This window comes from Colias philodice, chromosome 1 (genome assembly GCF_061535455.1).
Source record: "Colias philodice isolate Cphi_HAF_F1 chromosome 1, ilColPhil1 Martin Lab GWU primary, whole genome shotgun sequence".
Taxonomy (NCBI): Eukaryota; Metazoa; Arthropoda; class Insecta; order Lepidoptera; family Pieridae; genus Colias; species Colias philodice.
The window spans coordinates 2,620,727-2,739,955 of record NC_143086.1 but is presented as its reverse complement, the minus strand read 5'-3'; the positions used below and the strand labels follow the sequence as shown (position 1 = coordinate 2,739,955).

Below are 119,229 nucleotides of genomic sequence, written 5' to 3'. Positions count from 1 at the left end.
TAGATAATAAATACATTTGTGTGTGAGTGAATTTTTTTACACATTTACTTTAAATGTGTAACTATGTGAAAATTAAACGGTTGATTAAATGACAGTTCTCATAGATAGACTACTATTGAAATACATACTTAATATACATGCGTTTTCAAAGAAAAACCCGCATAGTTCCCATTCCTGTGGGATTTACGGGATCAAAAGTAATTTTTCCAAATTTCATTGTAATCGGTTTAGTAGTTTTCGCGTGAAAGAGTAACAAACATCCATCCTCACAAACTTTCGCTTTATTAGTAGGATGTAAGGAAAATGTTTTCTTTAAGACTGTCCTTTTATGAACTTGTTAAAATTCATGCTGACTGTGCCTTTCTCCTCACTCCTTTAACTTTATTGATCTTTATTTTAAATTAGTTACATTTCAAGTTTTAAAATTTATTTTAAAATATACTAGCTTTCCGTCCGCGTTTTTAAAGAAAATCTCGCACAGTTCCCGTTCACGTGGGATTTCCGGTATAAAACCTATCCTATGTGTGTATGTACAAAATTTCATTGTAATCGGTTCAGCAGTGAAAGAGAAAGTTATCCATTCTCGCATAATTTCGCATTTATTATATTCGTAGGATTAAACAAATAATGTATTCAACTGAAATTTATGATTAATTTTGTTTTTTTTTATTATTTATTATTTCACGAAACCGTAAATGCAAAATGCATTCACGATTTTATCGATTGAAGCACATCCCATCACTATCACCTTCTATCTTTCTAAATACGTACCTATAGTAAAAATGGTGCCATGACTATGTTGAAACGTAGCTTGTAGTCTATAGCTATCTCATTCTTTCATACGACGTTTTCTTTAGATAGAGAGAAACAAATATATGTAAATTGTATACGCTCGATACAAGTACTCTATAGGTTTATTGCTCTGAGCATACAACGAACATTACGTGATTTATTCATTAGCTTAACATCCGAGAATATAATGAGGGTAAATTTTTCCCAATACACGTGGAAAACGAGCGTCAAAATATGGCAACTCTTAGATCAATAAATTACAATAATTTCGCGTAACTTACGGGCTACGGCCTATATTACAATACTTGCTCTGTGCTTACGGCAGTTTTGTGCGGACCGGCTTCCGGGGATGCACGAAACGTCTTGCTAAGGGTTTAATAATAACATCGGGTTTTTCAAGCAGTTAAAAGCAAGTATCCTAGGAAATAACTAAATGAAAAGTTGATAATCATTAGATATTCTAACTTTTTTTTTGTTTCAGTGGAGAGCTTTGATCCAGCACCAATGGAAGGAGAGTTGCTGCTGCAGGAGAGATATGGAACCAGGCAGAGGTTCTACGTTCAGCCACCAGGTTTGTTCAATTATTTGTTTAAGTACTTTACAGATTTTTAAATTTTAAAAGCGCTACATTCAAAGTCCATTTAAGTTTCTTTTTTAATGATTGATTGGAGTAGATTTATTAAAATTTATATTATTTTAGGGCAAAATATAATTATTGTCTGTGAAAAGCAGAAAGCGAATAGGATAGTAGCTTGGCTGAAGGAAATATTCTTGCCGCAAGGGTTCCCAAACAGCATCAGCAAGGACTACCTTGAATACCAGTTTTTCGACACAGCTCAAGCGTTTTGCAGCACCATCATAGGTAATTGAATTAAATAATCATACTTTTTAAAACAAGGTCCAGAAAGTTGGAGCGAGGAGTTGGAACAAAATCAATATAGGAAAAATGAGTCCAGACACAACAATGAAGAAAAGAATTTAATTAAAGAAAATAAAGCTATTATTTCTTATACAGGTATATTGGCGACAAAGGAAGTAATGACAGGGGTGGGGGTGGGGGACATAGCGGCCACCCCTTTAGCCGCTACCGTTACATGGGTATTGAAGGATGGCTGCGGACACTTGGGTAGAATCCTCTTCGCTTACACACATGGGTAAGTCACTTTGTGTTGTACAGGTTCTGCGGCTTTATAAAGCGCGACATGCAATAGTAATTTGGTCTTTAAATGTCGTATGGAAATTATTAAAAAACTTTTTTTTTATATGAACAGCTGTAGCAAAATTTTAAAATTTTTTACTTGTGTTTTTGTAGTTACCTCAGTTTATTTTGTAACTTTAATATCAGTTTTATTGTTGATTTTGATTTTTATTTAAAAAAGTATTCCAATGAACAAACTACAACTACTTACTAATTTTATACAAAACAAAACAGCCCCCCTAGTCAAGTGGCTTTCTGTTAGCGTAGCGTAGCGTATCTACAGCTTACGTCAATCTCATACATTCGTAGTCTATTCTATTGAACGCTACGCTAACAGAAAGCCACTTGACTAGGGGGGTAGATATTTATTCCTTGTAATTCAAATAAAATATTAAAACATTCATAAAAAAAACCCTTTACTTCAATCTTTTCTTACATAAAACTGTACATGCAAAGAAAATTTTAATTTCCAAATCCTAGCAAACTATTAAAAAGTATGAAATCGTCATGTACTTATAAATACAATAATGCTTACGATACCGTCAAAACATCATTATAATTCGAAATCAAAGCTTACATTTTCAAAGCAAAACTATGAATACCTAGCTTATAGCTATGTAATAATGTTGTGGGGATTATCCGAGCCCGGAGGCTGTTAATTAGTTGCATTTGCGAACCCTATGTATTGATTTCATAACATTTGCTATGCGAATAACATGTTTGTAAGCCCAGACATCTCTCAGGCTCATAGATAGCATTTCAATTGCGTATATATGTGTTTAATAAAATTCTCGTGTCGCGATGTTTGAAGTTAAATTCCTTCATAATGACTTGACCGATTCTCTTTAAATTTTATGTTCATATCGGGTAGGTCTAAGAATCGAACATCTATTTTTCATACTAGTGATATCATTAAGGAGAACATTTGCGGGTACAGCTGGGTATATGTGTTATAAATATGAAAATATTATTAGTTGAGTAGAACGTGTTTAGGGACGTTTATAAAAACATATTGATTCTGGATTGCTTTTACAAAGAAAGGCTATATATAAACGACCAATAGGAGCAGATCATTAGCAATACATTTTGAGAATTACGCGAGAAATAACGCCTTACACAAACGTGTAGGAGGGTAGTCATAATATTCTGATAACGATTTTATTATTCCATTCTACTCTCACCGCGTATGTTTTTAACGATCACTTAAAAAAGGATGAAACGTAAACCGAGAATAATGATGTTGTAGGATTGCTAAGCATCAAACGAATATTTAAGAGATAAAGAATCTTTGTGGAAAGCAATACGTTACAAATATGGAACATCTATCGATTTCCCTTTATCATTTATACAATGAAACGTTATTAATATACATTTATTTTCGTAACATTTACTTGTCTTGTAGGTAGGTAATTGGTGTAAAAACCGTTTTTATAAAATAAGAGCTTACGTGCTGTACTTAAGGGGCTGACAAGTCACAAGACCCAATTTAACAGTGATTGCGCTATCGTTTACTCCCATACAATTGGACAGTGTGCGCAAACGAGAGCGCAATATCACTATTACTGGGCGGGGCCAGGTCGTAGAAGAAAATAATAAGAAAATATGTGATTTAAGGAAAAGTGTGGGTGATAAGCGAAATATGACTCGTTAGAGGTTCAGGTATGAATATGTTGACTTCGTGTTTTAAATTACAGACCCGTACGTCAAAAAAATAAACACATAGAATCGTTTAATGATGATTTTAAGACCAATCTTTGCAATTATTTTCTATCGAGCCGATTTCGTCCAATTATGTATTGAGTCCGTCCACGGTCTTCGAAATATGATGAATATTAACATAGGTATATTTTTTTTTGATGGGCTAGAATAAATATCTTTTCTTAAAAAAACTGCTCAAATAACTTCAATTTGGTCTTGTCAGCCCCTTAATAGGTTGTCAAACGTCGGCTACACTACATAAATATTAAATGCATCGATTGCCTCGTTACACGATCGCTTTGTAGCTTTTTTAATTAAAAGAAAATGTTTCATGGAAGTTTTTATTTCGAAATACTTTAAAAAGGAACAGACATCAAGTAAAAGTGAAAAGTTCAATGTTGTTTAGTATGTATTTTACAATGATATTGTGAATTTGGTAGTGCGTTTACAGAAGTAGGTATATGAAAGGTTTATAGCTTGTATGAATTTTAAAGACTATGTACTTACATATTGTGAGGTACTACAAATTGGCGAAAATATATTGTAACTATGTAGAATTATTATTTGCCAGATACTAGATAGTACAGTTAATTGAGCTGGCGATTTAAACACGTCCTTACTTTTTAAGTTCTAAAGCAATTAAAATATCTTTTTTTACATTCATGAAAAATTTAAAGGCTTCCTAAAATAATCAAAAGAGATATAGGTATTATTCATCAAGTCAGACGTATTTATGTTTATAATGAATACCTAGTAGATATTAGTGTGAGATTAGCTTTCGAGTACATACCTATTATGTTTTACGTGGTTTTTTTACCTTAAAATCGGTTATTAAATTCAAAATTTAAAAGAGGTACACGATCGTCTCGCCAATCATCTGTCTACTTACAGCGTTGCCTAGCAACGCCGCGCCGGCATCTTTCTTTAATATTATCATTCAATAAGAAAATTTTCCGGACTAAATCTATATTAGTTCTCTTATCTTTTTCAAATGCTTTATTCGTGACTTTTAGACTCGTGCGTTTATTAAAGATCTCGTTTCATCCAATCTTTCTAATATAAAATTAAAGAAATGTAAATAGGTACCTACCTACCCACGCACGACTTCATTCGTCGCGACCACAGACATAGATAGACTACGCAAGTACCGCGATCTGTATGAAAACCAAGCGTGTCATATTTTTTGTACTGACCTTGACGCGTTATGACGTCACGAGCGCTTTTTAGTGATGGTAATTTCATTTTACGCTAAATCGATTAGGACGCCACTCGCGCGGCGATTCTAGTATCGTCCTATCCCATCGAAGTAAATCGAAAGAAATCAGATCAAACTAGATCTATGTCTAAGAGGTAGTTAAATAAATGAATCGTAATCGATTACTAAATCGATTCAAGACAGAAAAATGATAATTACCATACACAGAGGAATGATAAAATAAAGTTATAAACCTTTTAATATTCTAATAAGTAAACTAATGTGTTTTAGCTTTTTCTTACATATGCCCATTGAGTTACCGTGTACTACGTACTAGAGAGGCCATCGAAAGAAAGTAATGAAACTGTCAATCAATCAATCTTTATGTCCCGTTGCATCAATCCATTTTTCTTTTATGTTCGGGTTACTTGGAAAACTGAAAAAACAAACATAGTCTAAGCAATAAGGAGTTTTCGTAAAAAACTCCCAAGATGACACTTTAACTAATGGCGTCCATGTCATAATATTTATTTTTAGTACCTTTGTATTAAAATACTTAAAAGTTCTAGGTCAAGTCGTATTAAATGACAAAAAAAATCTATGCCTTTTTTTCTGAAAAATTGCTCCTTCAAATTATCATTTTTCTGTTCGATTATAAAATCGATTAGAATCGAGAACTGTTACATCAAATGAACATCACTAACCACAAAATTGGACAGAAAAATGAGAACAGAAAAATGAGAAGACGCTATTCATTGCTTGTTATCATACGACTCGATCTTTACCGTGCCAAGTAAAAGCCGCAATGTATTCCGAATCATTTCGTATGATTTGGTATCCGTGTTTGTCACGATCGTTTTACACAGATATTCTTTATTTGATTTTAAAATAAATAGTGCATATTCTGATTAGAAAATTACTTACCGGGTGGAAGGAAACATCTCTGCTAACTCGGCCACTCACAGCTGTGGAGTTTCTAAAGTTTATAACGGCGCAATTCGGCATTTTACTTTATTCAGCTTCACGTCTTTCCTTGGCGAACTGCAAGCGCGGACTGAGTGTAGGCCAGCGTCAAGTAAGTTTCATAAACTTAGTTTGGACACGGGAAGTACATACACTCGCTTAGTCTATCTTGATACATGTCTGTGGTCGCGACGTTCAAACACGAATAATATTCTATTATAGAAGACCAATATGGGCTTCCTTGCGTATAATATTTCAATGCATTGCCGCTAACAATTATAGTCCGGGATACATCGCCCATTTTTGCAAGTGATTACTATCAAGCTAATTTTTCGTGAGTAGTTTTATTTTGATGAGATGCCCAATAATTTCACGTACAAAACTCTCGATTGTGGTAGCTACCAGAGGAAACAAGGATAAAATATTTTGATTTGATGTTTCTCAAATATTAATTACTAACTGAATGTTTTTTTTTGTTCAATCTCAAGATAATTATCTAAATTATTCGAAAAAATATTTGTCCTACAAAATCTATGGTTTGATCAAAGAGTCCCCCTTTTCAATGTGTATCGATAACGAAGTCATCATAAATGATTACTAACCAGCTGATTTTTTTATTTTCACTTATTTAATACTTATATAATTCAACAGACATATTGTCCTACAAATTGCGTAATAAATATTTGAGAACCTTCAAATCAAAAATTTTTATCCTTGTTACCTCTGTAAGCTACCACAATCGAGAGTTTCGTAAGTACATGAAATTATTGGGCATCTCATCAAAATAAAGCTACTCACGAAAAATTAGCTTGATAGTAATCACTTGCAAAAATGGGCGATGTATCCCGGACTATTATGTTATTACCTACATTACATTCGAAACTCAAAAGCATTCGCAGACGCGTCTCGCCAATCATATAGTACGTAGGTAGAGCGTTGCCTAGCGACGCCGGAAGCTAGGCTTTAACATCATATAGATATGCCTAGGACACCCAGGGCTCTATTGATTTTAAATAACGAGATTGCGCAGGTTCGGATGCAGGGTGCAGAGCTTGCATTATTGATTTATGAGCCCGGATTCCATCCGGGTGTTATAACAAAGTTGCGCTCGACTTTGTTATAACACCTGTAGGTACATAGCTCGCTTTGACTAGCGGTGCTTTACGACTGGCTGTTAATTAGCGATGGAACTACGATTTTAACAAGCTTTCATTTCGAGGAATTATTTATCATTCTAGAATCGAACTTTTTGCTTTCGTTAGCGATCCTTGAATGTCAAAGGCTAGCTTTGAATTCTATTCGTTATTTCTAACGCGTAAATAACGTCTTGCAATTTGAGATCGTTGTGGTCAATCTTACATCCTATACGAGGTGTGCTTTTTGATTTCAAGAAACTTAATACAGCCTTTCCTTTAGCATAATATAATGCTATTGTCTTAAGACCTTTTCACTTGACAAAACAAATACACAAGTAACAAGTTAATTTTTTCTTTGCGATCGACGTTTTAGATCTTGGTAGTTAGGTTTATTTGCGATTGATATTTTATTTATTGTATTAATTGAATTATTTAATCCAGACTACCGTAGAACTTACTTAGACTTTAGAATGCAGCGTTTAGGGAATGAATAATAGAATAGTCTACTCGAAGCATGACTTCTAGTTTCTAGAGGATAGCTGCCTGGCTAAAGTCAATCGGGAGTTTCAAACTTTAAGAACTTTTCGTAGATTGTAGGAGACATTGTTTATCGATTATCTGCTTTTCGTCTGGCTGTCACAACTTAGTTTCTGATTGGGATTGGTAAACTAAATATATAATTATAATGCATTATTCCAAATCGTGCTTCTGTCGTTTAATCGTCTTGCGTATTAAAAAAAATTAAAGGAATAAAATAACTTTTGGATGATATGTTACAATATACATATTATAATTATTCCGTTTATTCTAAATTAAGACACAACAATGAACATTAATTTAGATACAAACTTGACTAGATAGAATAGACAGATAAGTAAGAGTAAAGGTTATGTTGCGCGTGCACCGCCATGCCACTGCACTGGTTTTAAGAATATTCAAAACATTTTAACATTATTTTTTACACTAAGACCTATATTCTTATTTCGACGAACATTTATATGAAAATTATAATATTTCATTTCGTATAAGTTATACTTTATACCGGATTGTTAAAGTCAAGAGTGAAGTCTTTAGAAATAAGCATAAAGCAGTGTAGGCGTATAATTAGTATTCGTGTTGAAAAAGTATTCAAAGTTGTAAGGTCAAGAATCCGAATAAAGTTAATCAGAAAAAGTTTTTATGTCGAGAATTCGTTATTGTTTTCTGAGAAAGTTGGGATTTTCAATGTGACTTGAAACCTTTAAGAGTCCATTGTTGATTATTTAATTGATAATTTAAATTAATGTTGTAGAGAAATTAAAACATTTTCTTAGTTCCGTACCTACTGCGAATACTAAAAATCGGGCAATAATGTAATCGGCAACGATTATATGTTCAAAACTATAGAGCCTAATAATTAGTACCTACGAATGTAAACATAAACCGCTTCAGATAGTAGTAGCACGTAGTTGGTTTGGTAAAGTGATAGCTATCATTAAGAGCGGTATTTTTGTAAAAAGCTTTTAAAGCGTCGGACCAGATATACCTATATCGAGATCCGACCCAGCCTTTTAAATATTTCATCTTGCCAATATTCATTTTCCTATATAATTTTACAACTATAACAAAATAAGTAGCAGTGACAGTTCCTGTGGAGTGATTCAAGGTTCAATGAATAAATGACCCTAACATTAAGAGGATTGTATCAACACCAATCGGAATGATTCTTGTATTATTTTGTTACATATGCATAAATAAACGCACATTGCATAAATATAATAATATGTTTCTTGTACTCAAATCTCAATGGAAAGAATAACAATATTCAAGTCAAGATAGGTAATATGGTTATTTCAAAACTAGCTGCGCTCCGCGGTTTCACCTGCGTGGCTCCGTTTTTGTTGGTCTTATCGTGATGATATAATATAGCCTATAGCCTTCCTCGATAAATGGGCTATCCAACAACGAAAGAATATTAGTGCGTTCGTAGAGATTAGTGCGTTCAAACAAACAAACTCTTCAGCTTTATAATATTAGTATAGATGTGTAGACGTCTGACGGAAACTTGGTCTTTACCTGTTGCATCTTCACCTACATCACCTTCATATCCTCCCAAGATAATCTCCTGCGAGTATACTTGTACGAACTACGCTGTACATTTAGTTGTATTTTACAAGTTACGCTTTGCGGTTAGTCTTAGTCTGCATTTTATATAAATTCTAAGTTTAGTACCAATAAATATCTTGATGCGTACAGTTGGGCTTTTTGTGGTCATACAATAGTTACTAAGACATATAGATACATATAATATACTAGCTGCTCCGCGCGGTTTCACCCCCGTGGCTCCACTCCTGTTGGTCGTAGCGTGATGATATATAGCCTATAGCCTTCCTCGATAAATGGGCTATCTAACACCGAAAGAATTTTTCAAATCGGACCAGTAGTTCCCGAGATTAGCGCGTTCAAACAAACAAACAAACAAACTCTTCAGCTTTATAATATTAGTATAGATATTGCTTATACTTTAAAGTAAAGACTAAATTAATTATCGTTTAACTCTGAGCGAAGTATGGTATAATTCGTTTTAAAACTTAATAAGCTTAACTCTAAGGCTTAAATCGATTAAGGAGTTACCAATAATTATATGAGGATAATATCTACCAGACTAATATCTACCGCGTTTAGGGGTAAACAACTTATCGGGTTAGAGAAAATTCATTTTTTAAACTCAACTAGTTGTGCCTTAGGCTTAATCGTTCCCGTTAATACAAGGTTCATCCTATCAATTAATTAATAGGCTTATATAATTCCAAGTTATATTAAATTCGAAACTGTTATCTGAAACAAACAAATCAGAACAAAAGAAAGACAAGACGGATATTTTATTCAATAATTCTACTTGTTTTTTCTTCTAACTAGCTATCCGCCCGTGGCTTCGCCCTCTTTGTCTAAAACCTAATAAATAATATTATACTAAAACCCTTGAATTCTCTTTTAAATCAAAATCCGTAGCGTAGTTTTAAAGATTTTAAGCATACAATAGGGACAGAAAAAGCGACTTTGTTTTATACTACGTAGTGATGTAACAATTACTTTTACATTCGATATTATCATCATCAACCCATTTTGTTCTGATTCTTCACTTCACCGCTGGCATCTCTTGGAAGTCTATAACAAATACTTCATACGTTATGATTGTTTATTAAAAAGTTCTTAATATGTAACCGGCCGGCCACACACTTTACTACTTACGTAATATTTCTTTTTACTACATTAATATAATTAGCTATACTAAAAATGCATAGCGCGCACGCTGCCACCGTTTCAACGTCCATTTCGTGAGATAAGGCAAATGACAAGTGAGGAGCGACGCGATTTATCGCGCGAGTAGAGCAGTGTGTGGCCAGTGTGGGCAATGTCACGGCGAATAACGGCAGCACGATGAGCAGCGTGAGGAGCATAGTGTGGCCGCGGCATAATATTGATACTAACCCACTGTTTTCAGAAGCCAGCTAGACGCCTATTGCAAGACGTGGCGTTTGTATGCGGACATAATGAATGACGTTGCGATGGTCATTGAGCTGACCCTGCCGTTCTATTTCGAGTATACTACCGCTGCATTGTGCTGCAGTACCACCCTAAAGGCGATCGTGGGTGTAGCAGGTATGTGTGTAGCTTGGTTTCAGCCCGTGAAGTCACTCGCGTGGGACCCGGATGGATAATAAGGTCGCCGCAAACGGGCCACCGACCACAGTATATTTTGTACAGACGCACCGCACACGTGTAGCCCGTGGCAAGTCGCTACAGAAGTGTCCGCGATGAAATATTCGGAAAATGAGTTTCAGAACACGTGATTTGACAACTTTAGCAAACTCGTTGGCGATTTCAAAATCTTCAACAATTGTCTTTTGTTTCACAGAATCTTTGTACTTTAACTTTGTATTATTATGGACTTCCTTTATTCATACTGTATTTGTATAGCTTCCCGCTACATTTTTTTAAATTTTTAGGTATGTTTGTAACACTTTAAAATAGAAAGATTCGGATTGACCGAAAAGTAAACAAAGAAGAATCACAGGAGACTTCATGACAGTTATGTAGGACATACACAACGATAATATTTTAATAAATTTATTTAAAAATCACAACTTATAATAAAATGGGAGTTATTAAATCGATTGTCTTACTACGGTAACTACGGCTACGCCTGACTTGACTTGGGATGTAAAAAGGAACAAAAGAATATTTTTTTCTTTCATCGTTACAAACAAATCTTTATCTTATCTTAAACTAGCAGCTCGCCATATAAAACTACTTACATTATAGTACAAGTATGAAAATAAAATTGGGAATTGGGCCTATCTTTTTCAGGAATAATGTAGCTTTCTGCTGGCGAAATAATTTTTCAATCGGGTAGTGTGAGAACCTATTCTCACACTGCCACAAGTCTTTCCCCTTTATAATTGAAGGGTAGACTATAAGTATATAACAATTGTTGTGTTAAGGCGGCGCCACACGCACGGCGCTGACGCAGCACCACGCGAAGCGAAGCAACCTCGCTGACGTCACGGCCAAAGACGCGGCCCAAGAAACGGCTGTCAATCTATTCGCGTCTGTCATCGCTATACTAATACTTACTTATTGCGGGTGAGAAAGTACCTTTTGACACATTTTTTTTTTATTTTGATAAAATATTTTTAAAAACAAAAAATACAAAAAAGTTTTTTTTTTAATATTGTTGGATAATTTGATTTTGATGAAATTGCTTTAACAGATTACATTAGACAGACTATTCAAATGAAATTGCGTTTCACATAATATGTACATGTATATTTCATTATTCATACATTCAACACGTAAGTCTGTCGTTATTTGTCCAAATACTTTACCGTATTGATTTCATAAGAATTTTAATACATTTCATTTTAATATTCTCTTTTGTAATGTACTTATTATTATTATTTATAAACAAATGACGATAGACTTGGACCTACAGGACCATACTTAAGACTATTTTTATAGAATAGTGAGTAGCTAAAGATTTTAGTCGTTAGGCACACCTTATGTGTTTCCTACAGTATTTTCTATAAATATTCTTATACAAATGCAAATGTTTATAAAGAAGCCATGTTCAAAATAAATAAAATAATATAACAGATAAGTCTCTGTCTGTAAACAAATTTTATTTTTTTTTAATACTGATCCACAGGTAGAAAAAAAATCTAAAATGTTCTATAATATATGTAGTTTGTTCAAGGCTATAAGTCACATATTAAGATAAAACACAAAATATTATAATACTAAGCATATTATTAAACTGTTATTGTAACGATTTAAATCTTTAGATACAGCTATAATAATCATAAGTAGATGTTCTAATACTAAACGCTCTGGCGTTTATCGCAAGCGCTTTTATAATAGCGTTCTAGCTTAAATAGCTTTATGAGATTTGACACTTAAAATTTTAGATAATTACTATAGCTCATACTCATTCACTTTCTCGTTCTTTCTCCATTGAAAAGAACGAGACAAAAATAGTCATAAGAACAGCGACACTAGAAAGCAACAAACATTTAAACAGAATTAACTACAAAAATTCCGCACTCACACACAACCCACCAAATCACGAAGCTTTTTCACATTTATAATAACTTTATTGAAAATTATGTTATTGTCATAAGATCAATACAATAATTGCATTTTTGTTTCAGGACCAGTTTCGGTCTATATCTCTTTTTGATTATGACGCACTTGGCTTGTAATTATTGCGCTGTGAAAGCAATATGCTTAGATACATTTAATCCGCCTCGATTCATGCTTTCTTTAGACCCTGTACTTAATCTTGAAAAGTTCGCAGCAGTGCAATGTGTCAATTATGCTGAGCCGTTATTCCCCTTTTTTAAACCTAGGATGGGTAAGAGAGCTTATTTTGCTGACGCTACTTCACTGTATACTGTGCCGTTAATTGATTTGCTCAAAAATGTAATCCATCATTTAATGGCACAGCCAGTACATTAGATTTTAATAGTAGTATAATTTACAATCATGATATTTAAAATTGAATTCAATGACATGCACACAAATACCATAATCGCTTGATAGCACATGGCTTTGAAGTAACTTTAGATTGTTTTCATGAATTTTTATATCGAAAATAATTTATAATAAGGCAAATCATACATTTTTATTGATGGAAAATATAAAAAATCAATGATAGATAATTCTATCTCTTATTAATCCGGCATATAACATATTTTGTGCATGTCTTACTTATACTCTCTGACTTTTTGAAAAATTTAATGTTATTCAGCTTGAATTATCGAGTGCAAAGACAATTTTCAGAATTTCAATAAAACATTCAATTTGGCTGTTAAGCATTAGTTTACTAATCTTCTAAATCTTTCTAAACTGCGAATGCATAAAAAAACTACGAACTCGATCCAAACATTAAAGTACACTCTAATTTTTAGGCGAAGTGTACTGTGGCTTCAAAATAAAGCTCGGATCGTCCGCTCAGGGGTCAGTGTTGAACACTACACCAGTGCCATATTTCAAGAAGCTTCTAGAAGCTTATAAGACGAAGCCGTTCGTTCCTTTCTTGAATCTGCCGGACCGTGTCATGAATGTATTGCTAAAGGACAACGCTAGGCCTGTGGATGTGTTGGAGGGCTATTACCATGGCATTATGTTCATTTTGGCTACGCTTGCTATTAACGATATTAGCATCGTGAGTATTTTCTCTTCATTTGTAATATTTAAGGATTCTGAGTTTGGTTTGCTTAATAAAAAAATATCTTGAAATTTCCAAAACTGTTATCTTTTTTCTTCAACCCTTTTTCCCAATAATATTTAATCTATTATCCTAATTTAATTCGATGAATAATCAAAATATCTGTAACACCTTAATATACCAAAACCCAGCCGTTCGTGGAGTTCGCGGCGGTGTTCAACGAGAGCGAATGGGCGTCAGTACGTACGCGTCACGGCGGTTCTTTCGAGCGCGAGTTGTCGGTCCAAGCGATTGATTTCCTGCAGCAATTGCTTAGCTTGGAGTGGGTGCGGGTGCAAGATGGCCTGGAGGTTATGGGTAAGGCGTTTTCTGCTTCTAAACTTTCCTGTTCTGCTTCTAAACTTTCCTGATTCGCCTGTCCCATAACACTAGCTGTTCTTGCAATTCGGTGTTCAGCAAGAGCTACTGGGTATTACTTGGGTGGTACGCGCGTTCTTTTTACGGTCCCTAGAGTATTTTAAATGTGCAAATTGTTTGGTAATAAAAGTAACAACCAACGCATTCACAATAATACCTTGTTGTTATTATATTTCATGTTCATTTGATACGAAGAAAATTTTAATTTATAATTATATTCATGATGATAATTTTGTATTCCAGGATGGAACGTACACCGCCACCAGATGCTAGTAGAGGAATGGCGTCACCACGCCGAGGAGCTATTTGAGGATTTCGCCCAAGAGGTGGTCGAACTTGAACCCCCACTAACCCCCCCACCATCTCTAACCCTGGACAACCCCATAGCCGCTAGAGCCCTTGTCAATGGTCGCTGGAATACGGCCAGGGCTCCCAACCGTAATAGCGATTACATCAGGGACTGGGTCAAAGAAGATAATATGAATGATAAGTGCCGAGTGGTTACCGACGATGAATATGAAGCTGGGCCCTCTGGATTACACCACTACGTTTACACCCCGCCATCTGATGATGATGACAGCTATTCCGATTAAACATTACGCTGAATGGAAATATTTTGAAGTGAAAACTTCTTTAGCGACGTTGGGTATAAAATCTTAAACTCGCGTCAGGACACGTGACCTGATCGAAAAAGCGTAAGACGGATGGATATCAAACATGCTCAACGTTAATAATCAAGTTTTCACTTCTGCCGGCACTCCCGGAGTGCAACCCGTCTTTTTTTTTTATTGTGGTCGTTTTAGTTGTTAGTTGCGTTTTGGGAATTGCTCATTTGGTTCGTTTGAATTTGCTTTTTGTTCTACCTTCGGGTGGAACCAAAAGATAGAACAGAAAGCATCTAAGTGTCTGGGTACGGTCGTATTTAAGATTTTTTTTTTTTTTGCTAACTTAAATATTGATGTTTTTGATGCTTTTATTTGTCGATCTAAACGTTTATTAATATTGATTTGAATTGTTTTGCCGACCGTACCAAAAGTTCGCCGAGCGCAGGATCTTTACAGTTCGGTATTTTTATGTATAATTAAATTTTGTTTCAACGATCTCAGTTACCATTAATAGCATTCCGTCTCGCATGATAATCTTATGAGTACAGTTATGAAAATAATTTGAATGTTAAAAGAAATTTCAGAGTTGAATTCGTTATATTTGCGTTTACTATTTATTCTGTTAGTTCGTACTTCTACGGGGTTTTTTGTTAATTCAAAAAAAAATTACCCGTTATACCTACATAAAATTATTTCTTATTTATACGTTATACATAAAATTATTTCTAAAGTATTTACGTTAAGTTTTTAATATTATTTTAATTAATCCTTGTTCTTATAACATGATTTATTTTTAATATATTTATTATCTGTATATTAGGGGGTGAGGTAAGGCGCAATAGCGCGGTAAAATGAAATAGTCTGGTTTGAATCGAAGTGTGAAACGCTACTTTCAACTTGTATTATTTGATATATTTTTTAGAACAGGTGCATTTATTATTGTATATTATTATCAGAAATATAATAACAATTTTATTTATATCGTTTAAACTCCTACGCATAGTCCTTCAAAATGAATTCCATTTTGTCGTCTATTTTTCTATTTTTATAACCCTAAAATTTATATTTTACGAGGGAAATGGAATCTTCAAAAACGAATTATGAGGCGGACTCAAGAATATGGACTTTTTACTGTTAGGTTTAGAATTTAAGCTCTCTCCCCCTGGTTTTGGTTGGAATGTAAACTTGCTGATAGTTTTTTTTAATATAATTTAATTTCGATTACATTAAATACTCCTCCACATTGTCTTACTGACTACTGACTAGTACTTTTCTCATAATTTTCCTTTACTATCACCAGTATTTTGCTCATAGTTCGATGTTTCGAATTTGTACATCACGCCCACTGAAAAATGTCGCCTGCTTCGTCATTGTGATTAAAATGTCACTAACACCTTCCAAAGCACATTATTATATTTGTTCTCGTTGCGTTTACTCACTACTGGTTACTTATCTTTCATATATTATGTAGTTACCAGCCGGTCTTTCACTTTGTTTTTCGTTAAAAAATAAAACATCAATTATTTATTTTCTCCAATCTTCCTTCTAACTATGTGTTAAGTAATCTAAAACAACTTATAAATATTTATTTTTCATCAGCTTTCCGCCCGCGGCGTTGGCCGCGGGCTTTCTATATTTTAACAAGTTATACACCCAAAAACCTTCGTCGCTGTCCATTTGAGAAAATGTAATGAAAAACGGTGGACTTGTTTTTGGTTTTATTGCGAACAGACAGACAGACTTGGCGAAGGACTTAGTTATAATGTGTAGTGTTTTATAATCTTGATGTGAATTAAATGTTGTAGATTTAGAAATGATTGCTCAAATCCAGTCTGTTTACATTCTAAACACATTCCACGGGCTTTAGAATAAAGTCATTTCTATGTTTGAAAATCCCCACGAACGTACTTCACAGGAACGTCGTATAATATTTAACGGACGGCGGTTGGTGATCACCTAACATCGAGGGCCTTGAGACAAATTGCATGGACGATAGTTCGCTTAAAATTCGCCAATTGTAGAGCTTTCAATGACCGGATGGTTGGATGACCAATCAAAATTAAGCGAAACCATCGTTCGTGCCATCTGACTGAATGACATTCTTAACCTGCTGCACCAACAAAATCCTTAAATATCTTGCAAGTTTTCTATTACGATACCATTTGGTCACTTAAAAATTATATGACGTTTCTGAGAAGATCTTAAATGTGGAAACCTTAGGTGGAAACCTTGCTATTACCATATACTATATTGACGTCGATAAAATGCCTATATGCACTGACAGTTTCAATGCCAAAATTCTGCCAAAGAGAACGCATCAGGTTTCTGAAACGTTCGTCTTAAGTTTTAAACAACTAGTAAACTAATCTCCTTTTAACGGAAAGCTATGTAAAAGGCACCCTCATTTTAAATAAAATTGGTAATACTAGACCTTGCATCAGTGGTTTTATATCGATGTCCTTGGATGTTAGGGTAAGCTCAATGTTAGATGTTGTAGGCTTCAGCGCAAAGCGCAATGTGCGAGCTTAATGGAAAAAAAATCGATGTATTTCTCGGGGTGCGGACATATTGTGAGCGTTACTAGCGCTAGTTAAATAAGCGAGCAGTGTTCATACTGTTCTATAACTTTTGATGTATGAATTAAGGACAACTGTCCAACAACGATTTTTCTAATACCCAATGTGATTCTATAACAACTTTGAACAACTGATCAGTTTCCAAAATCTGATGGCTGCTAGTTGATAGCTTGCAATGGACCGCGCCCTTAACTATATAGTATTAAGTGTTCTTTTTATCTGTCAAAACGTCCGGAAATTAGCTTACTATTTACGTTGCTAATAGCAATCACATCACTACATCGTCAATGTTTTTCAAGTTAGAAGGGTACCCTATTTGCACAAGGAGGGGTTTGTTCGGTGATAAATCCTTTAAAACGGTGTATTCTAGACGTCATTTTTGATGGAAGAATATTCACTACTATGATTGAGGATGTCAGTCTGCTTTGTTGTCACCAGATGGCGAATGGTTATGACGTTGGATGTATTACGTTGAAGCCTCTAGAAATTAGGAAAGGAAAATTTCCTCCCTTACTTCTATAAAAGGAACAACTCCCAACAGTCATTGCGCCATTAACGCTGTCTGCGTTGTACTTTGCGTGAATCCTCTCTCCTTCAGAACATCTGTGCGGAAAACGGTCCTAATAGACCTTCTGCCACGAGCCGTATTTGAATGTTTGTCACTTAACCTCTCGTTTATTGCCAGGTGGAAGTTCCATGTATCTTAGTTAAGTTTTTGACCCTTCTACTACTTTGAGAACATTGGCTGACGATTCTCGTAGTATCCAAATATTCAGAAAGATTGATGTGATTCAACGTTGAATTTTCGAGCCCCAATTCGAGCCACGCATGTGATACCAAGCTTTTGTGAGCAAACGTTCGCAAACTCGTGAAGTTTTAATACCACTTTTATTTTAACTGTGATATTTTTCCAAAGATAAAAACGTTGTGCAATAGTGATTTAAACACTAATCGTTTATGGTACATTATTTCTCATATTTTATATAGAATCATTGAAAATACTTTTTTATCATAAACATACTAACTACCTTCTCCTCCCTTTTTTATTTATTTTCATAAATCTTGAATATTTTAATAACTCTCTGGTGTTAGAACTTCACTGACGCTAGTCACGTCCATATAGTGACAATTATATTTAATCATCTGTATTTGTAAGTGTTTAGTGTAAGCCTAATTATGCGGTCTGAGAGGTGGATGAAATCATAATCACCGTTAATATCAAAATGTTTGTCAAAAAATCATGAAAACAAGTCTGTTTAAAACGTCAAAATTTCCTAAACTTTGAAAAGATTGAATTAAGCAGCATTTTGAAGGAGTTTGCTGAATTAAGTCACATGTTTGCAATGATAAAAATCACCATAAAAATTAATTATAATAATAAAACCAGAATTTCAAGTAATGTATACGATAACCCCTTTCAGGCTTTGATATTTTCTATATTGTGTAATCATTCATGTACCGTTCTACAGGTAACATTGATGTATTAAAATATATTATGTATGTAACAATGGCGTTTTATTTAATCCCAATTTCCCAACCTATTAGGTACATATTATAAACTTAATTACGGGAACGATTTTTTGAGATGTTATTATGATCAGTTAAAAAACATATTGAGCAGTCATTTATTTAATGGCGGTTGATTAATTATTGCGACAATAGAACATGAACAGTACATAACTAATAAAATAATAAATGTAGGTAGTTAGTTTTATTATTAAGTTAAAATTAATAAAAAATCAATTAGTCGGTTATTTTACCATACAATGTCAGTTCTTGAAATAATTCAGCAGTCCAATAACAAATGAGCTGTAAAAGTGATGGAATGAGCGGTTCGATAAACAGTTCGGCAGATCATAGCGAGCGGTGACTCAAGGAACATGTACGTGCATATACTTTCCCAAACTTTTATAAAATGTATAGGTATGTATAAACATGTAATTGGTCTATCCTTACGCTTGAAGTACGCCGTACCTCCAGCTGAAGCTAAAAACATTCCACTCGGACAAGTGTGCGTTACCCAGGCAAAATGTTTTGCTTTAGAGAGATGAGACTTAAACAAATAATTAGTGTATCATGAGGAGCAATTTGTTTACTAATAGCAAAATTTGTTTGAATTGTAGTTTTTAAGTTATTTAAGAAAAACAAATTTTGCTGGAGTAACGTTTGAAACGTTACCCAGGCAAAATCGTCTTTCAAAAATTAGTTTCAGCACGGAACCAAATACATGAATAGATAGCTTTTGTTGAGTAGTAAATGTTTATAAATAGCAAAATTTGTGTGTGGTATAGTTCTTTAGTTATTTAAGATTTTGCTGCGGTAACGTTTTGGGATTTCCCAGATCTCGAAAACGGCTCAACGCAGAAGTTTGAAAAAAATACCAATAAAAGACCTTAATTTGTTTAAATTTGTTTAATCATTAGTTTTTGATTTGGTTGACGTAAACCAATGTAATTAAATGGTTTCAAAAATCAGAAGAAGCGGGTTTACATGTAAACCAATACACTTATAACCAAATAAACAGCTGTAAAAAATACCCGTGGTTCGACGCTTGTTTACAGCAGACATTTTAGATTTCATACTTTACACGTTAAGAAGATAAAAACAAATTTGATTTATTTTAGACTGGTCGTACTTTAGCGATCGAATACGCAGTTCCCATAACATTAAGAAACATGGCATACTTTAAACAAATTAAAATGATTCATGAAAATTCTTTCCTGTTAATTTCAGCCTTGAATTACGGCTCTAATGAAAGTTATCTCAAAAACAAGAATATGTCAGCAATTCTCTAATAAGCCGACCAAATTGAAAAGGTCACGTAAAAGCGACTGCACCGTACGTACGGGTAATCTTCGCAAATTAGCAGCTTGGTAACCGATGTTTACGTTATTCGTGAAGCCGATTTTTTAATATTTTTTAAGTGCAGTACCATATTACACAATTTTTACTAGTTAATAAAAGTGTAATATCATAGTGTATAATTTATAGTGTGATTTAAAACAATACAAACATATATACATGTAGCTATATTTTTAGTACTTAATTTGTTGTTTCTGTTAAACCAAATGTTTTATTTTGATACCACAACGCAAAGCCACGCTAAAAACGTTTTAACGTTCTTGATGCTAGTCAGAGCAGCCGATAATACATATTTTGTAAAAAAAAACATTAAATGTGCTTTGCACATTACACACACAACGCCGACTCAATTCCAACTCAAGTCACACTGTGGTATTGAAATATGAGCTTTATGTCGTGTTACTTAGAGTGGATATTTCAACATTAAGTTAAAAGAAGGTTACGACGCTTTGACAATGATTGGTTCACGGGTTATCCACCTGTGGCAGTCACATGTAATGTTAAAATATTCACTCTAAGTAACACGTAACAAAACTCAAAAATGTTGATGCTAAGGCAAAGCAATACTTATAATTTGTATGAGACTGATTTTTTAAATAAAAATAATGAATCTTAACCATTTTATTATTTTAACTAACCTGACCAGAAAACTTTTGTATTCAACTGTACTAACAAAACATCTATATTATCCTGTTCATTTCAGATGGTTGCGCTTATGTATGGTGCGGTCGCTTTTATGTGACCTTTTCAATTTGGTCGGCTCATTAGAGAATTGCTGACATAATCTTGTTTTTGAGATAACTTTCATTAGAGCCGTAATTCAAAGCTGCAATTAACAGGAAGGAATTTTCAGGAATCATTTTAATTTGTTTAAAGTATGCCATGTTTCTTAATGTTATGGGAACTGCGTATTTGATCGCTAAAGTACGACCAGTCTAAAATAAATCAAATTTGTTTTTATCTTCTTAATGTGTAAAGTATGAAATCTAATATTTCTGATGTAAACAAGCGTCGAACCACGGGTATTTTTTACAGCTGTTTATTTGGTTATAAGTGTATTGGTTTACTTGCAAACCCGTTTCTTCTGATTTTTGAAACCATTTAATTACATTGGTTTACGTCAACCAAATCAAAAACTAATGATTAAACAAATTTAAACAAATTGAGGTCTTTTATTGGTATTTTTTTCAAACTTCTGCGTTGAGCCGTTTTCGAGATCTGGGAAATCCCAAAACGTTACCGCAGCAAAATCTTAAATAACTAAAGAACTATACCACACACAAATTTTGCTATTTATAAACATTTACTACGCAACAAAAGCTATCTATTCATGTATTTGGTTCCGTGCTGAAACTAATTTTTGAAAGACGATTTTGCCTGGGTAACGTTTCAAACGTTACTCCAGCAAAATTTGTTTTTCTTAAATAACTTAAAAACTACAATTCAAACAAATTTTGCTATTAGTAAACAAATTGCTCCTCATGATACACTAATTATTTGTTTAAGTCTCATCTCTCTAAAGCAAAACATTTTGCCTGGGTAACGCACACCTCGGACAAAAAAGGAAGAGAGGTAGACGTATATAACCTATATTCAATGTAGGTACTCTGTGGAGGCAGACCATCTAACGCCAAACCTGCTCTTATACAATAAGTTTACTTTACCTGCTACTAAGTTCACGTTATTTTAATTACTTAAGTATGTTTCAAATCTATATATATACTAGCGGTCCGCCCCGGCTTCGCCCGTGGTACATAATATTTACGTTTTCTCTACATAAGAACCATCCTCGTACTTCAAGGAATATAATAAAAAAAGAATTATCGAAATCGGTTCAGCCGTTCTCGAGTTATGCGCTTACCAACACATTTTGCGATTCATTTTTATATATAAAGATATATATACATATATATATTTATATATATATATATATATATATATATATAAATGAAACCCGTTTTCCTTGGTCACGGCATCACGCGTGAACGGGTAGACCGATTTCGATTCAATTCGATTCGATTTTCGAAGTACAAAGATGGTTCTTATGAAAACGTTAATATGTCCAGCAGCGGCCAGCCCCGGCTTCGCCCGTTGTACACATATCCGCCCGTCGTTCATAAATCATATATCATATTTGATAAAAATGTGCTAAGATTTGAAATTTACGTTTCTTATTATTCTTTATAATCAACTAAAACATAATATTTAATAAAACTTCAGGTTTAACTCTCAGTACAAAGGTCTTTATTTCAATAACTATTTCAATCTTGTGCTCATAGACTTTCAACTTCTACTGCAATATCTTTCGCTCGTTGAATCTTATATTTTCTTGACGATTCCCAACAATTCTTCCTTCAAATCTGTTAAGACATAGACTTGTGAGAATATAAAAATGAAAACAATATTTTAATGTCTTGTGTTTTGGGATGACTACCGTAAAAGAGCCGCCTCCTTGTAACAGTGGTTGACTCGTGAGCGTAGCACCGAGTTGTCCTGGGTTCGATTCCCGGTGGAGACGAAGAAAAAAATGTCTCAGTCTAGTAGGACACACAAGGCTGATCACCTAACTTGTCCCTAAAGAAAATCGATCAGTGAAACAGATGTATAATGCATCTGGCCCTAACCCCACTAGGGGACATGGGACTTCACTATATTGATAAATCCCTAATTGGGATAAGAAATTAATTCCTATTTGTGCTTATGGGCTGAAATAAGGAACCATAGATGCTTATCTTGTTTGTTTGTTGTTGAAGTCTCATGAGCGTATTAATAAAAAAAAATACTAAACATAAAGAAATTCAGGGACCATAGAAAAAAACACAAATGTCTAATGTACTATATTTAATTTATTGTATTGTCTGTTAGAATCGCCGCTCGGCGTCCACATTTACGCAACACCACTGCTACAGTGGACTACACTAGTGAAATCACCTTACATTGACGAAATAATACAGCTGTTTAATTTAAATGATACCCTCACAAAATGATACAATAAATAGTCAATACTTTGGTAACTTGGTAATAAATTAGACTACAAGCGTTGCGAAATAAATAACATGAAATGATGCATACATATGTGGATACGTATATAGCATTTCATTTGGCTGAAACTAAGTACGATGGACATTATAAATACTGAGTAAGCGACGTTCTCGAGTCCGCGTGTATATTTGTAAACAAATGAGAGAAAAGAATAATATAATGAATAAATCGCGTTTAAAAGTCTTTAATTTCTAAATGAGAGAAAAGTATTACGTATTGAACTACTAAGTGACGCAGACTCTGACCGATATGCACAGCACTCGGCTTTGCCTGAATAGGATCACACTACACCATATCAATTTTGGTTTAACCACATACATCTAAAACGCTTTCCCATAATCACAGACGTAAGTACAATAAATCGAAAAGTAATAATCCGTACTCTTAATGCTAACAAAATAAATATTGATATTGTAGTGTGATGCGGTGAAGCGCTATACTACTCATTTTACCCTAAAACAAAAATACCTTCGAAATGAAAAACGAATTAATTTTTGCTTACACCCGACGATTCGTTTAACTAAATGACGATTTAGCACGCAAGCGCTAAAATGTCATTGCACATCAGAACATTTTGAATTATTGAAAAAATTACTATATCAAAAGTTGAATAAAATTGTATTTCATATTCGTATTAAAATTATTACGATATGCATTCACATACCGAGACAAATTGATTGATAAAACATGATTTATTAAATGATTTCAATAAAATTTTACCGCATTACATGTAAATCCAAAACCCAACATTTGTTCGTCTGTCAGTGGCTATATGAGGTTATGCTCTATGATGAATACCCAAACTCACTAAGACAATAATTACTTGGTACATTGCTGGTGACCTACTCATTGTATGAACAAATAATCAATTATTAGACCTTTCAACAGTAGTGGATGTATTGGTAATTTCAGTGTGAACGATCAATTGTCACTAATTCGATTGGATCAGAAGTTGCAAAAAATGAAATTATCAGTTTAATCAATGGGTTCTCTATCCATTGATCAATCAAGTAATCACTGACAATTATATCACCCATTAATTAGTTGATAATTTCATCACCAACTTAACTTATTCGGCAACAATTACATCACCAATCATATAACTGACAATGAAACTGAGAATTACACTGTCAATTAACCCAGAACGATGTAACTCCTGACAATTATCAATTGGTAACAATTACATCACCAATCATACAACTGACAATTAACCGAGAAAACTCATCGCCGATCACTAAGCGCGTCACACATGGTGAAGATACTATAATATTTTATCAAATATTACAGTATCATAAGGTATCATCATTATCATATATCAGCGTTCTGACCATCATTTTTCTTTTTGTCATTGCGTACTAACCCCTGTAGAACCGCCATCTTGTTACAAATGACCCGAAATTTTGTGGGTGGTAAAAATGATGGTCAGAACGCTGATACCGGATTCTTTAAGACACTGTAATATAAAATATTACAGTATCTTAATATAAAATATTATAGTATCTTCACCGTGTGTGCACTTTAATCGTCAACAATGACATCACCAACATCCACCACTCCTCCACTACACTCCCACTACACAACACAACACTTATTTGCCCAATTGCTTGATGAGTGCGTCCGTGCTGAAGGACTTGGGCCGCTCGATGGGGAAGCCGAGCGCGCGGGACCACACGAGCTGAGCAAGCACGCCGAGCGCACGGGACACGCCGAACATCACCGTGTAGTAGTTCATCTCTTTGAGCCCGTAGTACTGGAAAAGGGTTATTATTTATTTATTTATTTATTTATTTACACATACAACTAACTATCATTACAGGTTAACCTAATTCGACAGAGTTCTTTTATAAATTAAGAGAAACAAACATATCTCAAAAAAATTTAAAAATAAACACGTTGTAACACTATAATAGCCTATTAGGCCTCAATAATGAATAAACTTAACATTTTTGCTGATAGCATAATATATGTAGTAGTTAGTACCTTTGAAAATTCGCTCAAACTACAAGAAAACACATCTATTATATTGTGCAATGCGTTAATTATATATAAAAACTAGCTTCTCTCACACTTATTTATATGTACCTACTGAAAATGTGTAAACTTATTTATGTAACTGATGTGAGAAAAAAAAAAAGAAGAAAAGCTTTCCGCCCGCAGCTTCGCCCGCTTTGTATAAAACATAATCCATACTAATATTATAAATGCGAAAGTAACTCTGTCTGTCTGTTACTCAATCACGCCTAAACTACTGAACCAATTTGCATGAAATTTGGTATGAAGATATTTTGATACCCGAGAATGGACATATGCTACCTTTTATTGCGAAATATGTACCACGGGCGCAGCCGGGGCGGACGACTAGTAAATTATATACATACTAAAACGTAAAACCTTAAATCACTCTATCTATTAAAAAAAACCGCATCAAAATCCGCTGCGTAGTTTTAAAGATTTAAGGATACATAGGGACATAGGGACAGAGAAAGCGACTTCGTTTTATACTATGTAGTGATGACCGGGTTCAGTGGCGTGTCATGACTGAGGCCTATGTCCAGCAGTGGACAAGTGTAGGCTGACAATGATGACGATAAATTCATAGTATAAATCTGTATTTAAAGTCAGACTACATAATAGTCCAATAGTCACTTGGGGTCACTGAAAATCAGTGGTGGTAAGGTATTAATCACCTTGCCATCATATACTGAGTTGGCTCCATTTGTCAGGTCACTCACTGCCACATTACAGTTCTTAGGAATAAGATTCTTTTTATTTCTTTTTGTTGTAAATGTATCTCTTGACAATAAATGTGTTTTATTTATTTATTTATATAATTACCTGCAGCAGCACACCCGAGTGGGAGTCCACATTGGGCCACGGGTTCTTCACTTTGCCGAGCTCAGTGAGGATGGGCGGCACCACCTTGTACACCGCCGCCACCAGCTTGAACATCGGGTCGTTGGGGAGGTGCTTCAGCGCGAACTCGCGTTGACAGGTGTACCTGTATAGGTATTTATATAATAAAACACATATTTATATTAATTTATTTATATAGTATGAATATAACCTATACCTGTTGTATAGGTATTTATATATATATAGGTTAGTATGAATTTAATATGAACGGTGGTGGATATATGTAAAAAGATTATAGTGAGGTAACAGTGATAATATGTTTTTATTTTTTATTATACACTAGCTTTCCGCCCGCGTTTTCAAAGAAAAACCCGTTCCCGTGGGATTTCCGGGATAAAACCTATCCTATGTGTTAATCCAAGTTACCCTCTATATGTGTGCTTAATTTCATTGTAATCGGTTCAGTATTATTTGCGTGAAAGAGTAACAAACATCCATACATACAAACTTTCGCCTTTATAATAGTATATAAGGAAGGATTAGGATTTTTATGTGTAACTAGCTGTGCTCCGCGGTTTCACCCGCATTGCTCGGCTCCTCTTGGTGTTAGCGTGATGATATATAGCCTATAGCCTTCCTCGATAAGTGGGTTATCTAACACCGAAAGAATTTTTCAAATCGGACCAGTAGTGCTTTCAAACAAACAAACTCTTCAGCTTTATAATATTAGTATAGATAACAGAAACTTATTTTAATATGAAGACAGTATTTTATTTAACAGAATTTTATTAAAAGTGACGTTATAAAAGAGAGATTTACTATAATACAGCTGAATGTTTTAGATTAGAGTTTAAAGAGATTCTCACAGACTATCAGAATCCTGGCATCAATTTCAATAAACATTCCTCATAATTTAGTCTACATTCTTTATTTCAGGCCCGTATTTTTTCTACTTTTTTTCACTGTTAAGTATAAAGCATTTATACATACATATATCTATTTAAAAACGACCATCTTCACTTATGAATCCTGCCATCCTGTAAGAACACCACTACTTCCACACTACTTACCTAGGATCAGTCTTCCTGAGCACAGCATGTCCATATCCTGGCACCACTTGGCCAGACTTGAGTGTCTTCCAGATGAACTCCTTGAGACCTTCCTCCGTGAAGTTGTCACCTACTTGCTTTCGGAGCTTCTCCAGCCAGATCAACACCTGTTACCAAGGAATTGATTATACATTATTAAGGCCGAAATCTATATATGTATATAAAACTCAAAGGTGACTGATATAGTGATCTATCAACGCACAGCCCAAACTACTGGACGTATCGGGCTGAAATTTGGCATGCAGGTAGATGTTAGGACGTAGGCATCCGCTAAGAAAGGATTTCCCGAAATTCTTGTGGGAACGGGGAAAAACGGGGATGCACGTACAAAGTCGTGGGCGAAAGCTAGTCTATATATATAAAAGAAAGTCGTGTTAGTTACTCCACTTATAACTCAAGAACGGCTGAACCGATTTAGCTGAAAATTGGCAGGGAGGTAGTTTAGAGCCAGGAGAAGGACATAGGATACTAAATATGTACCACGAGCGAAGCCGAGGCGGACCGCTAGTATATTATAAATAGTGATAGAAGACAAGGACACATCCGTAAAAATTAACAAATATAATGTTATAGTGGAACAAAACTGTTAAAAATGATATAAAATATTATTTGGAACAAGAAACTAAACAACTCAAGGAAACAATCCTATAATATAATATTATGCATTTTGAAAATATTTTCATGCTGCATTAAACTAAATCAACTAAATCACTTCGATAGTTTGATAGGAAAATGATAACACCCCGGTATCTTAAAATTGTAGGCAATTTAAACGTGGCAGGATAGATAAAAATAAATGTCTACCAATTATTGCTCGTAGTGTCTATCACCTCCAGCTTATTTGACACTTAACTATAGACCTCCAGTATTTCTATTTCCTATTTTATTATTTTGGATTGGGGTTCAGGCCCTCTTACTAGGTATAAATATTAAGGGGACCTGTTCCCTTCCCTAGTAGTATATTTAATATCAAACTACTGACCTCTTGGTTAGCCAATCCGTGCAGAGGTCCAGCAAGACCGTTGAGGCCAGCTGCGAAGGACAGGTAGGGGTCGCTCAACGCTGAACCCACCAAGTGAGTGGTGTGAGCAGACACATTGCCTCCCTCGTGGTCACTGTTGACAAATAAAGAAGATATTAGATGGGAAAAACCAAAAAATTGGTTGTCTGTAAAGTCGGTTTACTGACGATAGTTGAACGTGACAACGGCCTATTGTGCTTCTTTGTCGCTCGTTCCGCGCTCTCGCTTGCACTTCAAGCCTACATGGAACGCCTCAGAGCGAGGTAACGCCGCATGAGTCATGTTTTTTCGTGCGTGCAGCCGGCTATCGAATTATAAGACGTTGTCACGTCAAAAAATTTGCTAAGAAAAGAATAACAAAAATACTGTCAGGAAAAACAAGTAAGTAATTATAGTTTTGGTTTGAGTAGTTCGGAGGGCCATTTTGATTGAGGTAATCAAACTTTGGTCTTAATCTTAAAATATTTAACTATTTGGTTGGTTAATTATTGTAATTGACTATGTATATGCTTATTTGAATTATATCCACTCGTCTATGAGATTAAATTCTAAATAGGTATAATTCAAATTGACATTTGTATATTTTATTCCTAACGAGAAATAATAAGGAGACAATCACAGAATTTAACGGTCAGTGATAAAAATGAATTCAAGCTTATCACATTGTTATGCTATACTTAGCAGAAATAGTTATCTAAACAAAATTAATTTCTTTGCACTGACTTGTTCTAAGAACTTATATTTGTATACAGGGTGTCCCACTAATGGTATACTAAGCGCGAAGGGATTTGTAGTTTTGCATACACTGATCACGTAAAAAATACTTAAACAACAAAATTACGCCAAAAATTTTTTGCTTAATTTTTCCTTAATATCCATGTTTTCGTCTTTAGCTTCGCGCAGCCGGCATATACCGCTTCGCTAATGTGAGCATTTTGTCTATGAAAACATAATCTTAAACGATAGCTCACGTGTGGGTGGAAAAGTTGAGCAGGTTGCTTGTTAGGGGTATACACATAGAGTTTTGAGAATTCGTCTATTTGTCAAAAAAATTCGTCTGGAATTTTATAAGTATTTTTTACGTACTCAGCGTATGCAAAACTATAACCTCCTTGGGGCTTAGTATACCGTTGCTGGGACACCCTGTATAATTCTGTCTTGAATGTCACGACATTATATTATGTAATTTAGCTGACTGCAACATAGTAATGACTGTAGCTTAGTGACGTGGTTCAATACATTTTAATATAATTCAAATAGATACAGAATAATCTGTTTTTGTTAGTGTCAAGAGGTATAGTTATTGAAAAATTTGATAAATAAATTATTTAATTCATAAATGTGCAATAATTTGTAAAATGATTGGAAATAAAGTGCTAAGTCTATTTCTAATATGATTGAAAACTTGTATGTTGTACGTACATATTTCTTGTTTTAGTAGATAAATAACGACTTTAATAAAATATGAAATTATTTTATTTTCATTCAAATAAAGGCCATACGTCAACATTTATATTAATACACTAGCTTTTCGCCCGCGTTTTCAAAGAAAACCCGCATAGTTCCCGTTCCCGTGGTATTTCCGGGATAAAACCTATCCTATGTGTTAATCCAAGTTACCCTCTATATGTGTTATTTCATTTTTTTCATTTCATTATAATCGGTTCAGTAGTTTATGCGTGAAAACCATACATACATACAAACCTTTCCTCTTTATAATAATATCAGTATAGATATAGGTAGACAAATGGTAAATTATCTTTGTCGTCGATTTGTACTCTTCACATTATTATGATTACGTTGAAGATACCTACCAATTAATTCAATTTTCTTTTTTTAAAGAAAAATAAAAACCGTAGATACTCTCAAGAATTACGTAATTACTAATTACCATAATTATTTTGATATAATTAAATGGACATAAATCGATCTCAAATAGGACAAAACCTAAACGATGTGCACAATAGCAAATATAATATAAATATATCTTGGCGTAACACCTTACATAACCTCAATGCGTGAGGCATCATATGACTAACGCCCACTTATTACAGTAGCAAGATATAGTATGTATTATCTTTTTATAGTTTTAAATAGCCAAATTATATATTACAGACACATTCTTATAGCAAAGATATTACTTATTTAGTTAACTTCATTAATTATGTAATAAATTGATGTCTTTATTTTGTCTTTAATGTAGAAACTTTTTGTCAAATAAAACCTATTTCATTTGCATTTTAAAAGCATAAAACACATAATACGAGTATACAAAAACATATATTCATAGCCTCAATACAAATACTACTCGTACTCAATAAAGTTGAGAAAAACATACACCAATTACTACATCATGTTATCAATTTTCAAGGTAATAGATAACGATAAGATGTGAAACACTGACACGTCAATGTGATACTAGCTGATAAGTATGCAGACAATTTATCAAATACATGGCAATTTTACTGTAAATGTTCGATATCGCATGTTTAGCAAACTTCGCTTAGTTCACTACTCACTAGTCCATTACAAGTTGTTAGTTATACACTCATGTGGTTACACAGTACCTACACCTTTATAATTCAAGGGTGGATCGATTTTTATGACATTTGCTTTTGAGCCTTTGAACTGGAATTAAATTATGTATGTTTTTTAAATCTTAATATATATAAATCTCGTGTCACAATGTTTGTCCTCAATGGACTCCTAAACCACTTAACCGATTATAATAAAATTCGCACACCATGTGCAGTTCGATCCAACTTGAGAGATAGTATAGTTTAAACATGTACGGACTGCTAGTATATTATATACACAATTACTATTATTTTATAATAGTGTACTTGAATCACTTTTAAATGGTGGTTCGAGGTCGCGTAAGATAAGCATAGTATGGCGATTAACGAGACATTTGATACTTGGAAAAATCCAAAAGCAAACACTGTTAGTATTTGTTACACAAACGAAAAAGCAACTATTTATCTCAACTTATATTACAAAGAGGGAACATTTCTTTTTTACATGTATGATTGTAATGATTTACATAAAAAATAATGGACCAATTTCAAAAATTATTTCACCACTAGAAAGCTACATCTTTACCCAGTAACACAGGCTATTTTATATCAAAAGAAAATCAGATAAATTCTGGGGAAGCGGCTAGTTTAAAACACTATTTAAGTGTAAAATCTTACACGTGGTTTAGTGTCCAGCGACGCGTTTAGAGGAAACACCGTTATTGGTTACAAGGCCAGTAAAATTATGTACGATCGCGGTGCAGAAATTAGCAAGGCACGACATTATATAAACTTATCAGTTACAGGTAAGCCTATATGCGGGTAATTACACGTGAAAAAGCGAATAAAGAGTTATAATAAGACCGGTTACACGGACTTTTGGTATGTTAAATTTGTTTTTACTTGGATGAGGAGAAATGTTAAATTTCGAAGTTGTAAAATGTTAAATTACAAAACACCTAGCAAGGAGAAGACGAGGCAAGCAGTTTGTATGGATAGTGGGTTGAACATTTTGCTACATAAATTGTTTCAATGTATTGCACATTTTGAGGAAAATTAAGGTATTTTCTAAATCATGCAATTAACTAGAATATTACATAATATAAAAATTGAAATATTATAATATTTTGTTGAAAACACGAATGCAAAAAAATACGTATTTATAAATTACTAGCTTTCCGCCCGCGGCTTCGCCCGCGTTTTCAAAGAAAAACCCGCATAGTTCCCGTTCCCGTGGGATTTCCGGGATAAAACCTATCCTATGTGTTAATCCAAGTTACCCTCTATATGTGTGCTAAATTTCATTGTAATCGGTTCAGTAGTATTTGCGTGAAAGAGTAACAAACATCCATACATCCATACTTGCAAACTTTCGCCTTTATAATAGTAGTAGGATATACATTGCAAAATATAATTTACAGATGCAATCATAAGAATAGCTCACGGATACAGACAGGAGGAAATACGATGACTAATGGCACACTCTTCCTCATCCCTTCCCATCCAAGATTGATCCCAACGTACTAGTTACGAATGACGCATCGCTTTTGCTATCGTAATTATTTCTGCTATATATTCCTTCTATTATTTTGCTTTTGATATGCTATAAATATCCAAATTGTATTTAAATTGATAACTATATAATATTTGCCTTAAGTTTATTGTTAATTTTCTAGTGCATTGTACAATTAAGTGTATTTATGTATAAATATAGGTACTACTAATATTATAAACGCGAAAGTTTGTGAGGAGGTATGTTTGATACTTTTTCACCAATAATCTACTGGACGGATTTGGATGTAACTTTACAGTAATATAGGTACCATTAGAAAAACACATGAGAATTAAAAATACTTGATTTTGAACCGCGCCGCGCAGCTAGTATCCTTATAAATTATATCGTTTTAGTAAGTTACATAATTTATGAATCAAGAAAGACTGGTAAGATATCTTCAATTAAAATTACTTACTATAATTGGTTGCTTTTGTGTACCCTAATTGCAGCATTATAAATCTTGAACATGCATGCAAAATAAAATAAATTGCAATAATACTACAGGTAAATGATAACATGATATTAATAATTAACGTTCATGAATTAATCCAGCACAATCGAAGAATCCGAGTTATAAGGGAAATCACTACATAGTATAAAACAAAGTCGCTTTCTCTGTCCCTATGTCCCTTTGTATGCTTAAATCTTTAAAACTACGCAACGGATTCTGATGCGGTTTTTTTAATAGATAGAGTGATTCAAGAGGAAGGTTTTAGTATATAATTTATTAGGTTTTAGACATAGCGGGCGAAGCCGCGGGCGGTGAGCTAGTAGCATATATTCCAGATGAGACAACCCAAGAAAAAAGTATAAATATATTCAAAAGTATAACTCAGACACGGAACCAATTACATTTATACCGTTATCAATAAAATTCATTCATTGTCATATCAATATCGTTATACCTCGTGTATACATTTTACTATAAGATTTTATTGAAGCAAATCGCTAACAACATTGAGTCGTACCTTGATCAAGTGGCAAATTAGAATTTATTGGCACGATATAAAAATTTAGTTAGCCGTTGCTGTGCCGGCCTATTTTAGTTCGACTATTTTTAAACACATGTATCGATGTTGTGTTGCATACATCACTAGACAGTCTTGCAGTGGGCCAAATGCACGATTATTATATTATCGTCGTATAATTTTCTATTAGGTTGGTTTTGTTTAAAATTTATTAGTCTTACTTTTTATTGTATGCTGTTTTTTTTTTATTAAGAACAAAAAAAAGTTGTTCAACGTGAAAAATGTTGATTAAACTTGTTGTAAAGTTTAACAATTTAATGGACTATCATTGAAATCAATTATTTAATGTAAATTAGTTATTTTTTTATATTTTTGAATTACCGTCTAACTAACCGCCGAAATCCCAAAAAGTTATTCGTGTTTTTAAAAATTGTTTTTTTTTTACTTAACAGGAAAATGTTCGTAAACACTGAATTAATTGCTTAGCTGCGGAAAACTACTGATTGGCCTTGACGATTGAATCCCTAAATTACTTTCCCGAGTCTTGAGAAAATGCATGATATGAGATCTACTTATCTCGTAATTTCTAAACTAATTAAATTAAATAATATGTTGTTACCCATTTAATAAAAACAAGTAGTCTCAATAATCATCTATTTTCATCAGGCCAAAAGGATAAATATTTCTTGTCTAAAATAACAATATATTTGATGTCTTTTTGATGTATTAACGTTGGTGTGATAATAGACGTTCTTGCGAGATCGTTTATTTTTTATACGAAGTCGTGGGACTAGAATAATCTTACTAATATGTTAAGTTAGGTCCGATAAGTTTTTTACTCAGTCACACAAAAAATCACTACATAGTATAAAACAAAGTCACTTTCTCTGTCCCTAGGTCCCTTTGTATGCTTAAATCTTTCAAACTACGCAACGGATTTTGATGCGGTTTTTTTAATAGACAGAGTGATTCAAGAGGAAGGTTTTAGTATATAATTTATTAGGTTTAAGTCAAAGCGGGCGAAGCCGCGGACGGTAAGCTAGTAATGAATAAATTGTAATAATTATAAACACTACAGTGAATATAACATTAACAAAAGTAGTTATAATACTTAAAAAAATGTTATCGTTCTAATACAAATTACCATCAATATCAAGACTAACGAGGAATAAATTGACAATGCGCGCTTAATATGGAATTTTATCACCTATTACGTAAGAACATCATCATTTGAACGTTCAAGTCGTTGATGACGTCATCGCGCCAACCGCGAAACGAGCAAAGAAATATATATCTTTGTTTATTTGATTTCATGGTGAATTTAACTTTCATTGCTTCCTTTACAATTATTCGAATTTAAAATTCAATTTAAAGTTAAGTAACTAATTGCTACAGTGAGAATTTTATAAACGATATTTGGCTTATCTGTCAAAATGACATTTCACGCATATAGCCCGCCATTTTTCATTTATTAAATCGGTTTAATAAAAATTGCAATACATATAATGTTAAATATAAAGTTCACTATTTCCAACGCAATAATTCTTTAAAATAAATAATTAATTACAAAATATTAGTTACAATCAACAAAACAGGATCTGTAGAACCCCTTTTCACATTTTATGTAGAAATTATCATTAAAGCACACTTGAATATTACACTTGAATACACACATGAATGGCAATCGCATTAACAGACATACACACAAACAAGAAATTCGCATCAGCTAAGCATGCATGGTTATCAAGCAATACATTCGCAATGCTAGAAACTAAAAAGCAGTTTTTGGGAAGAACTCAATGTTGTAAGTCTCGTTTTTAAGCATGTTATTTGATAAGGGAATGTATGATAAACAGATTAAATGAAAGTCTGCATACTTATCACTATAGATATTATCAACTTAACGCAGTGTCTGAAATTTTTAATAATTGATTTTTTTTTTTATATATAAAATTCAGTGTCACATATCAAGTTTCACCTAGTAAATTCACTACTTACCGTACTTTTATGTAAGCATCTCTTTTTTAATATTTTTAGGCTACCTCAACCAAAATGTCCTTGAACTTCTATTTTAATGTATACATGGTAAGTTACAGTCACATATTAAACTTTAACTGAGTCATTTTTTTTTCATTTTGTTTTCCTTTCCCCACTCTCCTATGATTACTACAGCAAGGTACAGCTCAGTGAGCTGCGCAACACTCCATTTAACAAAAATATAGAATTTCCAGAGTCCACCCATTTTCCCCAAGTTTTAATATCACCTGTGATATCCCTTTCTCACTCACCTATGAATAGTGAGGTACAATCTCATCACAATATTTCCCCCTTTTTTAAATATTTTGTTTCTTTATTTTCTGTTCCCTTTTCGCCTTGAATAGTGAAGTATAATCTCATCACTGTATCCCAAAATTTTCCCGAATGTTATATGTCAATTTCCCTATCCTTGGTACAGTAGTTAACGCGTGAGCGTAGCACCGAGGGGTCCTGGGTTCGATTCCCGGTGGAGACGAAGAAAAAAAATGTCTCGGTCTGGCAGGACACAGAAGGATGATCACCTACTTGTCCCTAAAGAAAATCGATCAGTGAAACAGATGTATAATGCATCTGCCCCTTACCCCACTAGGGGACATGGGACTTCACTTTTTTTCCCCTATCCCCCATTTATTCCCTCACTCACCTATGAATAGTGAGGTACAGCCTCATGAGCTCAGTGAACTGCGGGTCCTCAAAGCCGAGCATGGTGCAATAGTTAGCGGACCAGTCCTTCGCCTCATCGATGGCTCCAATACCCTTGCCGTCGCGGTACACGTTGCGGTAGATTGTCGCCGCGATCACGGGCAACTTGGCGATGAGGTTCATCGCGTCTTCGTATACGTACTGGAAGTGGTGGGAATTATTTTTTTTTGTAGGGAAAAAAGGTTATTACGTATTGTAAATGGGGGTAAAATTATAATTTTTTAAGTGAAAACTTCTTTAGCGGCGTTGAGCACTTTTTCTGTAATGGGTATAAAATCTTAAACTCGCGTCAGGACACGTGACCTGATCGAAAAAGCGTAAGACGGATACCATTCCAAAATATCAAACATGCTCAACGTTAATAATCAAGTTTTCACTTCTGCCGGCACTCCCGGAGTGCAACCCGTCTTTTTTTTCTGTAGGAGCGCGTCTTTGTGAAGTTATAATGGTCAAATAAGAGAAATGATTTTTTTTTATAATTGACAGCATCCCTTCCTCCCAGTACTTCTAAGTACTTGAGATTTACTTAAGACGTCCTGGAAAATGGCGGTAACATTATTTTTTAGTTCTCTGTGAGCCCCTTCTTTGTGAAGTTGCTATGACGAAATATTGCAATGATTTTAATTTTTTTTTCTAAAACTCGAGTGTCACCCACCTCCCAGTACTTAGACTTGTGCACGCCCTCCGCGTACGCCTGCGCGAACTTGGACTCGCTGTTGAGCGCGGTCACGGCGGCCGAGAACTGCGACATCGGGTGCAGCTTGCTCGGCATGTTGTTCAGCATCGTCACCACGTGCGCGGGCAGCTCGGCTCTGCACACCAACACGAATTATAAATAAAAAAAAGACGTGTGGCACTCGGGGACTGCCGCGGTAAAGCTATTGCATGCTAATTGCTATGCCTTCAAGCCACACCTCCGCGCCTGTCGGAGTGGGGAGCGTAAGGTTTTTCGTTACGAAATTTCTGGATTCGGTCCCCGCACTCAAGGCCCGCGATAGAAGCTATGCATTAGCTTAAAAAAATATCTAATGTGAGTTGAACTCACGACACTGAGGGTACAGTATGGTATATGCGAAAGAGCAACTCCGGTACAAACATTATAAATAACTAATAAGTGAACAAAATCTATCTAATCTAATGTGAGTCGGACTAGAAGGATTCCGTACAAGAGCAACTGTAAAAAGTTGGTCACGCATCCAATTGATGGCCGTGGTAACCGTAGCTTAACCAAGTCTCATTTCTTCTGTCCTTAAAAAATCTGCTTCGAACCCTTACATGTTTCTAGATGGCTAGATGACTTCCAAATATGCATTACACTAAAAGAATTTCACATTGTCGTCATTACTTACCTCTGAGCCCATTCCTTAGAAATGGCCTGCACTTGAGCGTCGGTGGGCACTTCGCCAGTCATCAGCAGCCAGAAAAGCCCCTCAGGCAGCGGCTCCTCCCCGCCCTTAGCCTTGGGCAGCGCCTTCTGGCACTCCGGGATCGAGAGCCCGCGGAAACGGATACCCTCGTCCGCGTCCAGCACGGAGGTCTCACAGATCAGACCTTTGATACCGCGCATGCCACCGTACATCTGGGAACGAATTCTCATGGCATTGCACGTAATAGGAGGAAAATAATGATAATTGAAAATGGACTTTATGATATCCTTTGTAATACTCCTCTATAGCGGTGAGACCGAAAGAACTCGAAACATAATCTTTATCTGTACCATATAATGAACCCTCTAAGTTACTTGTTGTTGTAATTGTACGAATACACTCTACGACAGGTTATTGGCGGTTCAACAACCTCCAAATAATATCAATTTTCTTCATATTTGCCTTTCAATTTACAACTTAATATTAATATACCTACCTACATTTAAATGTAAAAAGTATAACCTTCCATGGATGTTAATTCAATTGACAATATTACAGCTCAAAATGCGACACCTCGGAGTTTAGTAAATATTTTTTCATGATCAACTTCAAAGAACTGAATCGTTGGCTTTGTTTATAAATATTTCATTTTTGCCTACTAGAATTATCATATGCAAAGGTAGTATTTATAAACTTTGTTAAGTGACAACATAATACATTCAACCCACGCAAATCCATACAGTTAATATTATAAATGCGAAAGTAACTCTGTCTGTCTGTCTGTTACTCAATCACGCCTAAACTACTGAACCAATTTTCATGAAATTTGGTATGGAGATATTTTGATACCCGAGAAAGGACATAGGCTACTTTTTATCCCGGGAAAATGATGTAATCCCGGAAATCCCACGGGAACGGGAACTATGCGGGTTTTTCTTTGACTACGCGGGCGAAGCCGCGGGCGGAAACCTAGTGTTAAATAAATAAACACTACACTAGGGCTGAATTGACTATATGTATAAAAGGAAATGTATCCGTGGGAGATAAATGAAAACAAAACCTAAGAACTTTCAGAACTGGACGATGCTATAGTTACCTTCATAGCAATTTTTTGTAACATGTATTTTTAAAAGAAACTACAGAATTAAGGACTGATCACTCACCATGTCAACGGTGACCTCTCCAACTTTGGTGGCGCCATGTTTCTTGCGGAATTCGCGGATCTTCTCTTGTTCCTTGGGAATCTTATCTTGAAGAACGCTCTTCAGGTTCGTGTTCTCCGCACTCAAGTTGCGGAGCAGAATCGTTGCCGTTGGGCATATTTTCTATAAGACAAAAGAAAACATATTATGTGTTAGCATGTTCCAAACTGACACCATGGACAATGGACATGGACTAGTACAGTTTAAGTTTATTCTATATTGTAATCCTAATAAAATCTTAAGTTGTACCTCGTGGTCACTACCTAGTATAAATAACTACATACTATTATAATTTACACGTTTCTCGGTCACTATCTATGTAGGGTAGAATAACATACACAATGAGTCCTTATAATTGTACATACACAATGTTTATACTTCCTCTAATTACGGATTATTTCTATATGTGAATACCAATTTACTTAGCCAATAACCATATGTTATCACAACTGAATCCAAAAACAGGTAAATTGTGTTTCAAGTTCAAAGCAATGACATGGATGTTACAACTAACATACATACGATTATAGCTGTGCCCCGTGGATTTACCCGGATTGCTCCGTTACTACCGGTCTTAACGTGACGACGCGTCGTCCTACAGCTGGACTATCTAACAGTGAAATGATTTTTCTAATCACACCCATGATTCCTGAAATTAGCGCGATCAAGCAAACAAACTCTCCACCTATATAATATTATACAGATAGTTTCATATGATCAATGAGGACCGGGTAATGACACATCATAGTAACAAAGGCACTGGCCTTAGAGGAACACCGGTTTGTTCAAGGCGGTCAACTTAGATAATACCGGATGAAAAATACAACATACAACTTATTAGGTTATGAGGCCAAAGTACATTCAAAGGAAATTTTTATTTGGATAATCCAACGTTTAGGTTTCAACCTTTGCTTGTTTCCTTGAAATCAATTTTGTATTGAGGAAAAATACTTCACTGCACGAGTACAAGGGCATAATGTTCGTAAATTGTTAAGTAGAGGATACACTTTAGCTAAAACTTAACTCACTTAAGTTGCATTTTTAACCTTTATTTCACAGGAAAAATTTAAACAAAAAAACTGATTAAAATGAAACATGGACGGCATCAAAAGCACTACCTTCTTCACTATGCATTAAGTACTAGGTATTATTTAAAAACAGGTCGAGGTTTTAACATAGCGTGCAGTAACGGTATTGTTTATAATTTAACTGCATTTTATCCGTGTCGCTTCTACTAAGCGGTAAAACGCAGATGTATATCCAAGCCAAAATTATAACATAACTATTAACTACACTTCCAGAGAAGAGTGAACAGGTACCTAAAGATTCACGCTCTATCTAAGACCTCATCTGAGCTAACAAAACAAGATCTCGGCTAAGCGTTTCCTATAGTGCGAAAAAATGAGCGCGTGTGCCGAGCACACGTGTCAAAAGTGAGACTTCTTTGGCAAATTATTAACAGATACCAAAATCGTCGCCTACGATGACGTGACGGTATCGCCATGACGCGACCTCGAAATTTTACTTTCAATGCGCCTATAGAAGATTCAATTAAAAAATCCACATAACAACAAACATCTACCTGAAGCAATGAAACAAAACACGGCCACAATCTCGTATAACCTATTACCGAAGGCGATAAACGATCAGCAGCCGGGTCAAAGGAGCAGAGTTTAAACAATTGACATTGTTGGAACACAATGACTTACTCGACGCGCTGCTGTAATTGATTAGCTGTGTCCGCATCCGTCCGCAACTATTGCTGACAGATTCCTCAAATTGCACGCCAGTTATTGTATGATACTTGCGTTGTAAGAAAGGTGTCTAGACTTTTCATTTAGACGGTTAGTGTGAATGGATGTCGTGAAGAAGCTGTGTTGTAACTTGTGTTTAAAGAGTATTTTCAACAAGGCTACTTATACAGATTACTGAATAATTATGAGACAATTTTCTGATAAAATGAACAGGTACTTTGCGACGTCGCGTCCGTTTATTAGATCGATATTTACGGCTATGTAAAATGTGTCAAAACTCACAATCATGAAAAGACATTGAAACATTTATTCGTTGTAAATATTATAAAGTCACACATAAAGTAGGTAATTAGTCATTATCTGCAAATAATTAAGAACACGTACCTGCTCTAGTTAGCTCGTATGTTAAACAAATGAATCCATTTAAAATTGATTACAAATACAATTTTAATTGGCTAAATGGAGGATTGATAGACCTATTAATTAAATATGCATTAAGTTGATAATTGCAGTTTAAAGTACAAATGATTAAGAAAACTAATTGAATCATTTTATTGCCTTCAGATTATTTTTATTTTCTTTTGTAACATTTTCAAATTGATAGGTAGTTAGGTACTTTTAAAACGATGGAATGAAAATATGTACATCAAAACAGAACATTGAATTTGAATCAGATCTACAGTTTATAATATATTATTATTTATTATCTATTATCTGAATAGTTATAATAAAGAAAATAACATACATCCAAATTATTATAGTTTTCTGTAAGAAAATTAATACTTCTCACGTTCCTCATTTGTAGGTCAATCCGGGCCCCGGGGAAACCTAGGCCTACTGCCATCTACCTGCTATTAGGAGAGATGCCTAATGCTTATGGCGCATGCCCGCTGAGATAATATTATATTATTATATACCTAATAGAGTCTCGCTTCTTCGTGTTATTTAACAACTTATCCGATTATTCGAGAGATATTTGATAAGTTGAATATAAAAACATTACAAAAAATGTAGAGAAATAGTAAAATCATTTGTATACAAAACGCTATCTTAAGAAAACATTTCCATAAATATTTTATTAAGTTTTTTCGATTAACTATTATACAAATGAAGTCTTCTAAAGAATAAAATTTTAATTGACCCAAAACATACACAAAATACGACAATACAAATGACGAGGAGTAAAAGTATGTATTAAGTTAATTTTAAACTGTATAAATAATTTCTATTCAGCGACATTTAGAATCATGTACCGTAAAAACCTTATCACCTGCATATACAATGTGACGAAGTTGAATAAACCCGATTAGCATACGTTTACACTTTACAGTCAATAAGGGACACGAACACATTATAAGGAGTATTATTTATATCCGAATCTGGTATTATTCGGGAAAAAATTAAATAATTGAATTAAATTATATGTTGTTCTGCAAATTCTGATCTAGAATATTCTAGAAGAAAGATCACCAAATAGTAGCGTTTTCTTCTTGAATATGAGTTTTTACTTTTATCTGTACTATTAACTATTCTGTGCTTTTACGTAACAAAGGTAGGTAGCTCTTTAATATACCAATTTTATTTTTCATTTATTTAAACTATACCTAGGTAAGGAGAGAACTTAACATTAAAATTTAAAAAAACATAGAAAATATTTTTATTCATACTACAGATTTTTTTCAGATCACGATCTCAACTCTCAAGTCAGGTAATATTTCATCTAGAATTTCAAGCGGATTTCTGTAAATAGGTCAATCTTAAGTGCCAATTATTTATAAGTAGGTGAAATGATACAGCCTATAGAAACGGGGAAAAGTAAAACAGGCCATAGCGCAAGCGCAATGTACATCGAAAATGGGTCTGTGAAAAATGAAATGAATTCTTTCAACCTTTCATATCTTTTGCTTTATCTGAGAGTAATATATTTCTAAATAGAACAGCTTTTATATATCGACTACAGATTGTTAAGCATGCCTGCAATACTGAGAGATTGCAAAGTTTCTTAATTGTTTTCTACTATCAAATCATTTTCCATTAATTATTATGAATTGCAAACCCCAAAAAATTATTCCAATTTTATTTTGCTTTACCGTATTTTACTTATATCTTTATCATTCTTTTTAATTTGCTAAAATCTAGAGCAGAAGAAGCCACTTCAAAATCTAATTTGTAAACGGTTTGTTGGCTTCATTTGTTTTGCAGATTTTCGCTTTTGTTCCGACACTGGCAAATGTCTCGGGCATTATTAAATATACAAATATTCCAGTATATTCTAGAACGATTATCCAAGAAAAAAACGAATTAAATTACAGTAAAGAAGTTACTTAAACGATTGGTAATATTAAGCATAACCAAAACAAAAACCAATACCTTTAAGAATTGGCTTCTTCCTGGTAACATTATTTCAACTAAACGCTAGAAAGAATGGATCTCACAAACACGAATGAATATCGACGTCAGCACGACAAAATCAGGCGCCAAAATATTGGTAGCATTGAAGCGAGAATAACCTTGGTCGGGGCACGTAGTTACGCAATACTGTGTAATACAGCGAACACTATCCAGTGTTCTACAGACAACACACGCACGTCTGCAATTATATAAAAAAACTAGCTGTGCTGTCGCGGTTTTATCCGCACTGCTCCACGATAATTATTGGTCTTAGGGTGATGATATATAGCATATAGCCTTTCTGGATAAATGGGCTATCAAACATTGAAAGAATATTTCAAATCGGACGCCTAGTTCCTGAGATTAGCGCGTTCAACCAAAATCTTCAGCTTTATGATGGTAATATGGATGGATATTAAGTCTGCTACCTGATAATAAATATGTTTTACTTTTACAAGAATCAAGTGATACGTTGGCTACATTATCAGGACATTACATTAGAAATAATATAGTATACTTCATAAAACATGACGTGTTGTATTTAAAGTGTCCTATTAAAAAGTTGTTCCAATTTAAAGCTTTGAATGTTTTTAAACTTTCGTCATTATAAAAGAAGTTCTCTTAACGAAGATTCTAGTTAATTATAATAGTTATCTATTCCTAGATATTATTCAGAATAATATGTCCCTAGGGACAAATATTGCATACTTGATTTCATATACATATTCAAGGAGTTACAATAAGTAAACATTAAATGTGTAGTTGCCAAATGTACCTGTATCATTGTTATATCAATCGATCAACAAAAATCCCTGATTTTGACATAGATATTATTAGATTCGCCGAAGCGAAGATAGCGATGTTCTAGAATGATCCACACAATCATAGAATGAGATATAGATTTATTTAATTCAAAATAACTGTTAATGAAATAATTTCGCTCCATTTACATAATGGGCTATTGTTCTTTACATAAAATGTACACAATTGCGCGTAATACGTAACTCTTATCCTGTCTGGCTGGTCATGACCATGTAAAAACTCTATCACGGAAAATGATAATTGTAACCTTAGCTTGTAACACATAATCCGAAATTGATATAAACGCATTGTTGTATTATATTTTACTAGGAGATTGATTGGTATATTTAAACACAAAATGTTGAAGAATATTTAAACTTTAAAGTAAATTTTCATTCCATTCGTTATGGATAATTAATTAGTGCCTAAAATTTATATTTTTATTTAAGAAAATATTCAATCTGCCGGTTGAGATAGTCACAGAATCGCAATGAAACAACTTTATATGATTTAAATTCAAATTAAATTCTTCAAAATAATTTGACGACTAAAAGCTATAACAAAAAAGTTTCATCAAAATCTGTCCATTTGTTTTTGTGTGCAATACGGGCAGACAGTAATTTCAATCTACAGTTTTATTCATGTGTAGATTAAATACGCTGAATACCTTTTAAATACGCTGAACTCAGAGTTTGATAAAAAATTAATCTAGTAGGTACAGATGTAGGTACATAACTATACACGTATACATGTACCTATGTATAAAATGTGTGGTAACAATGTTATAAATGTGGCGTAAATGTTTTATCGCGTAAATTAAATAATATATGTCTTTGGTTTATCGCAATGCGGTGAGCATTCATGTTGATACAAATGCTTATATAGATACTGATACAGAAAAACCTACCGCTGAGCACTACAGTCTGAAAAGCACATGTCAATGAAAAAAAGGAAAAGTTGAATAATTATAGCGTAGTAAGTTCTTTTCATCGACTTTTTTAGTATCGTATTGTTTTTTATTGAGAAACATATTTTCGCGAGAAAAAAACATATTTTAGGGTTTCTTGATGCCTCCTTGGAATCTATTGATAACCTATACAATTATACATGCCCTATACTAATCCATGCTTGAAATAACCCTTTCATTTTCACTCCACTACCTATCTTATAAAAGGTTTTAAAGCCACTTTTATCGTAACGATATCAAACATATTCCCACCTATTCAGAAATATTCTTGATCCAAATATATTTATAGAAGTCCGTGGTATCACACACAAACGTTGTTTATTTTGTTTCAAGATCAATGCTTGGGACTGTATCATAATGTTTTTATACGATCTACGAGCTTAAATTTTTAACCGACGTTCCCAAAACAAATATTCACAATTCAAGTATTTTTTTGAATTTGTTACCTATATTGTTGTTTGTTGTTATTACCAATTGACGTGATTATTTTTGTGTCGGATACAAGATAGAGACATGGTTTCATTTCTAGATCTTGAGTGGAACTTGTCTCCTAGGGACAACTTTCCTTGTCCAAAAGCTTTATAAATGTTGATTCATAAAATAAAAGTTTCATTATATATTTTTTTTATATGAACTTCGTAGATAACGATGCCTGTGCGTACATAATAATCTAGAATATCTTGAATACTTTATCTCAAAAGGGACACAGAGGACGTGAATGTCGTGAACTTTGACGGGCTTTAGATAAATTCATGCGCTTATTCGATAAGGACTGTGATATTATATCGATACTCGTTTGATAGAGATAATGCTCGGATGCAACAGCACAGAAACAATAAAGCAATTCAATTATGAATTCAATTTCATGGTGATATTATGCTATCGGCGTAGATTTGGTAGAACGTAACTTTTATTTAATGAAAGACATCATATTTAATGGAATATAAATGAATACACTAATAAACAGGAGCAGAAAACAACTCATTCTACACTTTCAATAAAGGATTCCACAAACCACAAGAACCTTAAGGCCTTTTAAAAAGTAACGGCATAAGACATGCTATGTACGGTTGTACCGTTAAGGCCCGAATTTTGTTGCAAGTTACATAAGTGTACAAAAGCATTTCACGTGATTATTCAGAAGATTATCACGCATACGGCCTTATCATGTCGCCTGATTGCTTGACACGCTTTGATTTTAAGGTGAATTTTTATGAATTACGATAACTTTGGAATTTGCTATTTTTACCCGTCAATCATAATATTCACAACAATTCAACTAGGCTACCTATCAATTTACTCTTCGTCCAACCAAAGCTGCATTGGTTGCAGTTGAAAATCCCACATGTTGTAATTTTAAAGTGAAACTTTTATTACATCGTCTCAAACTTTTTGGTCTGTGTAGCGCATGTCGCGTGTATCGCGGCTGCCGAGTAGGTATACCTACTCGGCAGCCGACCGACACGCGACATGCGCTACACAAAGCAGTGTTCGGAACCGTTCGAACAGTTTCACTTTTACCGTGGTTTCATAAAACCACACAACATTTTTTTTTACTAGGTAGGTACCTACGATGTTAAATACGGAGGTTTCTGTTCAACCTCACCGGGAAGTACGTATTCACTACATAGGTACGTTTTTACGTCAAGGTTACGTAAATGTAAGTACATACCTACAATCCACAATGACGATAATGACGTTTAATTTCAATAATATTCACAGTATTCTATAATCACGGTACGTTTAAGTTGATTATGGTCAACTGTATGCATTCTGCATTTGTGATTTTACATAAGCTAGATAAATATAATAAGATAGATAGTAGATACCTACATCTACAGTCTACATTCTACAAGCATAGACTATGACGATGTTCTATGATTTAAAAAGAAACAGCTGACATGGCTAATTACTGTGGAATTCTTGGTGGAATTCTATAGTAGTGGTAACGTACCTAGTAGGTACTGTCTTTATAAATAATTAAAATACATACCTACCTACCTACTATATTTAATAATAAAACGAAGAGTAGGTATTAAAGATTTGATATGGAATAGGTACTTGTTACGTACCTCCTATTTACCAGAAATCATATAGTTAGTTAGGCGAAGTCGAAAATATTTATGTTTGGCGTGGAAAATTAAAGGTTATGCGAACTGCGAAGTTCTCGTATTATTTTCTTGCCACTCTGCAGGCGTAGGTACCTACCTACTTTAGTTTTTTACATAGGTGAACCTACGACTAATCACTTTAAAAAAACATCATTTGTGTATTATATAATGCCAAATTTCTTTGAGGATACTAAAAAAGATGCTTTCTTATGAAATAATGACACTCAAAAATTTAAAATTTCAATTCTTATTGATTTCCTTCTCCTCCGATTCCAAAAGCATTTGATAAGCGTCACTTTGACTATGAAATAAATGGAATTGGTTTACCTATCCTACCAAAGAAAAAAACGTAACAAACTTTTATGTAATCATATCTATATAGGTACTTAATACCTACCTATATTATTTTGTGAAAATAAAGTCAGTTTTATTGATAATATTTAGTACAATAAGGTTAACCAATGCACATGCGTTAACGAATCCTGATTTTATTCATCATTACTAAGACAGTTGAAAAATTTTTTAGGTTATAATATAATGCCCACAAAAATACTCAGTATAACTTACCTAACCATTAAATAATTACTACATATTAGTCTGAAATATATCAAAACAATTGGAATGATTTTCTGAATTCAAGAAATAATTCACAGTCATGCCCAGTTAAGGCGGTTTTTTTCCCTCCAGCGACTGAGCATAAAGTACTTAAAATCATTGTTCAAATAATATACCAATATTCCCGTTCTATTTTTAGTACACGAGATCTTCTGAAAAATGCACAGTTAGTGCACTTTAATCTTAAAATAGTTTTATTCTTATTACATAACTTCAAATTCGAAAATGTGACTGAAAGGTTATGTACTAGTTACAAAGTATTGAAAATATTTTTAGCAAAGAATTACACTAATATTAAAGTTTTTAATTACCTGTATTTCTACTAATTTTGAAGTGGTAATCTTGAACAGAGCCATATTTGAACCCACCGAACGCTAACCAGCACGCACAATCTAAGTACTCGTACACCTCGCTATCGATCACATTCGCGAGTAAAGGTTGGCTGGCACGCCGCTTGGTTGATGGCCTGCCCGGCCCGCCGATCGCCGCCGGCCGCGCCGACCAGCATTCACCTCGGAACATTGATATCTCAGTGTGTAAACAGAGGGCGCTAAAATAAATTGTTTAAGATTGAGAAGAGTACGCGCCACGAAAGGAGTCCCGTAAATCGCCAGTGTGGACTGCTAAGGATGTTTATTTTTATTCTATGCAAAAGTGTCAAAGAGATATTATTACTCTCAAGAAGCTTATATCCTCGCTTATATTTAATACACTGGAGATTGCACTATGACCATTAATTTTTTTATTAATTAATTAATCCCTTTCACACCAACTTGCCAAGTTAGGTGTGAAAGGGATAAAAAAACATACAGGCGTCATTCAACGTCATATTTTCTTGTTACAAGTTAATGGTCATAGTGCAATCTCCAGTGGATTAGATATAAGCTTCTTGATTACTCTATTATCCAAGAAGCTTATATCTACACACTGGAGATATCGTCTAGGATTGACGACTGACGAGAAGTTCATTGACCCTAACTTATGTTTTTTATCCCTTTGACACTTAACCCTTATTAAAACGTTGGGAGCTATACTTCCCACGTCTCAGATTGAAGTAAATCGTGTTTTATTTTTATATGCTTAAACCTAATGCAGTGTAATATTTATCTAAGCAATCTTAACATTTTAGAGAACTTTTTTTCATGGAAACACTTTTCAGAGAATTATTACATGTCATGGTAAACACACGTTAAAGTCAGGTGACGTGATTTTGCAGCCGAAAACGACCGTTATTTTTTAGTTTTTGGTGTAGTGCTCAAAAAAAAATTAGATAAGTAGATTTGAGTTCCAGCTATGTAAACTAGACTATATTACGGTTGCGTGAAACGTAAAAATATGCCCAGAATCTTTCGTTTATACCTTGGTAGAGTCGATTGAAATTAAGTCTTTAAGTGGGAAGATATCATCCCAGTGTTCGTCACTGCACACGACATTCGGAAATTCTATATATAAAATCTGTGTGTCTAAAAATCTTTTTTAGTTGGTATAAGCAACTTATTTATTGTTATTCGTTATTTCCTGATCAGATAATTAGAAATCTTAACTCAATACATTAGTATTTACCTATTGTTTTTATTTTGTTTTAGAAAAATGCCATTTTTATGTTGAAGTCATTTATTTTTCAATTCCCGAATTCTTCCCTCAGTAAAAGAAACTTGCATTGATGAGTACTTTCACCTCCTTTATTAAAAAACTTGAACTTTATAATTTTTTACGATAACATTAAATTCACAAGTGGAGTAAGGGCAACTAACTAGTGTTTTAAAATATTGATGTCTGGAGTGGACACTGGGAGCTATAGTTCCCACCTTTCCAAACTTTTTACAAGAGAGAACAGATGACGGGATATATACTTCCCACCGAAAAAAGGGTACTTCCCCCCCCACTAACCCCTTTTTTGTGTGTATTTTTGAAATCTACGACCCAAAATTACCCAGGAACGGATCTTACTTTTTTGTTAGCTCCTCCACAGGCTCGCGTTTGAATAAGGGTTAACTTGGTATTGCCACTATTAAATACGAATTTTCCCAAGGCTACTATGTATTCTGATTTCTGTAATATTCTGTGCAAGAGGTTAGATTTTGTTAAGGCTCCGAATAAACCTATATTATATTATTTTTTTCTTTATGTGTGCTATAAGACATTACTTTTTACCAAATTTCAAGACTGTATCAACGGGAAGTACAATGCAGGTTTTGATTCCCATGCGAATGGCGAAAATTTGCGATAATTTACAGCATAAACGGCTGTATCTTTTGATTGCGTTGGCTTATAAGTTTTTATTTTTTCACAGCTTGAAGAGACCGTAGATTTAAGTATTCGATATAAATTTCAGCGCGATAATTGACATTGATAATCCACGCGTTCCTGAGAAAGGGTTTTGACCTGTGGTTTTGACCTATGTTTTGACAGACAACAGTTTAAAATTGTTGAATTTGATAGTTTTGGTTTAATGGCATTCAAATGCTTTATAAATATAAATTTATGAAGAATAGAAAAAATATTTATAAAACATTTGAATAAAAAAGGTCGTGTTCCATCGCGTCGTTACAATATTGTATTCTAAGATTGTATTCACTGAAAAGTGTTTCCTTAGAGTGTTTCATAATTCATATTGGTTGAGATGGTTGTTAATCATCTCAATAGATGGCGCGCGGTATGTCCCTTAGACATTCGGCATAGACAAATAAAAACTGAAAGAATAGAATAAATTCGTAAGTAAAAAGGAAAAATTGCTAAAACATGTATTTTAGATTTTAGAGATACAACATAATAAGAAGTAGGTTTTTGTAAAATATAATAAATATATAAAATATTGAATTAAATAAAATAATAAAATGCATAGAAATTTTCTCAAAATTTTGCTTATAACTTTCATTGAATATGATTTTTGACGAGTACGATAGGGGGGGAGGGGGGTCGCATACCTTTCCAACCGCGTGACCCTCCCCAAAATGTCAGGCTGGGACCGCGCCTGTATTTAAGATTATTATAATATGTAGATTATTGAGTAATTACTTATTATTGATATTTTTATAGTACCTTTAATTAATATTCGGTCACCAAAATGTTTCCTAGTACCTAGAAAGCGTTCTAATCTATCTCATAATAAACTACATATGTACATGCATACACCGTGTTGTGCTGTGTGCAGTTAGATTGTAAATTCGTAGTTCGGATATAGTAGGTAATTTATTGTTTAGGAACATTACACATTGTAAATAGACATTGTGTTATAAGTGATTTGTTTTGGTGTGTAGGTGATAAGTCATAATATTTTATATCCCAAAGCACATAATATATAATAGTACTACTATTATAAATAGTACTACCCTAAAGGTTTATTTTACCGCCCCTGTTGATAATAACGAGCAAATAAACACTTCGTTATTTTGGCCTATCTCTATATTATAAAAAAACCGGCCAAGTGCGAGTCGGACTCGCGCACGAAGAGTTTCGTACCATGGGTTAATATATACATATATATATATTTATGTGTATTTGTTATTATAGTGGCAACGGAAATACACCATTTGTGAAAATTTCAGCTTTCTAGCTATCACGGTTTATAAGAAACAGCCTAGAGACAAACAAAACAGTATTTTTTAATAATTATAAAAGTATTCTTCACAAGATACCCGAAACAATTTTAATGAAGAGTTTAGCGCAAGTTTATTTAGGTACGTGATTGATTTGAAGTTTATAGGTCCAAGACTAGAAACTATACTACGGCGGGCTACAGACTAACTCGTTACAGCGGGCTACAGACTAACAAAAATAATGTTGTATGAATACTCTTACCTATTTAAAAAAAATTCGCCCCCATTTTGCATGTATTTGTACGTGTCGTGGCCACGAGGGGTAATGTTTATTATTTAAATTGAGATTTGATATCTATATCCAAAGTATCCTTAAACCAAGATACATGCAAAACGGTTCACAAACGTAGAAGATATTGTGCTGTGACAGACTGGGACAGACGGATGGACGGACGGACTGAACGATCTTATATTATATAAGCCATAAGGGTTCCTTGTCGGACTACGGAACCCTAAATATGAATTGCAAAATGTGTTGTTAAGCGCATAACTCAAGAAAGGCTGAACCGATTTGGTTATTTTTTTTATAATATTCCTTGAAGTATGAGGATGGTTCTTATGGAGAGTAAACGTAAGCATGTACCACGGGCGAAGCCGGGGGGAATGTTATTTTCATAATAAAAAGTGCTGCATTGGAGTCAAAGTATTGTTTCATTCAAGTTCAAGTCAGGGGCGTAGCTACCGCCGTATCTGCCGTATCAATTATACGGGGCCCCCGCGCCAACGTGCGTAAGCAAAAATTATTAAAAACTTCCCATTTTTTTTTCAGAAATGACAAAAGTAAAAAAAGCAATTTTCTGGCCTCCTGTGTGTATATTTAATTTGAATTGTTTGAAAAAGTTTTGAATAAGTGACAGATAGATAATTAAGTATGATGAATAAATATTTCTTTTAATTTTATGCAAACATTTTTTTTTTCTTTTGTGAAAATCTTTTTTTATACGGGGCCCCGCCAAGGTACGCTACGCTTCTGGTTCAAATATTGTTATTTTCGAAATAACAATATAAAGTAGGTATCAATCAATGTCTTAAGTTTAGCACATAAACATTGATTTGAAATGCAATATAAAATAAATGGTTTGCCTTTTGTTATGCATGAAAATTTAAAAATAGAACTAATGTGACTTTTAAATGTAGCTAAGATCAGGATTCAAAACAAAAAAATATATATTTAATCAGTCGTATCTTTATTATTAACGATAAAAGTTGAAGGAACAATGTCCAACATAGCTTAAGGTTTAAATAATTTAACTTATAATACTTATTCTCTAGATATTAAAATTAAATAGAAATGCACATTGTACATATTTACAACTAGATTTAATTTAACAAACGTTAATTTCATGCGTGATACAAAAGCGATATAAGAAGAAGTTTTCTAAATATACATTTATAAAGAATAGAAAAAATTCGATCACGAGGCGGGACTCGAACCCCCATCCTTTCTCGCCAAATCGGGGCGGATGCCTAACCAACTCAGCCACTCGTGACTCGGGTTCGAGTTCCACCTTGTGATCGAATTTTTTCTATTTTTTATAAATTTATATTTATAAAGCATTTGAATGCCGTAAAACCTAAAATAACAAATTCAAGAAGTTTTCTACTTTTGAAAACCACTATCATTTTGTGGTGTATACAGTTGACATTTTGACTAGGCCGTTTTTCGCTTTAAGGGGACTAGTAGAGCTAAAAGCTATTTTACTCTATAGTAAAAAATCACGAAGGTACCTCTAAAAAATTAATTAAAAACATTAAGTATGGAAATATTTTTCCAAACAAAATCCGTCAAGAGGACTAAAATCTGGCGCGAGTTACTCATGTTTAGCTCTTGTAGTCTCTGATGGTACTTTTGAATATATCCTTTAAAACCTTGGAAAGTTAAAGTATGTGTATATTGGTTGATTTACCATTTGATAATGTAATTTTCCACGATTCGCTTGAACCCAAGCCCTGATCTGTTTAATAAACGGTTGTACCGAATAGAAATACTTATAGCAGAATCCCATTTTTACTTTCTCCTTCATGTCATCTCTGTCTATTGGAAAATAATCTATTGGGAACCATTCAATGGCTTTTATTTCGTGTCGAGTTTGTGGTACAAACTGTGTGTTACGAGGTATATTTGCTACTACATATAGACGAACGCGGTGGGTCTGAATAGTTGCTTCGATGTAGTCTGCCTTATTGATAAGTGTGCTTATGTCCAGACCTGTTTCTTCAAATACCTGAAAAATTGTTACAAGTTAATTAGAACACACTATACTTTTGTACAATATAATATATTGTTGGTAACATAGACATTAATTAAGGGGATAATATTATTTGATCCTCTAAAAACAATCTATTTATACATAAGATCTATTAAGAATAATTGATGTATTTTTTTTACATTTAATCTACGGGTAGATTATCATCAATACACAGAATAAAATTGTAGAAAAGTGATGTCTGTAATTGTACAGACGGAAAATATGTAAAAAAATAACAGGTTTTATTATTAAATCGTTCCCGAACCCAAAACTTTAGTAAAAAAAAAATTGTCTGTTTGTCTGTATGTTTGTGCAAGCTAATCTCGCTATGTTTGTCTATGTGTGTGTGTGTCTGTCTATGACACCATAGATCGCTAAACGGGTAAGCCGAATCAGATGCGGTTTTTTTGTTAGGCAGCATTTTTCCGACGCTGGTTTTTAGATATTGTGTATCAAAATCGGTTCATCTATTTATTTATTATTACATATATACTAGCTGTGCCGCGCGGTTTCACCCGCGTGGCTCCGCTCCTGTTGATCTTAGCGTGATGATATATATAGCCTATAGCCTTCTTCGATAAATGGGCTATCTATCACCGAAAGAATTTTTCCTGAGATTAGCGCGTTCAAACAAACAAACTCTTCAGCTTTATATTATAATAAAGTAAAGTATAGATTGGCGGAACACAGTAAATAGTTTAAACTCAAACTCAAACTCAAACATTTATTTATTCAATTAGACTTCTTCCAGAAGCACTTTTGAATCGTTCTTTAAATTTACCACCGATTCGGAAAGCAGTATCTATGGAGAAGAACCGGCAAGAAACTCCATAGTTGCTCTTTTAAAGTCATGTCCATATACAATATAATTTTACATTACATATTACTTACATCTAACTACATAATATTATATATTATCATAATATGCCAAAGAACTGTCCTGTTATTCTTACGCGACAACCCTCCATGGATTTTCATCTTCCATATATTCCTTAATGCTGTAGTAGGCTCTCTGAACTAATACATTTTTTAAATAAGTTTTAAATTTAACACTACTAAACTCTTTAATACTATGAGGAATTCTATTGTAAAAACGTATACCTTGGCCCATAAATGAATTTTTAACTTTAGCTAACCTATAAAATGGCATTTCAATTTTATTTCTATTCCTTGTGCCTTTACGTGTAACAAGCGCCTTAGTGAACAAACCTTTTTGTGCAGCATTTTGCTGAGGCTGTATCCGTTTGCTAATCTTAAGACAAATTTTGTAATGTTATTGGCTGTGTTTTTTGCAATAAATTTATTATTTCTTTCTTTCTTTTCTTTCTTCCAAACGTGCAGAAGTTTGCATGAAGTTAATGTTCATATTACAAGATCGCTACGTGTGCAAGCATTGCGACGTGGCAACGCGGTCGGCGGCTTTATGAGCACGACTTTAGACTTTAGCGAATTTAGCATGGAGTAGTGCAGTTGATATCTATGCCGCTGTTTACTAATGATACCAGTTGAATTTTCATCCAGATTCAGAATATGAGTTTGGAAAAATCCAGGGATAGTTAGTCGTCTACACTCTACAGCGTCCTAATATCAACGCGGGTTAATGATAAAAAAACAACACCAAAATACGTTGCGTAGTTTTAAATATGGACGGACATATAGCAACAGTGACTTTTTGTTTTGTTTTATGTAGTGATTGTGAATTTCTAATAAGAAAATGAACTTACTTCTCGACTTGCACATGTCCAAGGCATTTCACCTTCATAAATTTTCCCCTTAGGGAAGCTCCAAGTTGTTCTGGAAAAAAATGATTGCACCAGCGCTATATGTGTGAGATCTGAATCCAACAATATAGCCCCAAACCGCGGTATTATCTTCTTAAAATTTCGCCAGTTATCTATAACTTCATGTACTCGGTTCAGGTTTTTACGGAGGTATGGCACATACTGAAAATGGAAATAAATATAATATTAAAAAATATCATTAAAAAATCTTAATTTCTATGAAGCAACCAAGGCATACATTGTGTTATTAAACATAGCTAAATTATCTGAAATTATCCTTTATAAGCGAAAGGATAATATATACAAACATTTTATATAGGTAATATATGTATCATCATCAGCCCATATATTATGTATGTTCCCACTGCTGGGACACGGTGGCCAAGTGCGGGTAGACTGATGTTACATGTCGGCGATATATCATGATAATAAGATAAACTCAAGAAATTACGGGTCAATATACCATTTATAACTCTTTTATTAAATCCCACTTAGATTATCTTGTACCTATATGAGGGAACACTCACTAAAACAAACATCAACAAAGTACACATATAGACCAAAATAAATAGCTAAAATACTAATCTAATTTACTTCTACAATACTACAATATGATACGAAAAATGCTAAATAAGAAAATTCGTACAGACTTCACTTTCGCTTTCTAGAACATGTAAGACTTAAACTAAAAGGAAGCAAAATTCTGATCTTTAAGTACTAACTAACGACAAAATATATGTTCTGAAGCCTGAAGCGTCAATATTCATCGAGCCCGTACTACTTATTAAGAAATAAATTAAAAAATATTATTACTTCCGAAAAAATGATGCCTTAAAAAGAACTATAATATATAAATAACTGTTATTTCCCTAGGTATATACAGTATTATTATTGTGTATACAACTTTAAAGATAAAATATATAAAAATCTCGCATAGTTTAAAACATTATATTAAAAACTAACTTTCCTCCCGCAGCTTCGTTCGCATTGTCTTATTGTTAACAAATTATATAACCTTCCTCAATAACTACTCTATAAATATAAAAAACCATTGCATAGTTTAAAAGATTTGAGCATGCATAGGAGTAGACAGACGGCCGAGATTTTGTTTTATCAAAAAAACAAACAAACTCAAACATTTATTTATTGAATTAGACTTCTTCTAGAAGCACTTTTGAATCGTCAATCGTCATTACATTGCTCTTTTAAAATATCCAAGTTTCATCACCGGCCGCGAAATGTCATCACGACGCGACGCCACTAGCCCATACAACGAAAAACCCCTTTAGAACTACTTAACTTATAATATTATGAGGAATTCTGTTGTAAAAGCGTATACCTTGACCCATAAGTGAATTTTTAACTTTAGCTAGCCGGAAAAACGGCATTTCAATTTTATTTCTGTTCCTTGTGTCATAACAGTGTCTATCTCCTACTCTTGTGTGTAAGTAAGCGTTATTGTGTAAATGTCGTGGCCATATCTTAGATTTGCTCATTTCATGAAAAAACCGCGTGTTTAGTTGCCCATTTCGAGAAACGATATCTTATCATTGATCTGCTCAAATCACGTCACGATGTGGCCAATAGACATTCCACCATTTCATGAAATGCGACCATTTCATGAAATGAGCAAATCTACGATATGGCTACGACATATACATAAAATGTCTAAATATATACTGCGACGGTACAGCAAGGATACCAGTGATAGTGAGTCTCGAGCACGCAAATTATAGTATGTAATATGTATAGAGCGTATGGCTCTTTTCTGTAATATAAATATAGTTTCTATATCTGCAGCCCTGCCCTGTATCGTCACATCATAGCATAAGGTAGTGATAATTTAAAGTAAAATAACTACTACAAAAAATAAATTAATAATATTCATTATAAAACTATATAAATAATTAAATAGTTAATATACTATTTTAAAATAATTATTTTTCAACAAAAACTAAAAGCATCAAATTGTCACAACTAAATCAAATTTAAATCAGACCGAAGGGAAGCACCGGCTTTCAAATAAAAAAAAATATCAAAATCGGTTCACCTAGTTGAAAAATTCCAAGGCAACAAACCAAAAAATTAGTTGAAAATATAATTGAATTGAGAATCTCCTCGTTTTTAAAGTCAGATGAAAATATCGTAATATAATTTAAAAAAGAGTTAACGAACTACTTTAACCAGCGGCGGCCTTACCCATTGCGAGGCTCCGGGCGGCAGACCCTTTGCGAGGCCCTTTGCTCTTCGTGAAATGTATGTGATGCGAAAGTAGGTCTGGTTATTTGGTTTAGGTATTTGTCATATTTGAGGAGAAATGATAAAGTTATACAAATTAATAAAATTTGAGTTTTAAAATAGATATTTATATATTTATACATAGAAAGATTTACCAAATTAACAAATACAGAGATGATAAATTTTAAAATTGATGTTTGCGGCTTTTCCTAAGGCTAAAATCTTTAATTAAAGCACTATAATCCAACGAATGAGCTACGTCATTTTCGATTAAAAGTATAGCAAGGGCTGAAAGCCGATCTTGTCTCATCGAATTCCTCAAGTATGTTTTAATAATTTTAAGCCTCGAAAAACTCCCTTCAGCAGACGCAACTGTCACAGGTGTGGTGGCAATAATTCTCAGGACTATTTCGATATTGGGGTAAACTTCAGTTAATTTGTTTTCTATTATGTATTTCAGCACCGAGATAATATCGTCGTTTCTTTCATACACACGCATGAACATACTCAGTTCTTCGTACAATTCATGTCCATCAATATCACATGATTCTCCTAACTGTCATAGATATTTGCAAGTCGCTGCATTGCTTCAAAAGTTCACTATCACTAATTTCCTTTAATCTTTTTATATTATACATGAAACCAAATATGCTCTCATGATGTTTAAGTGCCTTAAACCTAGGGTGGCAGCTTGCGCGCACATTGTCGACAATGACATAAAAATAGTTTATTTTGAAAATCTTTTCCGCATTCAATTCATGACCTTCATCTTCTCCTTCATAATCAAAATGCCTTTTTTTACGTCGTCTTCTGACTTCTTTGAACTGCCTGTTCATGTCATTTTCCTCGGCTATTTCTCTCGCTGTTATAAGGGATGCCTGAAACCATTTTCTCGATAATTATCGAGCCAATTTGTGAATGCGTCTAGGTGCTGTATAGCCACATCTAAGTGCATGTTTTCACCTTGCCACATATTGCTTATAACATTTATCTTTGTAAGAATGTCATATCATATGACAAGTGAAACTACAAATTCGTAGGTAGTTATTTACTTTTCTATGGAATGGCATTCACTGACCAATTGACAATCTGTTGTATTTTCTGCTAAATCCTTTAAAGCATCATATATATCGCTTAGTTGGTATTTAACGGCCTTCACCGATGCTACCCTGCACTCCCATCTAGTTTCAGAAAGTGGTTTCAGCGATAACGATTTGACATGAGCATTTAAAATAGCCCACCTCTGACTTGAGCCGGCAAACAGATTGTACAACCTTTGTAGCAAACCAAAAAAAGATTTTGCTTGGACACAAGACGATGCTGCATCTCCTAGGATGAGATTCCAGCTATGACTCCCACATGGTAAAAAATAAGCAAGTGGATTAATTTCAAGAATACGTTTTTGAACACCACTTTTTTCACCACGCATATTCGCACCATTATCATATCCTTGGCCTCTGCAGTTTTGCAATGATATACATACCTAACTGTTCTAATTCTGTGATTATATAATTAGTCAAACTCTCAGCTGTGGTTTTTTCAGCGGCTAAGAAACCAATAAAATGTTCTTCAATTTCAGCTGTATTTATATTAAAAAATCTTATAATAATTGAAAGTTGCTCAACACGAGAAACGTCGCGAGTACAATCAAGAATAATCGAGTAATATTTATTTTTTATTATTTTTTCAACAATTTGAGTCTTTACGTGACTATTGCCATTAATTGTATGAGCTCATTTTGAATATTTTTTCCGATGTAGTGGTCATTAATCGTCTTATCCTTAGTTAGACTAACATATTTCTGTAATATTGTATATAGTAAATTATTTTTTGAAAAATAAGGTCATAAAGAAGTTTCACTTCTTACGTGTGTACTCTAGTACACGCACATTTTCATTTTTTTAAATTTGCTTGGGTGGGTTGTTGCGCGAGGCCCCTGCAAGAGCGAGGCCCCGGACGATTGCCCTGTTCGCCACCCCCTAAGGCCGCCGCTGACTTTAACTATTGAATAGTTAGCTAATAAACTAAGTAAACATTTCCAATCATAAATTATACTAAATTTAAAAAACTGACTATGAATATTTGTATTAGTTCATATAATCCATGTCATATTTAAATTCAAACTCAAACATTCATTTAACTAGGCTTCCTATATAAGCATTTTTAAATTGTGAAATAAATAATATAGTGTAAGAAATAACACGCGAGGCCGGGTTAAATATTAGTTTGGATGTAATAAGAATGTACTGCAATTCTACCATACTCACGTATACTTACATATTCTACCTAATTGATGCAGGTAGTTGATAACAAATCGCAGCGAGTTAACGACTATTAGTAAAGTGAGGGTAGTTGGGTCAAACGTCGTATAAACAACGTCCGAGCCCCTAGACACGATTCGTACGAATGCGCCACGAGACAAAGGAAACAGCTAAGCATGTTCAGACATGAAATAAATATTAAATCAAAAGTTACGTCTAACAACAGTATTTACCACCGGTTGAGAAAGCAGTTCCTACAGAGAAGAAAGATTAGAATAAGTGCATTGTAAATTCTTTGGTATAACTTACTCTAAACCTAAATTAGTGTATTTGTACCCAATCCTTGATTAGTGTACATTGAAAAGCGCTTTATTTATCCAGTCAACAGTCCATACAAACATGCAAACAGACACATACAATCATACAGGTAAAGCAAATAAAAGTGTGTTAAAATAATGATCCCAAATTGTTCCAAAAAAAAAAAAGATTGCAGACTATAACTACACATTATTTGATTATTTGCCTTTAAGTTACTCTTGACATCAAGTTACATTAACCAAAACTGCCTTAGAAAAGAGATTTACCTGAAAAACGTGTGCAGCAAATATCCTGATGCCACACGGACGCAGAGGAGTATTTTCCATGGCGCAGTAATAATCTAAATAGAACCAGTGAGCCAATTCCACTTGGGAGCATATCCTCATCATATTGTTCTTATACAGTTGTGGCAAGTCGATTATGAAACGACTGAAACATAAACAATTCAAAAATGTTATCTAAATAATAACTACTAAAACATCAATATTTTTCTATAAATGGAACTAAAATGTTAAGTTTTGATTTCTAGTTTTGCGGGTTGCTCGATTGATTGCTTGTTCTATTCAAATTTCTATGTAACAGTATTGAAGATGCACTCTGAGAGTAAACAAACAGGCTCTCTTAATTTATTACAAGAGTACATATAACATACAATGTTAACAATTGGAATCCATATCCTCAAATTTCCAATCTGGCTATTCTCCGGTTATTGTCAATATTGATTTTTGATGTTAAAATAAAAGTTCAAAGTACACAATAAGTCTGAAATCAGAATCAAGCTTATCCCCAGTAAACAGTGGAAAAGAACTATGACTTTACTTCAAATGTGGCCTATTTCATGTCATTAAGCGCAAGGTCCATTTGATCGATATCAATGTATCTGCAAACAATTATTTTCAGTGTTTCACACTATAACATGTTATTTAAGTCAATACCATTGCTTTTATATGTAATAAACGTTAAATAAGATGCAGCTGCAATGTAAAATCAAATTCAGTATTTCTACCGAGACATAATTATCATAGGTGGCCAAAACCTTAATACACAAATCAGACAGGGCCATATCCAAATATTTCTTTCATTATTCAACTAGTTTATAACTGTCCACATAAATATATTATTAATTTACAATATTGTATGGCAAAGCAAAACACACATTGTATAATTACCTATAGATCTTTGTTTAATACAATTAATCTTACTCTACACTATTGAAATTTAGCAACCCATAAAAACACTGTCTAGGTATTCAAGTTTCAAATTCAAGAATCGTCTATTGTACACCCCAGAAACAAGTACAAATATAAACAAGCAATCTGTCAACAAAAGAGCACAACAGGTGGTCTATATTGATTCATACTTATTTAACAAATGTTTCAATGTCCTTATGTTTGTGAGTTTTATAATATGACACAGGCCACTGATGGTATTCTTAAATATTTATTGGGTGATAATTGCAAATTAAAGCCAAAATATGGTTTACCTGCATACATCATGCAGAAGTATCATGGGCATGTAATGCTCATGCTGGTTCATTGCTACCACTGAAACCATTGCTAGAATTGTAATTTTAACTCTGCTGTTCTGAAAATGTAACAGATTTTACTATCAAGGTAAATTTAAAAAAAATACAAGTGATGATGTGGTTATTGTGAATTTCTTCAGAATAGTTTGCCAACGTACTTAATTGAAGCATAGATATAAAGACTACCCTCATTTTTTGGATTCTTAGGAGCAAGTTTATTATAAAAATATACCTATAATAATTAAAAATTGGGACTCTTTTAACGAGCTCTGGTAAAATACATAGGAAATAAGATAGGATGCACACATTTGTACATTCCATGCACATTTAATGTGTTACTTTAGTAATTTGTAGCCAAATAAATTTATTTCACTTCATTTTATTATCACTCATGAAATATGTATTCATATGTCGGTATTTTACTTAAATGCTGCGTCATTGAGTTAATATGTAAATATAAATATTTATATGTAATAATTAGGTATTATACATATTATGTACTTACCAGAAACTTAGAAAAATCTCGCACGCACAAGTTACCGCTAGTTAGCTTATACCTTAGATTACAAAATAAAAGACAGATGGAGCGTTGCCGAACTAAACCGAATTATTTATCGTCATTTCCATAAAGCTATGTGTGCTGTCATTTCGCCGTTGCACTGTACGAACACGGTGCTTCTGTGTGCGTGTTATGTTACCAGATATTGAAAAATTTCCCAAATTTTTGCCCGACTACGGAAGAAAGAGGGTTATGTTTTTCGAATGTATGTATGTATAATATTTCTTTGACACGCCCTGCAGTATAAACTGTTGGATCGATTTTGAGTTGTGAGGTGTCATTGCAATCATCTGAATTATGAAGGTAGTGGTGGTAGTGACGTCGTAGGCTACATAAATTAGCAGTCATGTTTTAATTTTTATTTTAATATAAATTCGGGTTTATGATATTATTTTATAATATTGTAAAAATTATTTTGTTACATAAAGCACCTATCTACTAAAGTTAAATATGGACAAAATAATTTTATTCAATTTTTAATTAAATAAATTATATTAAAAAAGTTTTTATTTTTCAAAACATATGAAATATGAATGCGAATAGCGGTAGTTTTTAGTCGAGAATGCGGGACATTTTATTTTCATCATACATATTATCCATCACGGAGTTCACATGAATAAATCGCGAGCGAAAACGACTATGACGCTTTTTATAAAAGTAACAAAAAAATGTATAATGCTTATTCAAATAATCTAATAATGATCATGAACCTTTATTGCACTATAGAAATAATCACATTCACGATAGAAAAATCCAACAGCACTACCCCGAAGATCTTTTAAACATTTTACCGTTTTACCCCTAAAATTGGCAAATTCATTTTCAAAATACTGGCAGCATACGTTGAAGTTTTGAATTCCTTCGTATATGTAAAATTATTATTTGTATATAAAATTAAATAAGCCAAATAATCTACAGAAAACCTGTAAAACGATGTTTTATCTTTTTGTTTGTTTTCGGGAACAAATTTTACAGCGTTTTAATATCACAAGACAGCATTTTTTTACTAAAATATCAAACCCATTTTGACGTATTGCATGACACTAGAATCGCTATAGCAATGGCGGAGTTTCGTATTCGTTTTTGATTTCGTATTTTCTTTGACAAGGGCGACGGACGATTGACATGCTCCATCTGCCTTTTATTTTGTAATCTAAGGCTTATACGTACACACAGTAACAATGAAAAGCAAATAATAAAATTAATCAATATAGACGGTAGAAAAAAAAACTTACTTTTTTACAGAGTTTACCGCCAAATGAATTGTCATTGGTTGACGTCATAACTTTTTTTTGTCCTTTTTGGCAACAAGACTGACCTTTTTGCCATTGTTAAGTTTTAATAAAAATGACTTCTTAAAATATTCCTAATCTTTGAAAATTATAAAAATATAAAAAAAAAACTGCTTTTTGGTACATTTATATTTGGTAATTGGTTTCTCTATTAATTATATTCGTGCTCCATTAATCTGGCGTATAGCTCTGTGTGGCTCTGTATGAGTGTTATTTAATGTTGTATGTGCATATTATGTTTTATTATGAATTTTAAGCTGCTTCTCTGACACAGAGCAAGTAATATAGTACTTCTCTGATTACAGATACTTGTTGAAATTTTAAAATTATTCCAGACTTTAATCACTACTCACTAGTAGGTATCGATGCATTTTGCGAGCGCATGCGCGTATGATAAATCATTTAACATTTTTAAGTGTTAATTATAAAAAAATAAACAATTTATAATATGTATAAAATCAAAACGCAAAGAATGCAAAAATATAAATTTAATTATTTTGATTAAATTTAGTAAAAAACAACTTTTTTATTCACAACGCTGCGTTGACCACCTTTTCGCCTGATAATTATTAAGCGGGTAAGCTCAAATTTGACCTGCATTGGTAGACGCTACATTTTAGGACCTAAATTGTCTTAGGTCTGACGTTATAGTAAAAAACAACTTTTTTAGTCACAACGCTGCGTATGCGCTTAACCACCGTTTCGCCTGATAACTGATATAGTCCATTGAATAAAAAGTTCTAGAGTGCGTGAGTTATAGTAACGTAAGATGTTTTTTCGGAAACATGTCAAGAGTCCCTAGGTAATAAACATACTAAAACCCCGGGACACTAGGAGGAGCCCCGGCGTTTACGGGGAATTGAATTTTATTAGTGTAGTTAGTTAAAAAGTTCAAGTATCGTTACTACCCTAATAAAATTCAATACCTCCTAAACGCCTCCATGGTGGAATCTGTTTTTTTTATCAATGATAGACCTAATTATGAGCAATCTATCGGTGTTGGTCACAAGTTGCACTTTTGAGATTTTTCGAAGAAAAAAAATAAAAAGTTCAAGTATCGTAACTACCCTAATAAAATTCAATTCCCCGTAAACGCCTCCGTGGTGGAATCTAGTATTTTTATCAATGATAGACCTAATTATGAGCAATTTATCTGTACCGGTCACAAGTTGCACTTTTGAGTTTTTTGGAAGAAAAAAATAAAAAGATCAAGTTCAGTAACTCAAACTACCCTAATATAATATTTTGACAATCGATTCCTCCTAAAGGCTTCCATGGAGGAATGTGTTTATTTTACCAATTATAGACCTGATTATGAGCAATCTATCAGTACCGGTCACAAGTTGCATATTTGAGTTTTTTGGAAGAAAGAAATATTTTTTGATCGATTGATGTGTAGTATGGGGAAATTGTTTGAGCCAAAATCATTTTTTACTGCGTATAACTCAGAAACGGTAGGATATAGGAAAAAATGATTCAGGTACAACTTGTAGATAATTTAATGGCCTTTCAACTCTTCCTTGAAAGTTTTTTCCTAACATGTACCGTTTTTGAGATTTAAGCGAAAAATGAAAAAATGGACCCATTTCCCCCCTCCCCCCACTCCGGGGCTCCTCCTAGTGTCCCGGGGTTTTAGTATGTTTATTACCTAGGGACTCTTGACATATTTCCGAAGAAACATCTTACGTTACTAACTCACGCACTCTAGACCCCCCTTGGAGGGACTCATTCAATGGACTAATAAGTAAGCGGTAAGCTCAAATTTGACCTGCATTGTACACGCTACATTTTAGGACCTAAACTGTCTTGTGTATTGTGTTGTCAGGTCTGACGTTATAGACCGGGAGATACTGACACAAAATTTCGAGTCATTTGTAACAGGATAGCGGTTCTACAGGGTTCTTAGTACGCAATGACAAAAAGAAAAATGATGGTGTGAACGCTGGTACCGGCGGCTTAGTCGCGTGGGCGTTAGTCGAACTCGTCGGAAAATAGCGAAAGTCAAACGATTTGTAACAGTATGGCACTTATTTTTCCTGGAAGTTTGAGGATCAAAGAATATAAATACAAAATTTCAAAGATCTAGGTGTTGGAAATCTTCACTTATATAAATTAATACTAAATTAATTTTTCAAGTATGACAGCACTTTTTCCCCCTACTAGAAGTATGGCAAATATAATAATGGTCACATTTTATCAAATACTCTCCAAAAATCCAAATGCAATACTGGTACAAAAAGTTTGGCGAAATAAATTTTTTTTGCAGATTTTCGGCGGTATGGCGACCATTTGGAATCGTCCGAAAAGTATGGCATGGCGATTTTCGTAAATGGCTGCACGACGATGGTTACCTGTGAAAAAGTTAGCCTGGTACAAATGGTTGAATAATTGTTTTATTTAAATCAACATATTCGCGTCGGTATGGCGGCCTGTAAGTCACACCGGAAAAGTATGGCATGACACTACCGCCTTCTTCTTTTTTATGGGCTATCGGTAAATACTAAAATTTTTGTGTTACAAATCGTTTGACTTTCGCTATTTTTCCGACGAGTTCGGCTAACGCCCACGCGACTAAACCACCGATACCAGCGATCACACCATCATTTTTCTTTTTATCATTGCGTACTAAGACCCCTGTAGAACCGCCATCCTGTTACAAATGACTCGAAATTTTGTGTCAGTATCTCCCGGTCTATTATAGACTCATTTTTATCTTAAAACTCCTCCTAGGGGGAAAAAAAATAAATTTAAACAGCTCGAAAGACCTTACCCAAAAAGATACACGTAGGCATGTTTATGAAAAAATCCCGTTTATGTTTAACTAGCGGTCCGCCCCGGCTTCGCCCGTGGTACATGTTTACGTTTTCTCTACATAAGAACCATCCTCGTACTTCAAGGAATATAATAAAAAAAGAATTATCGAAATCGGTTCAGCCGTTCTCGAGTTATGCGCTTACCAACACATTTTGCGATTCATTTTTATATATAAGAAGATATACGTCATGGAAACTATAAAAATTATTTTAAAAGATTGAACATTTTATAAAAACTAGCGACATCTTTAATAAATAATGTGTACGGTTTACTTTACTGTTTACGGTTTTTTTCCTAGATGTCACTAAAATCAAATATGTTGCCATAAAATTAACTAAAGATGTCGCTACTGATATTATTCCTAGTTAGTTTTCAAAAAGGTTTTTATTATCTAGTAGCTTTTCTCCCCGGAGTGTAGCAGTAGACATTTTTTTAACCGACTTCAAAAAAAAAGGAGTTGGTTATCAATTCGGCCGGTATATTTTTTTATGTATGTACACCGATTACTCCGAGGTTTCTGAACCGATTTACGAGGGATTTACGTGATTCTTTTTTTGTTCGATGCGGGATGGTGTCGAATTGGTCCCATAAAAATTTTAACTGGATAGGCCCAGTAGTTTTTTGAGCATTTTTGTCTGTACTCGATGACTTAATTGAAATCTAGCAAGTAACTTTGATTCACTTCCCGGTAACCGATTGAGCTGAAATTTTGTATACGTATGTAAATTGGATAGCGATGAAACATTAGTGACATCATAGTGACATTATCATGACATAGAGCTGATTTGATGATGGAATCGGAAGGTGGCCATAGGAACTCAGTTATATAATATTGACTCAACTTTATCGAGTTTGGGCTCGTTTGATTCGTGTAGAAATATACACTATAAGGTATTAAATAAAAATAACTGCGTTAAAACCAACCGACTTCAAAAACAGAAAAGTAAAAAAATAAAAAAGATTTGATATTATTAATTTCGACATATTATTTAGATGTGCTATTTACTAAAAAGGTTTGATGTCGGTGCACGGGCTTAATACTAAGTGCTTAGTGTTTGGCACCGACTTCAAACCTATTTAATAAATAGCACATCTAAATAATATATATTAAATTTTTTTTGTTATGTACTTAATTATTAAAAAACGCAATAGCAACCAAATTCCTTCCAAGTTACATACCACGAAACTTGTATACGTAGTACCTATATTATTATTAGTCTGTGACGAAACAAACTATTATTATTCGCTAGTCGCATAAAACTATACATTTTTCTAAAGAAAATGACGTGAGCCATTAAGAAATCAATTTGTTATACCTATTTCCTTTTTTCGCTTTTCAATAGAAACTAATAAGAAACATTGTCGGAAAATTTAAAACCCGCTTAAGTTTAAGTAGGTATGTAATTATTTGCAGGTGTATGGTAGATAATATGTTTATCTATACAAATAATAAATATGGAGTCTGTTTTTTTTTATATTATAATAATCGATTTTTCACTAATTTATGTAAATGGATGTATCTAAACATATCTACAAGGAAAATATCCGAAAATAGCATTTATTTCAATTTTTGTCTGTTTGTTCCAGTTAATCTCTCTCATTCACTCGGTTTTGATGGTCGAATCAGCTAAGTAATATTATTAAGAAACAATTTTTTTTTAATACCTCGATCGATTTTATTTGGTTATTTTCTTTCGAATGAACAGCTATTCCAAGTTCTAAAACCTGAAGCAAAGAATGGGCATAAAATTAATATGGCTAGATTTCGTCTGCGCCCATAGTTTAGTAGAACTTACAACTTACAAAGTTCAACCTGTTGAAGTACAGACCGAGAGAACCTTGTTTCGAAACCTGGGTTAGAATAAAGCCTCAATTTTATTGTTATTATAATTTTTCTATTGGTAGAGATGTTAGTTCCGGGCAGGAGTCGGTCCTGATTAAAATTCAGGACAGTATGGGCATATTTATGATTTTATTTTGTTTATGGTATAAGTATACTCTACTACTCTACTACGTAACGTTTTGACAAGTTGTTCCTAGTTTTGTGTTGTATTGGTTGTTGTTTTGAGGTGAACCTTGGATACAACAAAAAACCAACACATTGGGTTTCGCTCCTTATTTCCTTATTCGCTCCTTATCAATGATCAAGCGTTCTTTACCTAACAAATAAATTAATTCTTCGGTACCGAAGGTCGAAACAAAAGCCTTTAGTATGATTTTATATTATACGAAGAAAGGCGTTGGTACAAATTATAATGACGTTGTTATAACAGTAGCAGAGGGGGAATATCGCTCATAGCTTCTGTAAATATTTTTTTATTTGAATTTTTTAGTCACTCTTGAATTGATAGTTGTTTTCACCGAACTCAATATATAACAATAACGCTATATTATTGGCACTGTGACGTGTGCAGATCCCCTACACATAACTAGATAATTGCTGGGGGAGACGGGCCTTGAAGCAACTAAAGCAACTAGGGACATCCGCACCGCCCGGTTCGCATCTAAATTAGTTCAGTAATAGTCACTTAGCCTGATACCAATCGAATCGACCCGACCTTTCGTTTATGCCACATGCACTAGTCTCATTGTCAGAGTACTCTTCAGATTAAGTTACAACTAAAGTTTTTTGTTTTTACTTGTCACTAGCCATAGCCCACAAGCATCTGCTCGCACGCTTGTCGCACCGCGCACGCTCGTCAACACGCATGATTTTGCGAAATGTCAGTAGCTCGTACTTTTGAACCAATATATTTTGGAACAGCATTGCACAAGACATTATACGTTGGAAGATGGTCCGTGGGTGCTAAGGTGGGTGCCTATCCTTTATGTTTATAGTAACTGCCCGTTCCTGTTAGGTGCGTGTGGAAGAATTTTGGTAGTAATACTATATCCTCTAATAAACAACAAAAAAGTCTCGAATTATTATAGGCATTAGTCATATACTTAACATGTTTTATACTTAAATAGGTACTTCTATTTTTTATTAGTAACCGCATGTCGTATCTAGTCGACTTTGACACGAATTGCTTATTTTCCTCAATCCAAGAGAATACTTGGCATTGCAATACGTTTATTAAGTATTTACTTTGTTATTATTTGCCGTCACATGTCTAGCCATTACTATTGTGGAGAAAGAAATTGCGGGGCCGTATAAGAATATCAATGTCCTGATAATTCTCCTGACTAAAATTCGGTCACTGCGAAAAGTATCGATTAAAACTGTTAACTACGCAGGAGATATACCTAGTGTATATTGACTCTCATAGAAAATTATAGTTTTAATAGTTTGTCTTCCTTTTCTTCTTGCTCGTCACTACCATGGTCTCGTTGCTACTTTTGAATCCTGTTCACTGTCACTGTTCACTTGATATTTCCTTTCCAACAGGATGCCTGGCAGAGATTGTTGTGTAGCAATAAATACGTCTTTATTAATTTTTGTACAGTGAAGCGTCATTAATAAAATAATTAAATCGTTTGACAGAAGACCTGTCGAAAATCAGGCGCAGCATCTGTCTCTCGGTCGATAGATAGGATCTCTAAGCTACACGGGTATGCTTGATAGTTGATACCACATAGGTATACACATTAATCTAGGGATCCCATCATACTTCGATCGGCTTTTGGTATCTAACGCTGTATGGCCTGTATGACTATCGAGGCAAAATTAGTTAGCCCTTCATATATTATAAATTGTATACTATATTTCAAATTAGCCTTATTTGGTGTATTTATGTATCATCTATAAACAAATTTAAGCCATGGTTTCACCATTTAGATATCACACTTTTTCCGAGTGATCCCATATTATCTCCGAACTTTGAAATTGCTACATAAAAATTAATGCGTCAAACCAAGGTATTATGGAATGATAGCCCAAATATTTTTTGTGAGTTGATAAGTAGAGATTAAATCGATAAAAAATACACCATCAATTTATATTACACCATATTAATAAACCATTATGAAATTCAAGTATAGTCCAACATAGGAGTCATTAAAATATAGCTTTTCAATACGGTCAATTGAACATAACAAGTAAAGTATAGAGTATTTACTATTATAATGACAATAGTGTCCTGTGCATGTACTATAATAGGTCAGCTGTAAGTGCATAATCGTAGCATGCACAAACAATCACCTATATTGTCTACACGCGATCTTTATGCAATTCGAGCATTCGCTACTTTCAACCATAATTCCTCAAAACTAAAATGTGATATCTTAATATTTTTTTACAAAAAATTAAAACACATTCAAATGGTCAGAACCGAATTTAAATCAGGAAGGCACTAACTTTAAAATAAAAAGAGAATCGTTAAAATCGAATGACTCAGTCGAAAATTCTGAAAGATGTAACAAACCCTAAAATAGCAGTTTTCTAAAAAGGAGGCCAGAGAATATAAAGGATATGATTTGTTTTATTTTCTATAGAATATATTATTGTTTTGTAATAGTAGATGCTTTTATATCTCAGTTCCTTTACAGTTTACAAGTAACTTCTGAATTAATTGTTTGGTTTTGTTTTTGTATTTAAAACACAAAATCATTTACCTATACTTGACCTTAGCCACGTTCGTCCTAGAAGTTTGAGCATTATTATAAGTAAGAATTTACCGGTACCGGTCACCGAAAAAAATCATGGCCAGTTTAGTTTTTAGTACCATCTTATCTCTTTTATTACGGTTTTTCTAATTCCTTGCTTTATCAATCGCTTCGAATCTTGTGTTAATCTTTTATTGCGCATTTGGTGCGTTGCAGAACCGAAAGGACTTAGTTTGGGGATTAATTAAAATTAGGCTTTGTTTTGGTAAGACACAAAGGATAAAGCGTACTTTACGCGTAAAAATGTAACGTGAAACAGACGCGAAAATTTATATCCCCATACACAGTTGAGTCCAAAATAAGATCTTATACATATTCGGTTTTATGTGGTAATGTATTTTGTTTGGTAATGTAACATCTACCAATCCTAATTGGCCAACCGTACAGATTATGACTTAAGCCTATAAGGTCTAAATTAGTCCAGTGAGAAATATGGACTGATGACTCGCAGAGAACCGCATTTATAATAAAGGTTTATTGCACTTTTTTATGCTTCTCTGTAAAAAGTTGCGAAAGCAGTGATGCAAAAAACTTCTTCACAACACTTAAACTTTTTGGCAACCGGTTTAAGTAAAATAAGACCTGTGATTTCACAAAAAATATTTATCAAGTGTCATAATTATGACTTCAATACGTATGCATCGATGTAGTTAATACTTATTTAATATTTATCTAACAAATATTGCTATAGATTGGAACTATTTGAAATTAAGTTAATACATAATTTAGGTAAGGTAGAAATGCAAAATGAAGACTAAAATCTAAATAGCAACTTTTCAAAATATCTTTTTCAGTCTATAAGTTTGGCGAAAGTTGGGGTCGTGCTTTCAAAAATTAGTTTCTTTTAAGCGCGGTACTTCGTTCGTGAAGTGAATAAGATAGTAGAGAGTAGAGACCCACCTTTTTACCAGAATTTATTTCTGAATTCATGTTTCACGCCTTCGAGTAAAGAAAGCAAGTTCAAATTGAAGCTAAGTTGATGTGAAATTCTAACAATCTATTGCAGTAACTCCGAAGTTTATCAAAAGAATCCATTATTTTATTCCCCACTGGTTGTTATTTATCAAACAACTGATAATAGGTCAAGCAATGCCAATAAACAAATTGACCGAGTTCCAGTGTGCTCTAATTTTACAATTAAAAGTTGTGATAACAATTGAATTATCGGGAGGTGATTATTTTAGGTGTACGGTGACGCACGGCATTGATCCCACGACCCAAGAGATCACACGAATACTACAACTAGACGGACGTCGGTGTTATTGAGTATACTTTAGTTCCGTGATGGTTTTTTGAATAACTTATGTTTAATTGAATTTTTTCGGCTGAGCGAGAAAAAGCATGGTCTCTGATGGATTATTAAAATGTATGTGTAACATAAATATCTACTAATTCAATTTAAATGTTTTGTCTCTTCTAGACGAATCATTAGAATCATTAGGGGCATTATTTTAATTAGCGCCATTGAAATAAACAAAATGAGCACATACTGCTATTCACATTTGCATACGAATTTCCTTTCTTTTCGTGGAGAAGACTCAGATCTCTATAGAATATAATATAAGAACCTAATACCTACCTATTAAGTATTATTATATTAAGTATTATGTTTCTCATTTCCATAATACTCGGGTACCACCAGAAGGACGGTACCCGGATCTTTGGAAGGCTTACGTGGGGACACGGATCCAACACGCAGAGGCCCTTTCGAGAATTTTAATGTGATATGGGACACCAGCCGCAGCTAAAAGAAAGTAAAAATATGTTGGCAGGTGGTGACTCGCCCTCTCACTGTATGGGCCCCCGAAATAAGTCGCTGCAAAAGTGCGACAAGGGGGCAACATATTGTGAGCAGCTAAGGGTGGAGAGGCGTCCCTGGACTTTAAACTACGATCACGCGCTCCCTGAGGGTCCAGCATCACGTGCCCACTCGCCACTTATGATTCGCATCCACCCTTCGAGCTAAAAGCTCTCGCGACTCCACTCTGGCCGGCCGGTTAAGGCAAGCCAGAGGTGGGGGTCCTGTCCTCGTCAGGCTTCACTCCGACCGGCCGGTGAAGGCGAGCCGGAGATGAAGACAGGGGCCTCCCCCGGGAGCACTCGGTTCCCGCGGGGTCGCTTTATATTCACTACATAGTATAAAACAGTCCCTTTGTTTGCTTAAATCTTTAAAACTACAAAAGGGATTTTGATGCGGTTTTTTTTATAGAAAGAGCGATTGGATTGGCGAGGAAGGTTTTAGTAAGTATATAATTTATTAGGTTTTAGACAAAGCGGGCGAAGCCGCGGGCGGTAAGCTAGTATATTGGTAAAACGAAAAGTTCATAATACAGATAATATTATGATGTTCGATAAATAAGTACCTACATTTAATTTTTGCAATTGCCGTTGAACAATAGAAACCGCAAATTCCTCGTTAATTTAATCTAAAACGCAAATAGATTTACGCGATGTGAATTGAAAATTTAAAATCACGAATATTATGCATTGTCTTTACAGAGAAGAGTGTTTGTTTTTAAATTATTTCTAGTCCTAAAGTTTGTTGAAGTAAATAAATATATCCTAGTTTCCGTATCTATATCATCTAAAAAGTAAAACAATTTATATGTTATAGTTTCTGTAACGAATTAAAAGTTGCATGAAAATAAAATAGTTAAGAGTCAATAATTAACAAGAATTTTTTTCTATAATCAGTTAAGTAGATATATTTCTAAAAGTTTGGAAAACTGGATTATTATTTACAGTTGTTAAAGAAGAGTTATATATAATATAAGTAACTATAATAATATATGAATAAGTAACTATTAAATAAATAAATAAATAAATAAAAGTATACTTAAGTGGAGTTGTTTCCAATCACCCCTTTTCACAATTACCTACATTGACCCTATAGAACGAATTTTGATATGTTTTCATTTTATTTAAGTGGAACCTTAATAAAATAACTACAAAATATTTCCACTGCTACACGTGTGTATTTATATAAATACTTAATCGCTTTTAAATAGTAATGGAAATAAATCATAGTAATTCATAAATATTACATAATAATGAGCATAATAATTAATAGATCTGTTTTTTAGTTGCTATTCAATCATGATAAAACGGCTAGATCTAGTTTGATGACATATGCAACAACAAAAACAATAAATAATATACGATTTCTACTTTAAATCACACTGGGTTCATTTTTAACCAAATAGAAAAGTATTACACTAAAAATTAAACTTCAAAATTATTTTTTAAACATTTATTTTTTTCATGTAGTTACATTTTACAAATACATATAATAATATGTATTTATCAATTAATTATTTATTATAGGTGTAGACTGTAGGTACACAATATTCGCAATAATACCACTTATACAATTTTCTCCACCAATAATACCTAAGTAATAACACATGAGCTATAGAAATACATCATTTAACCACGGGTTCTTCGATCCTCCTCTGGTGAAACCGCGCGGTAAAACTAGTGTTATATAAATTTCATGAAGAACTTTAGTAAGAATTTTCCATTTTTCAACGGTAAAACTTTTCCCTTCAGAAACTTTTCCTTCAATCAAGTAATGCACATACAGTTTTATGCATTTCGCGGTGTGCTCTCAATGTCCCCGCTGAGGGTTAGACTAAGAAGAACTTTCAATATTGCCTTTAAAATAGATTATGTGTTGTTAAGATATACCAACGGATGCAGTTGTTGTTGTAAAATAGAAACACAAATTAAATGAAGAATACTCAGCCGTTTCTCATACAATTACTACATACATAGTATATAAAACAAAGTTGCTTTCTCTGTCCCTATGTAAGGACATAGGGACAGAGAAAGCGACTTATTATGTGTTAGTATGCTTAAATCTTTAAAACTACGCAACGGATTTTGATGCGGTTTTTGTTATAGATAGAGTGATTCAAGAGGAAGGTTTTAGTATATAATTTATTATGTTTTAGACAAAGCGGGCGAAGCCGCGGGCGGATAGCTAGTAACTAATAAGACTTTATTTTAAACTAGCGGTCCGCCCCGGCTTCGCCCGTGGTACATGTTGACGTTTTCTCTTCATAAGAACCATCCTCGTACTTCATGGAATATTATAAATAATTTGGAAAATCCAAAAGTGCACGCCTCATAATTTTTTTTTAATAAATATTTATTAATTATTATTTTTGTTTATTTAATAACAATTAAACCACATCGAATCAGACCCTGAAAAATGAAAGGGTTCTATTCCTGAGCATACTCAAGCGTAAGAGAAAAAAAAAGACTCGATTAGTAAAGTATTTCGGTCGCTATCGTGTTAACAAGAAAAAGGATCCGCACATACAGACACACGGACGTCCAAGACAGAACTTTTTTAAACTGTTTTTTAACTAGTTTAAATAACAAAAATGACATCAAAAATATCATGAACGTTAAAAATAGTGTTTTTTCTTAATATGTGTGTGTATGTATTATCTTACAAGTGCAATGTATGATACATAAAGACATTTTAAGTTTGAAAAATCAGATGTTTTGCGCGAAGCGACAGTAGTACCCACCTCAACGCTTCGCTTATGAGGCGTGCAAAAAAGAATTAACGAAATCGGATCAACCGTTCTTGAGTTATGCGCTTACCAATACATTTTGCGATTCATTTTTATAGTATACAGGGTGTCACACTTTTGGTATACTAAGCTCAAAGGAGGTTATAGTTTTGCATACGCTGAGTACGTAAAAAATACTTATAAAATTCCAGACGCATTATTTTTTCGGATAGATGAATTCTTAAAACTCTATGTATACACCCCTAACAAGCAACACGCCCAAATTTGCCATCCGCACGTGAGATATCGTTTAAGATTATGTTTTCATAGACAAAATGCTCACATTAGAGAAGCGGTATGGCTGGCTGCGTGAAGCTAGAGAAGAAAACATAGATTTTCAGGAAAAATTTAGCAAAAAAATTATGACGTAATTTTGTTGTTTAAGTATTTTTTACGTGATCAGTGTATGTAAAACTACAAGTCCCTTCGCGCTTAGTATACCAATAGTGGGACACCCTGTAGATAGACGACTGTACATAGACAGAGTGGTGCATACAATAATTTGAGGTAGGTACCTATGTTGCAGTTAATGTTCGGGGTACCTATGTATTATTTAAAAGAAGATAGGTATGCTTTTTATAATTATCGGCGTTCATAAAATGGCTTTTAAGGATGGTTTCAATTACAAATTTTGATCCGGTTGCCTCTAGGCTAGAGGCTACAGTACAGATGAATAAAATTTTTCCTGTTAAGCTTATTAACTCAGGATGATCGTCAATTACGGGATCTTAGTCCAGCGCCATAAGAAATGGCTTAATAATTTTCTAATTTATTCACGCATCATTAACCAAGCATCAAATAAATGATTATTTATTAGAGTATTTTTAAACTAATAAATAAGAAAGCAAATAAAATCTTTCATGGCGTTGTTCAGAGATGTATGAAAAAAAATTGAAAGAGTCAATGATAAATCCTGAAATTCGTAAATAAGTAAGTACATGGATGTCATGAACTCATGAGAAATTTGTCGAAGTAATTTTCGAGACACGTTTCATACAAAACACTGGGGTCAATAACATCTAGTATCAGATCAGTTGATCGAGTCCGATACGCGCTAATCGTTTCGGTGAATAAATTGTACATAAATAATAAATATAATCACGTTCGTATACTTTATTAGGTTTAAATGCTAAATTCATACTTCTCACTAACTTAAACCATTGTCTGCGAATTAATCGGGCCAAATAAGATACACGTCAAAGATAATGTAATTGGTACGAGTTATTACGAGCAAAAGTGTATTATCAGCATTGTTCTCAGCGATAAGGGTATCATCTGTTGTAACGTCTTTCTGTTTCGAGAGCAAAGGCTATCCAATTAACAATTGTATCTATTACGGACCTAATTCGGATGTTAGTTATATATTAATTATTATGCTTCACTCGTAAAGTCGTAACTTCCTTACACGTACGGTGAAGCTTTGGAACGATCACCTGCGAGGTTCCCGAACAATTATAACATTGGCCTTCAAGTAAAAGAACGTATGTGATGCCTTAGTTTCTTAGGTTTAAATCTAAATTTAAAAAAATTTAAGTCTTATGAGGTATAAATTTTATGTCTGTACAATTACTACAGGCTACATAAGACACCAACAGTGTAAATTTACAAGTTATTATTATATTACCGGTATTATTATAGTACTGACCACTTAACGTCAGGTCACAGGTGCCCCAACTGCTCATTTGCTTGCTTTGCAATACAAAATATGAATAGTGATTCCGGTCATTAGGTCTTAGGCTTAAAATATCTTGTAAGAGCTGTTTAAAATTTTAATAGACTTATAGTAGGTTAATACACCTGAGCCAGATTGTGCACAAAGGCGATGGGATCTTGCCTCACTTTATGGAACTTTTATACGCGGATCAGCCTATTAAGCTTCAGTTGATGAGGTCGAAGCCTCTCGCTTCCCTACTTATATTATTCCATTTATTATGCAAAAATAACCCCGTTTGTCTGTTCAAAATGAAGGGGATGAATCATGAAATATATTTGCCTTTACAATGGTTTGTAGATGGATTTAATTTCCTTTCCAGCGGTCTACGACTGTGAGGAAATAGCAAGACTTCTAGGCGAGATATACAAACACGATCGATAGATAATAATATCAAGAGGTATCTAAGTATATTACTGTACCCATGTTTAAAAGCTTATGTAGTTACTTAAATAAGAGATAATAATTAGAATTTAGAACAAAAATATCCTAAACAACCAATATTATAAAAATTATTAAGACCAGATCGATCAGAACCATTTTATAATCATATTTATGTATTAATAAGTTATTTAAAAATTAAAAATGTTTGATATCGATAAATGTGAATAATGATGTGGAGATGAATAATTATTGGTGCGATTTGAAACATTATTTTTGCGTTGTATTTATTGAGGAAGGCAATATATGCGAGCAATATCTACGGCGTAGTAGAAACCGGCCGGGCCACAGTTTAGTAAAAATTAACTGTACAATTAAACATTAGCACTGAAAATAAAAGGTTCATCAAATAAACCATTTCCAAGGTCGATGACGAAGCCCATAATTACCACAAGCATGTACCTAATTATAAAACATGAAATAAATCATTAGTTTTTTAGGTTGTTTAAAGCAGCTCACGCATCGATTATTTAGTACAACCGCATCCAATCTTAGTTCGCCGGTCACGATCGCGCGGTATTTTCCTGACGGGTGACAAACTGACAAATCCTTAATTGACAGATACGTGGTTTGCTTCTTTAGAACGTAAGGGTCGGCGCCCACTGCCGGCACGGCGTGGCATGGCAGGGCAGAGGATTTTATTACTAATGAAGTTATTTTGAATCTTATTTCAATCAGTTTAGAATTCAAGTTACTTTATTTCGATGCCACGATGCCGCGACGTATCGCAGGATGCTGCAGCATGACGCGGCACGCCGCAGGATGCGGCGGCACGACGTGTCTTGCTGTTTCATTCCAAGGAATGCCGCGGCGCGCCATTGCATCCCGCGAGGCGTATGCGTCACTTTGAGGTCGAGGAATTATGATTGTTAGCTAGTTGAAATAAGGTTGAAACTTATGCAGCATTAGTGGGGCTTTTAGCAGGATGCCACGGCATGCCACTGAATGCCGCGGGATCACGCAGCACGCCGCGGGATGCCACTGCACGCCGCGGGATACCATTGCACGCCGCGGGATGCTCTGCCGTGCCATGCCGTGCCGTGCCGGCAGTGGGCGCCGGCCCTTATTTGTTTTTAATAACAAGTACATGTGGAGGATTGGTAAGAGATGCTCTAGCCAGAACGGAATAAAATATGTAATAGGGGGAGACGACCGGACCTTACCTTACTCACACATATTTAAATGTGTGCTTTAAACGTGAAAGTGTGTTTGGACGTTTGGAGAGAGAATGGAGATTAAAGAGTGATATAGTTACTTTTTTCCGCGGTGAAACATCTTATTCCTATTTCCCATAGGAATTATGCGGGCGAAAAACTAGTAAGCCATAAGTAATGTATTTTCAATTCCATAGTTCATAAAACTTAGTATTTCTCTTCTTTATTCAGATGAACCCGTTTGTAAAAGCAAGTATTTCTATAGCTCATGTGCATCTGCTATAAGCTACATCACTGTCAAGTTCAATCAAAATCCGTTCTGTAGTTTTCGCGTGAAAGAGTAACAAACATACAAAGATACATCCACCCTCACCAACTTTCGCATTATATAATTTACATATTTTATAATACCTAATAGTACAATTCACGAACAAACCGGCCTAAACGAAATACTGCGTGGAGCTATAATTAGCGAAAAAAAGATAAGAAAATCACTTGCTTTAAATACAGGTATGCCAGTTTTGATTTCCGAGCCTATAAGCACACAGATAGATATCAGACCCGCATGGTTCTAAAGGTTTAATTTCGACAGTATGTCAGCGTAAAGTAATGACAATGTAATGACTCTTTATACGCTGGTAATGTTCTCTGAAACTTACTGACTACTGTACCTTTTAAAGATCTACATGTAATGCTTATATTTTCAGATATCTCAAACGTTTTCATATGTATTCATACAGAAAGGCCGATAGTACTCAAGTGGCATATTTAAAAGTGTTTCAACATTTGATTGTTAATAAATAAATAATACACCTCTTAAAATATCGAGATATTTATTCTTCGAGTGATTGAAGGCTAATCAAATATTGCAGTATTTATAATTAAGATAACTTTTACATGTAATAATCTATTTATCAATAGGTATCTATTTTATTTATTTAATCTTTTTATCACATCATGTTTATCTTTATTTGCTGCGGCAATATGTGTTATCATTATAAACAAAAATAGCATTGTTGCTATATACGGTTGAATTTATTTTATATTACTTTTATTGTGCTATGCTATTATTGATCGTGGACTGCAGTTTTAAAGAATTTTTTTTTATCTTACCTCTCAAAAAAACTTTCTTATAAATTGGTGCTATAGCGCGAAAACATTACCCATCAAAATAAATATGGTTCTTTTTTATCTTGCAAATAAAATAACGCAATTAATTATATACGTATATGGTTGAGAAATAAAATGTGAAAAAACCTTATATTCCAATAATCTCTGGTTATACCCGCATGTGTCTTGTAAAAACTTCAAAAACCGATTCACAAGAAAACTAATTAGCTTTGAAATTGAATATTAAACATCTAATTTAAAAATCTTTAGGTATTCGAATGTAACAAGACGTTCATTATAAATGATATGTGATTACCGATTTTCCGGCACATTTTAAGCAAGAGCTATAAATTAAAATGAATTACACTATTTTTTTATTAATATTTATGATGTTTCAGTAGACATGAAAAAATCTCTTTCCGTTAATTTGAACTAGATAATAGATATATGAGTGCTTGGTAGGTACCTGGTACCGATAATCTGGTAGGTAGGCCTATGCGAATACCAAGTTTTTTCTAGAAAGTACCTAGTTGTTCCTGGTACCTAAGACGATCGCTTAGCTAGTTTGTAATAAGTTCTATCCAGTTTCTAGGCCTATTTACCTAAATAGCTCCCAAATAAATGGAACAACGTAGATCGATTATACATATATTAGCTGACCCAAAATCTATTACAGCTTAATTGAATTATCAGCTATTTGCGTCCAGATCCGTATTGGGAGAGACCTGACCAGTCCATTTTAAAATAAATGACCCAGGGGCCAGGGCACAGATTGCTAGGTGGTATTCCATATTATGAAAGTTTAGGGCATAGCATATTCATATTCCTTTTATGTATGTTTAATTTCCGTAGTTACTTTTTACTAATATGTGTACTTATGCTTTGTGCTTAAATATTAATAAATCCAAAAAAAAAATAAAAAAAAAAATATATTAATAGATTAAAAAAAAAATCCAGCTATAAAATGTAAAATAACATAAAAGGTAGATATGCTTAATGCTTAAGGAGTATACTACGAATTTTTTGACCTGATATAATTTCCAATGAAGAACTCTGGAAAATAACCAACCAGAAACCTATAGACTAACAAATCTGCTCCAGGAAATGGGCGTGGATAGGACACTGCTTTAGGAGGCCGGAACATAATATAGCAAAAACAGCTTTAGACTGGACGCCCCCGCATGGCCGTAGAAGAAAAGGTCGTCCCCCTGCATCGTGGAAGAGATCCGTGGTTGCTGAACTAAATAAAACCGGCCTGTCGTAGCAAGAAGCCAAAGCAAAAGTCCAAAATCGACGTGACTGGAAAAAGTATACTGAGGCCCTATGCTTCTCGAGGAGTTAAAGGAGCAATCATTATCATTATAATAAATATATTTGTTCAATATTTGACCGGACTAACGAAAATTTTCCTTACACAGTCTATAACCGAGCACATTACCAAAAAAGTCGATGTATTTACCCGGCTTCAATTATGGTTCCATGTCTAACAAATCATTTGCATTTCGTTATCATTATTGACAAGTACAAATACATCGTGCGATCACGACTCAGTTAACTTGTATTTGGTAGTAATTGTATGCTAAAAGGCGACCGACTCTAACCGGATAAAGAGGCGGATTTTTTACAATGTATCCACGCGTTCACGTGTGAAATTCATGATAGAAACAATTGAATTGTGTTGCTACGTTACCGATTCCATGGATTTTGTGTCGAGTATGTGAAGCATTTTTATGTACTCGTACAAGAACTAAGTTCGTTTGGTTACCTAGTTCTTGTATCAACATTCTCATGTGACTCCAAGGTTCTCAACTTCTCAAACTCATTACGACTTCTATGACTGTTTTGGTTTTGTATAGCATCATCATACATATATAAATTACTAGCTGTGCCCTGCTGTTTTAACCGCAGTTCTCCACTCGTGATCTATACATATAATAAAATCGTAGGAAAGTCAAAACTGTACATTGAATATTTTTTTAAAAGAATACATAATCCATGATCTATAATCGATATAGAAGCCAAAAATATAGTTTTTAGAATTTTTGTCTGTTTGTCTGTTTGTCTGTTTGTCTGTTTGTCTGTATGTTTGACCGAGCTAATCTCGAAAAGTACTGCATAGATTTACTTCAAATTTTGCATGAATATTCCTAAGAGGTCGGGTGAGGATAGTTTAAACATATTATCATGATATCACCTTCGGGGGAGGAGCTGTGAGCCTTTATTTTTCTTACATATTCCGTGTACTACGACAGCGTACAATCTAAAGACTCATGTTTAAATGTTGGTTTCGAGTAAGCCATGCTATTATCTAGCTTTACAAAATAAAAACTATGTCATTTACGTAATTTGGGCAGAGAAACAGTTAAATGAATCTTAGCAGTATAAAGACAAATTTGAAACAGCGCCATCTATGAAGTGTTAGAAAAATCAAACACACGTTAACTATTGGAAATTAATAATCAAATGACGCATATTATATAAATGTTGTTTGACAATATCTAGATTGACACTATAAAAATTATGCCATTTAAGTAACTTAGGAAGAGAAACATAGTTTAAAGAATGTAAGTTGTATAATGTTAATTTTGTAACAGCGCCATCTATGAGATTTCGTAAAAATCAAATCAATTTAGATGATAACACTACTGAATACACAGTTGGAAATTAATAATTTAAATGTAATTATGTTATTTATTTAACTCTTTAGCCCATATCTCCCCTTCCCTATAAGGTATATTTCGTGTAAATAATAAATATACTACATTTTTTTAAAGTGAGGGTAGATGTTTATTATTTTAAGTAAAACTAGACACCATTATCTACAGTTAATCTAATATTGATTGCGTTCATTAGTTACAATTTTAAAAATCTTCGTACTAGCTTACCGCCCGCGGGTTCGTCCGCTTTGTCTAAAACCTAATAAATTATATAGGTACTAAAACCTTCCTCTTGAATCAGTCTATTAAAAAAACCGCATCAAAATCCGTTGCGAAGTTTTAAAGATTTAAGCATACAAAGGGACATAGGGACAGAGAAAGCGACTTTTTTATACTATGTAGTGATTTCTAAAGCAATTGAATGCCATAAAACCAAAAATATCAAATGCAATCTTCGTGTTTTGTGAATTTTCACCATCATGCGTTCCCACAAAAAGTAAGTTGTTACTTATAGGTATTTATTTTTTATAATGATAGCAATTCATGTTTTTTGTTGGTAGGTATTATATTACACTTTTAGAATGAAATAATAAAATGATGAATTCTTTTATTATTTTGAGGTGCATTGGGAACAGTAGTTTTTGATAAAATTTTATTTGTAAGTAGCTTTTTTTATAGATTTACAGTTAACTTTTGATTTTGTTATTTACAGATTCAATGCTCATAAAATTATATCGCCTTTGGAAGACGATTTCTGCTGATATTTTTACAACACCACTTGAAAATTGATGATTTGATGGTAAAGATAGTAGCAGCGAGGATTAAGTGGAAATTAGTAATCATCCGCTTCGTCAATTTTTGACTGAAGTTAATGTCCAACGTCCAATGGTTCAATCATTGGAAGTATCTCGGGAAATTTTGGAGGATATTTTTCAGGAAGGAGAGGAGGGGCAGCCAACCACATATCAAACGACTCCGTTTTAGTACCGAAAAAAATGTTATTCCAAATGAAACGTAAATTTTGCACTCATAACTGTACAAGTAATGTTTTTATTTTGACTTTGCGGTTATCTGATTATAATATTTATCGTTATGGCTATCGAGGTACCGACCGTACTGGGATCAGAGTACATGATACAGTTCATCATCCAGGATTGCTAAGAGCATTTTAACACTGAAAAAGATGTTTTCTTTGAATCGTAGTTGCTTCATTTATTTATTTTTAATCATTTTACATAATATGTTTTATATTTTATAAATATAATATCATTTTCATTATTTAAGTAGATAAAATAAATTATGTAACGGTTTTATAAGAAAACACAGTATATTTATTAGGCGACGGTGATTTCTTCCAGGCAAAAGATATTCATCAGCTCAATAAAATTGAATAGTATGTTGTTAGTTATTCTTTAGATTCACAATTGTAATGAGCATTTCCGCAAGCAAGTTGTATCGTAGTTTAGATATATCATAGTTTTGACATATTAAAGTTCCAACAAAACCCTCAAATTTTTGAGCAGGGTTGAGCAAGATAATTTGAAAAATGTGCCGTGTTAAGTATTATAGAAAAGGTTAGTTCGTTGGTAATTATTATTTCTTCTTCATTTACATGTTGTTAGTAAAAATAAACTTTGACTAACAATGTATATTTTAACTAATACTACTTAATATCTATTATACCTACTTATGTTCAGTATTTATCTGTATTATTCATCATCATCAGCCCATATACGTTCCCACTGCTGGGACACGGGCCTCCTCCTAGGGTACAGGCCATAATCCACCACGCTGGCCAAGTGCGTGTTGGCGGATGACACATGTCATCGAACTTTTTAATTCTTCGACTTGTCGGTTTCCTCACGATGTTTTTCTTCACCGTTCGAGCAGTGGTGATGTTACGACATGCGCAGATAAATTGAAAAATCAATTTATTTCCTGCGCGCTCGCCTGGTCTCGAACCCTGGACTTATCGATTCGAAGTCCGAGGTCTCACCACTGAGCCACCACTGCTTATCTGTATTATTATTGCTTGGTAATTAATATATTTTCATGTCGTATACCTAATTATAAACATAAGTTTGATGTGTAATTAGCTGGATTTATTTTTACACACTCACAGACTTATATTTTATGTTAAAAGAGTGTTAATAGTGTAAATCATGATATTTTTTCACAATTAATAATAATCCTTTTTTCTAATGGTGTTGGCATTAAATTAAACCGCGCTGTCGTTTCGTTCACAAAAAGTGATGTTATGAGGAGCATATTCGGTCCTCATATGACAAATGATAGGGTGCATCATAATATTATTCGATCTCTTGAAGATGAACATGAGTATAAGCAATGACTAGAGTAGGGACGCGAATATTACAATTATATGAGACAAGAACGATTAATAAGTTTGTTTAATGAAAGATTAAGAATTGAAACTATTCGGTCTCTGGAAACGGACGAATAGCGAGAGGGCCGTCTTACTGCAGACAGATTTCGCCATAGTCTTAATGACTTGAGGTAAACAATCTACGAATTCGGTGGTGTGGTCTGACAAATATAAAAGTGGGTTTGCTTATAACCTCACAATTGATTACAGATCATCTTCTGTAAAGGCGTAGTATGTTCTTTTTGTAATGCTTTAAAGTGTAGTAAGGAGTCGGCTTTCATTTGAAGATACACCGGAACCTTTGAAATCTCTACTTTTAGAGGAACATACTGTGCAATGTAAACTGTTATTAGACAATATTCGCTCTTATAGTAGCGCGTTTCAAATGATCCTTTGGTGCTCAATAATTATCAGAAGGTCCGTTCATGCTTACTTTTAAGATACAAGGTCAAGTTTACCATTTGATAGGATCCCTTTTGCCTGTAGGCCAACCTAAGTTTGTTTAAATACCTATATTTTGTATTCGACTACAACGAATAGTGGAATACAAGAAATCAATATTTCTCAAATTTAAAACTGAACTCATTTCACAATTTTAGAACAGGTTAATTCGTATGTATGCAGTTTTAAATCGACATTAGAAGCTTTTCCTCAAGACGGTGATATCGGCACTCAGGAACTCCCTGGACGTGTTATAACGCTCAGGCCACAGTATTACAAATTTTTCCTAAAATAGAGCAACGAATGTATTTTCGCATAGCAACGGAGGGGAACTCGCGGGGGGTCAAGTGACGCGTCACGCGGGCCACTTACCACAAACATGCTTAGTTTGTGGTACCGAGCGCGAAAGAAAGTCATCGTGTTTTTAGTAAAGTTACTATGTTAACTAACGTAATTTAATACTTAAGTACATATTCTATAATGGTGTGCTCAAACTGTTAATCTACATTTAATTTAGATGATTATATTTTGATACTAAGTAATGTAGAATTTAAATCACATTCATTCATGTTTTCTTCAGATTTTAAGATTTTCTTATCAGAGTGTTCAATTTTAATGTAAGTATGTAGTTAAATTTTATAAGAGACAATAATTAAGAACATTCAAAAATAAAGTGTCACGTATTTTTTTTAAACGACGAATGACGAAAAACGACCTAATCGCGGACGAAGTCGCGGGCAACAGCTAGTAATATATAAACCTATAGCCTTCCTCGATAAAGGGGCTATCTTTTTATTCTTTAGATTTACGTTTGTTACAATTTCGGTATTTGAGAGAATTTACAGGAATATAAGTTATACCTGCATAGTACATACACATGAGCTATAGAAAAATTTGATTTATGAACACTAAAAACAATTACATATACTTGATGTCACAAAACAGTGATAGTGGCAACCATGAACCAACATCTTCTATTTTTTTTCTTTTTATAAATGTACACAGATTGCATAGAAATATAAATTACAAGAAGAAGAAATATTGCCTTGGCTAAATAAATATTATGTAAATTGTACTTAGACGATTAAATTTTTAGGCACGTACTAATTCTGTACTCTTCGCCAGAAAACCTCACGCTCCCCACTCCGACGGACACGGAGGTGTGGCTTGAAGGCATGCTATGCAATAGCTTTATTCCTTATACATAGTTACTATACTCTTAGGCTTTAGCCTTTACCGCGGCCAGTGCCACACGTCTTTTTTTAATAAATACGTGGTTCAAACTAGTTGACCAGGCCAATATTGTTCTGCCAGGATTCCATAATTATATTTATTACATACTAGCTGTGCCCGCGACTTCGTCCGCGTGGAATAGTGACTGCATAGTAGTTACTACTTAACACACAATTATTGAGTAAACACGTCTTGAAACACGTACTATCATATACAACTAAATTATAAGTACTTACACATTATTATAAAGTTAAGAAATAAAATAAATAATAACACAAAAGAACTGTTAGTAAAATTTATTACTAAACTGAGCTAGGTATAAAACTTAGGTACAGAAGAGTTCAAAATTTCCAGGATGTGGTTATTCTCCCGCTCCCATATTCCTTCTACTTTCACAGACGTTCAACTTTTCCCTTTCACCCCTAGTAAATGGCTGAACCGATTTTGATCTAAACCATGTCTATTGTCTAATCATACCTATATATTATGTACATGTCATATCCTTTCGTTTGGTACTCCATTTGGATTATTTATCCCCACTATCACCCCTAAGGTGCATAAGGTGTATATGTAATAAACAGATTAACCAATTTTGATAAAACATGACTAATTGTAATTCACACGTCATTTGATATGCCGCTTGATTATATTATTTGACCACATTCGATTATTCATTCCCACTTTTACCGCTATAAATCAATAAATGGATGAACCCTTTCATTTGATATGCCACTTGGGTATATTATTTGACAACTTTTATTCCCACTTTTATACCTATATCCAATAAATGGATGAACCAATTTTGATAAAATATGTCTTATTGTACTTTACACGTCATGTCTTTCATTAGATACGTCACTTGAGTATATTTGATAAAATTCATTTATTTATTCCCACTTTTACCCCTATATCAAATAAATGGATGAACCGATTTTGATAAAATTTGACTAATTGTTTCTGACATGTCGTCTATTTTCATTTGATATATCACTTGGGTATAACCTACATTAACAACCTACATTAACAACTAACATTCGTTTTTTTCATTCCCACTTACCCCTATATAATATAACTAGCACTTACTTAAATAATGTAGAAAACTATTTACCTGAATAATATCGTAACAATGTTTACTGTCGAAGCATATTGATATTATTTTTCGTAAAGATCTAAAACCATATTATTCGTTTAAAATACATTTTAATGTTATTTTATGGAATATACGCGTAATTTTTCATATCTTCGTAAATAAAGATAGAAAAATTCTGAAAAAAATTTACATGGTGTATTTTAACTTCTAGATGCCGAAAAACGCATAACATGAAAAACCCCGTAATAGGTCATTACCGGATTATTCGCGGGGGGCGTCGAAATATTTTCTATTTTGAAATGCTGTCGACCTTCGAGGGTGCGTGGTGCGCGGGCTGCAAGCAGCCCGCGAGCCTCTTTTGCCTCTGGGTTTAAGCAATAGGGCAGTCATTTGAAAATGCATTCGAATTTCCTGTCCATTTGTTACATCTACTAACAGCGATTCTACAGTCAGTCGGTAATGCTTATAAATTCTTCATTCAATTAATATTTTCTATTCCGGGGGGCTGTCTACCTTCGAGGGTGCGTGGTGCGCGAGCTGCAAGCAGCTCGCGGCTCATCCCAGGGCGGAAATCTTCAGTCATTTGAAAATGCATTTGAATTTCCTGTCCATTTGTTACATCTGCTAACAGCGATTCTACAGTCAGTCGAAACTGTTTATAAATTACTTATTCAAATATTGGTTAAATTCTTGAAACGTGATCCCCGAATTTCATCATTTTGAGGTGTCTAATCGATAGTGGGCAGTGAATTTTCATAATAAACTGTTAAAGATTTTACTTAACACGCTCGTCGCTTCGCTCCTCGCTACCTATTTGAATATTTACGCCGGCCGCTGACGTGACTTACTCGCTTCGCTCGCTTGGCTAGTGCGGTAGTTCAAAAGTAACCTAACTGGCTCGTCGCTTCGCTCCTCGCTACCTATTTGAATATTTACGCCGGCCGCTGACGTGACTTACTCGCTTCGCTCGCTTGGCTAGTGCGGTAGTTCAAAAGTAACCTAACTGGCTCGTCGCTTCGCTCCTAGCTACCTATTTGAATATTTACGCCGGCCGCTGACGTGACTTGCTCGCTTCGCTCGCTTGGCTAGTGCGGTAGTTCAAAAGTAACCTAACTGGCTCGTCGCTTCGCTCCTCGCTACCTATTTGAATATTTACGCCGGCCGCTGACGTGACTTGCTCGCTTCGCTCGCTTGGCTAGTGCGGTAGTTCAAAAGTAACCTAACTGGCTCGTCGCTTCGCTCCTCGCTACCTATTTGAATATTTACGCCGGCCGCTGACGTGACTTGCTCGCTTCGCTCGCTTGGCTAGTGCGGTAGTTCAAAAGTAACCTAACTGGCTCGTCGCTTCGCTCCTCGCTACCTATTTGAATATTTACGCCGGCCGCTGACGTGACTTGCTCGCTTCGCTCGCTTGGCTAGTGCGGTAGTTCAAAAGTAACCTAACTGGCTCGTCGCTTCGCTCCTCGCTACCTATTTGAATATTTACGCCGGCCGCTGACGTGACTTGCTCGCTTCGCTCGCTTGGCTAGTGCGGTAGTTCAAAAGTAACCTAACTGGCTCGTCGCTTCGCTCCTCGCTACCTATTTGAATATTTACGCCGGCCGCTGACGTGACTTGCTCGCTTCGCTCGCTCGGCTAGTGCGGTAGTTCAAAAGTAACCTAACTCGCTCGTCGCTTCGCTCCTCGCTACTTCTTTGAATATTTACGCAGGCCGCTGACGTGACTTGCTCGCTTCGCTCGCTTGGCTAGTGCGGTAGTTCAAAAGTTAACCTAACTCGCTCGTCGCTTCGCTCCTCGCTACCTATTTGAATATTTACGCCAGCCGCTGCCGTGATTCGCTCGCTTCGCTCGCTTGGCTCGTGCGGTAGTTCAAAAGTTAATAAATATTTTCTACTCCGGGAGGCTGTCGACCTTCAAGGTTGCGCGGTGCGCGGGCAGCAAGCAGCCCGCGGCGCCGTCTTTTGCCGTTGCTATTCAATTACCCTTCCTAATATGGAAATTTCCATACAAAATTTTCGAAAAAAAAAATTTCGCTTTTTACCAAAAATTTTTATATGCCTGGAAGCGGACCAGGTTTTGAAGTATTTTTTACTTCGGCGACCCCGACCTACCTGCCACCGGTTCAGAGAGCCGTTAAATTTCGTGATGTATGGAAAATGGAAACCGGGGGTCGGAGAGAGATTCTGAGTATGCAGTTTTGTAAATCTGACCGATCAGAGCACAGAAGTCAATTTTCAGACCGATCGTGAAGTAACCGGCGCCACCATCTTGCCTCAAAAAATCGGCCATTTTTGAAAAAAAAATTGCGTCAAAATTGAAATTTCTCCATTGCCCTGGTAGCACCCCATCTTCCTGATCATTTTTTAGTTCTACACCCCCCACCTATCTCGCGCCGTTTCGGAGAGCCGTCGAATTTTGCGTTGTATGAAACTCGGAAACCAGCGGTGGAAACTCGATTATGAGTATGCCAACTTAATATGCGACTCGATTAAAGCCCCTGTGCCAATTTTCAGCGCGATCGGACCAGCGATGGCCGTTTTAGAATTTGTATGGCGGCGGCCATTTTTTCCGCCATTTTGAATTTTTTTCACTATCTGTGGTAATTGCTCGAGGTCTACTACAAGTTTAGTTTGAGCACCCCAGATGTAGCTGCTACCGTTTGCGCGGGCCGTTGACCGTCTCCGCGGGCTGTGAGAAAGTTCAAAATTTCGGATTTTTCTGGATATCCTGGGAGCTGGGCGAGTATGATTGCATCATTGGTGTGTTTCTCCGTTGCGCCACCTCGTCTAAATTTACGTTTTTATGTTTGCGCCAAAAATGGAAAAATTCCAAAATCGAGCGTCCCACTATGGCTCCCTGGTAGCGTCCCAAGGTGGTGATCATTTTTAGTTCCGACACCCCCCACCCAACTCGCACCGTTTCCGCGGGCCGTTGGATTTTCCAATGTATGAAAGTTGGAAACCGGGGCCCGGAGCCACTCGAACGGGGCACCGATCGATTCGCCGGCTCGAACAGAGCACGTGTGCCAAATTTGAGACGTAAGGATTCATAAACGGCGATTTTGGCAAAGTACGGCGGCCATCTTGTTTTCGCAAAAATCCCCATTTTTCCACCACCCCTGGTAATCGCCACCAGTTCCGAGCATTTTTTGTTCAGACACCCCCCCTCCAGGTATCACCGTTTTTGCGCACCTCCAGGGGTCCACTCGGTTTTCGAAGATGATCGAGATCGCTATATTTTTCCTCTGCTCACTCGGCGCACCTCTACACAATCACATAATTATCCCCCCCACTTTCCCTGTAGTTTCCGAGAAAACCGATGTCAGTCAGTCAGTGAGTGAGTGGTAGTGTAGCTTTATATATTATAATAACTAGCTGGTGCGTTGTGCGCGGGCTGCAAGCAGCCCGCGAGCCCCTTTTGCCCCTGGGTTGAAGCAATAGGGCAGTCATTTGAAAATGCATCAAAATCCCCCGTCAATTTGTTATTATTTGCCAACAGCGATTCCATGGTCAATCGGAAGTGCTTATAAATTCCCAATTCAAATATTTTCTATTTTGAAATGCTGTCGACCTTCGAGGGTGCGTGGTGCGCGGGCTGCAAGCAGCCCGCGAGCCTCTTTTGCCTCTGGGTTGAAGCAATAGGGCAGTCATTTGAAAATGCATTCTAATTTCCTGTCCATTTGTTACATCTGCTAACAGCGATTCTACAGTCAGTCGGTAATGCTTATAAATTCTCCATTCTAGTATTTTCCACTTCGGGAGGCAGCCCACCTTCGAGGGTGCGTGGTGCGCGGGCTGCAAGCAGCCCGCGAAGCATCCCAGGGCAGAAATCTTCAGTCAGTTGAAAATGCATAAAAATTCCCCGTCAATTTGTTAATATATGCTAACAGCGATTCCACAGTCAATCGGAAGTGCTTATAAATTTCCCATTCAAATATTTTCTATTCCGGGGGGCTGTCTACCTTCGAGGGTGCGTGGTGCGCGAGCTGCAAGCAGCTCGCGGCCCATTCCAGGGTAGAAATCTTCACTCATTTGAAAATGCATTTGAATGTCCTGTCCATTTGTTACATCTGCTAACAGCGATTCTACAGTCAGTCGAAACTGTTTATAAATTACTTATTCAAATATTGGTTAAATTCTTGAAACGTGATCCCCGAATTTCATCATTTTGAGGTGTCTAATCGATAGTGGGCAGTGACTTTTCATAATAAACTGTTAAAGAGTTTACTTAACACGCTCGTCGCTTCGCTCCTCGCTACCTATTTGAATATTTACGCCGGCCGCTGACGTGACTTACTCGCTTCGCTCGCTTGGCTAGTGCGGTAGTTCAAAAGTAACCTAACTGGCTCGTCGCTTCGCTCCTCGCTACCTATTTGAATATTTACGCCGGCCGCTGACGTGACTTACTCGCTTCGCTCGCTTGGCTAGTGCGGTAGTTCAAAAGTAACCTAACTGGCTCGTCGCTTCGCTCCTAGCTACCTATTTGAATATTTACGCCGGCCGCTGACGTGACTTGCTCGCTTCGCTCGCTTGGCTAGTGCGGTAGTTCAAAAGTAACCTAACTGGCTCGTCGCTTCGCTCCTCGCTACCTATTTGAATATTTACGCCGGCCGCTGACGTGACTTGCTCGCTTCGCTCGCTTGGCTAGTGCGGTAGTTCAAAAGTAACCTAACTGGCTCGTCGCTTCGCTCCTCGCTACCTATTTGAATATTTACGCCGGCCGCTGACGTGACTTGCTCGCTTCGCTCGCTTGGCTAGTGCGGTAGTTCAAAAGTAACCTAACTGGCTCGTCGCTTCGCTCCTCGCTACCTATTTGAATATTTACGCCGGCCGCTGACGTGACTTGCTCGCTTCGCTCGCTTGGCTAGTGCGGTAGTTCAAAAGTAACCTAACTGGCTCGTCGCTTCGCTCCTCGCTACCTATTTGAATATTTACGCCGGCCGCTGACGTGACTTGCTCGCTTCGCTCGCTTGGCTAGTGCGGTAGTTCAAAAGTAACCTAACTGGCTCGTCGCTTCGCTCCTCGCTACCTATTTGAATATTTACGCCGGCCGCTGACGTGACTTGCTCGCTTCGCTCGCTCGGCTAGTGCGGTAGTTCAAAAGTAACCTAACTCGCTCGTCGCTTCGCTCCTCGCTACTTCTTTGAATATTTACGCAGGCCGCTGACGTGACTTGCTCGCTTCGCTCGCTTGGCTAGTGCGGTAGTTCAAAAGTTAACCTAACTCGCTCGTCGCTTCGCTCCTCGCTACCTATTTGAATATTTACGCCAGCCGCTGCCGTGATTCGCTCGCTTCGCTCGCTTGGCTCGTGCGGTAGTTCAAAAGTTAATAAATATTTTCTACTCCGGGAGGCTGTCGACCTTCAAGGTTGCGCGGTGCGCGGGCAGCAAGCAGCCCGCGGCGCCGTCTTTTGCCGTTGCTATTCAATTACCCTTCCTAATATGGAAATTTCCATACAAAATTTTCGAAAAAAAAAATTTCGCTTTTTACCAAAAATTTTTATATGCCTGGAAGCGGACCAGGTTTTGAAGTATTTTTTACTTCGGCGACCCCGACCTACCTGCCACCGGTTCAGAGAGCCGTTAAATTTCGTGATGTATGGAAAATGGAAACCGGGGGTCGGAGAGAGATTCTGAGTATGCAGTTTTGTAAATCTGACCGATCAGAGCACAGAAGTCAATTTTCAGACCGATCGTGAAGTAACCGGCGCCACCATCTTGCCTCAAAAAATCGGCCATTTTTGAAAAAAAAATTGCGTCAAAATTGAAATTTCTCCATTGCCCTGGTAGCACCCCATCTTCCTGATCATTTTTTAGTTCTACACCCCCCACCTATCTCGCGCCGTTTCGGAGAGCCGTCGAATTTTGCGTTGTATGAAACTCGGAAACCAGCGGTGGAAACTCGATTATGAGTATGCCAACTTAATATGCGACTCGATTAAAGCCCCTGTGCCAATTTTCAGCGCGATCGGACCAGCGATGGCCGTTTTAGAATTTGTATGGCGGCGGCCATTTTTTCCGCCATTTTGAATTTTTTTCACTATCTGTGGTAATTGCTCGAGGTCTACTACAAGTTTAGTTTGAGCACCCCAGATGTAGCTGCTACCGTTTGCGCGGGCCGTTGACCGTCTCCGCGGGCTGTGAGAAAGTTCAAAATTTCGGATTTTTCTGGATATCCTGGGAGCTGGGCGAGTATGATTGCATCATTGGTGTGTTTCTCCGTTGCGCCACCTCGTCTAAATTTACGTTTTTATGTTTGCGCCAAAAATGGAAAAATTCCAAAATCGAGCGTCCCACTATGGCTCCCTGGTAGCGTCCCAAGGTGGTGATCATTTTTAGTTCCGACACCCCCCACCCAACTCGCACCGTTTCCGCGGGCCGTTGGATTTTCCAATGTATGAAAGTTGGAAACCGGGGCCCGGAGCCACTCGAACGGGGCACCGATCGATTCGCCGGCTCGAACAGAGCACGTGTGCCAAATTTGAGACGTAAGGATTCATAAACGGCGATTTTGGCAAAGTACGGCGGCCATCTTGTTTTCGCAAAAATCCCCATTTTTCCACCACCCCTGGTAATCGCCACCAGTTCCGAGCATTTTTTGTTCAGACACCCCCCCTCCAGGTATCACCGTTTTTGCGCACCTCCAGGGGTCCACTCGGTTTTCGAAGATGATCGAGATCGCTATATTTTTCCTCTGCTCACTCGGCGCACCTCTACACAATCACATAATTATCCCCCCCACTTTCCCTGTAGTTTCCGAGAAAACCGATGTCAGTCAGTCAGTGAGTGAGTGGTAGTGTAGCTTTATATATGATAACTAGCTGGTGCGTTGTGCGCGGGCTGCAAGCAGCCCGCGAGCCCCTTTTGCCCCTGGGTTGAAGCAATAGGGCAGTCATTAGAAAATGTGTTAGAATTCCAAGTTAATTTGTGATTTTCTGCTAACAGCAATTCCACAGTCAATCGGAAGTGCTTATAAATTCCCACTTAAAAAAATTTATATTCTGGAATGCTGTCGACCTTCGAGGGTGCGTGGTGCGCGGGCTGCAAGCAGCCCGCGAAGCATCACAGGGCAGAAATCTTCAGTCAGTTGAAAATGCATAAAAATTCCCCGTCAATTTGTTAATTAATATCTGCTAACAGCGATTCCACAGTCAATCGGAAGTGCTTATAAATTACCCATTCAAATATTTTCTATTCCGGGGGGCTGTCTACCTTCGAGGGTGCGTGGTGCGCGAGCTGCAAGCAGCTCGCGGCTCATCCCAGGGCAGAAATCTTCAGTCATTTGAAAATGCATTTGAATTTCCTGTCCATTTGTTACATCTGCTAACAGCAATTCTACAGTCAGTCGAAACTGTTTTTAAATTACTTATTCAAATATTGGTTAAATTCTTGAAACGTGATCCCCGAATTTCATCATTTTGAGGTGTCTAATGGATAGTGGGCAGTGACTTTTCATAATAAACTGTTAAAGAGTTTACTTAACACGCTCGTCGCTTCGCTCCTCGCTACCTATTTGAATATTTACGCCGGCCGCTGACGTGACTTGCTCGCTTCGCTCGCTTGGCTAGTGCGGTAGTTCAAAAGTACCCTAACTCGCTCGTCGCTTCGCTCCTCGCTACTTCTTTGAGTATTTACGCCGGCCGCTGACGTGACTTGCTCGCTTCGCTCGCTTGGCTAGTGCGGTAGTTCAAAAGTAACCTAACTTGCTCGTCGCTTCGCTCCTCGCTACTTCTTTGAGTATTTACGCCGGCCGCTGACGTGACTTGCTCGCTTCGCTCGCTTGGCTAGTGCGGTAGTTCAAAAGTTAACCTAACTCGCTCGTCGCTTCGCTCCTCGCTACTTCTTTCAATATTTACGCCGGCCGCTGCCGCGATTCGCTCGCTTCGCTCGCTTGGCTCGTGCGGTAGTTCAAAAGTTAACCTTACACGCTCGTCGCTTCGCTCCTCGCTACCTATTTGAATATTTAAGCTGGCCGCTGCCGTGACTCGCTCGCTTCACTCGCTTGGCTCGTGCGGTAGTTCAAAAGTTTATAAATATTTTCTACTCCGGGAGGCTGTTCACCTTTGATGTTGCGCGGTGCGCGGGCAGCAAACAGCCCGCGGCGCCGTATTTGCCGTTGCTATTCCTATTACCCATCCTACTATGGAAATTTCCATACAAAATTTTCGAAAAAAAAAATTTCGCTTTTTACCAAAAATTATTATATGCCTGGAAGCGGACCAGGTTTTGAAGCATTTTTTACTTCGGCGACCCCGACCTAAGTGCCACCGGTTCAGAGAGCCGTTGAATTTCGTGATGTATGGAAAATGGAAACCGGGGGTCGGAGAGAAATTCTGAGTATGCAGTTTTGTAAATATGGCCGATAAGAGCACAAAAGTCAATTTTCAGACCGATCGTAAAGTAACCGGCGCCACCATCTTGCTTTGAAAAATTGGCCATTTTTGAAAAAAAAATTGCGTCCAATTTGAAATTTCTCCATTGCCCTGGTAGCGCCCCATCTTCCTGATCATTTTTTAGTTCTACACCCCCCACCTATCTGGCGCCGTTTCGGAGAGCCGTCGAATTTCGCGTTGTATGAAACTCGGAAACCAGCGATGGAAACTCGATGATGAGTATTCCAACGTAATGTGAGGCTCGATTAAAGCCCCTGTGCCAAGTTTCAGCGCGATCGGACCAGCGATGGCCGTTTTAGCATTTGTATGGCGGCGGCCATTTTTTCCGCCATTTTGAATTTTTTTCACTATCTGTGGTAATTGCTCGAGGTCTACTACAAGTTTAGTTTGAGCACCCCAGATGTAGCTGCTACCGTTTGCGCGGGCCGTTGACCGTCTTCGCGAGATGAGGGAAAGTTTAAGATATCGGATTTTTCTGGATATCCTGGGAGCTGGGCGAGTATGAATGCATCATTGGTGTGTTTCTCCGTTGCGCCACCTCGTCTAAATTTACGTTTTTATGTTTGCGCCAAAAATGGAAAAATTCCAAAATCGAGCGACCCACTATGGCTCCCTGGTAGCGTCCCAGGGTGGTGATCATTTTTAGTTCCGGGACCCCCCACCCAACTCGCACCGTTTCCGCGGGCCGTTGAATTTTCCAATGTATGAAAGTCGGAAACTGGGGCCCGGAGCCACTCGAACGGGGCACCGATCGATTCGCCGGCTCGAACAGAGCACGTGTGCCAAATTTGAGACGTAAGGATTCATAAACGGCGATTTTGGCAAAGTACGGCGGCCATCTTGTTTTCGCGAAAATCCCCATTTTTCCACCTCTCCTGGTAATCGCCACCAGTTCCGAGCATTTTTTGTTCAGACACCCCCCCTCCAGGTATCACCGTTTTCGCACACCTCCAGGGGTCCACTCGGTTTACGAAGGTGATCGAGATCGCTATATTTTTCCTCTGGTCACTCGGCGCACCTCTACACGAGCACGTCGAAATCCCCCCCACTTTCCACGTAGTTTCCGAGAAAAGCGATGTCAATCAGTCAGTCAGTGGTAGTGTATGTAGCTTTATATATTATAATAACTAGCTGGTGCGTTGTGCGCGGGCTGCAAGCAGCCCGCGAGCCCCTTTTGCCCCTGGGTTGAAGCAATAGGGCAGTCATTTGAAAATGCATCAAAATCCCCCGTCAATTTGTTATTATTTGCCAACAGCGATTCCATGGTCAATCGGAAGTGCTTATAAATTCCCAATTCAAATATTTTCTATTTTGAAATGCTGTCGACCTTCGAGGGTGCGTGGTGCGCGGGCTGCAAGCAGCCCGCGAGCCTCTTTTGCCTCTGGGTTGAAGCAATAGGGCAGTCATTTGAAAATGCATTCTAATTTCCTGTCCATTTGTTACATCTGCTAACAGCGATTCTACAGTCAGTCGGTAATGCTTATAAATTCTCCATTCTAGTATTTTCCACTTCGGGAGGCAGCCCACCTTCGAGGGTGCGTGGTGCGCGGGCTGCAAGCAGCCCGCGAAGCATCCCAGGGCAGAAATCTTCAGTCAGTTGAAAATGCATAAAAATTCCCCGTCAATTTGTTAATATATGCTAACAGCGATTCCACAGTCAATCGGAAGTGCTTATAAATTTCCCATTCAAATATTTTCTATTCCGGGGGGCTGTCTACCTTCGAGGGTGCGTGGTGCGCGAGCTGCAAGCAGCTCGCGGCCCATTCCAGGGTAGAAATCTTCACTCATTTGAAAATGCATTTGAATGTCCTGTCCATTTGTTACATCTGCTAACAGCGATTCTACAGTCAGTCGAAACTGTTTATAAATTACTTATTCAAATATTGGTTAAATTCTTGAAACGTGATCCCCGAATTTCATCATTTTGAGGTGTCTAATCGATAGTGGGCAGTGACTTTTCATAATAAACTGTTAAAGAGTTTACTTAACACGCTCGTCGCTTCGCTCCTCGCTACCTATTTGAATATTTACGCCGGCCGCTGACGTGACTTGCTCGCTTCGCTCGCTTGGCTAGTGCGGTAGTTCAAAAGTAACCTAACTCGCTCGTCGCTTCGCTCCTCGCTACTTCTTTGAGTATTTACGCCGGCCGCTGACGTGACTTGCTCGCTTCGCTCGCTTGGCTAGTGCGGTAGTTCAAAAGTTAACCTAACTGGCTCGTCGCTTCGCTCCTCGCTACTTCTTTGAATATTTACGCCGGCCGCTGACGTGACTTGCTCGCTTCGCTCGCTTGGCTAGTGCGGTAGTTCAAAAGTTAACCTAACTGGCTCGTCGCTTCGCTCCTCGCTACTTCTTTGAATATTTACGCCGGCCGCTGACGTGACTTGCTCGCTTCGCTCGCTTGGCTAGTGCGGTAGTTCTAAAGTTAACCTAACTCGCTCGTCGCTTCGCTCCTCGCTACTTCTTTGAATATTTACGCCAGCCGCTGCCGTGATTCGCTCGCTTCGCTCGCTTGGCTCGTGCGGTAGTTCAAAAGTTAATAAATATTTTCTACTCCGGGAGGCTGTCGACCTTCGAGGTTGCGCGGTGCGCGGGCAGCAAGCAGCCCGCGGCGCCGTCTTTTGGCGTTGCTATTCAATTACCCTTCCTACTATGGAAATTTCCATACAAAATTTTCGAAAAAAAAAATTTCGCTTTTTACCAAAAATTTTTATATGCCTGGAAGCGGACCAGGTTTTGAAGCATTTTTTGCTTCGGCGACCCCGACCTACCTGCCACCGGTTCAGAGAGCCGTTGAATTTCGTGATGTATGGAAAATGAAAACCGAGGGCCGGAGAGAAATTCTGAGTATGCAGTTTTGTAAATCTGGCCGATTAGAGCATAGAAGTCAATTTTCAGACCGATCGTAAAGTAACCGGCGCCACCATCTTGCTTTGAAAAATTGGCCATTTTTGAAAAAAAAATTGCGTCCAATTTGAAATTTCTCCATTGCCCTGGTAGCGCCCCATCTTCCTGATCATTTTTTAGTTCTACACCCCCCACCTATCTGGCGCCGTTTCGGAGAGCCGTCGAATTTCGCGTTGTATGAAACTCGGAAACCAGCGATGAAAACTCGATGATGAGTATTCTAACGTAATGTGAGGCTCGATTAAAGCCCCTGTGCCAAGTTTCAGCGTGATCGGACCAGCGATGGCCGTTTTAGCATTTGTATGGCGGCGGCCATTTTTTCCGCCATTTTGAATTTTTTTCACTATCTGTGGTAATTGCTCGAGGTCTACTACACATTTAGTTTGAGCACCCCAGATGTAGCTGCTACCGTTTGCGCGGGCCGTTGACCGTCTTCGCGGGCTGTGAGAAAGTTCAGGGTTTCATATTTTTCTGGATATCCTGGGAGCTGGGCGAGTATGAATGCGTCATTGGTGTGTTTCTCCATTGCACCAACTCGGCTATAGGCACCTTTTTATGTTTGCGCCAAAAATGGAAAAATTCCAAAATCGAGCGACCCACTATGGCTCCCTGGTAGCGTCCCAGGGTGGTGATCATTTTTAGTTCCCGGACCCCCCACCCAACTCGCACCGTTTCCGCGGGCCGTTGGATTTTACGTTGTATGGAAGTTGGAAACTGGGGCCCGGAGCCACTCAAACGGGGCACCGATCGATTCGCCGGCTCGAACAGAGCACGTGTGCCAAATTTGAGACGTAAGGATTCATAAACGGCGATTTTGGCAAAGTACGGCGGCCATCTTGTTTTCGCGAAAATCCCCATTTTTCCACCTCCCCTGGTAATCGCCACCAGTTCCGAGCATTTTTTGTTCCGACACCCCCCCTCCAGGTACCACCGTTTTTGCGCACCTCCAGGGGTCCACTTGGTTTTCGAAGATGATCGAGATCGCTATATTTTTCCTCTGGTCACTCGGCGCACCTCTACACGATCACGTCGTTATCCCCCCCACTTTCCACGTAGTTTCCGAGAAAACCGATGTCAGTGAGTGAGTGAGTGGTAGTGTAGCTTTATATATATATGACTAGCTGGTGCGTTGTGCGCGGGCTGCAAGCAGCCCGCGAGCCCCTTTTGCCCCTGGGTTGAAGCAATAGGGCAGTCATTTGAAAATGCATTCTAATTTTCTGTCCATTTGTTACATCTGCTAACAGCGAATCTACAGTCAGTCGGTAATGCTTATAAATTCCCCATTCAAGTATTTTCCACTCCGGGAGGCTGTCCACCTTCGAGGGAGCGTGGTGCGGAAGCATCCCAGGGCAGAAATCTTCAGTCATTTGAAAATGCATTAAAATTTCCCGTCAATTTGTTATTATCTGCTAACAGCGATTCCACAGTCAATCGGAAGTGCTTATAAATTTCCCATTCAAATATTTTCTATTCCGGGGGGCTGTCCACCTTCGAGGGTGCGTGGTGCGCGAGCTGCAAGCAGCTCGCGGCTCATCCCAGGGCAGAAATCTTCAAGTCGTTTGAAAATGCATTCGAATTTCCTGTCCATTTGTTACATCTGCTAACAGCGATTCTACAGTCAGTCGAAACTGCTTATAAATTACTTATTCAAATATTGGTTAAATTTTTGAAAAGTGATCCCGAATTTCATTTATTTGAGGTGTCTTATCAATAGCGGTGACTTTTCATAATAAACTGTTCAAGACAATAAATGTGTGAAGATGTATAAAACATATTGAAAACTTCAAGTCTTTTTAGTAGCGTCGTTCAAAATCAAATTCATTATGCTTTCGGCACTAAAAATATCTAAATGCAAGGCCATAGGACTACAGTCAAAGGGTGTATCGAATAAGATATCGTTACACTATAAAAATAACTACTTTAGAAAAACCGACTTCAAAAACGGAAAAGTAAAAAATAATTAATTACTACATAATATTATTTAGTTGTGTTATTCACTATATAGGTTTGAAGTCGGTGCCAAGCACTAAGCACTTATTAAACTACGCTATTTCTTGATACAAGAACTACGATTATTTCGATACAAGAACTACCTACTTGCAATTCAATTACATTATTCGCAACATTGGCTATTTTCGATATAAAAACTACACTACTCTTGGTGTAAGTCCTACGCTTATAAATCATCTCATTCACTCAATAAATGTGTGAAGATGTGTATATTATTACGTATTGAAAACTTCATTAGTAGCTTCGTTTAAAATCAAATTCAGTATGCTTTCGGCACTAAAAATAAGAACCTACTTTTCCGTTTTTGAAGTCGGTTTTTTTAATGTAGTCTTAATAGTTTTTAACCTACGTAGTTTTTTTGTTTGACTGGGAATCGCTCTAAAGTCGCTTCTGTTCAAGAGTTTACTTAACACGCTCGTCGCTTCGCTCCTCGCTACCTATTTGAATATTTACGCCGGCCGCTGACGTGAATTGCTCGCTTCGCTCGCTTGGCTAGTGCGGTAGTTCAAAAGTTAACCTAACTCGCTCGTCGCTTCGCTCCTCGCTACTTCTTTGAATATTTACGCCGGCCGCTGAGGTGACTGGCTCGCTTCGCTCGCTTGGCTAGTGCGGTAGTTCAAAAGTTAACCTAACTCGCTCGTCGCTTCGCTCCTCGCTACTTCTTTGAATATTTACGCCGGCCGCGGACGTGACTTGCTCGCTTGGCTATTGCAGTAGTTTAAAAGTTAACCTAACTCGCTCGTCGCTTCGCTCCTCGCTACTTCTTTGAATATTTACGCCGGCCGCTGACGTGACTGGCTCGCTTCGCTCGCTTGGCTAGTGCGGTAGTTTAAAAGTTAACCTAACTCGCTCGTCGCTTCGCTCCTCGCTACCAATTTGAATATTTACGCCAGCCGCTGCCGTGATTCGCTCGCTTCGCTCGCTTGGCTCGTGCGGTAGTTCAAAAGTTAATAAATATTTTCTACTCCGGGAGGCTGTCGACCTTCGAGGTTGCGCGGTGCGCGGGCAGCAAGCAGCCCGCGGCGCCGTCTTTTGCCGTTGCTATTCAATTACCCTTCCTACTATGAAAATTTCCATACAAAATTTTCGAAAAAAAAAATTTCGCTTTTTAACAAAAAAATTTATATGCCTGGAAGCGGACCAAGTTTTGAAGTATTTTTTACTTCGGCGACCCCGACCTACCTGTCACCGATTCAGAGAACCATTGAATTTCGTGATGTATGGAAAATGGAAACCGGGGGTCGGAAAGAAATTCTGAGTATGTAGTTTTGTAAATCTGGCCGATTAGAGCATAGAAGTCAATTTTCAGACCGATCGTAAAGTAACCGGCGCCACCATCTTGCTTTGAAAAATTGGCCATTTTTGAAAAAAAAATTGCGTCCAATTTGAAATTTCTCCATTGCCCTGGTAGCGCCCCATCTTCCTTATCATTTTTTAGTTCTACACCCCCCACCTATCTGGCGCCGTTTCGGAGAGCCGTCGAATTTCGCGTTGTATGAAACTCGGAAACCAGCGATGGAAACTCGATGATGAGTATGCCAACGTAATGTGAGGCTCGATTAAAGCCCCTGTGCCAAGTTTCAGCGCGATCGGACCAGCGATGGCCGTTTTAGCATTTGTATGGCGGCGGCCATTTTTTCCGCCATTTTGAATTTTTTTCACTATCTGTGGTAATTGCTCGAGGTCTACTACAAGTTTAGTTCGAGCACCCCAGATGTAGCTGCTACCGTTTGCGCGGGCCGTTGACCGTCTTCGCGGGCTGTGAGAAAGTTCAGGGTTTCATATTTTTCTGGATATCCTGGGAGCTGGGCGAGTATGAATGCGTCATTGGTGTGTTTTTCCATTGCACCACCTCGGCTATAGGCACCTTTTTATGTTTGCGCCAAAAATGGAAAAATTCCAAAATCGGGCGACCCACTATGGCTCCCTGGTAGCGTCCCAGGGTGGTGATCATTTTTAGTTCCGGGACCCCCCACCCAACTCGCACCGTTTCCGCGGGCCGTTGGATTTTCCATTGTATGAAAGTCGGAAACGGGGGCTCGGAGCCACTCGAACTGGGCACCGATCGATTCGCCGGCTCGAACTGAGCACGTGTGCCAAATTTGAGACGTAAGGATTCATAAACGGCGATTTTGGCAAAGTACGGCGGCCATCTTGTTTTCGCGAAAATCCCCATTTTTCCACCTCCCCTGGTAATCGCCACCAGTTCCGAGCATTTTTTGTTCAGACACCCCCCCTCCAGGTATCACCGTTTTCGCGCACCTCCAGGGGTCCACTCGGTTTTCGAAGGTGATCGAGATCGCTATATTTTTCCTCTGGTCGATCGGAGCACCTCTACACGATCACGTCGAAATCCCCCCAACTTTCCACGTAGTTTCCGAGAAAAGCGATGTCAGTGAGTGAGTCAGTGAGTGGTAGTGTAGCTTTATATATTATAACTAGCTGGTGCGTTGTGCGCGGGCTGCAAGCAGCCCGCGAGCCCCTTTTGCCCCTGGGTTGAAGCAATAGGGCAGTCATTTGAAAATGCATCAAAATCCCCCGTCAATTTGTTATTATTTGCCAACAGCGATTCCATGGTCAATCGGAAGTGCTTATAAATTCCCAATTCAAATATTTTCTATTTTGAAATGCTGTCGACCTTCGAGGGTGCGTGGTGCGCGGGCTGCAAGCAGCCCGCGAGCCTCTTTTGCCTCTGGGTTGAAGCAATAGGGCAGTCATTTGAAAATGCATTCTAATTTCCTGTCCATTTGTTACATCTGCTAACAGCGATTCTACAGTCAGTCGGTAATGCTTATAAATTCTCCATTCTAGTATTTTCCACTTCGGGAGGCAGCCCACCTTCGAGGGTGCGTGGTGCGCGGGCTGCAAGCAGCCCGCGAAGCATCCCAGGGCAGAAATCTTCAGTCAGTTGAAAATGCATAAAAATTCCCCGTCAATTTGTTAATATATGCTAACAGCGATTCCACAGTCAATCGGAAGTGCTTATAAATTTCCCATTCAAATATTTTCTATTCCGGGGGGCTGTCTACCTTCGAGGGTGCGTGGTGCGCGAGCTGCAAGCAGCTCGCGGCCCATTCCAGGGTAGAAATCTTCACTCATTTGAAAATGCATTTGAATGTCCTGTCCATTTGTTACATCTGCTAACAGCGATTCTACAGTCAGTCGAAACTGTTTATAAATTACTTATTCAAATATTGGTTAAATTCTTGAAACGTGATCCCCGAATTTCATCATTTTGAGGTGTCTAATCGATAGTGGGCAGTGACTTTTCATAATAAACTGTTAAAGAGTTTACTTAACACGCTCGTCGCTTCGCTCCTCGCTACCTATTTGAATATTTACGCCGGCCGCTGACGTGACTTGCTCGCTTCGCTCGCTTGGCTAGTGCGGTAGTTCAAAAGTAACCTAACTCGCTCGTCGCTTCGCTCCTCGCTACTTCTTTGAGTATTTACGCCGGCCGCTGACGTGACTTGCTCGCTTCGCTCGCTTGGCTAGTGCGGTAGTTCAAAAGTTAACCTAACTGGCTCGTCGCTTCGCTCCTCGCTACTTCTTTGAATATTTACGCCGGCCGCTGACGTGACTTGCTCGCTTCGCTCGCTTGGCTAGTGCGGTAGTTCAAAAGTTAACCTAACTGGCTCGTCGCTTCGCTCCTCGCTACTTCTTTGAATATTTACGCCGGCCGCTGACGTGACTTGCTCGCTTCGCTCGCTTGGCTAGTGCGGTAGTTCTAAAGTTAACCTAACTCGCTCGTCGCTTCGCTCCTCGCTACTTCTTTGAATATTTACGCCAGCCGCTGCCGTGATTCGCTCGCTTCGCTCGCTTGGCTCGTGCGGTAGTTCAAAAGTTAATAAATATTTTCTACTCCGGGAGGCTGTCGACCTTCGAGGTTGCGCGGTGCGCGGGCAGCAAGCAGCCCGCGGCGCCGTCTTTTGGCGTTGCTATTCAATTACCCTTCCTACTATGGAAATTTCCATACAAAATTTTCGAAAAAAAAAATTTCGCTTTTTACCAAAAATTTTTATATGCCTGGAAGCGGACCAGGTTTTGAAGCATTTTTTGCTTCGGCGACCCCGACCTACCTGCCACCGGTTCAGAGAGCCGTTGAATTTCGTGATGTATGGAAAATGAAAACCGAGGGCCGGAGAGAAATTCTGAGTATGCAGTTTTGTAAATCTGGCCGATTAGAGCATAGAAGTCAATTTTCAGACCGATCGTAAAGTAACCGGCGCCACCATCTTGCTTTGAAAAATTGGCCATTTTTGAAAAAAAAATTGCGTCCAATTTGAAATTTCTCCATTGCCCTGGTAGCGCCCCATCTTCCTGATCATTTTTTAGTTCTACACCCCCCACCTATCTGGCGCCGTTTCGGAGAGCCGTCGAATTTCGCGTTGTATGAAACTCGGAAACCAGCGATGAAAACTCGATGATGAGTATTCTAACGTAATGTGAGGCTCGATTAAAGCCCCTGTGCCAAGTTTCAGCGTGATCGGACCAGCGATGGCCGTTTTAGCATTTGTATGGCGGCGGCCATTTTTTCCGCCATTTTGAATTTTTTTCACTATCTGTGGTAATTGCTCGAGGTCTACTACACATTTAGTTTGAGCACCCCAGATGTAGCTGCTACCGTTTGCGCGGGCCGTTGACCGTCTTCGCGGGCTGTGAGAAAGTTCAGGGTTTCATATTTTTCTGGATATCCTGGGAGCTGGGCGAGTATGAATGCGTCATTGGTGTGTTTCTCCATTGCACCAACTCGGCTATAGGCACCTTTTTATGTTTGCGCCAAAAATGGAAAAATTCCAAAATCGAGCGACCCACTATGGCTCCCTGGTAGCGTCCCAGGGTGGTGATCATTTTTAGTTCCCGGACCCCCCACCCAACTCGCACCGTTTCCGCGGGCCGTTGGATTTTACGTTGTATGGAAGTTGGAAACTGGGGCCCGGAGCCACTCAAACGGGGCACCGATCGATTCGCCGGCTCGAACAGAGCACGTGTGCCAAATTTGAGACGTAAGGATTCATAAACGGCGATTTTGGCAAAGTACGGCGGCCATCTTGTTTTCGCGAAAATCCCCATTTTTCCACCTCCCCTGGTAATCGCCACCAGTTCCGAGCATTTTTTGTTCCGACACCCCCCCTCCAGGTACCACCGTTTTTGCGCACCTCCAGGGGTCCACTTGGTTTTCGAAGATGATCGAGATCGCTATATTTTTCCTCTGGTCACTCGGCGCACCTCTACACGATCACGTCGTTATCCCCCCCACTTTCCACGTAGTTTCCGAGAAAACCGATGTCAGTGAGTGAGTGAGTGGTAGTGTAGCTTTATATATATATGATAATAATAATAAACAACTAATGTAACAAAAAAACGCATCTAATTGGTATTACCCGTTAGCGAGCTACGGTGGCACAGACAGACACGCAATACACACATAGCGGACATAACACCCCTCTTTTTGCGTCGGGGGTTAAAAATAATACCTATGACATAATTTCAAAGACCTTTTATATAGAAAATTTACCTAGAAGTAACCATAATGCTACATATTTGTGCAGGTTTTAGACTTATGAGCAAAAATCTAAATAAAGGTCCTTTGACCCCCCCTACTACCCCCTCAGCATAACCACCCCCCCCCCACGCTTGGGGACTTTCGATATGATTATCTGGACATGTCAAGGAATAACTTTAGCGTATAATTTACGTAATAAAGTAATTCATGTATTAGAATGCCTTAGCAAATGTTCGCTGTGATTACTTAAATGGTCATAACTTTTTTATTTATGAACCGATTGACATGAAATAAACACTAAATGTTAAATGAAGCTTACCACAATATATTAGTGTAAACCGCATCTAAATCGGATAAGCCGTTTCTGAGATTAGCGTGTTCAAACATACAGACAAACAGACAAACAGACAAACAGACAAAAATTTTTTTAACAACAGTTTTGGGTTTGGGATCGATTTAGTAATAACCCCTGATAATTTTTTTTTACATATTTTCATTGTACAGACACCACTTTTCTAGAATTTTATTATATGTATTGATATTGATTGATTATTTATTTATTTATTAATATCTATTATTTGTATTAGTTATCAATTTATTATTTATTAATGGGGGCAAGTATCTCGCCTCGCGGCGGTGTGAAAAAAAACTCCGGCTGAGTGGCCAGACGGCCGGAGTCTAGGGCGACTGAGTGAGGAACCTTCGGACTATCCGAGCGTTATCCAGAAGGACTGCCCGCTGTATCCCCACTGTCATGAGCTTTACCGGTAAATCCAACCTCCTTAAATATTGTTTTAAGGAGGCAGGAACCAGCCCATTGGTGGACACAACTATAGGGATTATCTCGGCAGACACACCGTCCCACATCTCGACAACCTCGTGCGCCAGATCCAGATATTTGAGCCGTTTATCTGACTCGGCCTTAACAAGATTGTCGTCATGTGGAATAGTGATGTCTACCAAGAAAATCCTAGAAGTTGCTCGGTCCATCACCACAATATCAGGTCTATTCGCTAGAATAGTCCTGTCTGTGATGATGGGCCGATCCCAGTACAACTTTGCACGGTTATTTTCCAGGACTGGCTCCGGCGCGTACTTGTAGTAAGGCACTTTTCCTTCAAGAAGGCCATACTTCAGAGCGAGCTCTTGGTGGATAATCCTGGCTGCTAGGTTGTGCCTGTGCAAATACTCAGAGTTGGCAAGCATGGAACAACCGGAAGTAACATGTCGGAGAGTTTCTCCAGGACGGTGACACATACGACATAAGTCCTGGGTCCCGTCCTTTATGATGTACTTCTTATAATTGTTCGTCTTAACCACCTGATCCTGTATCGCACAGACAAAACCCTCGGTTTCCCCAAAGAGGTCACCGAAACGCAGCCAGTGCACGGAGGACAAGAAATCTACGTGAGGTTCATGTAGACTCCTGTGAAACCTACCGTGTAGCTCTTTCTCTTTCCATATGGCCTCCCTGTCGGAAATGCTGAGTACCGTCGGCTTTTGCCAGTCCTGTTTGGCCAGGGATAGGGGAGTGAGTCCTTTGTCACATTCTATGACTTCAGCATGGATTGCATGACCAACCTTTGAGAGGAAATAGTCTCGGAGTTTGCATATCTCACGATTATGCAGCGATTGGGCACTTAACATGCCACGACCACCACACTTTCGAGGGATATACAGCCTCATCACTGACGATTTCGGGTGATGCAACCGATGCAGAGTCATAGTTGTGCGGACTTTCCGATCCAGGGCGTTGAGTTCGGTCTGAGTCCACTTGAGTACGCCAAATGTGTACAGGAGAACGGGCATGACCCAGGTATTGAACGCTCGTATCTTGTTCACGCCCGACAAATAGCTGTTAAAGACTTTTGTCATGCGTTCACAAAATACTTAATTTTAATAATACAAAATTTATATTATTTTTCTGTAGCAAATCAGTGGAAAGTCGAAAGCACACCCTCCATTCGGTCTTGACAGAATACCAGCGCTGTAGTCGCAGCTTGCTGCGATTATGGCAGAAAGCTGAGTCAAGACCCTTTTCTGGATATGCAGTGCACACACAGTACCAGATTCTCAACAAACATGGCGTCTAATTTATGTCTAATTTTATTATGTATCGTACTTTCTTTTTTCTTCTATTTTGTGTTTTCTTCTTGTGTGTGTGTACCTTTATCTAGAAATAAATGTCTTTTCTTTCTTTCTTCTTTCTTTCCATAATAACTTAACATTAAAGTTATAACATAAAATAATAATAGTTAAAAAAAACTAAAAAACACGCTTTTTATAGAAGACCGAACTAAAAAATAGAATTTTTTTATCAAATTAGTGTATTGTCATCGGTCCTCAATAAATCTACAAAGTTTGAACGAAATCTGGCCGTTTAAAGTGGGTCAAAATCGCGCCCAAAGAAGTCGGTTACAAACATACAGGTGAAGCTAATATAAAGCGTGTAAAAATTAAAGATCTTTTCTTATACCTTCCGAATAATCGAATATAGACAAAAAAGAAACGATGAAAGTCAGTCGCCCCGTTTCGGTGGAGTTTGGTTTCCAATAGATACGTGTGATAAGTGATAACTGATACCTACGATAATTTTATATTTATTCTAAGAAAACTATACTTACACACAATAATTTCATCTTGACAAGTAAATTGTATTATAAATAGATAAGTTAAATTACATTGTAAAAATAAAGTAAAAGCAAATCAACTATTTTTATATTTTATTATTTAAAAGCTTTTACTTCGTTTACACATTATATAATGAGTTTTCCTTTTTTCATTCTAATAACACATTTTTAGGAATCTTGTATTATTGGTCTCAACAATAATTAATTGCCTCATCATCATGGTAAATACGATAAATTTAATTTATAATTCGTCCATTATCAATATCGTATCCTCATAGGCCACTATCCACGTGTAACCAATGCGTGGCACGAAATCGATTTAGATGATATCTCACAGGCGTATCTTTCGTCTACAGACCGTAAGTAATATGCAAACACAATCGCGTGTTCAAAATGACAATGAGATTTCGCGAACATCACGCCGCGGTCTCGTGAAAGCAAAATAAATACATTGATAAGCTGAAGCTGGCCGCTTATCAGTTCGGTATTTGCGAAAAATTCCTCACACATTGTTTGTAAACTATCGCAATATTGTGGCGATGGAACATTTTTATCTCGCCGTTAGTATTTGTATTATGATTTACATTGCGCGGTATTGTCGACGGCGACGACGACGGTAGGTAGGTGGGTACCGTGCGTAACTATCAGTTTTACTTCATTTATATCTAATTTTAAACATAATGCACAACAACAAACAGTTTATAATTAATATAGTATTAAATTATCAGTGCTTATAATGCTTACATTACTTGAACGTAAAACAAATTTTATTTCAATACTCTTTGTATGTAAGTATATGTACCTATTATGCGAAAAATTAATTAGTGGGGGTGTGTATTCTCCCACGATAAAAACATTCAATTACGAAGAAACTACAAATTGATCGCATACAGACATGAACGAGAATTCCCTTCGAAGTATGTAATGTCACAGAATAATAACTAGTAGCTAGCTAGTAATGTTAACGTTTTAAGTATTATCATTTGAATGGAGAGTTGAAATCGTGTCTGAGAAAGGGTGCTGGCATTATAGATACACGGTAGAATTCGGGGTCGAAAGTTAGCTAGAAATAAAACAAATCATTCATTTGTTTTGATCCTTACATTTTGATGAGAAGTTTTGTGATTTATAGTATGTAGGTACTTCAAATTATTATCAGAACGTGTGGATATTATCTTAAAAGTCGATTGTTGGTATAAGTTTTTATTACCATGGAAAAATTATGGTAAAAACTAATGATAACATGCAAAAGTACCTACGTACAAAACAAATTAATTATGACTGAATATAAAACTAAAAATATAAGTACCTACACTCTACAGGAACCTACACTATCAAAATATACTGTATACCTACAAGTTCATCAAGGTTATTTTTAAATTATTGTCGCAATTAAACAAATGAACCGCAATATTCCACGTTCCTGGAAATTGAATTACGCTAAAAATGGTGTCATTGTTTCCTTTTTACACAAATTAATGTCAACAAAGTTAATATTATGAACATGTAGTGAAGCTGTTGTTTAGTTATTAGACAACAATGTGTTTAAACATTGTTCGGTAATGAAATATTTTAATAACAACACGATCTTTTACAATTAAAGTAAAATTTTCATCAGACAACCATTCCATATGCAGGGGTGTTCTGAGTTAAACGGCTTTGTCCCTAGATGACTCTGTGTGTCTTTAAAATCGCGCTAGCGAAATATTTTGCGAAACATTATAAATTGTACTAAATATTACGTTACGATCACGTCACTATCGATAAGTCACATGTTCAAATTTTTGAAGGGTATATTGGGATTGATATCCCAAAACCCGTATTAAAGCATGGGCCATGGGGAATTGTCGAATACCTCATACAAATAAAGCTGCATTAATTTAATCGCGGGTTGTCACAAAATGTATTCGATATGAATGAGTTACAGAGTATGTACACAGTCATCTTCGTATTGGTTGAAACTTCAAAAAAATAACTGGATTTATGTCAATCTCAGGATAGACTAATTTGGATATAGTTATAATATCGAACAGTTTTATGTAGGGTAAGGTTGAGGGGATGACTTCCTCAAAAATAATTATTAATTATACATTTACAATTTAACTTAAATACTACTTTCTACCACTAAAATTGCAATTTAGAGCAATTGTATCAGAGTATCCCTATGTCATTAGTTTAGTTTCTGAAGACAAAAACGAATACAATCTTAAAATTTATATTTTATTTAGGTAGTCTTCCCAGTTTTCTCAGTAACAAAATAGTATAGATGTTACAAAATGTTTTGTCTATTTGTTCCTTTTAATCTCTGGAACGGTTGTACCGATTTTGACGGAACTAACACTGACAGATAGCCGATCTCGTAAGGAGTAACTTTGGCTACTTTTATTTTGATATTTCATAAGGATTAGGAACATTACCATTTAAATGAAAAACTCAATTACGCGGGTAACCGCGGGGCGCAGATTGTCATAAAAAAACCAAGCTATTTGTTAGGGGTGCGTTGAATGACTCACAAATCTCTCCCTAGATGACGCAGTTCTCCCTTAGATCGCGCTTTCGAAATGTTTTTCCAAACATTGATAATGATAATGAACCCGTTCGACATCAAGAATATCGTAAGCGGAACAAGTTTCAAATTTTTGAAGGGTTAATTGGGAATGAACTCTCAAAACCCGTATAAAAAGTATGCAAATCAGGTTGATTAAATGATTATGAAATTTGCTAATTTCTATATTACACTTTTCACTACATAGCTAATAGCTATAGTATAAAACAAAGTTGCTTTTTGTCCCTATGTAATATGTATGCTTAAACGTTTAAAACTACACAACGGATTTTAATGCGGTTTTTTAAATAGTGATTCAAGAGGAAGCTTTTAGTATATAATTTGTTAGGTTTTTAGACACAGTAAGCGAAGCCCCGAGCGGAAGGCTAGTACACCATTTATAAAAGGTATGTTACCTTAAAAACAATTAAATTCCTTGTATAAATTTGTTATATAAACGACTTGCAAACCGGGCTAACTCCGTTTCGCCACCAGAGACACCTTTTCAAATTACGTTTGTCTTAGTATTTAACATTGTATACTATAGGTAATTACTAATTACGGAAAACAATAATCACTTCATGCATATAAACATTACAACTTCTGGTTGATTTAGGATGAAAAGATGAACTCATGAAATTATTACTACTCGTGTCTTCCACGCAAGCCTTCACAGGCTTCGGGGTAACTGTTCGGGGCGATGGCCCCTTTCAGTGATAGCAACGCCGCCTGCTACTACAGGCGGGGCACTGGGTGGGACCGGATGGTCCAAGGTGTCATGTCCGGGAGGTACCCTGCTGCAGTGCGATCGAGTCCGCGGGGTATCGCGAGCGATCTGCGACCTGCTGCAGGGGGGAATGTCCGTGTGTGCTTCACCCGCCGCTCAGCGAGGTCGAGCTCGCCGGCAGAGTGCCGGTGAGCGCCCGTCAGCCAGCGGCGAGGAAGTGGTCGTGTCCTGACCTGAATGAAATTATTATATTCTTAACTATCTTATAAGATACAAAGTTTTAATTAAATCTGGGTGTGTTAAAAATGGGTCAAAATCGTATCTAGGAGTCGGTTACACACAAACATACACGCGAAGCTACTAAGTATATATGTTTGAGATATTTAAATAATCCTCAATTATTGAGCTGGTTTGTCGTTTGTATACTAACACTATTATTTGTTTGTTTAATATTTTTTTAAACAAATAAAATAGTTGCTTGACGATTGGTATTTGTTCGATCGGGTTTCACATAGCAATCGTAATAAAATTGTTTATTTATTGAGCACATTGCTTCCAATTTTATTTATATTGTTATTGTGATATCCGGTTGTCATGGTCCATTATATTTATATTCAACTAGCAAACCGGGCGAACTCCGTTTCGCCACCAGAGACACCTTTTCTTTGCTATAAACCTCACGGAGCCCGAGACTTTTCCAACGAATGCAAAACCGTGGAAATCAGTTCGTACGTTCTGGAGTTATAGCGTCAGGAAGGAAAACACGACTTTTTTATATTATATAGTAGAAGAGAATATATAATTGAATCATTTATTCTTATATATAAAAATGAATCGCAAAATGTGTTGGTAAGCGCATAACTCGAGAACGGCTGAACCGATTTCGATAATTCTTTTTTTAATATATTCCTTGAAGTACGAGGATGGTTCTTATGTAGAGAAAACGTAAACATGTACCACGGGCGAAGCCGGGGCGGACCGCTAGTTGAATATAAAACTTTCAACATTAAAAAAAAGTGAAGTCCCATGTCCCCAAGCGGGGTAAGGGTCAGATGCATTATGCATACATCTGTTTCACTGATGAGCTTTCCGCCCGCGGCTTCGCCCGCGTTTTCAAAGAAAAACCCGTTCCCCTGGGATTTCCGGGATAAAACCTATCCTATGTGTTAATCCAAATTACCCTCTATATGTGTGCTTAATTTCATTGTAATCGGTTCAGTAGTAGGTATTTGCGTGAAAGAGTAACAAACATCCATACATACAAACTTTCGCCTTTATAATAGTACTAGCGGTCCGCCCCGGCTTCGCCCGTGGTACATATTTCGCAATAAAAGGTAGCCTATGTTCTTTCTCAGGATCTAAAGATTATCTGTGCCAAATTTCATCAAAATCGGTCCAGTAGTTTATGCGTGAAAACCATACATACATACATACATACATACATACAAACCTTTCCTCTTTATAATATTAGTATTAGATTAGGATAATCTAGGAAAATACCAACATTACATCGCGATACAAACTTACTAAAATTTCTTATTTTATTTTAACATTCAAATAACAACCAACTAGATTTCCTTATACAGCGCGTTTCATATATTCAAACTCAAACATTTATTTATTCGCCTAGAGTTCCTTTGGAAGCGCTTGAATCGTGAAATCACAAAGCAATTAGGTACAACTGCAACTGGTTCGAATGTAATTTCTACGAAAGAACCGACATAGAACTCTGTATTTGCTCTTTTCAAATGCGATTTTATTTTCATATGTCATATTTATGTAATACTTGGTAATATATAAAATTCTTGTGACGCGACGTTTGGCGTTAAACTCTTCGGCAACGGCTTGACCGATTTTCATGAATTTTTTTGTGCATATCGAGTAGTTCTGGGAATCGAACATGTATTTTTCATACCCCTAATTATTGATAAGAGATAGGTAGAACAACGTTTGCCGGGACATTAAATATATTATCAATTATGATTACTTTTTCGAATGTTATTATAATAATTACCTGCGAAAGTTTGCCAGATGTTGAAATGTTGTTTTACACTACTGTAATAATATTATGTTATTTCTATTTGTGTCGTGTGTGGTTTAAAAATATGGCTGGTTCCTCTCCTTTGTATTATTCATATTTTTATCTTTTATTGTCGTTTCTGGCGATCGGGCCAGTATTGCTTGAAAATTTAATGTCTTGACGTCTATAAAGTCGAGTTTGCTTCGAGTACAGATAAGTTCCGAATTGCTAATTAATTTTGATGTTGTTATACATACCAATAAGTAGTTAAGCATACTTGTACCTAACTAAATTTATTATTAGATTATTTCACAAAACATTAATTATTCTGTAATATTATTATCAGAATAATTTACCAGCCCAATGGTCGCAAATTGTTACCAGGATTAATTTAAAACTAAGATAGTTATTAACATAATAAAATAACAAAATAAATAGTGCGCATCATTTACTACAAACCTTTTAAATTTAAACTACAATGCCTTTTATCTGTAACTAGCTTACCGCCCGCGGCTTCGCCCTCTTTGTAACCACAGACTAATAATAATATACTACGCTATAACCTAATAAATTATATACTAAAACCTTCCTCTTGAATCTCTCTATCTATAAAAAAAACCATCAACATCAACCATCACAAACAAACATCAAAATCCGTTGGGTATAGTTTTTAAGATTTAAGCGTACAAAGGGATATAGGGACAGAAAAAGCGACTTTGTTTTATACTAGGTAGTGATTCCAAATTCGAAAATTTATTGACGTTTATTTTTCTAAAATTAAAATAGGCAATAATCTGTCCTAGCATAGACATAGAGGTTGCATAAGCTGAATAGATTAAGCATCACAGATAATATAATACCACAGATACTATAGTACCTATGCTAGTAGCATGTATTAACACTAGGAAGTTAGGAACATGGCTCATGTGGGTTTGTTTGCTTCTGACAGGTGATTGAGATCGTAGCACGCTGCGATAAAGGCGATCAAAGGACAAAGGTTGTACAATGTACAGTATGCATACGTAATTATTGCCAAGTGAAAGTAAGGTGAGTTAAGTTTCAGCGGTTATTCTTTTTAGACTTCCCCAAAAATTGTTATTTGTTAAATTACAAAATTACTATTTAAGATACTTATGATATTTACATAGAAGGTGTCAAATCAAAGTTTCCTTGGTTGATAATAGTGTCTTTATTCGTTGATGATACAAAATTTTCAGTACCAACATAAAGGAATGAAAAATGATAAAAGATATTGGCCTGAAAAAAGCTAAACAAGCATCATAAAATTTTAATTATTTGCCTATAGAAGACTTTATGTATGTCTTTACCTATCTCTACTACCTACTTACTTAAACAATTATACAAATTGATATGACTGTTAAAATAAAACACACGCTACTAAGTATATATTTTGTTGATAATACTTATTTCAGTAAGAGCAAATATTATTATAATGATTGTACGTTTAAATATGGTTAAATTAAGAAGCGCGTGTAACAACAAATAAAACTAACAAAACCTTTTTGTACTTTAAACTTTAAAAAGTTTTCTATTATACATGATCAGTGGGATACAAGGAAATTAAATTAACAATTTAACAATTTTTTAACTAGTCTATATTGTTAAGCTTAATTTAAATTATTGTTAAAGAATCAGGTTTTCAAAATATAAGCATATTAGCATACAGCTATTATCAATGCCTGGCCCCGCATAGATTTACATAGACATTTTAGTTTTTACTCATATTAGTTAAACCATTTTCTTTACTAGACTTTTCCCTAAGGTCTCATTAGGCTTTATGTTATCCTTAGAACCTTCGCCAACTTCGATTATGCAAAATAATACTACAGACGTATCGTACTATGTGCGGTACTACTTTTTTTTACTTTTCAAATAATTTCTAATGTTTATAATACAGTATCAAAATTGAGTTATTTATAGCCCGGCATAACTTGAGTCACAGAACTCGATATAGTTCTGTGGGTGGCTCTACGGAAAACTTATTTCCACGATATATCATTATTTTTTGTTGTTGTACCAACAATATATTATTAATTTACTACAAATTTTATTAAACATCATAACCTTATTCTAAATTGGCCACTAATTGCAATACTCATTAGGCATCTAATTTATATATAAATAGATTAATACACGTAATTAGTTACGAATCAAAAATAACGTAGCCCCGCCAAATAAAACAATGTTTGATGGAAAAATAATAATTTAAAGGAATGTTACAATTTAATTAATTATCTTCTCTCAATCTTTTATGTCCTTTTGTAACGCAATTTTCATATCCTTTTGCCATTTTCCCTCATAAAGCTGAAGAGTTTGTTTGTTTGTTTGAACGCGCTAATCTCAGGAACTACTGGTCCGATTTGAAAAATTCTTTCGGTGTTCACACAGATCTCCGGCTCCTCCACTCACCGAACAAAACACTGAATAATGTATGTATCTTTAAAACTACGTAACGGATGTTGATGCGGTTTTTTAAATACATAGTGATTCTAGAGGATGGTTTTAGAATATAATGCAATCACATGCTAATATTTCACGCCAATCTTCTGTGGGGTGTGGTGCCGCCCAGGTGCGAGGTGGCCCAATTCGTGTCGAAGCGTGCGACCAGAGTATTTAAAACGTCCAAAATTCATGGATATCAACATAATATTCGTATAAATAACATAACATACACATACACTACTTAGTATATAACAAAATCGCTTTCTTTTTACATATAATGTATATCCCCATGTAAGTTTAAATCTTTAAAACTAAGCAACTGACTTTGTTGCGGTTTTTTTTTAATACACAGAGTAGAGGAAGGTTTTAATATAATACATAATTTATCACGTTTTATTCCTTTTAGACAAAGCGGGTGAAGCCGCGGGCGGAAAGCTAACGTATACCTAATACAGAGGTGTGAATGTGTGCACGGCTTTATATGTGTCGTACTCTCGTAAAAATCAGGAATAATATAGATATTATATAAGATGACGGCGCGAAGGTGTCTCTTTATGAAAGACTAGCTTTCCGCCCGCGGCTTCGCCCGCGCTTACAAAGAAAAACCCGTTCCCGTAGGATTTCCGGGATAAAACCTATCCTATGTCCCTTCTCGGGTATCAAAATACCTCTATACCAAATTTCATGCAAATTGGTTCAGTAGTTAAGGCGTGATTGAGTAACAGACAGACAGACAGAGTTACTTTCGCATTTATAATATTAGTATGGATTAAGCTCACAATGTCGGCCAAATGAGTTATTTGGAGATCTCGTTTTATACCTTATCATTATTGCACTTGTATTTATATCCCTTTAATTGAAGTATGAATAAATAAACAATAGAAAATATATGTACCTTTGACATAGTAATGCTCCAAGACTTTTACAGCTAACCAAAACCAACCAATCAAAATAATGAACAGTACTTACATATTATGTGTAATTTTCGAGCATTTAAAATAACTATAGAAAACCTAGTCTTTCTTTTTTCCTTACATAATGATATTGTTACGTAAGTAATTATTTTTAACAAAAAGCTTAACTGCCTTCAAGTTACCAGAAACAAGACCAAATGTTATTATAAATTTACCTGCAATTTTGGCTTTATATACAACAAAGAGCTTAAAATTCCTCAGTTTCAGGATCTCCGCTTAAAATAACAGTAGCCACAAAATATATTGTTAGTGCAATATTTTTGAAGCACAATGATGAAACCTGAAGTTTTAATGGAAGGATTTTAAGTTGTTGGTCTATCTGACACACTAAACCCACCGAACAAAAAATCTCATGTAGATACTATTTCGTACTTTCGCGTTTACAATACATCATCACCACTACATAGTATAAAACCACAGTATTACAATAGGAAATAATATTGTAATTTTATTTTATTTTATTTTATTTTTATTTTATTTTATTTTATTTTGGTACAGTAACAGATTGCAGAACAATTCCTTATATCTAGCTCTTATCTAATAATACATATAAATTCTACAACCCAATTAATACCGTACACAGCTTTGAACCAAAAAAATAAAAACCGTTTACATTATGACCATGTTTTTGTTCCTAATCCATATCTATACCAAGCTATAGCCAGGAACAAACATAAACCAAGAAAAAAAAAATTCTAACAGAGTAATACTGTGATAAAACTAAACTCTCTTTCCGCCGTCTGTGTCTGTAAGATCTAAATTAAAAATTACGTAAGAGACTTTGATGGGTCTTTTTTTAATAGGCAGAGTGGTTGTTGAGAAAGGTTTTAGTATATACCGGGCGAAGCCGCGCGCGGAAAGCTATATAGTATTATAACTAGACATCGGATTATATGCATTTGCATATTTGCATATGCAAATGCATAAAACTCTCCAATTACGGCGTTAGTGCATATTTTAGCCTTTTTCCCCAATCGTGCATATTTCGTTAAGTAGCGGGAGTTTTGATTGGTCGACTAACCTTTATTAGCCAATCAGAACGCTCAGCGAGTAAAAAAACCCTATTTTGGCATGGTAAAATGGCAAAAAATTACAAAATGGGCTCCATTTTAAGTAAATTATGAGTCATTCAAAATAGGGCTAGATTACCCTTTTGGGGCTAAAAACTTAAAACACGGGTTGAATTCCAAAAAAGGGCTAGATTTAGCCCGGAAAAGTCTAAAGTGGCAACACTGGGCTCGTGGGTGACAAACGTCACAAATTTGCGCTCGAAAATTTGGTAAAAATGCTTAATTGTATATTGGCACAAAAACTATACTTAATTTCAAGAAAATTTCACTGTTTTTGTACAATCTTTGATTTAAATATATAAAAATAATAAAGGTTTTTTGATTTTGTATTGTGCATATTTTAGGCATATCAGTCGTTTTTAGGGTTCCGTAGCCAAAATGGCAAAAACGGAACCCTTATAGTTTCGTCATGTCCGTCTGTCCGTCTGTCCGTCTGTCCGTCTGTCACAGCCGATTTACTCGGAAACTATAAGTACTACAGTGATGAAATTTGATGGGAATATGTGTTGTATGAACCGCTACAAAAATATGACACTAAATAGTAAAAAAAAGAATTGGGGGTGGGGCCCCCCATACATGTAACTGAGGGATGAAATTTTTTTTTTCGATGTACATACCCGTGTGGGGTATCAATGGAAAGGTCTTTTAAAATGATATAAAGTTTTCTAAAAAACATTTTTCTTAAAGTGAACGGTTTTTGAGATATCAGCTCTCAAAGTCGTAAAAAGTATGTCCCCCCCCCTCTATTTTTATAACTACGGGGTATAAAATTCTAAAAAAAAT

General features: G+C 36.0%; 3 protein-coding genes and 1 long non-coding RNA gene across 6 annotated transcripts; 2 read left to right on the top strand and 2 right to left on the bottom strand.

Moving 5' to 3' along the window:
• Nucleotides 1-1,128: 1,128 nt before the first annotated feature.
• Nucleotides 1,129-14,719, top strand: LOC149491040 (RUS family member 1). Of its 2 annotated transcripts, none has more exons than XM_089698504.1 (10): nucleotides 1,129-1,201; nucleotides 1,274-1,363; nucleotides 1,493-1,654; nucleotides 1,808-1,946; nucleotides 10,470-10,624; nucleotides 11,467-11,608; nucleotides 12,673-12,875; nucleotides 13,432-13,688; nucleotides 13,883-14,048; nucleotides 14,352-14,719. In XM_089698504.1, coding segments are annotated over exons 1-10 (1,665 nt in total). In that variant the 5' UTR covers nucleotides 1,129-1,200; the 3' UTR covers nucleotides 14,702-14,719. The 2 variants fall into 2 exon arrangements, with proteins under 2 accessions (XP_089554630.1, XP_089554558.1); XM_089698432.1 differs by having other exon boundaries at nucleotides 10,467-10,624.
• Nucleotides 14,720-20,181: 5,462 nt separating this feature from the next.
• On the top strand, nucleotides 20,182-21,303 carry LOC149491039 (uncharacterized). Its single transcript, XR_016315974.1, has 2 exons — nucleotides 20,182-20,338; nucleotides 20,514-21,303. It is a non-coding gene; the product is annotated as an uncharacterized LOC149491039 (long non-coding RNA).
• Nucleotides 21,304-22,977: 1,674 nt separating this feature from the next.
• kdn (citrate synthase) lies at nucleotides 22,978-47,628 on the bottom strand. Its single transcript, XM_089696186.1, has 9 exons — nucleotides 47,474-47,628; nucleotides 38,485-38,646; nucleotides 37,304-37,533; nucleotides 36,610-36,766; nucleotides 35,896-36,095; nucleotides 28,138-28,270; nucleotides 27,117-27,262; nucleotides 26,029-26,191; nucleotides 22,978-24,943 (listed from the first exon to the last, which is right to left on the bottom strand). The coding sequence occupies exons 1-9, from the start codon at nucleotides 47,516-47,518 to the stop codon at nucleotides 24,782-24,784; spliced, it is 1,398 nt and encodes a 465-aa protein (XP_089552312.1). The 5' UTR covers nucleotides 47,519-47,628; the 3' UTR covers nucleotides 22,978-24,781.
• Nucleotides 47,629-51,986: 4,358 nt separating this feature from the next.
• LOC149491037 (m7GpppN-mRNA hydrolase-like) lies at nucleotides 51,987-62,942 on the bottom strand. 2 transcript variants are annotated; one of them, XM_089698156.1, is made up of 6 exons: nucleotides 62,859-62,942; nucleotides 61,639-61,690; nucleotides 61,092-61,192; nucleotides 59,875-60,037; nucleotides 54,735-54,953; nucleotides 51,987-52,986 (listed from the first exon to the last, which is right to left on the bottom strand). In XM_089698156.1, exons 3-6 carry the CDS (start codon nucleotides 61,160-61,162, stop codon nucleotides 52,624-52,626), a joined length of 816 nt encoding a protein of 271 aa, XP_089554282.1. In that variant the 5' UTR covers nucleotides 61,163-61,192; nucleotides 61,639-61,690; nucleotides 62,859-62,942; the 3' UTR covers nucleotides 51,987-52,623. The 2 variants fall into 2 exon arrangements, with proteins under 2 accessions (XP_089554282.1, XP_089554361.1); XM_089698235.1 differs by lacking the exons at nucleotides 61,639-61,690; nucleotides 62,859-62,942 and having other exon boundaries at nucleotides 61,092-61,245.
• Nucleotides 62,943-119,229: the final 56,287 nt, after the last annotated feature.

Coding starts and splice junctions, on each gene's coding strand:
- LOC149491040 (XM_089698432.1), top strand. Junction 1,364..1,492: donor GTTCTACGTTCAGCCACCAG/GTTTGTTCAATT, acceptor ATATTATTTTAG/GGCAAAATATAATTATTGTC. Junction 11,609..12,672: donor CTAATACTTACTTATTGCGG/GTGAGAAAGTAC, acceptor TTTTTGTTTCAG/GACCAGTTTCGGTCTATATC.
- kdn (XM_089696186.1), bottom strand. CDS start 47,518: ATGGCTCTGTTCAAGATTACCACTTCAAAATTAGTAGAAATACAG. Junction 26,192..27,116: donor CTCAGGAAGACTGATCCTAG/GTAAGTAGTGTG, acceptor ATACCTATACAG/GTACACCTGTCAACGCGAGT. Junction 24,944..26,028: donor ACTCGGGTGTGCTGCTGCAG/GTAATTATATAA, acceptor ACCCTTTTCCAG/TACTACGGGCTCAAAGAGAT.
- LOC149491037 (XM_089698156.1), bottom strand. CDS start 61,162: ATGGTTTCAGTGGTAGCAATGAACCAGCATGAGCATTACATGCCCATG. Junction 54,954..59,874: donor TTGCTGCACACGTTTTTCAG/GTAAATCTCTTT, acceptor TTCCATTTTCAG/TATGTGCCATACCTCCGTAA. Junction 52,987..54,734: donor GGACATGTGCAAGTCGAGAA/GTAAGTTCATTT, acceptor ACAATTTTTCAG/GTATTTGAAGAAACAGGTCT.